General features: G+C 42.1%; 3 protein-coding genes and 2 pseudogenes across 4 annotated transcripts; 2 read left to right on the top strand and 3 right to left on the bottom strand.

The window, feature by feature from the left end:
• Positions 1–9,322: 9,322 nt before the first annotated feature.
• Positions 9,323–11,555, bottom strand: LOC118630573 (annotated as a pseudogene).
• A 635-nt stretch (positions 11,556–12,190) lies between these two features.
• LOC118631237 (biogenesis of lysosome-related organelles complex 1 subunit 5-like) lies at positions 12,191–12,554 on the top strand. Its single transcript, XM_036263555.1, has 2 exons — positions 12,191–12,395; positions 12,514–12,554. Exons 1-2 carry the CDS (start codon positions 12,191–12,193, stop codon positions 12,552–12,554), a joined length of 246 nt encoding a protein of 81 aa, XP_036119448.1.
• A 7,313-nt stretch (positions 12,555–19,867) lies between these two features.
• On the top strand, positions 19,868–24,669 carry CD8A (CD8a molecule). Its single transcript, XM_036262942.1, has 6 exons — positions 19,868–19,916; positions 19,996–20,358; positions 20,886–20,996; positions 21,215–21,325; positions 21,872–21,902; positions 24,508–24,669. The coding sequence occupies exons 1-6, from the start codon at positions 19,868–19,870 to the stop codon at positions 24,557–24,559; spliced, it is 717 nt and encodes a 238-aa protein (XP_036118835.1). The 3' UTR covers positions 24,560–24,669.
• Positions 24,670–48,532: 23,863 nt separating this feature from the next.
• On the bottom strand, positions 48,533–116,518 carry RMND5A (required for meiotic nuclear division 5 homolog A). 2 transcript variants are annotated; one of them, XM_036262267.1, is made up of 10 exons: positions 116,323–116,518; positions 90,758–90,900; positions 74,279–74,413; positions 72,146–72,246; positions 57,059–57,225; positions 56,157–56,322; positions 53,400–53,502; positions 52,087–52,241; positions 50,644–50,731; positions 48,533–49,529 (listed from the first exon to the last, which is right to left on the bottom strand). In XM_036262267.1, the coding sequence occupies exons 1-9, from the start codon at positions 116,462–116,464 to the stop codon at positions 50,668–50,670; spliced, it is 1,176 nt and encodes a 391-aa protein (XP_036118160.1). In that variant the 5' UTR covers positions 116,465–116,518; the 3' UTR covers positions 48,533–49,529; positions 50,644–50,667. The 2 variants fall into 2 exon arrangements, with proteins under 2 accessions (XP_036118160.1, XP_036118159.1); XM_036262266.1 differs by having other exon boundaries at positions 48,533–50,731.
• Positions 116,519–126,756: 10,238 nt separating this feature from the next.
• Positions 126,757–128,877, bottom strand: LOC118630572 (annotated as a pseudogene).
• Positions 128,878–144,179: the final 15,302 nt, after the last annotated feature.

Genomic DNA, 144,179 nt, shown 5'->3' with positions numbered 1-144,179 from the left:
CACAATTCCTAGAATGTAAGAACTGGAAGAGATTAACCTTCTCAAGTTAAAAGTTAAAATACAGAAGCACAAAAGGACAAGAACAGACAATCCACATCTAAAGAAGAAAAGTCAACTGATTAGCAGAACTACAGGGGAAAAAACTCAACTTCAGTAAACATCAAAGAAAAAAAGTAAAAGTATCCCCATTTCTTACTATCTCAAAATAACACTGTCTCACCCTGGCCAGTTTGGCTCAGCAGTTAGAGCATCGGCCCACAGACCAGAGAAGCCGGGGTTCGATTCCTGATAAGGGCACGTGCCTCAGTTGCAGTTTGTCCCCAGGCGTGTGGGTGGCAACCGCTTGATGTGTCTCTCATGTGGATGTCTCTCTCTCTCTCTTCCTTCTTCTCTCCCTCCCACTCTTTCTCAAGATAAATGCAAAAATGTCCTCGGTTGAGGATTAAAAATAAATAAATAACACTGTCTTGTTTTTACACCTGCTGCTGACCAGGGTTCAGTGAAGCAAGCAGTCTCACATGCCGACCAACAGTGAGCGTTTGTCAAGTTTTTAAGAGGACAATTTGGCTTTCAAAGCCATTTCCTTCTGAAAATCCAGTCCAAGAAAATAATTCAAAATGCATAAAAAGATATATATGCCAGTATGTTTATTTGTTTATCATCTTAACAGTCATGTGGGTTTTTTGGGGTTTTTTGTGTTTTTTTTTTTTGGTACGTGCCCCTAGCAGGAACTGAACCGGGACTCTGGTCCACAGGCCAACGCTCCAACTGCTGAGCCAAACCGGCCAGGGCAATCATGTGGGGTTTTTTTTAATACTCCCCGAGGACATTTTTTCCATTTTTTGTTCAGATAGAGTGGGAGAGAGAGGGGGGAAGAGAGAGAGAGAGAGAGAGAGAGAAACATCAATGTGAAAGGGACACATTGAGTGGCTGCCTCCCGCCCGCACAAGCCAACCAGGGCGGGGGACAAACTGCAACCGAGGTCCATGCCCTTAGCAGGAACTGAACCCGGGTCTCTCTGGACCATAGGCCGACGTTCTAACTGCTCAGCCAAACTGTCCAGGGCAGTCATGTGGTTTTTATACGTCATAATATCACTTTATTTATTTATTTATTTATTTATTTATTTATTTATTTATTTTTTCCTCACCAGAGGACATTTTTTTTTTTTTAATCCTCACCTGAGGACATTTTGCCATTTTTTGTACAGATAGAGTGGAAGGGATAGAGAGGGAGAGAGAGAGAGAGAGAAACATCAATGTGAAAGGGACACATCGAGTAGCTGCCACCCGCATGACCAACCAGGGCCGGGGACAAACTGCAACCGAAGTACGTGCCCTTAGCGGGAACCGAACCCGGGTCTCTCCAGACTGCAGGCCGACACTCTAACCGCTGAGCCAAACCGGCCAGGGCATATAATATCACTTTAAAATATGGAAATAAAATGGTCAAAGGGTACAAACTTCTCATTACAAGATGAATAAGCTCTGGGGATGTAATGTACAGCATGGTGACTATAACTAACAAAACTGTACTGTGTTTGAAAGTTGCTAAGAGAGAAGATCTTAAATGTTCTCAAGTCACACACACACACGCACACACACAAATTTAACTCTGTGAGGTGATGAATATGTTAACCAACCTTACTGTGGTAATCATTTTACAATATGTACATATATCAAATCACATTGTACATTTCTTAAATTTATTCAATGTTCCATGTCAATTACATCAATAAAGCTGAAAAATTTTAATAAATAAAATATGTAAAACACAAACTGTTAGAAATATAACAATTAATGAAATAATAAAGAAAATGGTAAATCCACAAAAACATTCTGAAAACTTACAGTTCTTTCAGAAATTAACAGATAAAGTAGATAAAAATAAAAAATGTAGCAGGTATGGATAATATATTTTACTAAGCTTGATTTTATATATAGAATTTTATACTCAATCATTCATTCAAAACTAAGCTTAAAGTTATATACAAAATCAAACAACTATGAGGTATCACCTCACACCTGTCATAATGGCCTCCATCAACAAATCATCAAACAACAAGTGCTGGCGGGGGTGTGGAGAAAAGGGGACTCTAGTACAATGCTGGTGGGAATGCAGACTGGTGCAACCACTGTGGAAAACAATATGGTGTTACCTCAAAAAATTAAAAATTGAACTGCCATTTGACCCAGTGATTCCACTTCTAGAAATATACCCTAAGAAGCCTGAAACACCAATCAGAAAGAATATATGTACCCCTATGTTCATAGCAGCACTATTTACAATTGCTAAGATCTGGAAACAGCCTAAGTGTCCATCAGTAGATGAGTGGATAAAAAAGCAGTGGTACATATACACAATGGAGTACTATGCAGCTGTAAGAAAGAAAGACCTCTTATCCTTTAAGATGACATGGAAGGACCTGGAGAGTATTATGCTAAGCGAAACAAGCCAATCAGAGAAAGACAGATAACACATGATCTCACTTATTTGTGGAATATAGTGAACAACAAAATAAAAAGCTGATGAACAAAACAGACCTGGAGAGATAGAAAAGAGTATGGTTCAGACTGACAAACCTCAGAGGAGAGGAGCAGAGGGGAGGGATGAAATGAACCAAAGAACTTATATGCATGTATGCGTAACCAATGGACATAGACAACAATGCTTGGTGGGGGGTGGGATAGGGAGGAGGGTGTCTTGGGAAAAGGAGAAACATCTATAACAAAAATAAATTAATTAAAAAAAAATAGACCCAGAGACATAGAAGTAAGGTACAGACTGACAAACCTCAGAAGAGGGGGGTGGGCAGAGGAGGGAAGAGATAAACCACAGAACTTATATGCATGTATGCGTAACCATGAACATAGACAACAATGCTGGGGTGGGGCAGGATTTCCAGGAGGGTGTCAATGGGGGTAAAAGGAGAAACATCTGTAACAACAACAACAACAAAAGTTCTATATAAAATCAACCATCAATCAAAAGCTCAATACATTCCAAAAAACATAAATACAGTCCACATTCTCAGACCACAGGACAATACAATTAAAAGCAAATGGGAAAATCTATCCACTTCAAAAACCGTAACACCTTTTAAGCACTCTTAGCATGGATAAGAAATTAAAAAACTGAAATTATATTCTATTTAGAAATCTCTTTGTCATAATGAAAAAGTAAATATGACCTAAATGTCTAATTAACTGGGGACTAAATGAGCAAAATATAAACATAATGTTAAACAGATACCAGGTAAGACTCATGAAGAATATGTTACATGTAAGAGGAATGTGTATGATGTAAGAATTTTTAAAAGCAGGCTACAAAAATGAATGGGAAATATGATGACAATGATGAGGAAAAAATTAAAAATACATAAGTATAGGATTGAAACACAAAAGACAAAAAATAATACAAAATGTTAATTAAGAGTGATTATAGCCCAAATTGGGTGGTTCCGTTTGCTGGGGTGTCCTCTCATACTCCAAAAAGGTTGTGGGTTCAATTTCCGGTCATTACTAGGTTGTGGGTTCAAATGGGAGGCAACCCATCAATGTTTGTCTCTCTCTCTCAAAAAAAATCAATAAACATATCCTCAGGTGAGAATTTAAAAAAAAAAAAAGAGTGCTTATAGTTCCATATTGCCACTATGAGCAGTTATTTTTTCTTTCCTATTTTCCAAAATATTTTTTAACCTAAAAAAAAGAAATCAAACATTTTTAGGTTAAATATTGATTGTACACAGGCAAGGCGGGTTTCAGGGACTAAAATCACGAATTCAGTGCAGCGCCCAGGCACCCACTGCACACACACCGCCCTTGCTGGGTCTGATCAGCTCAGGACTCCTGCGAACAGCCAAAGTCCATGATTCATATCACCAGAAGAAAACGGCTGGGACTAGTGACTTGTTAGTGGCTGGCAGCAGGGCACGTTTTGACCAAGAGGCTTTCATTCCAAGCACCACCACGGTCAGCATAAGAACGGAACGCAATCCCTGACTAGACCAAAGGACCCTCGGCGAGGCCCGGCTCCTGCAACCTCCCCTAGTGCCCCGAGGCTTCCCCTGTGCCAGGCCGGCCGGGTCCCCTGCGCGCGAGGCTGCACCGGCCATCCAGACCTTCCTCCTCACCGCGACCTGGGCATCCCGCGCAGGAAACCAGACACTCCACCTGCCCCAGGGCATCCCGAGCACCCAACCCCGTCTGCTTCCTGCCGGGTGCTCCCCTCCGAGCTCAGGCCCCCTCTCGGGGCCGCAGGTCCGAAAGGTCTAGTCGTCCCCGCCGGGGGACCAGTAGGCAGCGACCCGGTCAGCCCCGGGCGGTGCTCCAGGCGTCCCGGGGACGGATCTCGAGTCCGGTACCGCCAGATCTTCAGTCGGTCTCTTCGTTTTCCTGACAAGTTGAGGGAAGGAGAGTTGGGAGAACTCAGCCTGGCCCAGAGAAGTAAAGTTCTAAAACTTGGGTTCTTCTACCCACCATTAAAGCGTTGGCATTCCAGCTATTTCCACGGACGGTGCATTGCACAGGTGCGTTGGGACCGATTAGTAGATACCGAGGGATTGGGGGAGGTCAGGGGTCTACCCGAAATACCCTCCCGCCCTATCCTGGGCCAGAAACTCCTTTTTTTATTGAAGTCATTTGCTCCCCTGTCAAAATGGAAATCGCGCTCTATCCGACGCCCATCCCACCAAAGTAAGCTCGGTCGCCCAGGAAAGCAGGACTCCACGGGGCCTGCAACAGGACAGGAAACTCGGGAGTCGGGAACCCTGAGAAACGCGAGGGCGGGGCTGGGGCCGGAGCCGGAGCCGGGGGCTGGGCGGGGACGTGAACGGGCTGGTGCCGGTGGCTGGGAAGCAACGTGCACAGGCGTCAGTTTCGCGTGTGGCCCCGCGGGGGCTGAGCGCCGACTCCCTCCCCAGCCCTCCCGGCCCCAACTGAAGCCACGACGCCGCCTGCTGGACAGACTGCGCTCGCCTTTCATTCGGGGCGGGCGCTGGGGGCGTGGTCGGCGTGTCCTGGGCAGCTAGTCCCCTCGGTCAGGGCCTCCTGAGACACCTGTGACAGGCTCCTCCTCCCTGGGCCTCTGTTTTTCTTCCTCTATAAAATAAATATGTCTCTGAATTCACTTCCAAGTCCCGATTCTAGATCCTTCCTTTCCCTCCCCTTACCAGGGGCCCTCAGGGGCTTCTTTCTCTTTCCCCTCACCCCATGGCCCTGCCCACCCCACTCTGGGACCCGTTTCTGCCGCGGCGCTGCACGCTGAACTCTGCTCTGCGGGTGCAGCTGCGTAAAGCCAGGGCTGGGCCACTGTTTCGTGGGGGAAGAGAGGAAATGTGCTGGCTGCTGCTGATCGGGGGCTTGCAGCGCGCAGAAAACTAACTTCCGGTGAGACCTGGTGGGAGGGAGCCAGGACTTGGGTTAATCAGGGTAGGTCTTTTAGACCTCTGCCAAGGCTGGCCCAGAGAACTGTGCAGAGTGAACAACTGAGCAGGGGAGGGAGTGTAAACTCCTTACACAGGCTGCTGTGAACCGGCCCCCACCTCCCTTCTAGCATCAACCGGCCTAATTGGTGCAGTTCCCCAAGCCCACTAAGCTGCTTCTGACCACTGTGATTTTGTAACAGTGCCTGGCTCCCCACCACTACTCCACCAAGCCGGCTTCTTTGCCTCCTTTAAGACTGAGTTCAGGCACCCGGCCCTCGTTGCCCTGCTCACCTTCACCAATCCCACCCCCCTGTGCCCCTAAGGATGTCAACCTGGGCTGGGCTCGTTTTGTGCCTGTCCTAGCTGCTCCCACCACATCCTGGCACCCCTGTGTGGGTGGTATCACGTGTGCCTTTGCCCCCACTGCTGGGGTGTCCTTCCGCACAGGCACCTGCAGAACTGGAATTGGCAGGCCATGAAGTAGGACACCAACTGCAAACCCCACAAGCCACCCAGCTCCGAGTGGCTCCTCTCCACTTCACAGCCACAGGGTGTGGGGTGGAGGTATGGAAATGTATTCTCTGCATCCCAGGAGGGAGCTACGGGGAGAGAGGAGAGCCTATTTCATGGCGCTGCCTCTGTACACTGTAGGAACATCCCAGATTGTCAGTGTGCCTCAGTGTCTGATGTATGGAGGAAGCAGCTCATTTCTCTCCTTTGCTAACTGGAAAAAGTGAAAATCATCCTGAGAAATTCTCTAATCCCCTTCATTCTTCCACCCCAACCCAAAGAGAGAGAAGGAGGAGGAGCTGGAAGAGGAGCTGAGGAGGAAGGGAGGGAAAAGGCCTTGGCTTCTCCGTCTTCTCTTCTTTCCTTCCCAAGCTCATCCTTTTTTATTTTGTCCTCACCTAAGGACATTTTTGCATTTATCTTCAGGTAGAAGAGAAGGAAGAGAGGGAGGACGAGAGAGAAACATCGATGTGAGAGAGACACATTGACTGGTCATCACCCACTGGACCCCAACCAGGCGGGGGACAAACTGCAACCTGCGCTTAGGGGGAACCAAACCCTGGACTCTCTGGTCCCTGGGCCGACGCTCTAACCACTGAGCCAAACCGGCCAGGGCAAACCAAGCTCATCCTTTTCTGCTTTCCTTTCTCCAGGACCACCCTCCCCTCCTCCTATTCCCAGAGGTGAGAACTCTGATCAATGGGTCCCTGTGCTGCAGGAGGGGTTGGAGCCTTTTCAGCACCCTCGGCCCTGGTGGTTAGCTGGTGGAAACAACTGCTCTGCCCGCTTACAATGTTTCCATTGCTTGGTTCTCCAGCTTCCACAGCTCACCCCACAAGTACCCAAAGAGAACTGCTCAGATCCCCTCGGAAAGTTGGGGTGGGGAAGGGGGGGCTTCCCACCTGCAAGGTCACAGTTTATAAAACGTGAGAGTGAAAAGCTTTATGGTTGAATTGAAGTTACTTCATGAATCCTCAGCCAGGGTAAAAAAAAAAAATTTTCCACTGACTTTTTAAAGTTTCTATTTGGGGTAAACTGTTTCAAGACAAACTGAATTCTCTGTCTGTCTGTCTGTCTCACACACACACACACACACACACACACACACTATAAAGATGAAAGAAATGAGTTTTTTGACAGGTTTATTGTATTTTGTCTCCCAATGTTTTTTGCCAGAGACATAACTTGAATATAACAGGACTCAGGACGGCTCATGAACTAAAAGAGCTGAAGGCCCACTTGGATGTTGAAATTAGTGCACACCAGCAAGACCACCTCCCAGGGCCTGGGCAAATGTTCTTAAGCTCTTGTTTCCCAGACATCTGGACAGGCGCACAAGAAAGTGTACAAATGTTCTGTGTTTTTTTAAGGTTTCATAGTAAGCTAGTCTTCCCCTCTGCTTTTTCGAAAGTGTACAGGGCCTGTGGCCAGTGGATATGGGCCGAACCTAGACCTTACTCTTGCACATTCTGCAGCTTTTCTGGGCACTTCGAAACATCAGGACAGGTAATCAGAGTAGATGTGGGCAGAGTCCAAAACTGAGGAAATTCTTATTTTTTATTGTTTTGTTTTGTTAATCCTCACCCGAGGATATTTTTTTTCCCATTGATTTTTAGGGAGAGTGGAAGGGAAGGAGAGAGAAAGATCAATGTGAGAGAGACATATGGATTGGTTGCCTCCTGCCCTCCATCAAACCTTCAACCCAGATACATGTCCTCGACCTACATGCCCGTGATGGAGAAGCAAACCCAAGACCCTTCAGTGTTAAGGCGGACATTCTAACCACTGAACAACACTGGCCAGGGCTGGGGTAATTCTTTATACAAATTTGAACACTGAATTTATTTTTTTTAATAATAAAAAATTTAAAAAACAAATTAACCCACAGAAAACAACTTTCATGTATATAGATCTTAAAGTGAGTGAAGTGGCTGTGTTTGTTTGTTTTTCTTTCTTTTCTTCTTTTGTTGTTTTTTGTTTTGTTGTTTTTTTTGTAAAAGAGATTTGAGATGCTACGCTATTCTGATCAAAAGTAAAGTTTTGTAGTGGGACCAGAAATTACTTATCAGACCCTCCCAAACCCCACCCTATGTAGACCTGATTCTGCTGGGTTGAAAGTTCCAGACCTGCTATGAGGTCTGGAACCACTGACCAGACCACCTGGTGTCCTTCCTGCAAAATGCAGAATGTGCAGCCATGAACTGAGGGCGAGCCTGCAAGCCCTGAAGAGCAGGCCCCAATCCCAGGGGAGCAGGCGGTCCAGCACCCGGGATCTAGGCTAACAGCAAAGTTTTCACTTCAGCTATGAAGGCAGGAGGAGCAGGTAGCTTCCTCCTCCTGAAGGGGGGTGGATTCTCACTCCCTGTTAATCTGCAGTGACCAGGCCCCGGTGGTCCCAGGTAAATGTGAATGGTGAAAGTGTGAGAGCCTGTCCTCAACCTTGGTGTTCCCCAACCCCCACTCCACCCAACCCAGCCTCAGGACAGGCTACCTAAGAAAGTCTTCTCCCCACCCCACACTTGTCTGGTCAATGGTCATCAAATTGGAGGAGCATCCAATGGAGCGTGTCAATGTGAGATAAAATGTCTTTATTGTACCTGCTTGTGGTTTAGCTTTGTATTTTAAAAAAGGAAATAAATTTGAAAAGTATTTGTCATCATAAAAATAACACAAACATTAAAACATTTATTACCAGGTAAGAAAGAAAAGAAATTAGTAATGCACAATTGTTGGAAAGAAACCAGGTTCTCTAAGCACCAATAAAATCTGTATTTTGAATGATGTGAATTCTGGAATGCAGTACCTAGTGTATGGAAATTACATTGTTGACACCCAACATAGCAGCGGGCAAAGAATGTACACATGCACTTTGCAGAGAGGTCAGGTGAATGGCCAACATATGACAAGATGCTCACTCTCAATCTTAATTAGGGAAATGCAAGTTTAAACAACAATGCGATACCAACTCATACCTATCAGATTGGCAGAATTGAAAAGACCCACAAAACCAAGAGTTACAAACCATGTGTGTAAACAGAAACTCAACAGCCACAGGATTGTTTGCTTGCTTGCTTGCTTGCTTGCTTTATCTCCTGGCTTTATTAACTAGCCACAGGCTACCCAGATGAGAACATTAGTCTATTCCTGTAAGTTTAGTTTTTAAAGTATGATTACCATAACCTAGCTAAGTACCAGCTGTATATGTTAACATATTTCTTTCCATAGGAATCTGTGTTTTAAAGGTTACTGAAGTGTAACATAGCCAGAATCTATGATTCCATATAGATTTCCAGATCAGAAAATGTTTTATCCTTCCAACTCATTTTAACATCACTATCAATACACAAATAGTAAAAGCAGATTGTTTAGCAAAAAGTTTCCCTGTAAAATCCAAATAGTCGTAGCAATGTCTCTCTAGTTTGGTTCTGCTTATGTAAAATGTTACCATGTGGGGAAGCTGGGCAAAAGGTACAAAGGATGTCCTATATTATTCTTCCCCGTTTACGCTGAGGCTATAATTATTTCAAAATAAGTTAAAATTAAAACGAAAATGAGAGTATGAATTGCGGCTCAAAATTTAAAACAAAATCCTGAATGGCTTTAGGAGAACTTGAAAGTCACCTGACAGACGTGATGCCTCAGTCAGGGGGACCATGAGGCTCAATGAAAAAGGCTTATTTATGCATAACACTCATTACTAACTAGGCAGAGACAAACACTGTATGGTCTTGTCGCTTCTGCTCTCCCCAACTCCCACACCAACAAGGCTCTGAATTAGCTTCAGCTACCAAGGAACCATGTAAGGGGGAGAAAGGCCCCCCTAATTTTTTGAAAACCCAGCGAGAACACTATGCACGTAACTTATTTCGGTCACGCCACATTTGAGGCTCACTCACAACTGCACAATCCCGGGCAAACGGTCTGCCAGGGCTCTGCCGGGGCTCGGAGCTGGGTCGGGATCCTCCCCTCACCGGGTTTCATCTCGGCCCTCCGGACTGCACCGGCGAGTGGGCCTGGCTCAGGGCCAGCTTGTCTTTCTCCTGCAAGACCTGCTCTTCCCATAGCGCCGGGTCGGCCTCATCGTCGGTGAGCAGAACCGGCGGACACTTCTCATCGAAGAGCCGCTCCTCGGCCTCCGAGTGCAGCGGATGGAGCCCGCCGCGCAAACGCGCGGACAGGCGGAGGAACTCGTCGTGAATGTCGCAGCGGCGTCCCCGAGCCCCCAGCACCCACCAGCGGCCCGCGAAGCCCAAGACCAGGATCTGGTCCGGGAACGCGATCCAGCGGGTTTGCAGGAAGCGCCAGCGGCCCGGGAGAGGCTGGCCTGGGCGTCGTGGGCGCCCCAGTGAGCAGAGGCCCAGATGTCCGCAGCCCGGGCATCTGCTGCAAGTGCGCTTCCGAGCTGCGGGGCCGCGTAGCCCGCGCCAGCAGAGGAGGGCCCCCGACTCCTCGAGCCGCGTCTCCTCCGAGGCCGCCGCGCCGCCCGCCACCCCGGTGCGCGCCCCGCCACCAGCGCGCCTCGCGTCTCTGCGAGTCTCCGCGTAGCCCCGGAGCAGCGCGGGCCCAGGCGCTCCGGCTCCCCCGCTCGCCTGGCGTCCTGGCCGCCGCGTCCTCTGCCTCTTCGCGGCTTCGCGGCCAACGTAGCTCAACAGCTATAGGTTTGAAGAAAACCATATGGTTCGAGACAGTTATTACTCTGAAGGTCAACATCCTTCTTAAGTCCGTCCTCCTCCAGGCCGACACCCTAGAGAAGATCTTGTACGTGGACTCTAGAGAATATGTATAAGGCTATTCTCTGTAGCATCTGTCCACAGCAACGAACACTAAAACGGCCTCAAGGTCCATCAATAGAGAGATGGATAAATACACAGTAGCAGTTGTGATTCGATGTTATTGCTCTTGCATAGGTAAAATACACTTAACATATTAGCCATCTGAACCATTTTTAAGCGTACAATTCAGTGGTAGTAAGTAAATTCATATTACTGGGCAACTATCTCCAGACCTCTGCTCTTGCAAAACTGAAACTCTGTAGCCATTAGACAGTAACTCCCCAGTTCCCCTAACCCCAGCCCCTAGCTACTACCAACCTACTTCCTGTACCCTATGTACCTTATATAAGTAGAATCACATACTATTTGTCTTTTTGTGACTGGCTTATTTCACTTAGGAGAAGGTCCTCAAGGTTCATCCATGTTGTAGTATATGTCAAAATTGACTTTCTTTTTAAGACTCCATTGCATGGATTTACCACATTTTGATTATTCACTCACTCGTCCATCACTGAGTACCTGGGTAGCTTCCACATTTTAGCTATTATGACTAATGCTACTATGAATATGGGTGTGCTCCTTCATTCAGTTTTAACTGGACATCAAACACTTTCCTTATAAATAGTTTTAAAGTGTATAATTTCCATGTGTTATAAATATTGATATTTTAAAATAAAACTTTTACATCACTCTTTATCATAGATTATAAATAAATAATATATCAATTTTACTTCAACTATCACCCATTTTTAAAGTACAAGAACAAGCCCGGCCAGTGTGGTTCCGTGGTTGAGCCTCCTCCCATTAACCAAGAGGTCACTGGTTTGATTCCAAGTTCTGGGCTCCATTCCCAATAGGGGGTCTGTAGGAGGCAGCTGGTTGTGGTTTCTATCTCTCTTTCTCTCTCCCTTCTGCTGTCTCTAAAATCAATTTTTAAAAAATCAACAAAAACAAAGGTATGTTTTCTTTATATATAAGTTCTTTCACTTTTGGAAACTTTTTATTATTATTTTTTTTCTCCTTGAGCATATAAATTCTATCCACTTCCTCCATAGAATTTTGTTCTAATATAATAGGTTCTTGTGCTTGAAGATCTTTTCTTGATCATTCTTCTCTTTCATAAATGAATATAAATTGAAATTTTAACTTCCTATAACGGTAAATTTCTAAGTATTAAAAAGTTATTTAGATTACACTATCTTTACAACTATTAGCAGTGCACAGTTGTTCAAAAATAACATAAATAAATTATCAATCTCAAACATTAATTATTAAACATAGAAAGTAACCGTTGGTGATAGGGTACTGTAGTTATGCGAGACGCTACCATTGGGGGAACCGTGAGAGGGTAGTTCCGGATCTCTCTGTACTATTCTCTTAACTACAATGTCAATCTACAGTTGCATCAAAATAAGAAATTTCATTTAAAAAGTAACTTTGTGAGGAATCCAGCTCTTAAGAAGTTGGATAGGTCTGGAGCGTGATGAGCGGCGGAGGGACAGAGACCACCGTGGATTGTGAGGCCTCCAGGAGCAGTGGCAACAAGAGGGCCTCTCTGGGAACCGCCAGCTCGCCAGCTCACCTCATTATCAAGGGTCTTGGAGAAATTTATTCAAAGCTGTTAGATCCCAGACCAATTATTCAAGACATAACTCATTATTTTGTGAAAGAATTTGAAGAAAAACATAGTCTTCAAGACCTGTGAGTTCTTGAAAATTTGATGAACATGGTCCATGAAACGAATGAACATATTCTTCCCAAATGTAGAAAAACAGTGTAAGAGAGTTTAAACCACGTTCTCCAGAGATTGCAAGCAGCTACTGACTTTGTCTGCAGACTCCAACTGAGGGAGCAAGAACAAACCAAAAAGATTCATAACGACCATTTAATAGCTTGTGGGAAACAGCATACAAACCATTGGGCAGATTCCATGAAAGAACACAGTAAACAGGCTGAAGCGGATGAAGAGCACAGAAAAGCTGTGGAGTCCCGCCAGTGTGGCTCAGTGGATTGAGCATTGTCCTATGGACCCAGAGGTCCTGGTTTGATTCCCAGTTGGGGGCATGCAGGAGGCAGCCAATAGATGTTTCTCTTTCACATTGATGTTTTTTATCTCTCTCCCTTCCTCTCCCTCAAAAAAAAAAATTAATAAAAACATATTTTTAAAAAGCTATGGAGAGGCATGAAGAACAATGTGATGAGATGAAGAAGGATCTAGCACAATTTTCAACCTTTTAAGAACTTGAACCACAACAATGACAAAGGAGAAAGAACTTCCCCCAAAGAACTATTTCCTCCCAACCATGTAGCCTCTGCTTCAAGCTAAGCAATATATTCTATGGTACTCATACCTGAAGAAAAAAACTTCTATTGGAATCTTAATTAAATGTTGAGTGAAGAAGAGTGCTATATCTTTCCAGTTTTAAGTGGCTATATGGGATTATTTGAATGGGGAGGAGTCGGAGGAAAATGGGATAAATGTACTCCTTGTTAATCAGAATTGGTCTTCTTTATTCATTGATTATCTCAGAGAACTGTAAGCATTGACTTCTTTTTTGTTTTTTGTGGTACATGCCCCTAGCAGAAACTGAACCCGGGACTCTCTGGTCCGCAGGCCAGTGCTCCAACCACTGGGCCAAACTGGCCAGGGCAGCATTGACTTCTTAGAGAGAAAAATAATTAAATTCATTCCTATGCAGGGCTAATATTAGTTTATTATTGTGATTTAGAAGGCAGATATAATTAATAGCTGCCTGTTTTAGCCTCCTTGGCTTTTGGAAGAATGTGTAAAGTATTATTCCATGAATAATATAGAAAAAAAAATTATTCTTGGAACAGAGATCACATTTATCACATTTATCACATTTAAGAGAGGTGAGAGTCAAAACATAGTCTCTACTATGGCCAAGACAGCCATGTCGGTCTTAGAACTGCCTATTGGGAAAGGTTCCAGATTTTGCAGGGCAACATAATGCCATGTGTCTCACTGATGACATGTTAAGTTTTGTGGCCTTCCAGCACGTAGTATTTTCAGCTTTTAAAACATGCTTAGAAGGATAAGCTTACCAAAAATATAGTTGACTTTTAGCCTTTCCAAAAACCATAATATTGCTCATAGTATTTGCCTCATATTTGTGTCTGTTTTGCTGTGGGTGAGCTTTGTAAGACAAATAATGTCTATACATGTTTCAACTGTTTAATGAGTGATCAGCCAAATCTGCCAAGGAGTCCCTCTGGAACCATACAAAATTCTGGCTCTGAAGATACTGGGAGCATTTGCCCACATGGCAAATGAGCCAGGTTAAATGTAAATCCTTTTTAGTGTTTATCATCTGTCCTCATAAGCAGGTATATTAGAATGAAACATGTACTAACTCTGTCATCACTGTGATCTTTAAAAATCTGCATTTAGCCCTGGTCGGTTTGGCTCAGTGGTTAGAGTGTCGGCCTGCGGTCCAGAGAGACCCAGGTTCGGTTCCCGCTAAGGGCATGTACCTCAGTTGTAGTTTGTCCCCAACCCTGGTTGGTCATGCGGGTGGCAGCCACTCGATGTGTCCCTTTCATGTTGATGTTTCTCTCTCTCTCTCTCTTCCACTATCTCCCTCCCACTCTCTCTGAACAAAAAATGGAAAAATGTCCTTGGGTGAGGATAAAAAAAAAAAAAAAAATGCATTTAACAGTCTAATTGAGGAACTAAGTTGACTTTTCATTGGCCATAAACAAAGCAAAATTAAATGCAACAATTTCAAGAGATTTAAGGCAAATGAATTTGAGGTATGGGTAAACCTTTCAAATTTTTTTTATTACTCTTCAGTGAAAAAAGACACAAGAAGGAAAACACCCAACTCTCTCGTGTATCTCAGTGTTGCTAGTATAGAAAAGTGGACATTTTTCTTTTTTCTTTTTTTTTTTTTAATCCTCATCCGAGGAAGACATTTTTCTTGTGTAAATTTTTTGGCTTACTGTTAAAGCTGCATTCTTGGTTGCATGTTGAAAATGTGATTCAAGTTAATAGAGCAAATGAAAAAAAAGGGTTGGATAGGTCCAATTAGTTAGTGAATCCATAGGATAATATTGCTTATTGCTACAATGAGAAAGGTTCTTTCTCTACCCCATCCAAGTGGTGACAGGATTCCCAGAACATAATGCTTCTCTGGCCTTCCTGTCTTCGCTTTTGATGTCTTGTGGTTCACTTTGGTATGTTCAGAAATGGATATTTTTTACTTATTCTATTTGGCACTCTGAGAACACTTGTGTCTTTAATTATGGGAAATCTTCAGCCATGATCTCTTCTGAAATGTATTCCTTCTCTACAGTCCCTTTATTCTCCTTTTCCTAAAATCCTATGAAACATTTCACAATGCTGACCCACATCTCAACAGCTTTTCAGACAGCTCTTGTCTGTACTGCTTCTGCACGTTTCTCTCTGTTGTACATTCTCTGTGAATTCCTCAATGCTACCTTCCATTTTACTAATTATCCCTTCAACTATGTCCAATGTGGAGTGTATCCTAGTTAATATCCAAATTTTTCATTTCCAGTATGCTCAGTATTTATCATTATTCAATTGTTCTTGTTTAATTTCTGCATTTTCTACATGTTCTTATTCTCTTTATTTTAAACTCTGTTCAGACTGTTACATAATTTGCATCTCTTCTGGATTGAATTCACATCCCAATCTGAGTTCAATTTCCTTGTATATACTATTAATAAATCTACCTTCTCCCCTTCCTCCATCTTCCTTTTCTTTCAGCCATACCACGACAATGTGTTAAGGCACCATATCGACAGCATCTTGACCAAGTCCAATGCCTCATTCTAATCACTCTTTCTCCTCATTCTAACCTTATCTCTAAACCAGACGCTTTGTAAAGCCTTTCATGACCCCCTGAAATTAACTATCTCTACCTCCTCTGGTTTGCTGCACCCTGCTTTTGCTTTCATTTAGCATTTGCCAAACAAGGGTTTCTTCAAGACCAAGAGTGTGCTCTCTGTTAGGCACCCCTCTAGAAATAAGAGCAAGACAAGGTCTCTTCCTCAAGGAATAAAGGGTCTGGTCATCAAGCTGGATGAACAAACAAACTATTGCTATGCAGAGTAAGTGCTGCAGTCCAGGGATGCCCAAGATCCAAGTGGTCTATACTGCACAGGAGTGGGAGGGGGCACGATCTGAGCTCCATAAGAAGGAGATGCTTGAGCTGGGTCTTACTAAGCAGAGCTGAGGACTTTCCTGGCATGCTCAATGGCACAGGGGTGGAAAGGAAAAAGGACCCTTTCAAAAACATCGAGACACCAAGCCTAGTATATGTGAAGAAGGCGAGCAGGAAATGGGGCTGCAGAGCTGAGCATGCAGGGTCTCCGGCAACGTTTGGGACTACCCGATGTTCCCCTGGGGACCATTTGCAGCCCTTGCAGATTGAACCAGGGGATTGGCAAGACAAGGTTTTCACTGGAAGGGACCAGAAGCAATGGAAGGAACCAGAGTAAAAGGCAGCCAATTAGGAGACCATTGCAAAAGTCCAGGCAAGAGATGACAGCAGCCTAGATGAGCTTGGAGGTCCCAGGGTGGAGAAAAGTGTGAGTGGCAAAAGTGAGAGAGACATGACAGGTGCGAATGTGTGACTGAGATAAAGCAAGGCCTTTAAAAGCCTTTGTAGGCCCAAACAAGCTAACCCCTTAGGCAAGGGGCGACAGCAGGCAACCGCCACAGCCATCCTTCCAGGTGGTCCCTGAGTCAGCAGCGGAGGAACTGTGGCACAGAGCCCTGATTAATTTCCTGCCACTGCCCTCCCAGTTATGCATTCTGAATACATCTTTAACTTGTGCACATGAAAGTTATTTTATTTCCATGTTTTAAAAACGAACACCTTGAGAAAAACAAACACCTGTTTAAATTCAGCATAGAAACTCATAACTCTTATCCTATCTCTTGATTTTTTTTAACGTAAGAGGCTTGCTTGGCAGATTGCCTTCCTTCTCATTTCTTCGCACCATCCCTCCCCTGCGAGTGCGGCAGTGTGGGGGATGGGAGATTACCTGCAGGTGAGAGACAGCCCATATCCAGCCCTCTGCACACCTGGCCCTGGAGCAAGCAAGCATCCCCAGAACTTTTGCAATTGCACCTGCTCTTCTGCCTGATACAGAGCGGATGTAGTTGTGGTTACATTGAGAATCCACCATGTTCTCTGAAAAATATCATTAGGGGTATAATGCCTCCTTGGTGGGTTTGACACGTTGCTTCAGCATCCACCCTACCTCGTGCTTTGTACATGGGGGCTGCCTCTCCCATGACTGATGCTTTTCTTAGCCACAAGGCTGGAAGGCCTCCGAGCTGGCTGCAGCTCACTTCCGGGAGGCTGAGATGGGATTACTCTATTTTCAGCATTGCACCCCCAAAGTCTGACCATCATCCTACCCTACCCAGGAGCATAGTTCCCAAGATCCAAATATCTGCAGGTTGACTTTGGCTCCCCTCCGTGCCTCTTTCACTGGGCGAGGTACACAAAGATGTCTACACAGCCAGGGACACACACACACACACACACACACACACACACCAATATGCCAGGGGATCCATTGCTGAGTACCTTATTCATAACCATCATTACAAAGGTTTTCCTTCCCCATCCTCCTTCATCTTTAATGTGAAAATGTTACATATACTGGTGCAAGTCCTCAGTGATACATTATGTCTACTACAGCCTTGCCAGTAATTACAAAAATTGAGGAACTGCTTAAATGAAAATTCACTCATGAAAAGAATGTGGTAGCTCTACAGAAGCTGACATGAAAACCTTTTCTTCTACAGTTAGATAAGAAAGGTAAGTTGCAAAAAATATACACATAGTACAACTGCATGTGTCTAAAACAATGCTTCAACATCTGTCTATGAACAGATAATATCTGAGGGACACACTCAAATGTAACAGTGATTTTCTTTGGAGAATAGATGACTATGAGGAAAGTTGAGACAGAACTTTCCCTCTATTCTTCTTTGTACTGTGTAAAGTTTTTTGCCGCGACCTGGACAGCTAGTCGAACTAGACCTGAGGAGGGGCGACAGGAGTCTGAGAAAATCACAGAGACTAAGAAAGACACAGAGACATTCTAGAGAGAAAAGCTGGGGCCAGGTGGGACCCTGCTTTCTGATGGAGAAACTGGCCCGGAGCTTGCTCAGCCAGTTTATTATATAGCCAATTGAAGGGGTTCAAAAGCTTCATTGTTCTCAAACACCAAATGTTTCCCCTCGGCTTCTGAGCTCAAGGTCCAGACTTTCTTTTTTTTTTTTTTACGTGCCCCTAGCAGGAATCGAACCGGGGACTCTCTGGTCCGCAGGCCAACGCTCCAACCGCTGAGCCAAACCGGCCAGGGCAAGATCCAGACTTTCGATACATTCTTGCCCGCAGCCAGGACGCTCCTGTGTGGGCCTTGGCAGCACACAGGCAGAACAAGAGACCTGGGGCAGAATGTTACTGCGTGGGCCCTGCCAGCACCCAGGATCAACATACTGCCTTGGGACTAAAGGCTTCTGGGCGAGACTGTGCAAACACCACAGGCCTTTGTCACTTGTTTTGGAAGTTCCTGGGCGAGCCCACGCAAACATCACAGGAAAAAGAGACTGTGGCTCAGCCGCCCTCCACAGTTTTTCAAGAATATGTAATTCTTGTATATTAAAAAACACTTTTTAAAACAGTTTCAAATATAAAATGTTAAATGTTCCATGTTTAGGAGGCATTTTGATGCTTCAAGAAGTAGCAGGGGAGCATTGAAATCAAAGTAATTTTTTTAAAGCCCATTCGACACCTAAGTTAGGATACCAAGAAGGGAGTACAGTTCATAAAGGCAGCTCAGCTCAAGCTGTGATGTGACATCCAGGGGGTGTCTGGGACATGGTCCCCACCAGACAGAACTCACAGGTGGGGCAGACACATGGAACAGATAATGCCAGGTGGCTTGACTCTAGAACTAAGCAACAGTATGAGGTGCACCCAATACAGGATTCAAAGTGGAAAGACCTGGAAACCGTGAAGAAATGGGAGGAGGGCACCCACTGGTCTGAAAGGTTTCAGAACAGCAATAGACAAAAAGGAAGGGGACACACTTGTGCCAGGGCCAGAAAGGGAAAACATTCACCCAGGCTACACACATGTCCCTGCTCAGCACCCAGAGCCAGGGATACAGAGAAATGAGGTCCGAGACCCATGGCACTGGAGCTGGCCCCAGGGCTTACGCAGAAAAATCTTCCAAGCAAAGGGAACAGCAGAGGCGAGAGGAGCCCTGAATTTAGATAATGTCAAGGCTGGTGAGAATGCAGCTGTGGAGGACTGGGCAGAGGCTGGGAGAAGCCATCACTCAAAGGCTCTGAGCCAAGCCAAGGTTAAGCTTTCTGGGATGTCCTGCAGGTCGTGGGAGGCAGCCAGAGCGACACTATCAGATCTCTTTATGAGACTAATGTCCACAGCTGGAGGACTGACCAAGAGAGAGACTGGTGTGGGGCTGTTGCAATGAACCTAAGAAGGGATTAGTTGGTCTTTGAAGCAAAGGTTTAGCCGCTGGAAAAAGGTGGAAAGTGTGTGATCTGCAGAGAACCTCCAGCCCCACAAGGTTGGGATGTCAGCTTCACCACAGTCCCACCTCCGTGAACACCGGACCACCGTGATGGAGTTCCCCAGAAGTGGGTAAGTCATTGACTCCTCTTCCTGCTTAGCCCTCAGTGCCCACCTTGCGGACAAATCTCCAAGGAACAGTGCTACAGACACTTTGAGTGAGGGCAAAGGAAGTGGACACTCCTATCTGCTTTCCTGCTCACTCTCGCCCTCATTTTTTGAAGTCTCTAATCTCTCCTTATCTTTTGTCACCCCCATAAGAATGCCATTTCCAAGCCTTTTTTTCCCCTGGACTTCAAACCTGCAGTTCTCAACTGCCCCCAGCAAGGCTCCTGTTCAAGGGACCCAAGTCCCTCACTGGGCTGGAAGGTGACAACCGCAAAAAGGAGGGTGACTATCTCCTCCGCGGAGCTTCGATGACATCACATCCTCCGAACGCAAAATCGGCTCTGCGGCCGTCCGAAGGGCGCAATTTCCCCCCGGGGTGTCCCACGGTCTCCTGCGCGCCGGCACGCGTGTCTGGCCGGAGCTGGGCCGCGCCGCGGGGGCACGCCATGACCTCGCCCGGGGCCGGGTTGCTCCTGCCGCTGGCCCTGATGCTCCGTGAGTTTGCGACCCTCGGGGAAGGCGGGGTGGGGGGCACGGGGCTCGGGCTCAGCTTCTTCGCCTGCACCCCCCGCAGACGCTGCCACGGTCCTCGGGTCCAGCCAGTTCCGGATGTCGCCCCGGGAGGTGAGGGGGACCCTGGGCCAGCGGGTGGAGCTGCAATGCGAGGTGCTGCTGACCACGGCGACCGGCTGCTCGTGGCTCTTCCAGCGGCGCGGAGCCGCCGCCAGCCCGGTCTTCCTAATGTACAGCTCCAAAGTCCGGACCAAGCTGGCCGAGGAGCTGGACGCCACCCAGTTCTCCGGCGGGAGGACACAGGACAACGTCTACAGCCTGGTCCTGACCCGCTTCGGCGAAGAGAACCAAGGCTACTACTTCTGCGCGGCCTTGAGCAATTCCGTTCTGCACTTCAGCCCTTTCGTGCCCGTCTTCTTGCCAGGTCCGCGAGCCCAGAGCGCGGCACCGCTCGCGCGGGGGTGGGGGCGCACCTCGAACCCCGCTTCCACACGGACGTGCCGCTTCCAAGCCTCTTAGCGCCCCTGGGAGCCACTTAGATACTGTTCCCATTTTACAGACGAGGAAACGGAGGCTAAGGTGGGGCTGGGTGGGGACTGAAGATAGCCGGTTCGGTCCGGCCGATCTGGGTTCGAGTTCGATGCTTGTGTGGTCCTGGGCACGTTCAATTCTCTGGGCCTCCATGTGCTCGTCGGTATCAACCCAAACCCACACAGGAGCGCGGAGAGAGGCTGGTGGAGGGGAGCGGCTCTGCGTGCCCGTCCGAGGCGCCGACGTGCACCTCTGCGGAGCCCCAGAAGCAGCAGGCACCGCGCCCGCCACTAAGGGGTCGGCGCAGAGCCCAGAGGTTCCCACCCCGTCGGGAGGAAGCGTCCCCTAGGGCAGAGCGGTGCAAAGGGTTCGCGTTCAGATCCCCAGACCGGCCCCAACCCTGCTCTGTTGCTCCCGCAGAGAAGCCCCCCACGACGCCCGCGCCGCGACCACCCACGCCGGCGCACACCAGCGCATCGCCGCCGGTGATCCTGCGCCCAGGGGGGTGCCGGCCGGCCGCTGGCTCTGCAGGTGAGGCGGGAGCCGGACCCCGAGGCAGGGGCGGGCCAGGGGCTGTACAGACCGAGGGGAGAGCCCTACCAGGGCCAGCCTGGGTCCTGGAGGTAGAGCCGAATGCCGTGCAGGTGTCGGGAAAACGGAAACCCGGGGCCGGGAGACGTGCCGGGCGGGTGGGGTGGGGTGGAAGACCCGGCCCCGCTCCTAAATGTCGGTGTCTTCGGTGTCGTCAGCGGATAACAGAGGACTGAAATTCGACTGTGCTATCTACATCTGGGCGCCTCTGGCTGGGATCTGCGTGGTTCTTCTCCTGTCCCTGGTCATCACCGTCATCTGCAGCCGCAGTAAGTCCCGGGGGATCGCAGCAGGGAGCGAGCGGTGCGCTCCGCGAGCGCCCCTTGCGCTGCTTGCTCCAGGCAACCCTTTCGGGGAGACGGGGTGGAGATTTCTGGGACTCCGAGCTGCACTGCTGGGCCAGGCACAGCCAGTTTCCTCCTGGAGATAGGACGCGGGAAAGCGTCCTGCTACGTAGCCCCAAGCGGCAGCAGCATGGGACACCATGCACTGAGCCTGGAGTAAGTGCACAGGTCCCGGCCGCTTACAAACGTCTGGGAGGTCGCCTGTACAGGTCTGTCCTTGGCCCCCTCGCCGTGAATCCCCTCCCCGGCTCTGGTTCCCAGGCAGGTGAGCCACATCTGTATTTGCCATGTGCTTCTTTTCTTGTGTTTGCTTTTGTTTTGTTTTTTAAATTGATGCGAAGAGGGATGGATAAGAAGCTCCCACCTGGACTCTCAAGAGTTATAAACCTAAAGAAACAGGAAAAGGGAAGAAACCATATTTGGGGACTGTTTGGGGGGCAGTCACTCTACCCCTTCTTTTTCCTTATCCAGGGAACCGAAGACGCGTTTGCAAATGTCCCAGGTGAGTCTCATAGCTGTGTGGCCTGCTAACCCCCAGGGCAGCCCAGGGCTCAGGTTCTAGCTTCCTAAACAGGAGATGATGGGCACCTTTCCCAGAGGCCATGGCAGTGGAGCCCTGGGGACAGGGAATCAGCATAGTGTCTGAACATAGAGGCAGAAAGCTGGCAACTGGAGAAAATGGAGGCCCAGGTTGGCTGATGGAGGAGCAATGTGACTTCAGTAAATCTGAATCTTACTTGGCCTAGCACACGCCCGCACACACACACACACACCATCTGAAGGATTCCTCTAATTTACCCTGGTTCCTCAAAAGACCTGGGGTCTCTTTATCTGGATGATGTCAACTGGGTTTTATTTTTTCTTAAGAAAAATTTATTTCTACTTGCTTGATCTAGTTTTTTTGAGAGTCCATCTTTTATCACCTGAAGCAAATAAATAATGGCCTTGGTTCTTAATTTCCCTGTGCCAATGCAGGCTGCCTTGGTTGGCTGCCAAGAACTGGAGTGAAAGAAAGGGAGGACCAGAGGCAGCTATCTGGCAGCTCAGGTGACTGCTCCATCCAGTTTCAGCTCAGGATTATCCTGAAATGATCCTGCAAAAAGCAAGGCCTCAGCCTCCTCTCTCCTTCTCGCTAGGCCTAGGCAGCCCTGTGCTAATATGGGACAAACACCCACTCTAGCCCCGCACTGTGATGCAGATCACACTCAGGATCTCACTTATCCTCACTGCAGCCCCATGTGGTAGACAACATGGTCTCATCTCAGATCCCTGACTCAGAGATCAGGAAACCCGCCCAAGATGTCAGACACATGCTCACACTCAGATGGTCAATAATAGCCACCATTTGATGAAAGCCTACAGTGTACCAGTTATTTGCCATATTAATATATATGTATACATATTTTAAATTTCAAGTTTCATAACAACTTTTATTTTTTACTTTTTAGAAAGACAGTCTCTATTTTGTTGTTGTTGTTGTTAATCCTCACTTAAGGATATTTTTCCACTGATTTTTAGATAAAGTGGATGGGAAAGAGAGGAGAGAGAGAGAAACATTGATATGAGAGAGAGACATCGATTGGTTGCCTCCCGCACAACCTTGACCAGAGCCAGGGATCAACCCTGCAACTCAGGTACTTGCCTTTGACCAGGAATCAAACCCGAGACACTTTGGTCCTTGGGCCAACGCTCTAACCGCTGAGCCAACCGGCCAAAACCAAAGCAGTTACCATGACCACTATTTTACGGATGGGAAGCTGAGGCTTAGCACGCACAGTGTCTTGTTCAAGGCCATAATGCCAGCCAGTGGCAGCTTCTGTCTAAAGCTCACGCTCCTTCCTGTGGTTGGGAGCTAAGAGAGGAGGGGGGTTAAGGAAAACCAATGATATTCACCAATTCCGTTTAGTAGATGAAAACATTTCAAATATTATACCTGGGGTCTGCAATTCACACTCTTTGATATTTCTCTGCAGGGATCCAAGTTCAACATCTTACATATCATTATTTTTAACAACAGAAATGTAATGAATTTTCAATGCATATATTGTAGGTGGTATACTAAGGGGATAAAGACTTTAAAAACAGAAGGATTTTGAGCAATTCCAATACTTGGGGTGCAGCTGAGAGCTTTTGGAGGATAATCATCCCTTTTCTCTATATTTTCTGAAAACTCTCATTTTGAAATGAATAACCGAGAATAAAACTCTGCCCTGAAATACAAAGCTATGCAGATTAAACATATCTAAGGAATCCACACACCTGAGCTAACACACTCAGTGATGACCGAGGGCAGCTCAGCTTTAGGAGAGAGGTTTTGGAGCATGGTATGTATAGACATGACACTCATGACAAATTAGCCCATTTAGGGGGCACTAGCCCAGTACTGAATTAGCACACATTTCTGGGATTATCAAGGGGATTATCAAGGGGACTTTTATTTATTTTTTTTCTTTAAATCTTCACCCAAGAACATTTTACCATTTACTCTCAGACGGAGTGGGAGGGAGAGAGAGAGAAACATCGATGTGAGAGAGCCATATCCACTGGCTACTTCCTGCATGACCCCAACCAGGGCTGAAGACTGATCTGCAACCAAAATTTGTGCCCTTGACCGGACTCGAACCCGATTCTTTGGTCCGAAAGCCGAGGCTATAACCACTGAGCCAAACTAGCCAGGGCTCAAGGGGATTTTTAAATAAAGCAGCCCTACTTGGCTGATGGTGATGGTTTGTTCATATCCTCCCCTATTCCTGTGACTCCCCCAAGAGCTGAGATCAGGTCAGCTGATGACTTTGGTTATCAGCCTCCCTCTCTCACCTCCATGGGGATCTTGACAAAGGTCCTGGGTTCAGATCCAGAAGCCACCGCCTCCTAGTTATGTGACTTTGGCCACGTTGTCTAACCTCTCATTACCAGTGCCCACCCCTCAGGCTCGCACAAGGAAGGCACTTGGCAGGGTGCTGAGGTCACTCAGCCAGCCCTGTGCTGGTGTCCCAGGGACAAGTTCTCAGACCCTACAGGCTGGGAGGTAGGGAGGGTGGCAGACACGGGTGGGTGCTGCACTGCCTTGCAGGGCTCTGCTGCAGTGACGGTCGTCTTTCTTTCAGGCCCCTGGTCAGACCGGGAGGCAAGCCCAAGCCTTCGGAGAGATTCGTCTAACACGGCGACGGGCCCTGTGCGACAGCCACTACAAGACTTCAGACTGATCAAGACTCTCCCCGTCTCCCCTTTTGTGTTTTTCCGCCTTCCTTCTTCATGTATTCATTCTCGTTATTATCATATCCGTTGTCTTTAATTGACATAAAACGAAACTGTGTCTGCGGTACTCTGTAAGGGTAACCGTACCACCGTGCACACACATCGGGAAAGGGCCGGCTGTGTTCTCAGAACCAGGCAGTGAGAGCTGGTGGGGGCCTCAGGACCACTTGGTCCAAACCTCTTCCTTCCCTGGCCATTTTACAGAGCTGAAGCCCAGAGCTGGGGAGAGGCTTGAACGGAGTGGCTGCAAGGCTGGGGCTTCCTCCACGGCACTCGGATCTCCCTTCGGGAGCCTGTCTCAGCGGGCTTCTGTCTCAAATCACAAGGGAACGCGTCGTTTCTTGAGCCCCTGCGATAGACCCGTTAGTGCAGCAGAGCCCTGAGAAGGTCACGAAGAAGAGAACTTCTGCCATTCACAGAGGTCTAGAAGGTAGTTGAAAAGTACCAAAATAGCCCTGGCCGGTTTGGCTCAGCGGTTAGAGCGTTAGCCTGCGGTCTGGAGAGACCCGGGTTCGGTTCCAGCTAAGGGCACGTACCTCGGTTGCAGTTTGTCCCCGGCCCTGGTTGGTCGTGCGGGTGGCAGCCACTCGATGTGTTCCTTTCACATCGATGTTTCTCTCTCTCTGTTCCTCTCTCTCCCTCTCACTCTACCTGAACAAAAAATGGAAAAATGTCCTCGGGTGAGGATAAAAAAGAAAAGTACCAAAATATTTTACTGTCAATTGTGAAATTGTATACACAGCAGGAATTTCTCAAATAAAGTGGAAGGGGTGAACTGAACCCTGGAAAAGGAAAAACTCGATCCCTACAGAAAATCTCTGTGAAATCTCTAAGTGGAGGCAAAATTGTCCTCCCAGACAATTTTGAAAGAGGAGAGGCCATCAGGAAAGGTGAATGGCGGGCCTCTTGAATCTCTAGACTTCAGATGCCACGTTTGAACATGCTCCTGGGATCATTGGTGACTGTTTAGTTTTTAAAGGCAGAATTGTTAGAGAGCCGCCAGCAGCACCTCGGCCTCCCCTGGATCAGGTGTCCATGTGGCAGAACAGACTGTCCCGGTGAGGGGGTGAGGAGGCTAATCGCCTAGCCTGTTGCCCTGGGCATGCATCTCCTCTCGTACGGTGTTGTGCAAATGTGTGCTCACTGCAAGAAACAGCTTACATAGACAAAGAAATAGAATACCTCCAGTAAAACCCTTTGTTAATATTATGGAATACTTATGAATATTTTCTATGCATGTGTATAAAATACACACTTTGCTTTTTAAAGAAGTACTGGAATTGCATTATGCTTTTAATAAGTGGTTTTAATAAACATGGCATACTTTTAAGTGGCAAAATAACATTCTATTTTTGGTTGTGCCTCATCTTTTTAAACTATTACCATTTAATTTTATCCAATTTCTCACTACCATGACATGGCTAAAACTTTATACACATCTTCGTTTTCTTTTAGATAAATACCCAAAAGTAAAATTATTGAATCAGTCCACATTAGGCCTAGCCGGGTGACTCAGCTGGAGTGCTGTCCTGTACACCAAAAGGTTACCGGTGTGATTCCAGGTCAGGGCACATACCTAGGTGGTGGGTTCAATCCCTGGTTGGGGCACATACAGGAGGCAACTGATCAATGTTTCTCTCCCATCCCCTCTCTCTCTCTAAAATCAATAAAAACATATCCACAGGTGAGAACTTTAAAACATTAGCCTCTTCTTCAATCACCTTTCCTCTTGTTTTTCCTTGGTCACAGAAGAGCTGGTACCCCGCTCATAATAATCACAAAACCTTCATTCTTCCTGTTGGGGTAAAATGTACACACAGAAAAGCACGCAATCGTGAGAGCTCAGCTCCCGGCCACCGCTCAGCCAGCACCAGGTCAAAAGCAGAACTCTTCCTGCCCTGGCCGGTTTGGCTCAGCGGTTAGAGCATCCGCCTGCGGTCCGGAGAGACCCGGGTTCGGTTCCCGCTAAGGGCATGTACCTTGGTTGCAGTTTGTCCCCAGCCCTGGTTGGTCGTGCGGGTGGCAGCCACTCGATGTGTCCCTTTCACATCGATGTTTCCCTCTCTTCCTCTTCCTCTCTCTCCCTCCCACTCTGTCTGTACAAAAAATGGAAAAATGTCCTCGGATGAGGATTAAAATAAATAAATAAATAAATAAATAAATAAATAAATAAATAAATAAATAAAAGCAGAACTCTTCCTGCCCTCCACCAGCTGCCTTCCACAGCCTTAATTTGTAAAACCCAAATACTATTACAAAACAGAAAGCAAAAGGAAAAGGCATCCCAAATGTCAGAAAGCAGAAGTGAGAGCCGAAACACTTCTGACAAGAGAAAAAGTCTAAGATGTCCCAAATTCATTTATAGCAGGCCAGAGACGGAGGGAAAGAGACAAGAGTAATTCCCCAGTCAGCGGCCACGGGCCAAGGAGCCAGGAGCATAGGACGGCTCAGGGTCCTGAACGGAGGCTGGAGCTTTGAATCAACATAGGAAGGCCGTCGAAAAGGAGCAGACCGGCCCTGGCCGGTTTAGCTCAGCGGTTAGAGCATCGGCCTGCGGTCCGGAGAGACCCGGGTTCGGTTCCCGCTAAGGGCATGTACCTCGGTTGCAGTTTGTCCCTGGCCCTGGTTGGTCATGCGGGTGGCAGCCACTCGATGTGTCCCTTTCGCGTCGATGTTTCTCTCTCTCTTCCTCCCACTCTATCTGTGCAAAAAATGGAAAAATGTCCCTGGGTGAGGATAAAAAAAAAAAAAAGAAAAGGAGCAGACCCATCAACAGTAAACATTTCTTCCTTATGAACCGTGCACCACCCAGGAACTGCCCCAGTTCACCTTTCGATAAGCCAATGTAGATTCGTTCAAAACGCCCTGGCCAGTGTGGTTCAGTGAGTAGAGCATCAGCCCTCTCACCTAAGGGTCGTGGGTTCGATTTCTGGTTAAGGGCACTTACCAGGGTTGCAGTTTCGATCCCCAGCCCCAGTCGAGCATGTGTGGGAGGCAACCAATCGATGTGTCTCTCTCACACTGATGCTCCTCTTTCTCTCTCCTTCCCTCCCTCCTTTCCACTCTCTCTAAAAATCAATAGAAAAAATATCCTTGGGTAAGGATTAAAAAACAACCAAAACAGCCCTGGCCAGTTAGAGCATTGGCCCTCGGACCAGTGAGTCTTGAGTTTGATTCTGGTCAAAGGCACGTACCTCGTTGCAGTTCGTCCCCGGCCTTGGTCAGGCTAGTTCGCGAGGCAACCAATCGATGTGTCCCTCTCACATCAGTGTTTCTCTCTCTCTCTCCCTCCCTCCTACTCTATCTGAAGATAAATAGAAAAATGACCTCAGGTGAGGACTAAAAAAAAAAACCCATCAGCTCCAGGACAGCAGACATGTCTTCTCCATGTGGTTCTGCCGCTGGTGGTTCAGGCTGCATGTCCTGGGCCTGGTCGGGGCCTGGTCCTTGGCCTGGCTGGCATGGGGCACAGTAAACCCTTCTTACAGAAGAGCTTTTGGCTGTGAAAGTTTTTAACATTTCCTATGAGACAAAGTCTTGGTCTTGCCCCCTCCTCCCCGAATCTATCCAGCTGACCAGACCCAGGGGACATGACACCCCAGAGGCCGAGGCTCAGCTCGGAGCAGTTTCTTTTTTGTTTGTTTTTTTTGTTGTTGTTTTTTTAGGGAGAGAGGGGGGAAGAGAGAAAAATAGATGTGAGAGAGACACACCAACTGGTTGCCACCCACACGACCCCAACAGGGCCGGGGACAAACTGCAACCGAGGTACGTGCCCTTAGCGGGAACCGAACCCAGGACTCTCCGATCCACGGACTGACGCTCTTACCGCTGAGCCAAACCGGCCAAGGCGCGCGGAGGAGTCTCTGAGGCCTCAAGTGGAAGCAGGGCCTGGGCTCTGGGCTGTTCTCAGGAAAGGGTGAGGAGGAGCATCCTGCAACGGGCACGCCCTCCTCGTGGGAGAAACCCGTGAGCTGGCTGTGGCGTGAATCCGGGCCCGGAGAGGACAGGGAAAGGGACGTCCACCACGTGCGGCCTCGTCAACCTGCAGCCAGGCGCGCAGCAGCCGGGGAGCCACCCTGCGGGGGCTACAGAGAGAGCGAAGTACGTACTGATCTCTTTTCATACCTCCTCAAACAGGGTTTCGCTTACCATAAATAAAATGGTAAACAATAACTTAGAGATTAAAATAGCAACATAGGAAAAGTATTCATTAGATGGGCCTTCAGGACCAGGGAGAAAATAGAAAACTCCACCCACAGGCCATGAGGCCTCACCGTGCTGGAGGTGGGCTGTGAACTTCAGCGGGGGGTTTGCTGGCAACCACAGACAGCAGCCCGTTCCTGCCACAGGTGTACCCCGCGTCCGAAGCTGGCAGCCTCGGGCTCAGCAGTAAGACTCCGCTTGCCGATCTGCAGCCTCCAGCCTTGTTTCTGCAAGAGCGTCCGCGTGGACGATGCCCACAACACATTTTTTGGACCCTGAAAAACAGGAAGTGGAGAAGTGACGTCTCTGTTATGCCTCAGACGTGGTTTTGGGTGACTGAAATCCAGCCTCAGTGTGGTTCGTTGAACAAACATTCATTCCTTTAACAAAAACCTATCCCAGTTGTAGAAGAAATAAAACAGATACATTTGTCATTTCTTAAGAATGACAAGTGTAGGATGGGTTCTTAAGAGAGCCCACCCTACACTTGGAAATCCCCTGAATTCTTCAACCACAGGGTCAGAAATAGGTCTCCCTTTTCTACCAGCAAGAAGCCCCTCCCTCCGACCCTCTGCCCATGTGCAAACCCTTCCCTGCACATGCTCTGACCAGCTGGGGTGGGCACCACTAAACCCGCTCCTAACGCAGTGTTTCTCCACCGCGGGGAACTCAGGGAGGCCCCGAGTGCCTTAGATTCTGTTAAATGTTGAGGCTCTGAAACCAGTTTCCAGGTTCTATTTAGTAACTGTGTCCTCTGACAAGTGACCGAATGTCACAATCCCCCAGTTTCCCCACTTGTAAAATGGGGATAATAATAGTCCTTACCTTTAAGGGTTGGTGGGAAGAATATACATGCTTTATTTTTTATTTTATTTTATTTTTATTCCTCACATGAGGATATTTTTCCATTTATCATCAGACAGAGTGAGAGGAAGGGAGAGAGAGAGACAGAGAGAAACATTGATGTGTTAGGGCCACATAGACTGCTTGCCTCCTGCACGAACCCACCAGGGCCGGGATGAACCGCAACCGAGGTATGTGCCCCTGACCGGAATCCAACCTGCGACACATTGCTCCGCAGGCGACGCTCTAACCTCTGAGCCAAACCAGCCAGGGTTATACATGCTTTATATGTTTGTTTGTTTTTTTTACATACTTAGAACAGCTCCTGGAACAGAGTAACAAATAATGCTGAATAAATGAACCTGTACTGAATTTTTCAAAACCAGTGTTGTACCAATTACACTCAATGCAGCCACCTGTGTTTGATTCTTCCCATTTTTATTATCAAAAAGGAGTATACGGTAACCAGTCCCAATGGATACACATGTGTATCCCCTGGGACCCCAGTATCTTTGTGCACAGGAGGACAACCCTTCATACATGTCTCACAAGAGCTCGGGCCCAGAGAGACACAGCTTCTGCACTATGTTATTTGAGCTCCGCTCAGTCTCACAGCCTGAGTGCCTCCACCACCCCGTGCTGTTGCTGGCTGTGCCTGTCCACCGCACAAGGGGGCGCTGCCATATGTGAGCAGTTGGAGAAGGCTGGCAGAGCAGGAAAACCATGTGCTCTACCATTCTGCCATCTCAGTCTCCATCCCTTCAGGAAAATCTCACCTTGCATACCAGTTACTAATTCCCTTTTTCTGCTCTCCCTTAGCTAGACATGATCTCCAGATGTGATATCTTAAGTTTCACTGACTTAATAACAGCTACCGGCTATTTAGTATTCACCATGGGCCAGGTGAATCATTTAGGTTTTATCAAAGTTATAAGGTAGGGAACTATTCTTCTACTTAGCAGACAAGGAAACTAAGGCATAGGACGTTTCTATCATGTGTCCAAGATCTCAACTAGAATCTGGTGGTGTCAGGATTTGAACTCGGGTCTAATCCTGTTGACGAAAGAACATCCAGCCTAAGAAGAAGTCTTAGAAGAGTTTATTTAGGCCAAACTCTTCTCAACAGATTGAGAAAATGCTCCCCAAAAATGGCAGATGTGCAGCTTATTTTATACATTGGAATCAAAGGAGGCGATGTAAGCAGAGGTTACATGAAATTCAGTGGTGGTAGATGAGAGAGGCAGGAGACAGCAAAGTAGGGGAATCTCTGGGACTGGATAAAAAGCCAGATGGAATGACACATTCTTCTTTTACATTGATGGGCCCAGATGGTTAGCATTTACAGCACACAGAGACGGCATGTGGGCAACCAGATAACAATGTCTCCTGCTGTGGTGCCCGAGTTGTGCCTTCAAGGAGTCTGGAAAATAAAATTACTCTGACATTTCAAAGGTATGTTATCTTAGATGCACAAAGACAATAGACAATTTTAAAGGTAAAGACTGACCTTTGTCAAGGATGCTACAAGCCTAGGACATGACTCCCATCATGACCTGCTTTTAGTTAGAAATTTTATGTTCAGACCACCTTGTGTGATTACTTTTGGTCTCTGGGTTTGTGTGGCCACCATGCAGGCCTCCCCTGAGCTTGTCAGGTTTAGTATGTGGCCCCTTTTTCATCCACAATTCTCCCTTTTGGTCATAAATCAATCCAAAGAATGCACTGATGACCAACATTTTGGTTAGATAGTGTGGTTCCAAGGTGCTTAAAAAAAAAAAAGCTCATTCCTGGAGGTCTTAGTGTTAGCATTTGTCTTGCTTAATGGTGGACCATTGTGGATAGGGCAAGATTGTAAACTTGGATGGATGTCAAGGCTGAATTTTTTTTAGAAAGAAAAGGCAGGTGAGTGGGAGGGAGTCAGATTCTATATATTTTCATTAAAATATTCTGAATTATTTCTAATTTTTGAGCTACCATGATTTGAAATTCTTTGCTCTTTGTCTTGAGTTTTGTTTTTCTGCATCTGGTGTAACATTTACATAGTAGGAACAAGAACAATAGAATTAAGTCAATAATGTCAAGTAGGAAAGAAAATGTCCAATACTAGACAAGGATGAGTCTGAGGACAACAAACATCTCAACCAACCAAAGAATCCTTTACTTGTATCATCATAATCTTTTATTAAGCTAATAATATGTTTTCCTCTCTCATCTACTGCCATTTGTACCTTTCTATAAGTTTGGCCAGATAAATAAAGACTCTACTATTTCATGATCCAGAAGCTCTAATTTTTCTTCTGGCCAATTAGTTTCCATAGAATGACTTCATGGGGAAGATGAAGTTCATTTCCCAATACACTGGATTTTCAGTATCTATATTATCATAGGTTTCATTAACCCCATGCCAAGTTATTTTGCCTATTATTTCAGTATTACACTATATTCCTGTAGCATTTAATGTAAACTTGGTGTCATTACAATAGAAGTTACTTAGTATAGCAAGAATTTCTAACCCTTCCTAACAAAAACATCCCTTTTTCATATACCATATAATGTTATCATGGGCTCACACTGTCCTGAGGGTTTCACTTCCCTGTGTCCAGGATCATTCAAAAGGCATCTTACCTTTTTTTCTTTATTGATTTTAGAGAGAAAGGAAGGGAGAGGGAGGGAGAGAGAGAGAGAGAGAAACTCGACAAGAGAGAATATCAATTGGCCGCCTCCTGCATGCCCACAACCTGGGAATGTGCCCTGACCAGGAATCAAACTGGAGACCTCTTGGTGCATGGGTTGATGTTCAACCACTGAGCCACACCGGCTGGACCACCTTTCTGATTTCCACAATCAGATAATGAGATGGGTTCCCATTTGTTACTGTTTTAAAATATGGCCCATCTACTTACCATTGGAAGTACTGTAGTGTTTTTAACGATGGTCCCTATTATCAGCCAGTTGAACTACTAAAAATCTTAGGTTTGGACTTAACCAAGTACTTGTGCTTTTAAGATACAATGTCATAGATCACATTTTCCATCTAAATTTTTACAAAATCCAGGGGAACCACGAATCCCATCAATGTCTGGCCTGGGCTTCAGCACCCATGACAGTTGGCCACTGTTTCATGGTACTTCAGATTCCATTTGCTTAGCCCTGTTGAGTTAGGCTACAGGCATGTTCCCAATGTTGGGTTTGTGCATGAATTTTTATAGCCTGTTGAGTTCATTCCACCCATTGAACTAAGGCCTCTGTCTTTCCATGCTGCTTTCCATCCTTTTCCTTCTTCTTGAAATAACATTCCCTCTATAAGACCTATTTTAGATAGTCTTTTTGTAAGGAAGACATTCATTAACTACAAATTAAGCTTGTCTCAGAATACCAGTCCCTAATCCTCGTTTTCTTTCTTTCTTTTTTTTTTTTTTTATCCTCACCCGAGGACACTTTTCCATTTTTTTCTTCAGATAGAGTGGGAGAGAGAGAGAGAAACATCGACGTAAAAGGGACAAATCGAGTGGCTGCCACCCGCACAACCCAACCAGGGCCAGGGACAAACTGCAACCAAGATACGTGCCCTTAGCAGGAACCGAACCCAGGTCTCTCTGGACCACAGGCTGATGCTCTAACTGCTGAGCCAAACTAGCCAGGGCCCTTATTTCTTATAGAGGGCCAATGTTGTTGGATCCATCAGGAATGTTGTTGCCATTGGGTAGCTATGGCTTGGGAGAAATTGGGGTATACTGAATGGACCCCAAAATGTTGAGTTTCCCATACCATAGTTAAATGAATAGAGATAACCCCAAAATAAGCTAGAGTTTGAGTATTCCATAGGGCTTCCCATAAGCACCCAGGATGTAAGGAGGGTGGGGTAGTTACAGAAAGATCTATCCACCAAGTAATCCCAATAATTTCTGAAATGGGAACCTATTCTTCCCACCCTCGTTTCATGGGCCTCCAGCAACAACAGCATGGCTGGTGAGTCTAAGGACAAGATACACCATGACAGATCAGACAGGCTGCTGTAAACCTTTTCCATCATATCCAGGTGGTGTTGTTGTTTTTAATTCCTATAGCTTTTTTCTCTCAATTCCTAAGCTACACAATGTTCATCTAAATTAGATCCATATATAATTCTACCAGGAGAATTATCAGGGAGGTGTTGTTCTTGAAGGTACTTGCTGAAGATGGGTCCCTTTATAATAGATACATCCAGAGAAAATATACCAAATAGGAGATCAATGGGTGGCTAACACAGTGCTAACTTTATTAATATAATGAATAATAAAAATATCATTGTTTAGGAGACTGAAAAAATTAGCAGGTATCCAAATTAAATTTTTCATATCCAGTAAGGGAGGAGGTGTGGGGAGACAAATATTATTTCCATTCCATTAGGAAGCCATAAGAAGGATAATAACAATATAAGAATCATTTTATGTATCTTCATTGATCATTAACAATTAGGTGATATAAGAGTAAGGTTTGAGAGAAATTCAGAGAACACATTTAACTACTATTATTATTAGCAGACAAAAAAATAATTAAACAAATGTCCCCGAGTTTAACATCAATTTGTGGGCACCCAGACAGGCCTTGTCAATGCCATGGAATAGTTATCTGCCTTCAATGTCAGTGGCTTCTCCTCCTTGAAGAGTCTTTGATGTCTGCTGTAGGCAGAGGCATGTATGTGTCAGAGACCGGAGTAGATGTTCATTCACAGTTAGTGCCTTTTTAAAATGAGAAATGTGAATCTTGAGTTAACTCCTTTTAGTTTGGCTGTGCATGGATCAGTTAGTAATACAGTCGTCCCTCGCCACTTCGTGCTCCGATTTTCACGGCTTCACTCTATCGTGGTTTTTTCAAATATACTCATTAAAAAGTTGATCGAGCCCCGGCCGGTTTGGCTCAGCGGTTAGAGTGCCGGCCTGCAGTCCAGAGAGACCTGGGTTCGGTTCCCGCTAAGGGTGCGTACCTCAGTTGCAGTTTGTCCCCGGCCCTGGTTGGTCGTGAGGGTGGCAGCTGGACCACTCCTTGTGTGTGGGCAATAATTTTTTTCCAAAAGATTAGGTGTGGTGAAACCAAGCCAATCAGAGCGTGCTGTTCACTGATTGGCTATCCTATCCTCTTCCTACCCTGGCCACTGATTGGCTCAGCCTCATGCAAGTTTGTTTCTCTCATACACGCTTCTACATCCCTGTGCACGGGAAGCATCTCTGCTCTTGTGTTTGCGATTTCTGAGAACTTTTATCTAAGCCCCACGATGGCTCCTAAACAGGCTGCTGCTTCTAAATCTTCTGACGATGAAACTAAGCGCCCGAGGAAGATGCTTACCATCCAGGAGAAGGTGAAACTCTTGGATATGATCAAAGATGGCAAGAAAATCGTGGATGTTGCCTGCCATTACAACTTGAATGAGTCTACTGTTCGCTCCACCCATAAAGATGAAAAGAACATCCATGCAACAGCTGCTGTCTCTTTCAACAAGGAAGCAAAGCGCATCGTGACAAATTATAGTAAGTTCATAATGAGTCTGCCGTAGCCATTAGATCTGCGACGGCCGCAAGAAAGACATTCCATTGGATTGGCTGGTCATCCGGGAGAAGGAGAGGCAGCTCTATCAGCGCTTTACAGCGGATGAACCTCAACCAGGACCCTCTTCTGCCGCGTTCATGGATTTCACAGCGAGCAAGGGTTGGTTCGAGAAGTTCCAGAAGAGGTATCATCTGAAGAGTGTCGTTCTCCACGGAGAAGCTGCCTCTGCTGACCAGCCTGCAGCAGAGGACTCCGTGAACAACACTTTCCAGAAGATCCTTGAGGAGGGCGAGTATCATCCAGAACAGGTGTTCAATATGGACGAAACAGGACTGTTCTGGAAAAGAATGCCTTCCCGGACATTCATTTTCAAGGATGAGGCCAAGGTCTGTGGCTTCAAGGCGTATAAGGATTACGTGACTATCGTTATGTGTGGAAATGCTGAGGGATTTTTGCTCAAGCCTGCCCTTATCTACAAGGCCAAGAACCCCAAGGCCCCAAAGAATAAAAACAAGAACCTGCTGCCAGTGCATTGGATGCACAACGACAAGGGCCGGATCACGAAGCAGCTGTCATCGGACTGGTTCCATGAGGGCTTCATCCCCCAAGTCAAGCTGTATCTCGCGGAGAAGGGACTCGAGTTTAATGTCCTTCTCCTCATGGACAATGCTGGAGGTCATGCACAAGACCTACCCTATGACGGTGTGCAGATGGAGTCCCTTCCTCCCAACACCACTTCGCTGATCCAGTCCATGGATCAAGGTGTTATTTGCACGTTCAAGGCCCTCTACACGCGAAACACCCTGCAGCACCTCGTCCAAGGCACGGACCTTGAGGGGAACTTCTTGCTGAAGGAGTACCGGTGGCAGTATACCATCGCGACCTGTCTGAGAACATCCAGGCCGTGTTGAAGGACATAAAGACGGTGAAGGCCAGCTGGAAGATGCTGTGGCCTGAAACTGTCCACGACTACAGAGGATTCACCCCAGAGGATATAGGCAACTCGGCAGTGGATAAGGCAGTTAGGCTAGCCCGGATGCTGGGAGGAGAAGGTTTTGCGAATATGAACCGCGATGACGTGGATGAGCTGCTGGAGACACATTCGGATCCCTTAACTGAGGAGGATCTGGTGGAGATGACTAAGTCTGCGAGTGAGGAGGAGGAAGAGCAGGCTGAGGTTCCTGGGGGTCAGGAGGAGGAAGTTGGCCTTACACTTGAGTGTCTCTCGCAATGAGAACTATTAAGGTGGTACAGGACATGATTGGTGAACGGGACCCACAAATGATGCGTGCATTGCGGTTCCCGAATGCACCTGATGGAGCGATAGAACCTACAAAAGCTCCTCACCCATATGAAAAGACAGCGCCAGCAACTGCCTATCACGATGTTCTTCAGCCGCGCACCCAGACACCCACTGCCTACTCCTAGTGCTCCTTCAGCGGAAGAAGATGACGACGACGTACCTGCTGAAAATACTGCACCACCTGAAGACTCTCCTGAGGTCGTGCCTTCGGAGAAGTAAGCTTGCTCTTCTTTGCTGTGCAGCACATCTCTTCATCTTCATCGCTTCATCATCGAACAAGTCGCACTATTTTCATAGTTAGTGGTTGTGTGTGAGAACTGTGTGTGTGTAAATGTACAATAATCTTTGTAACGTCTAATATGTCTTATTTTCTTATTTTGTCTTATATATTGGGTAATTCGAGTGTAATGATGATAAAGGGTGTTATTTCATGACTAGAGGGCTCTAATAATGTAAAAAAAAAAACATATTTAGAAGGTCGTAAACAGGTTTTCTATGCTCTAACTGCGAAAAGATTCAATTTATAAATAAAGAATCCTACTGCGCAGAAATTATCACAATAGAGTCCGGAACTGATTAACCGTGATAAACGAGGGCTGACTGTACCTCATAAGGTCCCTTCCAATGAGGTTGAGAGTCTTCTATTTAATGTCTCTTCCAATAGACCGTATCTCCTGACTGTAAGCTATGGTTTTTGAAATCTTTGTCTCCTGGGAGTGCTAAGTAAAACGAATCAGTTACTTATTAATCAGATTAATAAGCCCTGGACAATAATGTAGAATGTTTCCATTTAGTAGGGTGGGTTCATATGCCCCTTCATTCAGAGGCACAGGGCAACTAGTGACCATCTCCTAAGGAGAAAGTCTGTTTACCTATGGGAGTAGGTCTCAGGTTAAGGAGCACTATGAGAGGGCTTTTGACCAAGGGAGATTAAAAGCTTCTGAAGTTTTAGTTGAGTTTTTATTGTTCCAGAGGACTGGGGGTAATTAAGCACAATGAAAATGCCGTAGAATAGGCCAAATGTTACAGGTGTACTGCATTATTTGCCCAGCAAAATATGTCCCCCGTCATTATGTAACACAGAGGGAATTCCCCAATTGGGAATTATTTTTTCCAGTAACAGTTTACCTCCATTAAGACTCTCCTGCAAGGGAATGCCTCAACCCAATTAGAAAACACACAAATCATAACTAACACATATTTGCATCCCTGAGATGGTGGTATTTGGATAAAATCCGAGTGCCATACCTCTAAAGGAAGTGGGAAATGTCCTTGGGACCCATGGAGTGGTGTTCCTGGGTTATATTTTGGGCAGATAGAACATCAGCTAGACGCTTTATGAGCTATGTGGGAGAAGATTTCCAGCAAAATTGTTTACTCCATAAAATTGTCTTTTCAGGACCCCAATGTGTTAGCTGATGTACATGTTGAAGTATAAGCAGTTGAGCCCTTATTAGGTAAGACTGGTTTCTGATTAGGTCCAAACCATATCTGCTTGTCTGGGTGGAAGTTTCCCCCTTCGTTTCCCTATCTTCTTCTTCTGCAGCTGTCTGTTGGAACTATGAATGAATGAATGAATTAATGAATTAATTAGTTAATTGATTGATTTTAGAGAGGGAGAGAGAAACATCGATGACAGAGAACATCGACTGGCCACCTCCTACATGCCCCCCACTGGGGATCGGGCCCACAACCTGGGCTTGTGCCCTGACCAGGAATCGAACAGGCCACCTCTTGGTGCATGGGTTGACGCTCAACCACTGAGCCACACCAGCTGGGCAAGTCTTTTACTGATTTAATATGGAGCAAGGAACATTGTCTGGCCTGGATAATTTGGCCACCTCTCTAGCTGCAGCATCAGCTAAATGATTTCCTTTTGCTTCTATAGTGGCAGCTTTAGAATGTCCTGGAATTTTGATAATCACCCATTGCTTCTGTATCTGTATGGCATCTAATTCTTTTTTTTTTTTTTTTTATCCTCACCCAAGAACATTTTTCCATTTTATTGTTCAGGTAGAGTGGGAGAGAGTGAGAGAGAGAGAGAGAGAGAGAGAGAGAGAGAGAGAAAGAGAAACATGGACATGAAAGGGACACATCGAGTGGTTGCCACCCGCACAACCTAACCAGGGCCAGGGACAAACTGCAACCGAGGTACATTGCCTTAGCGGGTACCGAACCCAGGTCTTTCTGGACTGCAGGTATGACATCTAATTCTGTGCCTCTTTTCTTTATGGGCTCCTGTGAGAAAGTTAAAAGGCCTCATTGCTTGCATAACATTTCCAAGTCATGAGCATCTCCAAAGGCACAGTGATAGAGTGGGAAGGGGAGTCAGGAAGAGAGAGAGAGAGAAACATTGATGTGAAAGGGACATATCGAGTGGCTGCCACCTGCATGATCCAACCAGGGCCGGGGACAAACTGCAACCGAGGTACATGCCCTTAGCAGCAACTGAACCCAGGTCTCTCCGGACCGCAGGCCGACACTCCAACCGCTGAGCCAAACTGGCCAGGGCACTAGATAATTCTTTAGAGCTTTTTTCCTTGCAGGGTTCCAATTAATTGGATCAAGGTGATCTGGTTTTAATAAGACATATAGAGGTTGGACCATTAATAAAAAGTTTGGAACCCAATTGCGACACTATCCAGTCAAACCCAAAAATCCTCTAAGCTGTTTTTGTCCGAGAAAAGGATAGGATTCCTCTGAGTTTTTCAGAGTTAATCAGTAGCCTGTCTTTTATTTTTTTTATTAATCCTCACCGAAAGATAATTTCCCACTGATTTTTAGATAGTGTGGAAGGAGGGAGAGAGAAACATCAACGTGAGAGGGAGACATCAACTGGTTGCCTCCCACCGAACCCTGACCAGAGCCAGGGATGAACTGCAGCTGAGGTATGTGCCCTTGACTGGAATCAAACCCACGACTCATTGGTCCCTGGGCCGAGGCTCTTACCACTGAGCAAACCAGCCAGGGCCATAAGCCCATTTTAAAGTAATCTTGCATAACAGGCTTAACTCCAGCTAGTGCATGAGATCTCAAAGGATATTGGCAAATATTAGGTAGAGACAAAGTACTGTCACTAGTTATTGTAACAGGAGTGGCTGACTTAGTCTTGCCAATATCTGTACTGGAAAAGGCTCAAAGTTGCTCTGAAATGCCCTGGGACAAACATCCAGTCTCAAGATTAGTTTCCTCTGATAGAGATTCCTTTAAAATAATTATTTTTTCAATTGGTTCAGTATCTGATTCATTTAGTTCTAAATATATTTCAACAGCTGGGAAAAGGATATGTGGGTTTCATGGGTTTCAAGAAAGTCTCACCCTCTCAGGTGAATTAGTTCATATAAAAATATATGCTGCCCAGTAACATTCCCTAGTTAGGAGGAAACAGGTTATGATTTAAAAAGACATTGGTTGATTATATATCCCTACCATTTGTACAGAAGCTTTACTCCCAGGGAGAGGGCAACTTAGTTGGGTAGGGTTAAGAAAAAATCAAGTAGCCCCAGTATCTACAAGGACCTTAGTAGTTCCCCTTGTCTGGTAATTTCCATTTCTCCTAAAGTACTAGCAAGAAGGGGAAATGCCCTCTCCTAGTCCCTGAGTCCTATGCTTGTTTCTGTTTCTTTTTCTAAATCCCATTTCAGTTTTCTACAATCCTTCTTAAAGTGACCTTGTGTTCTATAATAAAAACAGACTCTTCGCCCTGGCCGGTTTGGCTCAGCAGTTGGAGCGTCGGCCTGCAGTCCAGAGAGACCAGGGTTCGGTTCCCGCTAAGGGCACGTACCTTGGTTGCAGTTTGTCCCCATCCCTGGTTGGGTCGTACAGGAGGCGGCCACTCGATGTGTCCCTTTCATGTCAATGTTTCTCTCTCTCTCTCTCTCCCACTCGATCTGAACAAAAAAATGGAAGTGTCCTAGGGTGATAAAAACAAACAAACAAACAAACAAACAAACAAACAAACACACTCTTCTTTCCCCTGGTCTAAAAGACTTTCAGGGAGGTCTGACCTGACTGCTTAAGCGGTGGGGCTGTGAGTTCATTCCTTTGGGTAGCTTTATCTTTTTCTCTCTTTTAAGTAATCTAGAGAGTTGATCAGCCAGGATTGCCAGTGTATGTTGTTTAATCAGAATTACAAACTTTTCATCTAGTCCTTCCAAAAGTGCTAAATTTAGTAAGGGATCATTTTGATGATCCTTTAAAACTGGAGATGGACCCAGAAACATAGGAGTACGGTTCAGACCAACAAACTTCAGAGGAGGAGGGTGGGGGAGGGATGAGATAAACCAAAGAACTTACATGGTATGTATGAGTAACCAATGGATATGACAACAATGCTTGCGGGGGGGTGGGGGGGGAGGGGAGATAGGGAAGAGGGTGGTGTCTGGGGCAGGGGAGAAACATCTGTAGAAGGAAGGAAGGAAAAAAGCAAATATTATGTTCATGGATTGGAAGAATAAAACAAAACAAAAAACAAACAAAAACTGGAGATGGACTCGAGTATTGCTTGAAACTTTTTTTGAAACATTCAAAGAGCCCTGGCCGGTTTGGCTCAGCGGTTAGAGCGTTGGCCTGCGGTCCGGAGAGACCCGGGTTCGGTTCCCGCTAAGGGCACGTACCTTGGTTGCAGTTTGTCCCCGGCCCTGGTTGGGTCGTGTGGGTGGCAACCACTCGATGTGTCACTTTCACGTCGATGTTTCTCTCTCTCTCTCTCTCCCTCTCACTCTATCTGAACAAAATATTGAAAAATGTCCTCGGGTGAGGATAAAAAAAAAAAAAAAGAAACATTCAAAGAAATCAAGCACTGGTCCATCAGGCTTGCTGGATCTTGGTTCAGTCCATTTTCCAGGTAAAAATCTCAGGTATGGCTTGGTAAGCCAGCAGGCTAATTCCTTGCATCTTCTCTGGTCTGTCTCTGTTTTAAAAAGTGCTCTATGGGAGTTATTTAGCCATTCTGTTGCTTTGCTCTCAGAAAACAATAGGTGTATTAATTGGAATAGATCAGAATAGCCAGGATCCTATGTTCTAATAGTTAAATCTAATTCATTTGTGAACCTATCAGGGTCCTGGAGAGGGTCAGAGAAATCTTTAGATTCCTTAATTCTGTTCTAGTCAAAGGAACACATACATACAATTGCTGGCTGCCCTCTGCCCGAGACTAGCTTTTTCCTAAAGGAAGCTGCCAGAATTTTTTGTGTGTGTTTTTCATGGCCATCTTGGCCTGGCTTTCTATTTTGTTTCCCCTAGGTCAGCAGAGAGTGGTGGTGGAGATACAGAAGACATAAAAGAGGAAGAAAGAAGGAAAGGGGAGGAGAAGTCTGAACAAGGAAGCTCAGAAAGCAAAGGATAGAAAGGCGGAGTAGCTGGATGGGGGAAACAGGGTGTTAGCATTTATCTGCTTCAGAAGGCTTCCTTGGTTCAGAGATAGTCTCTAAAACTTTCTTAACTTCCTATAGGGAACAGAATTTACCTGTGCTCCACCTGGAAGCTTCTAAATTCCAATCAAGATAAGCTTCCCATTCGTCCAGTTTAATTTTAGAACAGACTATTTCTAATTGGGCATGAAGAAAAATCAATTTGGGGGTGTGAAAAGTTCCGCATTCTAGACATCTCAAGCTGATATCATTTTTAGTTAAAGTTTCCCATCTGTGTAGCTACTTGCAAGTTGAGGTTCTATAGGAATTATACATACAGCCTGTGGGGGTATTAACAAGGTGCTGGAGTTCTTGGGGTTTAATGACCTTATAGGCACAACTTCCCATGTTAATTTTAGTTTTCTTTGGAGATCTGCAGAGTATGAACAAATTTCTAGAGACATCGGATGGTGAATTGAAGTATGCTGCTCCAAGGGGCTGTCACCTCCCAACTCACTTCAATCCTCTTACATGTCTCGGTTTCTCTCCCAGCTGTCTAACACAACTGCGAGGACTCTGAGTGCTAGGTAGCCAGCCTTTATGTGTGCATCCCTGGAAGAGTCAATTATTTCATTACAGTTGTGTTGGAATTCCCTATAGGGTCCTGCTCATCTTGAGGGGTACCCCTTCAGACAACCTCCACACAGATTTTTAGTTACCTAAGAATATAAAAAATTCAAGCTGGAGGGAGTAAATGCCCCTTATCTTCAGAGCTGAACAAGTTCTAACTCTCATTTATCCAGCAAAAGGATCTGTTCAGACTCAACCAGCAGCCCATTTCAACTCCTAACCTTTAGTGCCACCTTGAGGATTTTCTAAGAACAAAGTCAGACCCGCTAGCACAAGCAAAGAGGTCCTGAATTCCAACAGATAAAACTCACCCAACTTCACCTGATGTGAAGCCAGGAGCTGGTGCTCCTCAATAGGCCCCTGATAGTACCTAGTACAGAATCTGGGTCCGCAGGGTGATCCTGGGCAGCTTCACTGGAATCCTGCCAACCATGCCAAGTAAATGTCGACAAAAAAACATCTAGCCTAAGAAGTCTTAGAAAAGGTTATTTGAGCCAAACTGAAGACAATTGCTGGGAAGGAAAATCCCAACAGATTGAGAAAATGCTCCAAAAATGGCAGTTGTGCAGCTTATTTTATACATTAGAATCAAAGGATTACATGAAAGTCACTGATGGTAGGTTAGGGAGGTGGGAGAATGCAACGCGGAGAAATCTCTGAGATTGGACAGAGTGAAATGGAAACACATACTTGTTTTACACCGGTGGGCCCAGGACAGTTAACACCTACAGCACATGGTTCATGGGCAACAAGATAACGTCTTGTGCTCTGGTGCTGGTAGTTGTGACTTTGAGGAGTCTGGAAAAGAAAATTACTCTGATATTTCAAAGGTATGTTCTCTTAGATGCACAAAGACAATAGACAACTTCAAAGATAAAGAATGACCTTTGTCAAGAAGGCTATGACTTCCCACCATGACCTGCTTTTGGTTAGAAATTTTACGTTCAGACCAACTGTGTGGTTACTTTTGAGACTAATCTGTGTTTGTACGGCTGCCACGTGGACTTCCCCTGAGCTTGTCAGGTTTATTTAGTATGTGGCCTCTTTTTCAACCACAGTCCCATACACCAAACTCTGTATTATTTTCAGGATAGCTCAGCTAATATTGAGTATTTTATACTGTTTTTAATTTTTAAAGTTAGGTGAATGAAACATTTTAAAACTCTCTAAAAAGCTATAAGCACCTCAAAACCAAAGGAGGGTAAGAAACACCCCACTACAAGAGCTTTTTTGGAAAAAGATAAAAAATACTTTCTGCCCCGTCCAGTTTTGCTCAGTGGTTAGAGCACTGGCCCGCCAACCAGAGTCCCGGGTTCAGTTCCCACTAAGGGCATGTACCTCGGTTGCAGTTTATCCCCGGCCCTGGTTGGGGTCGTGTGGACGGCAGCCACTCAATGTCTCTCTCTCACGTCGATGTTTCTCTTTCTCTCTTCCCCCCTCTCCCTCCTACTCTACCTGAAGATAAATGCAAAAATGTCCTCGAGGATAAAAAATAATAATTTCTATCATACATACATACATTGACGCAGATTTCAAAGTAGTTTTGTGAATGGATCATTTCATCATTGTCCCTTAATGCAAGGTTTTAAATCCGTGGATCTTGACCTATTAGCAAGTCATGGAATCAATTCAGTCTTGATGAGCATTAAATAGGAATGACGGGAAATATCAGTGTACCACACATTAGAAGGATCACAGTTTTGGAAAACCTGTTTCAGAAATACAAGTTTATGTGTATACAGGGTTGTGGTATTCCACTGATTTCTTACAGGGTGCCAGAAAAGAAAAGTTAGAAAAGCACATCCTCTGGGAAGTGCCATTTCTGTTTGCGGGAATGTTTATCAACAAGCTTCTCTACTGGGGAGTGAGGGGCATCCCAGTTACTGTTTCGTCTTAGGTGCAATTCCAGTCTTTCTTTTACCATTACAAAACTCCATTACTTTATACCTCCGGTGTTCAACCTTCCCCATTTTGGCGGGGAGGAAGTAAAATATACATTTTGTCATGCTGCAGATATAACACTTCCTCAATTACCCAGATACTCAAAGAAATACACTGCTTTTTAAAATAACTGCACTATGAGTTTTCTCAAAGCACACTAAATTTAACTTTTCTTGATGACTCAGGACTTAAGTCATCAAGAAAAGGAAAGACATGTACTCCTCGTGCTTGGTACACGTGGTCCTTCCCCGCCACATATAAGAGGGAGGATACTTCATTAGACAGGGAGCATTTGGAAGGCTCCCTGTAGGAGCCAGTTTGCTCACGAACATGCAGTCTGATTCAGTCGGTCTGCACCACGGCCCAACGTTCAGCATGTTGCACAAGCTCCCAGGTGATGCCGATGCTGCCACCCACCACACTGAGTCCCAGGGAGCCCCAAATGTTGCAGGAATAGTTGGTTAGATCTTCGGCCTGGCCTGTCAGGCCTGGTCTAGACCACCTGGCCACTAGCTCCAAATATGACTGGGAGGGACCTATGATTCCCATAGGTAGGAAACCTAAAATCCCAGACAAGAATGTATTTTTTTCTTTCTAAAAAATACACAAAAACCCTGGCCGGTTTGGCTCAGCAGTTGGAGTGGCAGTCTGCAGTCCAAAGAGACCTGGGTGCGGTTCCCGCTAGGGGCACGTACCTGAGTTGCAGTTTGTCCCCGGCCCCGGTTGGGATTGTGCGGGAGGTAGCCACTCAATGTGTCCCTTTCACGTTGATGTCTCTCTCTCTCTCTCTCTTCCTCTCTCTCCTGCTCTATCTGAACAAAAAATGGAGAAATGTCCTCAGGTGAGGATAAAAAAAAAAAAAAAAAATACACAAAAGCAGCACAAATAGATTCTTAGTCTCTCTTACCTTAGCCTTTCATTGAGTAGGAGGGGACAACTCAACCTCTGCTCTTCCCTGGCAGTGCCGAGTGTTAGTCCCCCTCTGTCGCAGCCTGGACAGGGCCACTCGGGGTTCATCACTCCGATCAGAGAGCAGGGCAGGGTCCCAGCCATCCACAGCATGGGTGTTAGTGGAAACTCTAAAGTAACCACCTTCTTAGAAACTGGGGACTGTATGCAGCCACCTCCTCCTCACATTGCTAGTGGCACAGAAACAGGATGAGATGGTGACAACAGATATTTTCTTTTTTTTTTAATCCTTACCCAAGGACATTTTTCCATTTCTTGTTCAGATAGAGTGGGGAGAGAGAGGAAGAGAGAGACAAACATGAATGTGAAAGGGACACATCGAGTGGCTGCCACCCGCTCGACCCAACCAGGGCCAGGGACAAACTGCAACCGAGGTACACGCCCTTAGCAGGAACCAAACCCGGGTCTCTCTGGACCGCAGGCCGACGCTCTAACTGCTGAGCCAAACTGGCCAGGGCAACAGATATTTTCTTAAATGTTTATATGCAGACCCTCAGCAAAGGCATTCAGCAATGTCTCTTTTCACAGTTGACACCTCCATACTCCCTCCCTCATACCTCTGGTCACATGTATACAAACTGGTTCCATAAGATTTTTTTAAATGTCCATTTCTTTAATTTTAAAAAATATATACAGGAGAACCATGTGTTTGACATAGAGACACACACATTAACAAAGTATTTCTTATAGTTCCCAAAACTCTATTCTGAAATTTATAAATTAAATCTATCAGAACTTTTTAAATTAAAATGAAACCCCTGAAACTTCTGGATATGCTAGAGTTTTTCCAAAATCAAATGAACTGAGAATATGAATATGGTTTGTGTTAAATAAGGTTTATTGTTAGCTTTATTGCCTATTGTCTATAATATGCAACTTTATTGTGCCTTTGCAAACAGGATACATTGCTTAAAAAACTGATCAAAATTTTCCATACATATAGCTCTATATAATAGATTACAGTGCAACACTATTCTTGTTACATAATTATAGAAATACTATAGAACCCAAGAGCACAGGGTAAGCAAAAGAAATACAATCCTGAGCCATCTGAACAAGATGATTTGATGAATCCTCTTAGTGTACGTTTAGAGAACACGGAGGGGGAAAAAAACATGCACACTGCAGTCATGAGCAAAATACATTAAATACCTGTTCCTTGTTAGACACAGGTGGGGGTAATGGTGAATTGCAGAGACATGCATACTCACTCACACTCCCATTTTTTTCTCCTGCTTCCCTCCCATCCCCAATACATTCACTCCCACCCCTTCCCAAAAGAAAAGATCAGGCACTAAATCCTAGTGAACCCATCTGCCTTGTTGGAGAATGTTAAGTGACTGCTAAAGTAAGAGTGTAGGTCCTCATCCATAACATGAAACAAAGCATGTGCTATAAGTCAATTCCAGCTGCGTTTGCCTCTTTGGAAGTAAATGAAGCATGTGCTTACTACAGCTGAACTGTAGGGGGAAATGTCTTGAAAACAAAACTTTGTCTTCTCTCCCTATATCTTGAAGTAAAATCAACAGTGGAAAACTCGCCCTAAAACTAGTCGCCTTATCTGCTATTAAAATACATTTGTCATTCCCTTTTTGGTATTTAGTCAATTCTAGTTCAAGACACAGTCTATGAAGTTAGTACCTGCTCATATTAAACACTACTGCACCACGTAAAACCCGCCGCCGCTGGACAGGCCTCTGAGCACCGCGGTGTGTCCTCGCTAACACTCCCGCGCCCACGCACTCGAGTGTTCCCGAAGACAATGGACGTCGTTAAGTAATGAAAGGTATTTGGTTTGTGTCTTTACCTTACACATCCTAGGGATGAATTGAACCAAATCATGCCTCCATGCCTTCCCTGAAAATAACCTGAGTCTTTTAACTGAGACAATGAACCAGCTTGGCTGGCAGTCCACTTAAGTCAGAGGTTGAGCTGGAAAACCAGAGGGCTAATGTCTACCAGCAGCTTGCCTTGTGCGGATAACCAAGGGTTCTTGGTTTTCTGCAGTATCTACTACTATCCCGAAGGCTGAAATCACTGAGGTGGAAAAAACTCACAGCATAAATATTGAACGTAAACTGCATAACCTGTGGGAATACCTGGAGACAAAAAAAGGATCCTCGTTCCCCACATCAGCTGGTGTGGGTCTTAGTGTCTCTGTATACACAGCTGCTATAGAAAAATCAAAACAAAAGATTTACTTCATAACTTGCTTATTTTCAATTAAATGCTCATACACTCATAAAATACTCACACACCCTATGAATGTGAGGTGGCTCTTTTCTTCAAAATTTTAAAATCAAGAGGCACCTATACCCGTTCATTTATGTATTGTAAGTCTCACATAATCACCACTAAAACAACAGAAACGGCATCTGTGATGATCGCACCACGGAGAAAGAAGAGTGAAAGACAATTTCAGCCACTGTACTTCAGACTGCGAGAGCACAGACGCTCTGGCCAAAGCAGAATCTAAGGATCGGATAAGGTTTTATTGGTTTAGCATAGACCATGACTGATCAGTGAAAACAGTTCCTAAAGGAATCTTTTAAAACCACTCTGTAAGAAACCTTGGTTCTATCGTGACCTTCTTTCTGCAAGCGGAAGGCAGAATGTGACAAAGAGCACCCTCCCACACCGCGGACAGCCATGGCCTCAGTGACATGGTCCTGACACCACCGTGAAGGTGTTACCAGGGTAGGAAGGACATCCTATTTTATTTTAGTATCTTTGGTTAAGGTCTGGCCTCTTCAAATCCACCTTGCCTTCACATTTAGTCACCAATGAATTTTAAGTCCATGCATTTAGTTAAAGGTCACAAGACATAATTTTCATGTTAAATGGTCAGATCAAGTCCAGTACGACTATAAGGACCTTGCACAGGAAACTGTCAACAGGATTCCCAACACCGGGAGAGGGACAAAGCAGAGCTCTGGCTTTTGTCCTTTGAAAGTGGCCTGAGACAACTGAGTCTCTGGCTGCCGAAAATATTTACCACCAGCCTCTAGGCAGGAGTGGGGAACATCTGGCCCTCGGGCCCTGTAAGGCTTGTGAAATCAATACCAGCTAACATCACACCCCTCACCAAATTAACCTGACCAAATATAGCAGGCAAATTTTTAAGGTGATAATTTTGTATGGCCCTCGAGTGATGTTATAAACATCCAAATGGCCTTCGGCAGGAAAAAGGTTCCCCACCCCTGCTCTAGAGCAACGTCCGCACTGTTCAAACCCTGTGTGAAGCCTAAATGCCACGTAGGTGTTTGAGGTGGTAGGTGAGAACAAATACTCTACGAATAAAGCTAAATCTGGCCTAGCAAGAAAAAACTTACACAAAAAAGACACTCTGGGTTTTAATTCAAAGGAAAAAAATATATAGTAAACCAGTTTTACATCCTCAACCAGAGTACAGCCTTGAATTTTCCACCTTCCTTTGGAGTCCAAGGGGCTGCTTCTCTCTGCTTTCTTCCTTCACTGCTTCAGTGGACAGAGGGCGAACTTTAGAGAGGGCTGTAACACGAAAGCAGAAACACGGAGCAAAAGTCGCTGTGAGGCTGACTGAGGTCGAACAAAGCAAGCACTCTGAGCAGGCTGACCACGATTCCTGGCTCACCTACACACAGTAGCCCTCCACCTAAGCCTGGCCACACACATCAGTCAAGGAGGACTTTCTGCAGCACCCCCGATTTTATCAACAAAACCCAAGTCTCCCAGGTAAGCATGTCAGGGCCAACCATCCAAGCTGGTATACTACTGCAAATGCTGCCACTTTCCAATGAACTCAGCACCAAATCCATTCTCTCCCTCCCCCTAATCTAAGTCGAACTATAGTTTAAAATGTGAAGTGTCATGGTTCTCTTTGCTTCTGTTTTCTTCTTTTTTCATTTTCTCATGAAAGATTTCCTATATTGATGTTCAGTTCCATGTCAGGTGAAATAAAGTTGCAAAATATTTGGTGATATCCATATAACATTCTTCTTATAATGAAGTAACTTAACAGGTTTGTTTGAATTATGTCCACGAAAAGTCTTTTCCATGTAGTTCGTCATACAGAGAAAGACTCTGACACATGGCTATTTCTGGATAGTGCATTAAATGAAGATACCTCATAAGAGAAAAGATCATTGTGTATCCATTAGAATAATATACAGATTCACAGTCAATGAGATGATACACGCTGCAGGAGAGGCAGAACAGTATACCATTCAAATACAAAAACAACAATAAACATATTCTGCACTACAGAAAATTTGCTAGATTCTAACTTTAAGGATTTAAAATAATGACTCTGGTTACTGCATTTTAGGACTGGAACATGCTTCTTCCCTTCCAAGATGCACAATGTTTGATGCTGGTGCACATATACACACACAATACTGTGTCTGCAATGATATACAAATGCAACAGACAGCCAAGTCCTGAAGGCAAATTTCAGAGAACAGGGCTACTAAGACCAAGAGAGCAAATATCAACTTAAGAACACTTCTAACTTCAGAAATTCATTTTATTGAACACACTTCTAAAACAAGCACCTCTTGGCAATAAAAGCAAAGAAACAATAGTGCTCCTTCCACTCTATTCTAGCGGAAGACTTCCCACGCCAACCTGCTAAATTCATGATGGAATTTTAAAAACAGGCAGCCAGGCTACCAGCAGAGCTGAAATGCAGATCTGCTGACTTTTCAGTGAGAACTGGAGCAGAGTAAAAGATTAAAAAGCAAACTTGAAACCTATCACAGCTTTCTTCCTTAAGCAAAAAAAAATTAGTTTTATAACCACAATTCAGTTTTTCAAACTTTTTATGAAGAATTTTCATTTAATTATGTACATGTAACAGGAAATAAAACTTTTTCACAAACACTCCCAAAGCTTACAGTTATCAAGAAAATGACAAAAGTAAAAGCAGGAGAAATACTAATCACATGGCGGGAGGTCAATTTCTGTTTCTGCTCTTAAAAAGTAAAAAAATCACCATATAATTAAGTACAAAAACCTGCATTGAATGACAACTGCTGGTGTATTTACTTGATCAGAAATAAAGACCAAGAATATAATAAAGCCCTATGGTAATATTCATCTGGAACACTCCCTCAGTGTGTGCACTAAAATGTTGGCAAAGTTTTCAGAGCATTAGCTTATATAAACACGGGAGTCCTTGGTTAGCTGCATTAAATGGAACATTCTCTTCTGAAACGCATCCACAATTCAGTTTCACTTACAAATTGCAAATTAAAATTATTTCTTCAGAAAAATATCTGTTTGGCATCTCCTGGACTTTGTTCCATTGGACAATATGGACATTTTAATCTAAAGACAAGGGAAAAAAAAACACTGAATGAAGGAACAGGATCAGTACTGAGCATTCAAATGCACATAGTTACAAAATATCTTTAACAATTATACACTCACAGACTGACACACAAACATGTCTGTATTTTGAGGATGAACTGTGCTTTCCCTTAATATAACAGCCACGCTTTGAAGGGTCACAAATAAATACTATCCAAGCCAGACCCTAAACTGAAAGGCTCTTCTCCAGTAAACAAAGCAAAGACAATTGTTCTGAAAACTGCTTTTGGGGTTTTCAGAATAAATCCATTTTTTCTTCAAGGTTTAGGTTGCACCTGTCTCCAATTGAGTTTCAAATCTACTGGTCACAGAGTCCACTCAAGTGCAGCAAATCTGACGCCAACTGCTGAGCCTACAGCGTAGCTTACCAAGAGCAGCTGACATGCCCTGTAGTGGGATACACAAAACCAGCATGGCTGCATGGTCTGGGAAAGGCACAAACACCTTGTTACATGCCAGGGCCTCCTTCCTAAGGCTTTACCATGATGGGTCCGAAGTAAATTCCAGTGAACAATTTTCTAGCTGCCTAAGTTAGAAATGGGCTTTTGAGGCATTTTTAGTAAGAAGTTGGGCTCATAATATATAAAAATTATAAATATATATATATACCATTTGAATCAACCATTTCAATTCCATTAATTTGTATATCACATATAGATAAGGTAATTCACTTTACAATAACAAAAGTTAAATGCTCATCAATAAGGAAGTGGTTTAATGACCATTATTTCCACATAGTAGAATAATCTGCAACTTTAAAAAGAGAATGAGAGCCCTGGCCGGTTTGGCTCAGCGGTTAGAGCATCGGCCTACGGTCCGGAGAGACCCGGGTTCGGTGGCCACTAAGGGCACGAACCTCGGTTGCAGTTTGTCCCCGGCCCTGGTTGGGTCGTGCGGGTGGCAACCACTCGATGTGTCCCTTTCACATCAATGTTTCTCTCTCTCTCCCTCCCACTCCATCTGAACAAAAAATGGAAAAATGTCCTCGGGTGAGGAATTAAAAAAAAGAGAAAGAGGGCTTTTCTGTAGCATATATAAGATCTCCAAGACATATCACTAAGTGACAGAACATGTGAACATTTGTGCAAAAAGTGGAAAAAGGAGTTAGAGATCATGCTTACAAATCTGATCACCAAATTCATGAACAAATTAAAGAGGCTGACAAAATCAGATACCACCCACCAAGCTAAATGAATAGTTATGAAATCTATTTTTAAATTCTAGCTACATTTATTTATCCTTGTTACTTCTCATCCTCCCACTAAGTTACAAAAGAAAAACTTTTACTAACATTTAAATAGCCAGACACTTACTTGCTACCGTTAAACATTTTATTCAGGGCATCTCTTGATATGATATGACCACAGACCAATTTCATGGGTGGATTGTTATCTGTTGTTTGCTGACGAAGAATGGGACAGGCAAATATAGAGTGATACCAGCACTTTTTACCAAGGTCCACTTCAATCTGTTAAAAAAAAGTCAAAAGGCTCACGTTCCACCTCAGAACACCTTTACATTAGTATGCACTGCAGTGACCACACCTACTCCTGCCTCTACCTTTTCACAGCGCTCTTCTAACTTGAGAGGGACAGCCTTAAAGATTCAAACATTACTTCATAATACTAAATTAACTTTCAAAATTACCTTTTTTTAAAGAAAATTTTTATGAGTTATTTGAGCCAAACTGATGACAAGTACAGGGAGGTAAAATCTCAACAGACTGAGAAAATTCTCCCCTTCAAAATTATATATGGCACTACTTTTAAACCAAATTCTGATGTCTAAGAGTTGAGAGACAAAGGCAAATCAATGCTCTAGAAGTCAAACTCTCTTGCAAATTCAATCGATATACTTAAAGCCAAATGTACATTTTAGCCCTTTAAGGTCTGTGATACAACCATGCAGGAATAATTCCAAAGTGTAGTGCCTGTCAGAGGCCTGGTGAGAAACACCTACAATGACCTTTGTCACTCCATGTAGGTGTCCCATGTTATTCTAAGTATATCTATGTTACCTCTAGCTTTCATAGTCCTAAAAGAGAAGATGGCCTCCATTTCAGAGATGGTAAACTACTTAGGGAAGCTGGAAAGCTGCAAGTGACTAGAACTCATGTGTAAAACCATGGCCTGCTCCAGGACAGCACTGGACACCCAGGACTGGAGGACCACTGACAACTGCAAGTGTCACAACGATGATCTTTAATTTAATAGCTATGTACCTATAAAACCAGCTCAAACCCACGATCTCATAAATACACTGCTTAAGGTAAAACTAAATCCAATCAAACGGACTCATTGCTCTTACGTTTAAAAAAAGCGTGGCCTGAGTGCTCTGTCACATGCAGAGCACACTGCGTGCTACGCCCTCCTGGCTTCTGGTGTCTCCAAGAGCTTTCACTGCCACCCTACATCAAAATTTTAAGAAAACAACTCCAGTGCCTCCAAAACGTATTTGCTCTCCATTTCTATTATTTAATCATGTCACTATATGCATAAAAGAGTCCCTGTCAACCAGCTAAAATAATGTTCCCCAGTTAAAAGGCAAGACCGACATTTTAAACTCTTAACATTCACATTCTTCTAATGGCAGGAAAGGTAAATAAACAAGAGAAAATGCAACTCACGGGTAATTCATCTTTCTGGTTCCAAACTCCAGTGCACTGCCTCTGTTCAATCACAGCTTTAATATTAATTAGAGCAGGCAGCGCCACGCAACCTGCTGAGAAACTGGGAGAACAGACCAAGAAATGTCAGTGGAAGGCCAGTGTCAGACAGGCTGGTCCTAGAATGATCAATTCCTCCAGACTTCGTGAGCAGAGGGCTCTAGACACTGCACAGGGCACAGAGCCCTCTGCTCTGCTAAATTAGCACACGTGCACACACAAATAGGTTTTACATTTTACAGAACCACCATATTTTTTTTTTTTTTTTTAATCCTCACCCGAGGACATTTTTTGTTCAGATAGAGTGGGAGGGAGAGAGAGGAAGAGAGAGAGAGAGAAACATCGATGTGAAGGGACACATCGAGTGGCTGCCACCCGCACGACCATCCAGGGCCGGGGACAAACTGCAGCCGAGGTACATGCCCTTAGCGGGAACCGAACCCAGGTCTCTCCGGACCGCAGGCCGATGCTCCAACCGCTGAGCCAAACCGGCCAGGGCAGAACCACCATATTTAATGGGCTCTACCTATCAATCATCAATGACATGCCTAACATTAGTGACATTCTAAAACATTTTCTTGCATGGTTACTTTTGGACCCATTTCACCCCTGCTCAGGGTATGAGTACAGGTGGTCAGTTCTCACCTAAGTCCCTCTTCAGGACTGCCCTAAACTGAAGAAGCCACCTGACGAGGTCACATCTGATGAATGCTCCATGTGGATACAAAAGCCCAGCCCTGCTGTCCCAATTTGAACCAACTCCACAGGCCCACCAGAGCTCCAGAGCTCCTTAGAAATGGGCTGAATCCTTTGGTTAGCCTGCATTACATCCCAACTTTTTTCCCTCTGCCTAATTCTGCTTTCATCCTCCACAGGGGCTGATCCCAATAAACTTCATGTCAATCTCCACCCATTACAGAGTCTGTTCCCCAGACAACCTAACCTGCAGCCTAGTCACAAACTATAGTTAATTGCAAGAGTGTCTCCTAGGCTGAGATAGTACATGCTATTGAACGCAGATTGTACCTTATTATCTTTGTGTCCCACACACTGCCTGGCACATAGCAGGAATTAAAAACACTTGAGGAATTAAATAAAAAGAAGAGCTAAAAAAGTTATTTTCTTAAAACAGGTTTTTAAACTTTTTGGTTTCAGGTCCCCTTACCTGCTTAAATATTAATATTAAATATTAAATATCAAAGAGCATTTGTTTTTGTGGATTTTATCTATCATCACTCATTGTTAATAGAAATTAAAACCAAGAAGTTTTAAAAATATTAATTCATTTAAAAATAATAAACTTATTACATGTTATAAATACCATTCTTACTCCAAACCCCATATTTTCCAAGCCAAAAGTAAATCTGTGAGCAGAGTGGCTTTGCTTACACTTATAACTCTCTTTAATGACTGGCTTAATAGAAGACAACTGAATTCTTAAATTGTCCTCTGTACTCAAACTGCTCCAATGTGTTATTTTGGTTGAAGTAAATGATCTAGACTCACACAGATATGTAGTAATGTATTTGCCTTTTCAGATAATTGTGGCTTTTCTTCTTTAATTCCATACCAAAGCTCAACTAACAGCAGTTTCTTAAAGGTTAGTTGTACCATGGTATCTGAATCCTTACCATTGAATTTTCTGACCTGTGCTACATTCAAATCCAATGAAAGAATGTTTTACTTAATGCATGATTTTCTAAGATCATACTGAACTAAGATTTTCAAAGTATTAACACATCTAATTATACAATATAAAAAAATCAAACTCATTAATATCACCACCAATCTCATCAAAAAAGTCTTTAAGTACTGGAAAATTGTCAAGCTCACAGTGGTGGTATGAAGTTTTCCAAAATTTCTATTTTAGTTCAAAATCTTGAATTTTATCTTTATGGCAAAAGATACTGTCAGTTGCTTTCCTTGATGTGACAGGCTCACTTAATTCATTTTTTACTTTTATTTTTAATTTTATTTTTATTTATTTATTGTTAAAGTATTACAGATGTTTCCCCCTCCTCCCTGCTCCCAGCCCCCTCCTTCTTAATGTCTGTGTCCATTGTTGTGCAAATAACACTTCACATTCATTTTTTAAAATGTCAGCTAAACACCTGAGTATGAATAATTGCAGTTTGTCTTTCAGTGATTCATTCAAGTAAAACTGTGTTCCATGAAAAAAGAAACTGCTTATTAGCTCACAACTCAAACAACACACAGGTGCTTTTTTCCTGAGTTAATCACGTTTGGCATGAAGCTGAAGTGTTTTATGTGAACTTCCTATTCTGTCACACAGAATATTAAAAAGATGTGTACTCAAAGGTCAAGATTCAATAAAGCTAATAATTTTTAATGCTTTATCAAGAACATTCTTAAGTAAAACCAGCAAGTCTTAAGCTGCAAGTGAGGAATACAGTGGATTCTGAGAGCACTGCTTTGATCTGTGCTAAGGCTCAAGCAATTTAACTCACCATGTTTCTGCACCATATATGCAAATGTCAACCCAGTGCGAGAGGCTCTCCAAGACCCCCAGTGGTTCACAGATTACACTGAGAACTACTGCTCTAAAACTGCAACTGTCAATTGTGACAATCTCTTGAAATACCAACTGCATTCTTCTTCAGAAAGACAATCTCTCGGCTTTAAACATCAAGAACTAGGCAACTAATTAAGAACTAGTCAATGTGATGCATATTTCAGTAAGAGGTCTAATTTCCATACCTGACGCTGAGAGGGGACTCCACGGACAGCCCCAGGAGGGCACAAGCATCCCGTGTAAAGATGTCACAGATGTCAGCCCACTGGTTTGCATCAAGCAGGTGAACGTATGGTGAGTTCTCAATCCCTTGTCTCAAGTATACGAGGCTTCCCATCAAAACCTGAATGTCTAAACAAAAGCAGCAGCAAGTCAGAGGTGCGAATGATTACACCTGAAATACAACTGGCTTGCAGGTAATGGGCTGAGAAAGGAAGAATCCCTCCCCCAACTGACACATCCTAAAATAATTTTTTCACAATGTCTTTTATAATGCTCATCTTTAAGCTTGGTTTCTCCCTTCATCTTAAAGAAACAGCACAAAGAAAAGGGAAGAAAAAAGAAAGACTAAATATTGAACTTGCAGTTATTTTATTGTTATAAATAGCTCAGTGTAATTACCATTATCTTGACGAGTAATAATTATGTTATAAAAGGGGTCATCACATATATTTGACTGTAGAACTACCCACTACTCCAACACTGACACTTGGGGTTAACTGCTGCCACCTGGTACATCCTGAAACACTTTATTGTGGCAATAATAGCACGGGGGTCAGGGAAGCAGGGAGTAAGTGCATACTTCACACTTTCTCAGGTCTCCTCTTAGTTTAATATGAAATCCACCCCACCCCACCCCCGCCACCACAAAATGCAATGTCTCTTTCTGACTTTTCATTTATGAGTCTTTAGTATTTTTTTTGTTGTTGTTGTTCTAGAGCCAATCACAGCTTTTTCTGTGATTATCATCTATAATTGTTTTTGTTTATTAGCAAATATGTATTAGACCTGATTAAGATAAGCTTCAATTCCAGTGGGGGGCTATAAGCCTGTTGCAAACATTAAAAACATCTGACTCCAGACTCACCTTTTTGATGATTTAGGGCAAACGGCTGAAAATTTTTAGCATATTGCAATGCCTCTCGCTGATTTGTAGTTCCACCCATTAACAAGCTAATAAAATACAGTCTATGTAGCTTAAATTCCAAGGAGCTGTTTTGGGCAATAAGCATTTCTCGGTTTGATACCGCCCACCTAAAGAAAAAGCAAAGAAGATTTTAACAATAATTAAAAGCCTAGGTAAGGTGTGTTAAAAACTGTTTGAAACCTAATATATATATATATATATAAAGTGTTTGGTCTGCCATCTTGTGGAAGTTGGTGGTAACATCAATCCTTAGGCCCAGAGACTTGTAAAGAAAGAAAAAAATGTTAGATGACCATTACGTATTTCGTAGTTTTACACTCAGGCAAGATCAACTCTGATGATTTATATGATAGATCTGGAATTGTGCAAGGTCATACTTTGAAGCAGGTGTCAGCCATGAGACATCACTATGCTACTGCCTAGATCCACCACTCTTCCTGTTAAACCAGCATGTTTACAAATGAATCACAAGATTCTGGGAAGTACCTATCTTTAAGCTTTTGTTAGGTGCAAGATTTTGTGCTACTCACTTTGGAATTACAAACAGTAAACATTGGTATTTACTCTCAAAGTGTTTTCAGTCTAATCAGGCAGATAAAACCACATAAACACCATTCAGTGTACTACACTGTGCCAAAAATATTTGTACAAACATAGGGCTGATGAGAAAAAAACAAAACAAAACAAAAACTGAATGATCCAAACTACAGTGACTCAGGCCTCTATGGTACAAACAGTTGGAATAACCAATCTTGAGCAGGAACTACTAGTTCAGGTGAGCACTAAAGCAAAGTATACCAATCAGCAGTGAAAATCAATTTTGCAATCAAGTGGTAAAAAGCAAAGACTTTGTTTCTCTGAACATATCAAGATGTAGAATCTGTCAGTATTATATTCTTCTTTAATTTGACCTTTAGTTGGACAAATATTCCCCACCTAACCCAATTCATCAAGGACCCCTGGAATCTGAACCGGGTATGAATATAAACTCTGATTATCTCTACCACTGTAAGAGTAACATGCTTCAAGTTATTCCTAATGAATCTGCTGACAGATACTGGACTTCACAGAGCTGCACTTTCACTGGATTCTACTCTTCCCAAAAAGCACTGCTGGTGCATATGAATACTCATCAACTTGTTGATGCATCCACATCTCTGAGTCAAACCATGAAACTTTTCTGATCTCAAAATCTAAGTGATTTTTTAAAATATTAATTACCTGGACCTTGGAAATATTTACTTAAATTTGCGTAAGCCTTGGTTCCTTATCTGGCACTAAGATGAATGCAGTCAAGCTGCAACACCAAGTCTGAGAAGTGCTGAAACCAACAAGGTACTTCCTTCCAGCAGCTATCTTCTGCAACTGCCCAACACCAACCACCAATCATCAGTACCCAAAGCACTGTGCTTTTGGCAGTCTCTAGTCTGTCAGACACCTTCCTGACTTCCAGATGCAAAGAGTGCATTTAAATCAGATCATTTACCTAAAGTTTATCCTACCCCTTCTCACTCATAAAAGCATGAGTTTCCCTAATAACAAATAAGAGAAGCAGTAAGCTTTTTCTTTTTTCTGTTCCTGATATGAGGTATATGTGCAAAAGTTTCTAAAATCAAAAAAGAGTAACTATAAATTTTTAAAAAAATGAAAAGCCAACAGAAAAAGGGCAAAGTCCATAAGTGAGCAATTCACAAAAGATGAAAATAATCTGTTTCACTTCCATAGGCAAATGTTCACGGTAAAATGTTAAAGAGGGAGAAAGGTATGATATATAGAAAAAAGTAACTTCCAGTTATCAGAACTTTTAACATTAATGATTCCCAAAAAGTTGGGTTTCGCTCATTATTTATCAGCTACTACAGCATTAGCCATAACTAATCAGAACAGTACACCAACTATTACAGCAGCACCAAGGGGCTAAAAAGCACTCGGACACACCAATGAACAGCAGCTAACAGTACTACGTGACAATGATTTTCAAAATAGTCTATGCTGTCCTATGTCTTCCAAGTTTTCTAGACTAAACATATATTATTTTTATATGTAAAAAGGTTGCCCTGGCCGGTTTGGCTCAGCGGTTAGAGCGTTGGCCTGCGGTCCGGAGAGACCCGGGTTCGGTTCCTGCTAAGGGCACGTACCTCGGTTGCAGTTTGTCCCCGGCCCTGGTTGGTCATGCGGGTGGCAGCCACTCGATGTGTCCCTTTCACGTCTATGTTTCTCTCTCTCTCTCTCTTCCTCTCTCTCTCCCTCCCCCCCCCCTCCCTCCCACTCTATCTGTACAAAAATTGGAAAAATGTCCTCGGGTGAGGATAAAAAAAAAAAAAAAAAAAAAAAAGATAATACATTTTAAGCTAAGGCAAAAGCAAACAAAATTTCTTAACTTTTCTTCTTCATCAATAAGCTAATAGTAATTGAAAAATTACATTTTCTACAAGTAACTCAAGCCATGAATTACGAATTCAAGCTATAAATACAGGCGCCCCATTTTTTAACTTGAAGAAGCGTTTCTTTAGACAATATAATTCCTAATTTATTACTTGAATTTATTTTTACAGATTTTTTTTTAATCCTCACCTGAGGACATTTTTGCATTTATCTTCAGATAGAGCAGGAGGGAGAGAAGGAGGAAGAGAGAGAGACATTGAATGGCCGCCACCCATACGACCCCAACCGGGGCCAGGGACAAACTGCAACTGAGGTACGTGACCTTAGCAGGAACCAAACCCGGGACTCTCTAGTCGGCAGGCCAACGCTCTAACCGCTGAGCCAAACTGGTCAGGGCTATTTTTACACATTTTCTAATTCTGTTATAAACAAGACTACAAAATAATCAGAAAAACTAGCATTGCTCATTCCTGCCCCCTCCCTAAGAAATATTTAGAAAAATAAATATGAGCTGAGGTAGTACAGGAAAATGCAAAACCCAATTCCAAACAAGTTTTCACATGTTTCTTAAAGTCTTATTTCTTTTCATTCTATTCTGAAACAATGTATTATATTCATTTAACTTCAGAATATTACAGTAAGCCTAAATCTCACAAGGCAAGGTATTAGAATAACTATTCCTAAACTTCTCTCTCCCTGGCAAAATGTCATTTTCTAAACTAAGGATGCTTTATCCCATTTTTACCCCCCAATATATAAGTACATTTAAGCATCAAAGTGAAATCCCTTTGCCCGATAGGACCTCTGCCTCATACCCACAGAACTACACCAAGGCAACCTCATGTATATTTTCCTGACCCCCTAATTCCTTGGCCACAATTAACTGGCTAAATAAGCATAGGTTTTAAAGTCACTGTGTAGCCTCCTAATAAGAAAGTTCACATATTTTTGTATGACCCTAATATTTTGTTGTATAAGTTCCTTTTTCTTGGACAGCAACAAAATTTTATTTTACAAGTTATACATTTATATAATTTTGAATTTATTTTTGTGTTGTATAAGTTCTTGATGGGGTTGCATTCCTTGACAATCATAACATCTGCCTTAACTAATCTTTGAAATTTGGGGACAAATTTCACAGTAGCATTCTGATCCACACTAGCAGCTTCCCCAGATGATGACACCATCTTTTATTGGCAGTAAAGTTCTTCAATCTCCTTGTAATTACTGTTTTCTTTCAATGAGGCAACTAACTTCAACACTTTGGACTAAATGTTAGCCAAACTGACAGATTTTTTTAAAACTATTTTCAATCCAAAGCGTAGATTGGGAGGAGGGTATCTAGGGGGGAAATAGGAGAAACATCTGTAACAAAAAAAAAATTAATTAATTTTTTAAAATGCAAAAAGTAGTAGAAGTAAATATTCCATCATTTAAACCATAAAGTGGGAGGGGGAGAGAGAGAGAGAGAAACATCGACGTGAAAGGAACACATCGAGGGTTGCCACCCGCACGACCCAACCAGGGCCGGGGACAAACTGCAACCGAGGTATGTGCCCTTAGCGGAAACTGAACCCAGGTCTCTCTGGACCACAGGCCGACACTAACCGCTGAGCCAAACTGGCCAGGGCTATATTCACAGAACTTTTTCCTATGCATTGTACCATAGCTTTGGGTAGGGCCTAGGTCTCAGCATAGCTGATTGTTCAATTCACATTCAATTTCACTTCTAGCAATTCATCTTTGTTGACCAAGCCCCTCTTTCAATTATCCATTTCTGTAATATGTCACCTGGGTTTATCTCTGGGAGATGAGGTGCCAACACAACTATTCACTTGCTGTCTGAGGGTGAAATAACGATATGCAGCAACCAATCACTGAGTGACTTGGAAAGAAGTGAAGTGATTACTGATTATGATGCAAACCTGTTATATATGTGGTGATTTGCAGGCTGAAGAGTTGCCACAGATGTTAGTATTTTATGCAATTATTCACAGTTAATATATTGTGGTGATTGAAATTTGAACTGTGTTGTTGGGCAACTGGTGTTATTTAACTAAACTGCGGTATATGAAATTTGGGCATATCGGAATTGTGCAGGGAGGACTGTCTATGGGTAAAAGAGAAGAAATTTGGGCATACTAGAATTGTGCAGAGAAGTCCCCATCGGTTCAATAGGGAGAAAGAACACAGAGATAGAGGCAGGGGGTTACTTCATAAAGACAAAGAAGGCTCATAATGGTGAAAGGGAGGCGGGGGGAGGGAAGGGAGTAAGGAAGGAAGGAAAGTAAATTTGAGAAACTGAGCAAGTCAGAGTGTCTAAGTTCTATTATCACGAATCCTAAAGAATTAGACAGAATATGAGGTTAGTTTTATATTTTCCACCAAGACCTCTGCCCCTCCACTCTTCTTTTATAAGAAGGGAAGGAAGCTAGGCTGGAAAAATCAAGGGGTTTATGCCAGGAGGGGGAAGTTATGCAACCACTGGATGAAGAAAGCAGTGGCTGGCCAATGGAATAAATTAAAGGCATTTGTCATGTGGTATGAAGAATTAAAGGAATAAAAGAGGCCCACTGAGAACAGAATGAAGGTAGAGAGGAGCAGGCCAAGAAAAACATGCAAACATATTCAGGTAATCTGATCTAGCAACTCGCATTACCATCAGTGTGGCTAGGTGAAATAAAGCTAGTCCAGATAGAAGACTCGTTCCCTCTACAAAATTAGAAGCCTTTCTTGCAACATGAGTGCTAGGTAATTTTTGCATAAGTACAAACACAGATTGAGTAGCTGAGAATAGAGTTAAAAAATTCAGCCCTGCCCTGGCCAGTTTAGCTCAGCAGTTAGAGCATCATCCCGAGGACCAAAGAGTCATAGGTTCAATTCTGGTTAAGGGCATGTACCTCGGTTCCACTTCAGTCCCCGGCCCTGGTCGGGAACCTGCAGAAGGCAACCAATTGATGTCTCTCCCTCGTATCAATGTTTCTTTCTTTCTCTTTCTCTCTCTCTCTCCCCACCTCTCTCCTTCCCTTCACTCTGAGGATAAATGGAAAAATATACTCGGGTGAGAATTTTTTTTTTAAAAAAAAGTGGCCCTAGCCACTGTTGCTCAATGGTTAGAGCACTGGCCCATGCACTGAAGGGTTTCGGGTTTGATTTCTGGTCAAGGGCATATACCTGGGTTGCAGGTATGACCCTTGGCCCTGGTCAGGGTGTGTGTTGGGAGGCAACTAATCAATGCGTCTCTCTCACATTGATGCCCCCCCGCACCTCTGCCACTCCTCTCTCTAAAAAAAAATCAGATACCAAGAAATTCTAATCTCGCCCAGCCAGTGTGACTCACTGGTTGAGTATTGACTCATGCACCAAAAGGTCACCGACTCGATTCCGGGTCAGGGCATATGCTCAGGTTGTGGGCCCGATCCCCAGTGGGGGCATGCAGGAGGCAGCTAATCAATGTTCTCTCTCATCGATGTTTCTATCTCTCTCTCCTTTTCCTTTCCTCTCTCTCTAAAATCAATAAAGAAAAAAAAAATCAGTGGAAAAAATACCCTCAGGTGAGGATTAACAACAAAAATTCAAGGCACAGGCTCAAGTACCATACTGTCTACAATTTTCCTAATAATCTCTCCAGCCACTGAACTTTATTTATTCTTTATTTGAACCTTTCACACGACTCAACGCACTATCTATTTGATAGGGTAGTTTCTGGTCTCTTAAGGAAAGGCTCTGCCTTGCTCATCTGAGCATACCCCTACTCTGAACGGGGTATATAGACGAGGAGTACGGTGTAGTAGAGTCAACTATCCACGGACCTAAATCTGGCTCTACTGTGCAAATTTGAACAATGTTACTAAATTCTCTAAAAATATGTTTCCTTACTATAAAATGGGGCACTGCAAAGGGTTGTGGGCATTAAAAGAGAAAACCAGTTAAAGCATTGTGCACAGAGACTGGCACAAATAGACAATCAATAACAAGCTACTTAATATGTGTTTACTGAATGGATGAAATGTGCCTATTATTCAGTCATATTTTCAGTAAGAAAATTATATTTAAAAGAGTTACTTGGGCACTGCCATGTAACACTCAGTGCCACTTTGATTTTTATAGAAGCAACTGGATGGGACTATGACAATATGCATGTATCAGTTAATCCCCTTCAAAAATGTTTTCAGTCTTCTTAGCTAGAAGTTCACACTGAATATTTGGGTATTTGATTCAAGGAGCAGAAAAGGGAGAAGATAGTCACAGCCTTAATTAACCTGGTAAGAACCAAATCTAAAACCTACAAGGCACATGAAACTACAAAAGCACAAAACTATAATCAACACTAAAAACTTAACCCAGTGTCTACAACAGTGGTTCTCAACCTTCCTAATGCCGCAGCCCTTTAATACAGTTCCTCATGTTGTGGTGACCCCCAACCATAAAATTATTTTCATTGCTACTTTATAACTGTAATTTTGCTACTGTTATGTCTTAGGCAACCCCTGTGAAAGGGTCGTATGACCCCCAAAAGGGTGGCAACCCACAGGTTGAGAACCGCTGATCTAAAAGCTCTAGAAGACATATAACCAGAGACAGAGAAACCTAGTTAGAGACATTAGAGTATAGGGTGCTGTACTTCTGAATAATGGCATTTCTAGCAGGAAACTTTTGATTTTTTATTTTTAAAAACCAACCACCACTATGCCACAACCAGAGAGCTAATAGACATTTGGTTAAAATATAACTTTATTGTGATTTTTAAAAAGCCATTCTGGCCCTGCCCAGTTTGGCTCAGTGGTTAGAACGTTGGTCTGCGGTCCGGAGAGACCCGGGGTTCGGTTCCCACTAAAGGCACATACCTCAGTTGCAGTTTGTCCCTGGCCCTGGTTGGGTTGTGCGGGTGGCAGCCACTCAATGTGTCCCTTTCACATCGATGTTTCTCTCTCCCTCTCACTCTATCTGAACAAAAAAAATGGAAAAATGTCCTCAGGTGAGGAATGAATGAATGAATGAATGAATGAATGAATGAATGAATAGACACTCTGCTCCCAATCTCCAATATAAGCTAGGAAAGCACTGTCATTTTTGAAACCATTCCTCGTTTAGAGACACGCTATAGACAAAAGGATGACACTCGGTCGCATCACAATATCACATTCTCTCTCTTCACTGCCCCTGCATCCTCTAGACCTTTTGGGCCTCTTCCATAAAAAGACCCCAAAACAATAATACTTATCAGCAACCCACATCTACACAATTATCCCATTGAGCATTAATTATCCTACTTGTCAGACCTCTGAAAAGACTTGGCACACTGTTAGCTCCTTATTTAGAATTTCCATATTATTCCAAAAATAATTAAAACATGATTCTACCTTCACAGTTAGCTGTTCTCCCCCTAGGAACCTAACTGACAGAATTAGTCTGTTTATCTCCTGCCTCTCACAATGTTGCCAATCTGTGCTGCTGTCTATTTCTGGTAATATTAAAATTAAAATGCTTCTTGCCAATTCCCACAGAACACTCCACTACAACCTCTCATAGCATTTTTCAAGGCTTACAAATATCTTCTTTTTCTAGTCTCCTTTAGGGTTATATTCTTGGGGGTAAAAGCTGAAGTGCAGGGAAATGAGTGATTTATTTACTCCATAGGTGTGGACTTGGCTGAACATTATTGGTGACTGAATCAAGTGCTTAAAAACTCAGAGTGGCAAAAATGACAGAAATGAAAGTTCAGCCAAAAGTTAAGAACCCTATTAAACTGTGCTTAGAGACTGAAATGGATAGCTAATGTGTTATTTTTGAGATATTTCAAATGGTAATTTCTCAGATATAGACTGAGTCTATCATTGGAACTACTAACATTTTGCTCATCTCAGAACTGGTGTGAATCTTTGTCCCTCTTAATATGGTATTTAAAAAACCATGCAGTCTATAGAATTGCACATTTGAATCTACTTAAAAACATCATACATACTCTTCCAACTTTACATAAGTTTCTTAGAAATGCAGTTTGGTAAGTGTGCCCAATTGCTAGGTGTGGCAGGGGACACCATATTGAACAGCACAGTTCTATACAAATTGGTGCTCTTTAATAAAGGACTTAACTGTAACATTGCCTTATTTATTACTAGTTTCCTACCACAAAACCAAGAGACTTTATTTATTTTTTTTTTATCCTCACCGAGGACATTTTTTCATTTTTTTTTTGTTCAGATTGAGTGGGAGGGAGCGAGAGGAAGGGAGAGAGAGAGAGAAACATCGATGTGAAAGGGACACATCCAGTGGCCGCCACCCGCACGACCAACCAGGGCCGGGGACAAACTGCAACCGAGGCACGTGCCCTTAGCGGGAACCGAACCTGGGTCTCTCCGGACCGCAGGCCAACGCTCTAACCGCTGAGCCAAACCAGCCAGGGCCCAAGAGACTTTATAAACCTAAGTTAATAGATCAGCATTTTACAAGTACAAGCTCCAGTCTTTTCCTCTTAGTCCCTCCTCCTGGCCTAGTTGAACTCCTCCTTCTTTTAAACACTTCATCTCATGGCTGGTTTATTTCAAACTTCCCTTTATTTTATTTTTCTTTATTGATTTTAGAGAGAGAGGAAGGAAGAGGTAGAGAGAGAGAGAGAGAGAGACAGAAACATTGATGAGAGAGAACATCGATTGGCTGCCTCCTGCATGCCCCGCATTGGAGATCAGGCTCACAACCTGGGCATGTGCCCTGACCGGGAATCGAACCAGTGACCTCTTGGTGCATGGGTCGACACTCAACCACTGAGCCACACTGGCCGGGCTTCCCTTTCTTTTTATGAAGACTCTCAATTCTCTATAGTCATGGCTTGCCTACTCCATTCCTTGGTGAGAATGTATCCAGATAAGAGGCGGTCATGTCTGTTCTTCCTCCTGAGGATTACCTGTCTTGGAACTTCATATAAACTTTGACAGCAATAAACATAAAACAGACAACAGAAAATGATATTATTATCCCAAATATTTCCCCCCTCTTGGCCTTTATATTCTATTGCGTTATCTTCTCTTCTGTATCCTTTCCATCAGGCACCTCTTTCCATTTTCAATCAGCTTCTTTTTAACAGAGTAGATCTTCGTCTACCAGACTTAGCACATGGGCACAGAGAGTTAAACATGTATCCCTCCACTCATCTCTTCTGTCTTTTCAGGATTAAGAACCCCAACTAAACAAAAACAACAACAAAACAAAAAGAAAAATTCAGCCTTAGCTGGTTTGGCTCAGCAGTTAGAGCGTCGGCCCACAAACCAAAGAGTCGCGGGTTCAATTCTAGTCAAGGGCACATACCTCGGTTGCAGTTCATCCCTGGCCCTGGCCAGGGTCATGTGGGAGGCAACCAGTCAATGTGTCTCCCTCACCTCGATGTTTCTCTCTCTCTCCCTCTCTCTTTCTCCCCCTCCCTCCCACTCTATCTGAATGATACATGAAAAAATATCCTCAGGTGAAGATTAATAAAAGAAAATGAAAAAAAAAAAAAAATTCAAACTCTGGGGGGAAAAAATCCCAATTATTCAAATCTTAATTCCTTTTCTCCAAAGATATATCTATGAGAGTCTTCTGTAGTTCTATGTGGCTTATTTTAAAAAGACTGAGTCAGCAAGACTGCCCACCTACAGGAAAACTAAAACTAAGACAGAGAAAAGACACCAGAAACTGCTTAATCATTCTCACTCTAATTTCCATAGGTAATCGAGGCTCTATGATCAGGGACTTTGGTTTCATCCCTTCGTTTTCATTTTCTAAAATCTTTCTCTGCTTATAAACTATATCTTAGTCATGGATACTACAAGATTCTAAAGAGAACATTTTCTTCTTAGAACTACTATTCACACACACCACCAAGAAGCCACAATGGCAACTCACCTCACATCCTCTGTGCTTTTTATTTCTAGCCCCACGTAATCCCTAGGCTTGGAGATGGAGTCCTCTCATATTTCAACAGGCTGCCTCATACTTTGTTCATGGCCTATCCAATATAAAACCTTTCTGTGGTCTAAACTAACAAAATAATTGTTCTCTCTTCTTTGAAAAATTCTGTAACTTCTCTCTCTCATAATCATTCAGTTATTTTCTGTTCCTTTATGTCATTTTACTGAGGCTTTGCAAAAACAAAAGCAAATTCGAAAGAAGAGCTAAGAGGCCTCTTGGGCATGCTATGGGTGTTGAAAAAACCAGATTTCCAAATCTGCAAGTTGAAAGTTAGATCCTAGACTGGCAAATCCATCAATGTAATATTACAAACTTAAAACACCTTCAGAAATGCAACCAACTGGCTTCCCCTAAAGACAAGCACTTTCTTTCAAAATGTGGACACAAGCTATGTGGACAGTTTCTGTTTTTCTAATATTTCTCCATCTTTCTGTATTAAATTACTGTTATCTTCTTGTTGACACCACAAATGATTTCTGACTTAATGATGGAGTGACTTCTGATCTTTTTGACTTGACAACGTTGTAAAAGCACTATGTATTTGGTAGAAACTGTCCGTCAATTTTTGAATTTTCATCTTTTCCAGGTTAGAGACATGTGGTACCAATACTCTCTCATGATGCTGGGCAATGGCAGCAAGATGATTTCACCCAACTGTAGGCTAATGGAAGTGTTCTGAGCACTTACATTTAAGGTACACTAGGTTAAGCTATGATGTTCGGTACATTAGGTATATTAAATGCATTCTCAACTTGCAATATTTTCAACTTATGATGGGCTTACTAGGACATAACCCCAGTGAAAGTTGAGGAGCATATGTAGTTATTTTTGGCTTTGCTTTTATCTGTTATATAAAGGAGGAGGTCCTGTTCATTCAAAGTTCTTCTTCAAACTATTCCATCGCATAATGAATGCCTACTATAAAAATAAGCGCTATGCTACATGCCAAGAGGACTTAAAAAAAAAAAAAAGATATAGTAACCTGGATGAAGAGAAAAATCTGTACACAAACTCAGAAATATAAGGGAGAAACTAAAAGTAGGCAGGGTCCTGACTACATCTGTAAGTGCAATTGGCTGTTCTTCTGCCACTTCTCTCTACCATATCACTTCCTTTTCTGCCTTCTTTCCATTGCCTCATATAATTTGCAATTACTAGCTAACAACCTCCAGACTTCCATCTCATCTATTCTTTCCATGACCTCTGTTCACATTAATCTTTTTGGTTGGCCTATCTCAACTGCCTAGGCTGCTTGGAGGAACTGCAGCCTCTCACCTTTCTCTTTCCCCTCATGGGTGGTTCCTTCCAGCAAATATGAATAGAGGATACCCCACGACTGCAAAATATTTTCCCTTTGTATCTAAACCGGAGTTCCCCATTGATGTCCTACATTTTTCAACTTTGGCTATAAGTAGACTGAATTTTTTATACCTTGTCCATAAAAGATGCTGAGTAAATATGTGATTACATTCACCAGTAACAGGCAAGAATTGGAAAAGTTTGAGTTGTTGTAATAAGAGATTTCTATTAAACTAGCATTTTCCAAACCTATGTTCCATAAAATTCCTATTTTGTGGGTTTTAATAGGTGTTATGGGTAGCGATGAGGTTGAACAAAGATTCTTTGGTCAAATATGCATGGGAAACATGTGTTTTACAAAGTTAAATGAGTTTCTTTAAGACTATTAAGGAGACTATTAGGAGATTATTAAGGAAATAGCATGAGAATCGTTTATCATATAACCTTTAACTCCATTATCTTTTTTTCAGAGAATATGTTCCAGGCCTCAATTCCTCCTCTGTAAAATGAATACTTACTTCATAGGATTATTACGGGGATTATAAGTTAATACAAGTAAAATACATGTTAAAGCCCTGACCAGTTTGGCTCAGCAGTTTGGGCATCGGCCTGTGGACCAATGAGTTCTGGGTTCAATTCCAGTCAAGGGCACATACCTAGGCTGCACTTTGGTCCCTGGCCCTGGCTGGGGTCATAAAGGAGGCAACCAACTGATATGTCTCTCTCACAATGATGTTTCTCCCCACCCCTCCTCACTCTATCTGAAGGTAAATGGAAAAATATCCTTGGGCAAGGATTAGAAAAAAAAAAATACTAAAAATATTCATGTTAAAATAAAGTATGTTAGCCTGATCAATTTGGCTCAGTGGTTAAAGCGTTGGCCTGTGGACCAAAGAGGTCTGGGTTCGGTTCCCACTAAGGGTATGTACCTCGGTTGCAGTTTGTCCCTGGCCCCAGTTGGGGTTGTGTGGGTGGCAACCACTCGATGTGTCTCTCTCACATCAATGCTTCTCTCTCTCTCTCTCTCTTCCTCCCTCTCTCCCTCCCACTCTATCTGAAGATGAATGCAAAAATGTCCTCGGGCGAGGATAATAAAAAATAAAGTATGTTAAAATACATATTAATGTATGTAAAATGTTTAGAACAATGCTAGGCACATGGTAAGTATTCAATACTATAATTATCACTACATTCCCCTATGCTAATTCATAACATGGCAACATTCCCAGAAAAGTGAAATAAGAAAACTTTCACTGTATAGTAATTTCCAATGTTACTACCAATTAGATGGAACACTTCCTCCCTTTGCCTGAAAGGCACTGCTTGAGACTACAAGTAACAGAAAACGTTTACAGAAATAATTGATATGTATGTCATAGTTATCAGTAAGAAATTCAGGGCTTACAGAAAAAGAACGAAGTTAAAAAGTCTCATAAATTTTCTTCATTCCAAAAGGAAAAAGCCTTGAGGACTTTGAGTGCTGAGGTGGTCTAAATACTCAGCACAGTCTCTAGTACATAGTAAGCACTCAATGAAAGTCTGATGAAAAAACTGAGAAATGAATGAATAAATGAATACTACCATGAATAACTCAAATATTATTTCCAAATCACTATAAAACATCTGGGAAACCTATTATATTTTTATCAGGTTCCCCCACTCTCCTTTACAGATGTTTAATCTATATAGAATATGAAAATAGATGGAAGAGTGGTTGCCATACTTTGTTGAAGAGGTGTTAGAGGTATTTCATTGGACTGAATCTCCCTGATGTGTCACAGTCTAAAATCTGCTTTCAAAAACATTTTATTTTTTTTATTTTTTTATTTTTATTCGCACCTGAGGATATTTTTCCATTTTTTGTACAGATAGAGTGGGAGGGAGAGAGAGGAAGGGAGAGAGAGAGAGAAACATTGATGTGAAGGGACACATCGAGTGGCTGCCACCCGCACGACCAACCAGGGCCGGGGACAAACTGCAACCGAAGTACGTGCCCTTAGCGGGAACCGAACCCGGGTCTCTCCGGACCGCAGGCCGACGCTCTAACTGCTGAGCCAAACCGGCCAGGGCTCAAAAACATTTTAAAAAATGATAAAGGTACTATGCACCACACACAACAGTACTGTTTAAGTGGCATCTTTAAAAATATAATGCCTACCTACGTCTTATTTAAAATTTATACAGGAATTTATAATTTATAAATCTACCTGTTCATCTGGGCTGGTTTTAGAACTCTACAAAAATTTCTGGGAACTATGAAGTGATCAGAAACAGAAAATTAAGCTATAAGAATTAAATAGAAGAAAAAAATGCACATTTTATAAAATCAACAAGGATCCTCCCTTTTTTTTTTTCTGGTAACAATGCTCTCAAATACTGTCAATTTTAAAATACCAGGATCCTACGGCTATAATCTCACAACAATATCACTGTTTCTATCATCTAGTTTTTTCCTTTTATGAGCTTTTCTCTTTCCTCTCCCTCTCCCTTCTCCCTCCTCCACCTCTCTCTCTCTCTCTCTCTCTCTTTCTAATAAATAACCCAGTAATTCTCACATTAAAATAAATTCTAGGACAGGGGTCAGCGAACTGGTCAACGGCCAAATATGGCTTGCTGCTTGTTTTGTTTGTTTGTTGTTTTGGTATGTGCCCCTAGTGGGAACCGAACCCAGGAACCGAACCCGGGACTCTCTGGTCCACAGGCCAACGCTCCAACCACTGAGCCAAACTGGCCAGGGCTTGCTGCTTGTTTTGTATGGCAGATGGCCAAGATGGTTTTTTACATTTTTAAAGGGTTGGAAAATAAAAGAATAATGTGCAATGGAGACCTTATGTAGCTTGCAAAGCCTAAAATATTTATCATCTGACCTTTTACAAAAAAATTTGCTAACTCTGCTCTAGGATGGTATTTATCATAGCTTACTCAGTAATTTCATAATTCATAGCAATAACAAGTTCACAGTAAATAATTAAATTTCACAGTGGTAATTATACTAGAACACCACTATAACAATATTTGCTCTCTTCATACATACCACTTAGACCCAATTATGTTATTTTTTAGAAAACTAGCACAGAACCCAGTACATTATAGAAGTTCAAATATCCAACTCAGCCTGCCAGAACAATAGTACTTCAGTTACAATGCTAAAGTGATGGCATAGCCTGGATACAAGAAACCTTTCTCTCATGGGAATTCAGATCAACTGATAAGTGAAGTAAGCTCTAACCATTTCTCATATTACACATCCCCCATATTCACTTCACTAAAATAAAATAATTCTCCCTTGATTTCTCTGAGGTTTACCCCAGGTGAGATACGTATCTTAAAATCTTGAATGTATTTTTTACAGAATTCTCTCAAAGTATTCAAAATAAAATAAACTTAGTAACTTACTCCAGAGCAGGTCTCAGAACTCTGACTTTTAATGCTTCTAATATTCTATTTAACTCCACAAATGGTTCTTTCTGACTGGGGTCTACAGAAAGACCAGATTCCTGAAAAAATAGCAAGAACTTTTGTTAGCAGTAATCAGGATAAAGAGATATAGTAAAAGCATATTCTAAATTAAATATGGGACAAACCATTAAAGACATTTCTTTTTTTTATTTTGTTTTGTTTTTTTTATCCTCACCCGAGGACATTTTTCGATATTTTGTTCAGATAGAGTGGGAGGGGGAGAGAGAGAAACATCGACGTGAAAGCGACACATCGAGTGGTTGCCAACCACACGACCCAACCAGGGCTGGGGACAAACTGCAACCAAGGTACGTTCCCTTAGCGGGAACCGAACCTGGGTCTCTCTGGACCGTAGGCCGACGCTCTAACCGCTGAGCCAAACTGGCCAGGGGCTAAAGACATTTCTTTTTAACATGTATTTCTATGGCAGAGACTGATGATTGGGCCCTAGTACCATTCTTTTTCCTATTCCAAAGTAGCAGAATCCCTAAATTTTAGCTGGGCATATAGTCATATGGCTTCAGCTGGGTATGACTGCAAGATGTAAGTTCTGGCCAATGAAATATAAGCATGTACTCTTAGCTACTTCCTGAAATACCAAAAGGTATAGAGTTTTCACTGGTATCCTGGTCCATGGGACAGGGGACACCTTAGAAATAGGAGAACTACAGCCCTGGCCAGTTTGGCTCAGCGATTAGAGTGTTGGCCCGTGGACCAGAGTCCTGGGTTCACGTCCCGGGATCCCTTCCCGCTAAGGGCACGTACCTCAGTTGCAGTTTGTCCCCAGATCCCGGTAGGGGTCGTGTGGGTGGCAGCCATTTGATGTGTCTCTCTCACATCGCTGTTTCTCTCTCTCTCTCCCTCCCTCTCGCTCTATCTGAAGATGAATGCAAGTGTCCTCCAGTGAGGGAGGGAGGGAGGGAGGGAGGGAGAGAAGAAGGGAGGGAGGAAATAAATAAATAAATAAATAAATAAATAAATAAATAAATAAATAAATAAATAAAATAAAATAAAATAAAATAAAAATAAAATAAAATAAAATAAAATAGAAATAGGAGAACCACAAAGAGCCTAGGTCCCTAAGAGCTTCATGGAGCACAGCTATATAGTACATCCTGTGGAGAGCTTACTACCTTCTATTCTGTGCAAGAAAAGTAAACTCGGTATTTTTTGTTTAAGCCACTGGTATTTTGAGTCTTTGTTACTTGTAAACAAACTTAATCCTAAATGACGCATTTTACTTTAGAAACTTTATATGCACTTGCACACACAATTCCTATAAGGTACAGAGAAAGGCCCAAGTTACAGTTTATCTGTTTAAAACAGAAAAGGCTTAGAGGTTTTGTTTACAGACTAGCTTTAAATTATTTAATCCTTATGGTGCTTAAGCAGAAAGCACAATAATAGCACATGACAGCTGAGGACAGAATTTGAAGACGCATAAATCTGGGACTAAATCCTACTCAGTTCCTTTACTAGGAACCTGTTTGGCCTTGGGAAAGTTACTGTTCCAGACTTCAGAGTCCTCATTTGTAGACTGAGAGCAAAATGTCCATCTCCCAGGACTGTAGTGAGAATTAAAGGAAGGGCTTGGCTTGTAGTAAACACTCAATACATGGCAGCTGCTACCATTATGACTACGTGGTATTTGGTAAACTACTTTGAGATCCCTACATTTGTGTCTAATAGAAATAAAAGACCAACAATACTCATCTGAAATAAATTTTAGCTTGAAACTGATTTGATAAAACAAAATTCTACAGGTTGGGCCAGAACAGAACAACAAACATAAACCTCTGTCCTTTTCTAACCTTCCCTATCAAAAGAGGAAATGAGGAAAGTGGTATTACTTCCTATCCCTTTGTTGAGGACCTAGGACTAACATTTTGGGGCAGGAATAAGGAAATACTTCAATTAAGAAGTTTTGGATTATAATTTTCACCAATTAAAAAAAATGAGGTCAGCCCTGATAATTAAAATACTAAAAATCTATCTATGGCTAGAAGAAGACTCAAAACCTCCAAGGAGTTCCCTTGTCTCTTTCTCAACTCCCAGTCGGCACACTGTTACCTGGCAGAGCTCCTCAGCCACATCCAGCATTCCTTGTCGAAAGAAGTGTTCCACCATCACCTCATTGAGAAGTCTTTGGCTGTCTGCCTGCCAGCAGCCATCTATTCCCACACTGCTAATGTCAGAATCAAAATTCTGGAAAAAAATGAAAGAAAGAACTCATGAATCGATTAGGATGTATCACTGTACATGATTTTCAGCCCATCTAAAAGAAAGAATGGCCTTCATTTCACTCTGAGATACCCCCAATAAGTATCTAATTCAAATTCATTTGTAAGCCTATAACAGAGAGTAGTTTTTCCATTGCTCCTTTCTAAAACTTTGTCACTCTCTTTGATCATATTGTTGGAAGAGTAAACAGGTGATATTTTAGAGGGCTTTGCAAAAATATATACATTTAATAATAATTTCTGTGAATAAATTGATTTCTTGGCATTATACAATAGCAATTATTTTCAGAGCTGTGCAGTGATACCTGAAAAGCATGTTCAATGCAGCACTGTCCAACAGAAGAAACGAGTAAAAACCCATATGCTCAACTCAGAATCAGTTCAATAAACATTCCAACAACTGCATTGCCAAGGTGGGGAATGGAGGTAGGAGCATGGCCAAGTAGTTAAGAGAGCAGGCTCTGGGGGCAATCTACCTGGGTTTGAATCCTGGTTCTATTTCTTACTAGCTGTGTGATCTTGGCCAAATTACAAGGTCTTGGAGCCTCAGCTTCCCGACTTTAAGTGGAAAAACTAAAACTACCTCCCTATTATGGGCTGAACTGCATCCTCTCAAAACTTCCATGCTGATGAAATCCTAATTCCCAGTATACATCAAGTCAAAACAGGGTCTTTAGGGTGGGCCCTAATCCATTAAGATTAGTATCCTTATAAAAAGAGGAAATTAGGACACAGACAGGTACAGAGGGAAGACCATGTGCAATGGACTGAATGTCTGTGTCTCCCCCAAATTCCTACATCGACGGCCTAACTGCATATGACTATACCTATCTGTAAGAAGGTGATAAAGATAAAATGAAGTCATAAGGTTGGGGACCTACTCTTAAAAGACAAGGAAGAAACACCAGAGCACATGTCTCTCTCTTTCTCTCTCTCTTCCCCACCATATGAGGATGCAGTGAGAAGGCAGTCATCAGCATGCCAGAAAGGAGGCTGTGTACCCTCAATACGAAATGAATTGGCTAGGATCTTGATCTTGGACTTCCCAGCCTCCAGAATTGTTAGAAAATAAATTTTTATTGTTTAAACTACCCAGTCTGTGATATTGTGTAATGGCGACACAAGCTGACTAAGACACCATGTGAAGATGCAGGGAGAAGAAAGCCATCTACAAGCAAAAGAGAGAGGCCTCAGAAGAAAGCAACCCTGACACCTTGATCTCGAACTTCCAGTCTCCAGAACTGTGGGAAAATAAATGTCTGTTTAAGCCACCTAGTCTGTGATACTGTCATAGCAGCCCTAGCAAATTAAAACACTCCCTTATTGATTAAATAAAATGGTAATTGCTACTAATCTAGTATTACTACTCACAACTAAATAGTGAGGTTCATTGCCATGTATCTACTTGGAAAAAATGTCCCTAATAGGAAAAAAATCTAAAAGAATGTGCACTAAAGTATTAGCAGAGATACCAATGAAGATTACTGTGCTCCACACAAAGAACAAAACTGTTTTCATAATAAACTAATAAACTAACCCAGTTCTGGGTAGGATCAAGTAAGCACACTCCACCCTGTCTCTCCCACTGAATGCGGTTATAAAATCAGGACAGAATAAATGGCAGCTATTTGGGGACACTAAAAAGTGAATAGCGGTCAGTAGATTGAGGAAGAAGGTCATAGAACTGGTGGTGAGTTGACTACTGTTCTCTCCCCAGTATCTCTCAGCCTGGATGCAATGCAGCCAAAACCCAGAACTGGACACCTGGAATGTGAACAGAGAGCTCCACGAGAAGCCCTTTAGATCTGCCCTTTAGTTCTGCCATAAGGAACAGGAAGGGGTTTTCCTGCCAAAGAACAGGGGAAATAGAATGCTTTTTCCGTCCTTCCATTTCTTTCACCTCTAGCTCAAGGCAAGTCTGCAGGTATATTAGCTTCCTACTGCAACTTAAAACAACAGTTTTTTTATCTCACAGCTCTACAGTTCAGAAGTCCAACAGACTCAGGTATTTCTCTGCTCCAGGTCCCACAAAGCTTAAATACGGGTGTCAGGGATCTGGGCTCTTATCTGCAATCTGAGAAGAATCCAGTTCTAGCTTCACTGAGGCTGTTGTCAGAATTGTCCCATGCAGTTGTAGGGCTGGGGTCCCTGTTCCTTACTGACTGTAGAGTGGGGATTTTTCTCAACTTCTAGAGGCTACCCACATTCTGTTTCATGCCCCTCCCTCCATTGTCAAGGACAACAACAAAGGTGACATCCCTCTCAGTCTCTTTCTGCCCACCTCTTCTGCTTTTAAGGGCTCATGTTAATTATATCAGGCCCTCCTAAATAATCTCCCTTTTTTAAGGTCAACTGCTTAGTAACCTTAATTATATCTGCAAAGTCCCTTCACAGGAGTACCTAGATTGATGTTTGATTGAGTAACAGGGGAACAAGAATCTTGGGAAGGTAGCTTTAGAACTCTGCTACCACGTCAGGCTACCTAAAACTCTGAGGGAGGAGATTCTTTCTTTCCAGTCAGAGGAGCTGTGGTCCCAAGAGAGAGGAAAAAGCCTCTACTGCATCTTTGCTCTCTGTCCTTCCATTACCTAGCCCCAGATACAGACACAGTCATGGTAAATGTACAAGACGCAAGGTAAACAAAGTCCAAGCTTACTGGCCAGATTATCAAAATAGTAGCCTCAAAGAGCCATAAAGTACCAGAAAGATCACAGAAAGGGAAGAACTCAGAAAAGTGACCCTCAGTTGTTTACGAACTCCTGGGCTCATCCTTGAGTTGCATGTGCATGGGTACAACCCAAAGCAGCATACCATAGACTTTGAAAATTGAACTGGGGTACAAACCTAGTTTCCAAGTCCTAGAATGGCCACTGGCTGGACCACAAGTAAGACACAATGAAACAGCTCTGTAAATGAAGCTGACATTGAAACTACAACTCAGAGAAGATTGGTCACAACTTGTTGACTAAACCTACCACCAGGTCAATTGTATACTAAAACAAAAACATCAATATTTTCCATAAAATTTAAATAAAACCTCAAGTCTCATAACAAAACATTAAAAATTTCCAGGATACACATTTCACCCAAAAGCAGCAGAATATACATTCTTTTCAAGTGCACACGGAACATTTTCCAGGATAGATTACATGTAAGGCCACAAAACAAGTTTCAATAAAATTAAGATTAAAATCATATCAAGAAATCATATCAAACATCTCCAATCACAATGGTATAAAATTAAAAATCAAGTACAAGGAACTAGAAAAAGAAAAACAAAGCCCAAAGCAAGTAGAAGAAAGGAAATAATAAGATCAGAGCAGAAATAAAGTCTAAAAAAAAAGAGATCAATGACATCAAGTGCTGATTCTTTAAAAATACAACAAAATTGATACACCTTTAGCCAGACTCAAGAAAAAAAGGAGAGCCTAAATAAATAAAATCTGATACAAAAGAGGAGAAATGACAACCAACACCACAAAATAGAAAATATTATAAGATTTACTACAAACAATTATACGCCAATAAATTGAACAACCTGGGGGGAAAAATGGATAAATTTCTAGAAACATACAATCTTCCAACACTGAATCAGAAAGAAGTATAACATCTGAACAACAGGTAACTACTAACAAAATCAAACCAATAATCAAAAAACTCCCAATGAACAAAAGTCTTGGACTGATGGCTTCACAGGTGAATTTTACCAAACATTCAAAGAATTAATACCTTCTCAAACTATTACAAAAAAACTAAAACGTAGTCTAGGCTCCCAAACTCATTTTACAAGGTAAGCGATACCCTGATACCAAAACAAAGACATTACAAAAAAGAAAATCATAGGCCAATATACCTGATGAACACAGATGCAAAAATCCTCACCAAAATATTAGCAAACTGAATTCAGCAATATATTAAAAATATGACACACCATGATCAAGTGGGATTTATTCCTGAGATGCAAGGTTGGTCCAATATCCACAAATGAATTAACATGATACACTACTTAAAAACAATAAAGGACAAAATGATCTTATCAACAGATGCAGAAAAGTATTTGATAAAATTCAACATTAATTATGATTAAAACTCTCAGCAAAGTGAGGATAGAGGGAACATACCTCAACATAATAAAGGCCATATATGACAAACCCACAGTTAACATCATACTCAACGGTGAAAAAATGGAAGCTTTTTCTTTTAGATTAGAAACAAGACAAGGATTTCCACGTTCACCACTTTATTCAACATAGGACAGGAAATCCTAGCCATAACAAGACAGGGGGAAAAAAGGCATCCAAATTGGAAATAAATAAATAAAGCTGTCATTTTTGTAATGACATGATACTGCATATAGAGAACCCTAAAGAATCCACTCAAACTATTAGAACTGATAAATGAATTCAGTAAAGTAGCAGGATACAAACTTAATATTCAAAGCTGGTTATATTTGTATATACAATAAACTATCATAAAGAGAATTTAAAAAATAATCTCATTTATAATTAAATAATACAAAATAGCTAGAAATAAATTTAACCAAGACCTGCACTCAGAAAACTATAAGACACTGAAGAAACTGAAGAAGATACAAATAAATAAAAACATATACTGTGATCATACATAGAAAGAATTAACATCATTAAAATGTCCATACTACCAAAAGCAATCTACAGATTCAATGCAATCTCTATCAAAAGACCAATGGCATTTTTCAAAGAACTAAAACAATCCTAAAATGTATATGAACCACAGAAGACCCTGAATAACCAAAGCAATCTTAAGAAGGAATAAAGTTGGAAGTATCAAACTACCTGATATCAAACATGCACATGATCTGAATAGATATTTTTCCAAAGAGGACATACAGATAGCCAACAGATATATGAAAAGATGCTCCACATCACTAATCATCAGAGAAATGCAAATTAAAACAATGAGATATCACCTGATACCTGTCAGATGGCTATCATCAATAAATCAACAAACAACAAGTGTTGGCAAGGATGTAAAGAGGGAACCCACTTGCACTGTTGGTGGGATTGCAAACTGGTGCAGTTACTATGAAAAAGAATATGGGGCTCGGCCAGCATGGTTCAGTGGTTAAGCGTCAACCCATGCACTAAGAGGTCGCTGGTTCGATTCCCAGTCTGAACACATGCCCAGGTTGTGGGCCAAATCCCTGTGGGGGTCATGCAGGAGGTAGCCAATCGATGTTCTCTCTCATCAATGTTTCTCTCTCTCCCTTTCCTTTCCTTCTCTCTGAAATCAATAAAGAAAAAAAAAAGTTTTTTAAACAGCATGAGGTTCTCAAAAAATTACAAATAGAATTATCATATGACCCAGAAATTCCACTTCTGGGTATCTACCCAAAGAAATCCAAAATACTAATCCTAAATGATTTATGCACTCCTATGTTCACTGCTAAGTTATTTACAATACACAAGATTTGGAATATTATTCAGCCATAAAAAGGAATGAAATCTGGGCATTTGCTACAACATGGATGTACCTAAAAGGTATTATGCTAAGTGAAATAAGTCAGACAGAGAAAGACAAACACCATATGATTTCACTTTTATGTGGAATATTAAAAAACAAAACAAACAAATAAGAGACAAACTCATATATACAGAGAACAAATTGATGATGGCTAAATGGGAGAGGGGTTGGGAGTCTAAGTAAAAAGGTGAAGGGATTAAGAAGTACAAATCAGCAGTTATAAAACAGTCATGGTCATGTAAAGTACAAGCACAGAGAACATAGTCAATATTGTAGTAACTATGTATAATGTCGGGTGTGTTCTAGAATTGTCAGCAATGATCACTTTGCAAGTTAAAGAAATGTCTAATCATTATGTTGTACACTGAAACTAATATACCATTGTATGTCAACTGTATTTTAAAAAATGAAAAAAATTAAAAATAAAATAAAAGTGTCTGGGACACAATATAAAATTATTTGGTATACAACGAATCAAAAAAATCTAAACTCACATGGGGAAAGATGTTCAACAGACATCAATGCTGAAACGACACAGATGCCAGAATCATCAAAGACTTTAGGGTAGTTATAAATTGCTCCAAGAACAAAGGGCAAATATTTTAAAAGAAAAAGACTTGGCAAAGGAATAGAAGATACAGTATACAAATTTTAAAAATCCATTGGATGAACTTAATAGTAAAATGAAAGTGACAGCGCAAAAAAAAAAGTCACTAAAGATCAACAGAAATTATCTAATCTGAACAACAAAAAAGAAAACAACGTTGATCAGCTCAAATCACAGACCATATTAAAACAATTTTATTTGGCAGTATGCATTAAGTTAGAATTTTAATAATTACTCAAGCAGAAGAATTCCTTCAAATCTTGTCTTTACATACCATAAGGAAATTTTGATCATCTAGGAAACTTTAAAATGTAAGAATCTAATATTTCAACAAATTAAAATGTTTTACAATGATGCTTTTCATGTACCTTTATGTACCTTTGTCACTACTATACAGGTAAAAAAATCGTACACCTTTAACACTCAAGATATCTCTACTACATTCAAATAATCTAACTTACTTGCTAGTCTTTGGAAATACAACTAAAATGTGAATAAGCCATGTATTTGATGAAAATTTCTGAACTCCCTTCTACCATTCTGATTTTCTAGTTTAAACCACAGATAGCTAAGTAAACTTTTTTCATAATTATTTTCTGTTAACCTGCAGTAAAACTTAAAGCTAAAATTATAAAAAGAGGTTGAGGAAATGCAATACAGTGTCAGAACTCCTTTTGTTATAACTGCATGTTCTTACTATTGCAGAGCTAGGATCAGTTCCAGCTTCTGTTGCTAGGCGACCAAACTAGTTTGCAAGGCTGCCCAGAAAATCAGCAGCACTGCCAAGAAGTAGCTAATGAAGAGAAATATCTATTATTAGCACTTCTGTTTTACTATACTTTTTCCTTTAAAAAAAAAAAAAGGAAAGAAAAACTTGGAAAGATATTCTCAAATTTGAAGGCAGGATTCAAAGAAGAATCAAAAGCAAACACACATTCAAGGGTGTCTGCCTACCTGAAGATGTTATGGCTTGGAAAGAGAAATCCAAGACACACTAGTTCATAGGCCATCTCATATACTCATAGCATCATTCACATTGTTTTTTTAATTCTCACCCGAGGATGTGTTTTTATTGATTGTTTTTTTTTTAAGAGAGAGAGAGAGATCCATCGGTTGCCTCCCACAAGCGCCCGAAACCTAGGTATGTGCCCTGACCATGAATTGAACCCGAAACCTTTCGTGCCCAGGACGATGCTCCAACCAACGGAGCCACCCAGCCAGGTGAGGCATTCACATTTTTGATAAATTAAAAGTTTTAAAATCTGGAAGCTGAAACAGAGGAGTAAATTTATGAAACTACGAAATCTAAACAGATCATCCTATCACTTTAGCCATTACATGAGCATGCTTTCAAACTGGTTAGACCTTAACAACTGGCTTTCATTGTTAACTATCCAAAACCAATCCATTTCTAAAATACATTTTATGAAATTATAATTATTGAGCACAGTGATAACAGTATATGATAAAATCCAGTATTTGTTACAATTCCTAAGTGCCAATTCTTTAACACTGTTAATTTTTTTTAAATTTCCCCATCTACTTTTGAAGAAAAATAGTTGGGCTATTGTTGCACCTACCAGGAATCAATTTTCCTCCTACGCGTCCGGTTAAGCTGGTTTAGGAATGAGAGGTAATACTACAAAGAATACTTAACAGAGAATAAGAAGATTTGGATTCTAGCTCCACTCAGTCTGAAATTATATCTACTTCACATATAACCCACAAAAGATTAGTGTCCAAAAGTTGTTTTTTAAAATTCCTACCAATCAAAAATAAAGACCAACAACCTAATAGAAAAAAACGGGGCAAAAAATAAAAAAGGAACACAAAAGGAGGAAATTCTAATCATCAAACATAGAAAAAGATGCTCAACCTCAAAGATGATGACAGAAACATTTATTAATACAATATCCATGTGATTAATTTTAAAAAGCTGATAACACCAAGTGTACAGGAGAATCTAAGAAACAAGAACTCTTATGCATAATGGTAGGATTACAAATAGATATAAACCCTTTAGGAAAAAATTTAGCAAGCCTAGAAAGCTGATGATGAGGCACACACCCTATGATAGAATAATCCATATTTAGGCATATACCAAACAGCAGGGCTTTGCAAACTGTGGACTAGAAAATAAGTTTAGAAGAGTGTCATAATCAGCAATTGCAGATGCATTTTTTAGATGTAGATGCTACCTTTTTAGACATTCCATTCTCTCTATTGTAAGATATTTATACCTCTATTTTGGTTTTAAAGTTAAGAGAAAGGCAGGTTTTGACAAATCAAGAAAAAGGAGTGGGGAGGGAGAATAAACTGACTTAAGTTTTTACTTTATAAACAAAGGGGAGTAATGTGGCATGGTCACAGATATACCAAACTACTCTGCTGGGCTTTGAGGTCCTTAAAATCAATCCTCCATAGTCTAACCATTTGTCACACTTGTATCCCTACCCCTCACAATTATTTTGCATGCCTTTTGGTTCAGGTGAACTGCTTCTCTGACTGCCTCCTTATCTGAACAGACTACAGAAATCTGAGTGACTATTACTAATCCTCCCAAAGATGGCACATATCTCTTACCATTTAGATGCACAGAGGAGAAACCAGCTCACTAGGGATTAATTACCTCAAGAAATTCCAGTGGAGAAAATCTCCTCAAAGTCTTACAATCCAGCGTTTTGGCCCAGCTCTTCCATTTGCTTTTTAGTTCTGTGATCTCAGGCAGGCTACTTAATCAAAGTCATAGATTTCACATCTCTATCTGTAGACAATAATCCTTATCTTACAAAACATTGGTTTAAATAATTAAATAAATTAAATAATATACATGAACTCTACCGGGCCTATCCCACAGTAAGCCTTCAATACATAGTAGCTGAATCTGAGAGGCAGGTCTGGCCATCAAAATCTCCTATTCCACATTTTAAAAAATCTTCATTTTAGAAAACATAAACAAAAACACAAAAGTACATTAACAGAGGTATTAATAACAAATTCATTCATTTAAAATCACTTGTGTACAATTACAGACTGCATTAGTTGACACAGCTTAATAGGTGTTTAAGGTCCTTATCCCTTCTCAACCCAACCTGACTTGGATGCTAAAATGCACAGCTACTTTGTAGCCTCAAGCAAAAATGGGTCTGTACCACTTCCAGGTCTAGTAGCATTCTCTGATCCTGCATCCTAATATAAGATCTGATTGCAAAGGTCCAGGCTTTCCTCTGAGGACTTGACTATAATTCAACAAATAATTACCATTACAACTAAATAATGTCATTTCATTCTGCTCAGAGCAGTAGTAGTAAGAACAATATGTATCTTAGAGGTAATGATGTAATGTAACAGATGGCAGAAAAAGCACAACTCATCTTCTCTTTTGAGAATGCTCTTCAGACTACAAAAGGCAAAACCAGTATTGTTTCATAGACACTGAAGCCTAATACAAGTGAAAATCCAGAGAGCATCCAGCTGCTTGTTGGACTTAAGACTCTTAGTTTCTACAAAAAAAAAATCTCTTCTGCCCAAACATTCTGGATTTTCAGAAAGGCTCAGATAACCAGGGTCTCTCAGATTCTCTCAAGGGATACTAATCACTCCTAGGCTTACACATTCCCAACCCTTCTTTTTTAAGAGCTCTAATAAGAAAGATACCAGGGAAGGACAAGGATCTTGAGATACCCACCCTATAACAAACAACTGTGGCCAAGCTTGGGTGGATCAAGCCCAACCCCAGACTATTGAGAATATGGCTGGCCCTATTCAAATCCCGTAATTAAAAAAAAAACATCTTCTATCCTGACCACCAAAAATACGAGATTTTTATAAACGCCTTGCAAAAATTTAGACACATAGTCTACAATATTTTCTTGGATTACTTGCTAGTAATTCTGGAAGGAAGGTAGTTAGTTTGATTATCAAATTATCTGTCTGTTTCAGAACTCAGCAATTCTTAAGCAGAGTATTTTCTGTCTTTTTAATTTCCTTTTTTCCTTCAACAGTAACATATCTCTACTATATAAGGATTTATCCATTACATTAATAACAATTTTATTGTTAGTACACATTTGACCTCACCCACATAGTCTATCTAAACTACTGTTTAAAGCTAAACTCAAGCCCTGGGCGGTTTGGCTCAGCGGTTAGAACGTCAGCCTGCGAACTGGAGAGTCCCGGGTTCAGGTCTCACTAAGGACACGAACCTCAGTTGCAGTTTGTCCCTAGCCCTGGTTGGGGTCGTGTGGGTGGCAACCAGTCGACATCTCTCTCTCATATCGTTGTTTCTCTCTCTCTTGTCCTCCCTCTCTCCCTCCCACTCTTATCTGAAGATACATGCAAAAATGTCCTCCGGTGAGGATTTTTAAAAAAAGGCTAAACTCAAGACATTATCTACCACTGGTCTCTATTTTTCTTCTCTCATATCCCAATCATACCTACATAAAAGGCAGTTCTAAACTGCTCACCAGATCTTAAAATATTCTATATTTCACTTTTTATAGCATTACTCCATTTGTTTTGTTTTGGTTGTTGTTGTTGATCCTCACCAGAGGACATCTTTTTCCACTAATTTTTTTTTATTTTTTTAGAGAGAGTGGGAGAGGAGGAGGAAGAGAGACAGAGAGAGAGAAACATTGATGTGAGAGAGACACATCGATTGGTTGCCTCTGCACATGACTGACAGGGTGGAAATTAAACCTGCAACCCAAGTATGGTGCCCTTGACCGGGAATTGAACCCATGACCCTTCGGTGTGTAGGCTGAAACACACCAGCAAGAGCTCTTTTTCCAACTCTTGATTTCATCAATTCCAAGCTGTACACCTGAGGTATGTTGATATTGCTGAGTCTTAGTTTCTCATCTGTAAAATGGGAATAATGTACGTGCATGATGAGATATAAATAAATATACTGAGCACTTAGCTCACTATCTGGAACAGGGTTAACACTCAATAAATGATAGCTACTATATTCCTACTCCTGACTTCTCCTTAGTATAATTTTATCCTAACAAATCAACTGCCTTTTATCATTCACTCCTTTCCCCCCTAATCTCCGTGGATCAAATCCTTAGACCCCCACCATCATTCGCCTTCCCCCAACCTGATCTTGCTCTATTCCCAACAGGGCCAGTCACTCTAATCAAGTTAGTCCCTGAGTTTTTTGTTTTTATTTTTTTTCTTTATTGAATTTTTAGAGAGAGAAGGGAGAGGGAAAGAGAGACAGAAACATCAATGAGAGAGCATATCAATTGGCTGCCCCCTGCATGCTCCCTACTGGGGATTTGGCCCACAACCTGGGCATGGGTCCTGACCAGGAATTCAACCAGAGACCATGGGTCGATGCTCAACCACTGAGCCACACTGGTCAGGCAGTCCCTGAGTTTTTAACAGGAACCAAGCACATTCTCAGTTGTTCAGTACCTTTCGTGGCCCCATAGAAAACCACACCTCATTGCTCTCCTTTAAATCTTACCCATTCTTCCAAGTCAGATACCAATTCCACAAACATAGGTTAATAAACAGCACAATGGTACTCCTCTTACTTTATAGTAAGCCAGTGGTTCTCAAACTTCCTAATGCCATGACGCTTTAATACAGTTCCTCATGTTGTGCCGACCCCCAACCATAAAATTATTTTCGTTGCTACTTCATAACTGTAATTTTGCTACTGTTATGAATTGTCATCGGAAATATGTGTTTTCTGATGGTCTTAGGTGACCCCTGTGAAAGGGTCATTCAACCCCCAAAGGGGTCGCAACCCACAGGTTGAGAACCGCTGTTAAGTAAGCAGAGTCCACCCCACGCGAATGTATTTTATGTTGCCTCAGAATTTTTTCAGTTCTTCTATATATACAAAAAGCAGTCTCACATGACCGAATTAGACCACACTCTTCTAAAGAACATGTCCTATGTGTTTCATTTCCAACTGTCCTACAACAAATTTCAAATACCTTAAAATCTTACCACTATTTTAACACACACACGAACACATACACACACACACGTCTAAAGCAGTAATCATTTCAATGATTTTCCTTACTTAGGAAGTAAACTAAAAAAAAAAATCAAAAGACAAAACATTGAATAAAATGCCCTAAACAGAAGAGAGTTCGAAATTTCTTAAAATGAGGGAGAAAATTAAAAATTGACCAACACAGACCCTGGCCAGTTTGGCTCAGCGGTTAGAGCATAGGTCCCTGGACTGAAGGGTGTCTCGGGTTCGATTCCCAGTCGAGGGCACTGTACCTTGGTTGCAGGTTTGATCCTCGGCCCCGGTGGGGGTTGGGCAGGAGGCAACCAATCAATGTGTTTCTCTCACATTGATGTTTCTCTCTCTTTCTCTCTTCCTCCCTCCCTCCTTCCTTTCCTCCTCCTTCCCTTCCACTCTATCTAAAAATCAATGGAAAAATATCCTCAGGTGAAGATTAACAAAAAAATAAAATAAAAAAATAGACCAACACATGATTTGTTTTTACAAAAAAAAAAAACGGCCACAGAATCCAATAGCTGATATTATGTATTTTATTTATTTATTTTTTTTGGGTACATGCCCCTAGCAGGAACCAAACCTGGGACTCTCTGGTCTGCAGGCTGATGTTCCAACTGCTGAGCCAAACCAGCCAGGGCAGATATTATGTATTTTAAATAGTGACCATTAATACTATGGACAGCTGAAAACAGTTAACACATTTAAGCAGAAGTGTTCAGAATTTTATGTTTACAATAAAAAAGCCACAAAACACCTTGGCTAATACCAAAAACTTCTTTTCTGCTTACATTTTTGGAGAAGTGACAACTAGAGAATTTTAAAACACAAGAAGCATTAAAACTCTAAAGGAAAAAAAAAAACATCACTTAGTGTGTCAAAAATTTACTGACGTTCCTCACTCAAAACCAGCCAGCTCATAAAGGAGGCCTAGTTTCCTTGACTGTCCTCTTGGGAGGGTGGAAACAAGCGTCTACAAAATGGTGCTCAAGGCTGCTGGACAGCATTCCAGTGTATTACTCAAGTCTGTTTGTTGTGGTACTTTAAAGGCTTGTGCCACAATGGCTTCGGCTCCATCCAGTTTTTCACCACCATATAAGTCTATCAAGCCTTTACAACAGGTGGCCCTGGAAGCTTGTATAAATTTACCAGGTCAAAACTAAAAAAAAGAAAAAAAGATGCAACAAGTCAATGGAGTTGTCATATGACAACAGCCTACACAGAATTCCTCGTGTGTGTGAGAAGCTCATATATAATGCCTAGGTAGTTCTAGTGGGGTAACAGCTTCCTCTACAGCTGGCCAAACAGATGCCAAAAAAAAAAAAAAAAAAAAATTGAGAGAATGCACTAAAAGATGTTAGAGAACGGAGCTAAAAGATCCAGGCTTTTTTCTGTACCCTAGGACTATAATTCAATAATCACTATCAGTGTCAAGTTAGTAACATAGTATCATATGATGGATCAGAAGAATCTAGGTCACCTAGAACTTAAACTACTTTCACAAGAACATAAAACTACCCAAAAAAATGACTTGAAAAAGTCCTTGCAAGTTACAAGTACATGAAAAAAATGTCCTCAAAAAGGGAATGAGTAGCCCTGGCCCATGTAGCTCTGTGGTTAGAGGGTCAACCTGAGGACCAAAGGGTTCAATTTCCAGTCAGGGACACGTATCTGTGTTCCAGGGTCAATCCCTGGTCCTGGTCGGGGCACGTGTGGGGAGGCAACCAATCAATGTGTCTCTCTCACATTGATATTTCTCTCTCTGTCTCTCCCACCAACCCCCACTTCCCTTCTTCCCTTCCACTCTATTAAAAAATAGGAAAAAATATCCTTGGGCGAGGATTAAAAAAAGAGAGTGAGAGAGAAATGAGTCAATTAAAATATGTAATTAGGTTCATTCACCTCAAACTCATCCCCATTCAAAAAGCCAGAATTTAGATTACTCACTATGTGTTTCCTTGGTATCCATTCTCAAAGAGGTACTGCCATTTCTAGCACCAAATACATTTAAATACTTTGTCTCAAAGATGAGCCAAAATATCTGACAACTATTATGAATATTTGTAAAGATTTGCTAGATCAAGTTACCAGTAGCTAGGGGGACAAGAGTAAAAGACGATCCTGATTATAATCATGACCGGACAAAACACACAAACTAGGAAATGGGGAAACCAGTGACAGAATGCAAAGCTGGTGAATTATTTGCCCAAATGCTACTGATCCTAGTGGCCAATAGTCCACACACTTGAGGTGGTTGCTGAAACTGTCTGTCCCCACCTATTCCCAGAATCTGGGATCTCTTCTCAGATACTGGATCTCTTCTCAGATACTTCTTCTGATTGGCTGCTTTGGAAGCTTCAGCTCTTCTGGTCCTGCTGTCCCACCCTCTCTCATAATTGCAGGCAGCCTGGTGGTCAAGCAAATCCCTCCAGGAACCTTCAGGGTGTGAACCATCAAAATCACTACAATGCTCTGGTCACTGTCAGCCACTGAAATATGGAGCTTCCTAAACACCATCAGTAGTTACTTCACCTAGAGAAACTGAGGGGTTTTCTCACCCAAAAGGCAATCTCTAAATTGCCTCACCACCATTCCACGGAGTCCTTAAGCTCGTACACAGCAATACTCACTTCAGGTAACAACTGAAGACTTCCAATGCCATGGCCCCAAAAGGTCTCATGCCAAAGCCTCTTCCTGTGCTGTGTTCACTCCCTCAGAGTTACCAAATAGGCATTACAACCTCAAAGCTGTTTCAGAGAATAGTCACTGCTTTCCCAGCCTTTGCTGGCAATAGCCATCACTGATCCAGAAATGGGCTGCTGCCACCACCACCACGTCTCTGGCTTCTTTTGCTGAATTGAAGCCCTCAACACCATAGAAGTGATCAGAGCTCTCTGAAAGGTCACTAACAACTCTTTAAACCACAACTACCCAGACAGTTCCCAAAGCCCCTGCCACTCATGGTCCTGACATACTGCACCTACCAGTCAATGACATCTCCTTAGAAGCATACAGTTCTGACCTAGGCTGCCTCAAGGTTAGCCTTTCAACACTACTGTTCTATAGGATAATTCCTAACAGGTCTATCCATAAGTTAGACAAGCTACTCTCTGGATTCCATGAGTTCCTATCTACATTACAGTTGTTGCTCTTGTGTATAGACTAAGCAACTCATAGGACTGGTTAGGAGATGTCTTTGCTGCAAACAGCTCTTCCTAAAAGTTCTTCCTACTCTCCCAGAATTTTGCAATGTGTGAACAAAAATGTCCATAACCAGTCACAAAGTCCCCAGTGGCTGAAGTGGTCAGAAGTATCACACCTTGGGCCACTGCTCTTAGGCCCCACCAGGACCATGAACTTTAGCACTGGCCCAGGGCTAGAAATGATCATTGATTTTAAGTAAGCCACTAAGTCAAAAGAGATGTTGTAAGAAAAATCACCCAACACAAGTGACTGGCCTTGCTGGCTAGCAACCAACTCACTCACACATAAAGCAACACTGGAGAAAAGCAATTAACATGTACACAGGAAAACAAGAGTTAGGATGATACAGGGGAGACAAATGCAAGGGTATTTTCTTTTAAATATGTTTTTATTTATTTTTTAGAGAGAGAGAAAGGGAGAAGCAGAGAGAGAGAGAAACATCAATGTGAAAGAGAAACACTGATCAGCTGGCTGTCTCCTGAACACCCCCAATGGGGAGACAGCCTGAAATCCAGGCATATGCCCTAACCGGGAATTGAACCGGTTACCTCTTGGTGCACGGGATGACTCTCAATCCACTGAGCCACCCCAGCCAGGCACAAGGGTGGTTTCTTAATCATTCTATAACAGACAGAGTCATAGCCAGGAAATTCAGGAAGTAGGAAAAATTATTTCTGTAAATAAACTCCTTCACAGTAGGTTAAAATTTCTTTGGAAGTTTATTCATCATGACAGTAAGAATTGTACTCATATAAGCAACTGGATAAATAACAATGCTGTAAAAAGAATGGGGTTTTTTGTGTTGTTTTGTTTTTATTATTTATTTTTAAATAATAGCATCAGGGTATTTTAAGAATAGCATACTAAAAAAAACAGATCTGCAAAAGTTATTAAAAGCAGGAATGAAAGAAATAGCATAGAATAATTTGAGAAAGCAGATATTATCAAAGCAGTGACAGGAGATGAAGGATGATGCTTAACAATACCACACACTCCCTTTAACACCATACCTTATCAATGGCTTTTCCAACCCGAGAAACACTGCTGTGGATGTCTTTGTGGTCTGAGGCCAATTTTTGAACAGTATCCTTTATTCTTTTACAGCACTGTGTCAAGACAAGTGAAAGTGTCCCTGACAATTCAGTGTCTTGGCCTATAGAAAAAAAAAAAAAGAAAGGAAAAAAGATTGGTTACTAAAACAAACCCAGAGATGGCACATTTCAAATACGCCCTTTGGAACATTGAAAGATGGTAGAAAAGGGAAGAAAAGTCAGTGTTTGCTTTGAAGCAGAGGACCACATCCATGATAATATTTTTCAAGTGAAAACTAAGACAGTTATCTTAATATTTTTTATTTTATGGAATAAGAAAATTTTACCATGAAATAAACCACTTTTGTAACGATTAAATCAGCATAGACTGTGAATAATACTTCAAGGCATTTTTCAGAAAATGTCTCAATAATTCATTTATTCAATCTGCTTAAACTGTTCAACTCATTCTCAAAACATTTTGATTGTTACTAAATTTCCTAAAGAGAGATTAGTCTAAATGCTCAAAAAAAAATTTTTTTTATCCTCACCCGAGGATATTTTCCTATTTATCTTCAGATAGAGTGGGAAGGAAGGGGAGAGGAAAGGGGGAGGGGAAGAGGGGGGAAGGGAGAAAGGGAGGGAGGGGAGAGAGGGAGAGAGAGAGAGAGAGAGAGAGAGAGAGAAATATTGATGTGAGAGGGACAGATCAACTGGCTGCCTCCTGCATGACCCAACCAGGGCCAGGGACAAATAGCAACCCAGGTACGTGCCCTTGACCAGAATCAAATGCGTGACTCATTGGTCCTCAGGCCTATGCTCTAACCACTGAGCCAAACCAGCCAGGGCAAGGAACTGAAATTTTTTTTTAAAATCCTCACCCCAGGATATTCTTACCTTTATCTTTAGACAGAGTGGGAAGGTGAGGGTGAGAGACAGAGACAGAGAGAGAGAGAGAGAGAGAGAGAGAAAGAAAGAGAGAGAGAAATATCAATGTGAGAGACACAGTGACTGGCTGCCACCCGCACTACCCCAACTGGGGCCGGAGATGAACCACAACCAAGGTACATGCCCTTGGCTGGAATCAAACCCGGGTCTCTTTAGTCCATGGGCTGACGCTTTAACCGCTGAGCCAAACCAGCCAGGTATAAATGCTTTATATTCTATATAAAGAAGTAGAAGAAAAAAGTAACAAACTTCTTTGGATATCATGATCTGCAGAAATGAGTTAACATAACAGGCCTGAGATTGCTATCCTTAGAAAGGCCAGATATCAAGGTTGACCCTTGGCTGGCATCTGGGAACTTGGACTTCAAAAGTGTTCCCACTACCCTAACTGAAAAGAATGAATCACTGTGCCTAAACTGTTGGTACAATGTGGTTTATGCTAAACGCCTGCTTTCCTTCTGGGAGTCTGGAATTTGGTATGTGCTAGGCAGAGGAAATTCATGTGACCAGTCCCCAATAAAACACCTTGAGTATAATGTCTCTAATGAGCTTCCCTGGTAGAAAACACTTAACACACATTACAGTTTGATGATGGCGGAATTAAATGTGTCCTGTGTGACTCCATTGGAAGAGGACTCTTAGAAGAGTTCTCCTGGGTTCCTCTGGACCTTGCCTCATGCACCTTTTCCCTGAGCAGATTTAACTTTATACCCTTTTTTTTAAATCCTCACCCAAGGACATTTTTCAATATTTTGTTCAGATAGAGTAGGAGGAAGGGAGGGAGGGAGGGGGAGAGAGAGAGAAACATCGATGTGAAAGGGACACATCAAGTGGATGCCACCCACATGACCCAACCAGGGCCAGGGACAAACTGCAACTAAGGTATGTGCCCTTAGCGGGAACCAAACCCAGGTTTCTCTGGACCACAGGCCAACGTTCTAACCACTGAGCAAAACTGGCCAGGGCGCTTTATACCTTTTTGCTGTAATAAATCTTGCCCATGAGTGTGACTGACTACATGCTGAGTCCTGTTTGTCCTCCTAGTGATCAAGGGACACTAAAGATGCCATCATGAGACATTTGGCTCACACAATAAATTAAATAAAATTTACTATAGCTTATGTCCTCTTTCCCTGTGCTACCTCCTCAGAAGAAGGGAGAAGAAAGGAAGGAAGGGAGGACACATTCAGCTATATTTGTCAATTACCTCAACAATCTACATATCTCCACTGGTAAGCAAAAGGCCTGGTTTCTGAAATCCTACTCAATATTACAAAGCAGTGGTTCTTAAATTTTAATTCATTTGCATCATAACCACCTGGGGACCTAGTTTAAACAAAGTAGTTGGAACTCTCTAATTTAAGAGGTATGGTAGGATGGGGCCCAAGAATCTGAACAAAAATAAGCTCAAAAGTACAGTAGCCCTAATATGTTCATTCATTCAACAAATACTTATTGAGCACTCATAATGTGATAGGTATAGCAATAAAAAAAAAATCACCAGTCCTGGTCGGTTTGGCTCAGCAGCTGGAGCACTGGCCTGCGGATCAGAGAGTCCAGGGTTCGGTTCTCACTAGTGGCACATACCAAAAAATAAATGAATAAATAAAAATAAAATGAAATAAAAATCACCAAAACTCCCTGCCCTAAACTTACCTTCTGGTGAGCAACATATATAATACACAAAATAAGTCAATTTTATAGTATGAGCAATTTTATAGCATGAGTCAATTTTATAGTATGAGCAATTTTATAGTATGATACATGCTACTGGGGGTGCAGGGGAAAGCAGAGTAAAAGAGATGGGAGTATATGTGGGTTAAGCAATTGTAATCTTAAAATGGGTGGTCATGGCAGGCCTCACTGAGAAAATGACATTTGAGCAAAGACTTGAAAGAAGTGAGGGGTGGCAGAACACGCCATTCCAAAACATGCTTCATTGGCATAAGGATTACTTTGAGAAATAGCAGACAGAGGAAAAACTATGAAAACAGAGTGGATGTTACCCTTTTGAAAGGGAAATTTACATTTATAAAAGAAATCTCCGCCCTGGCCGGTTTGGCTCAGTGGTCAGAGCATCAGCCTGCGGTTCAGAGAGATCCGGGTTCTGTTCCTGCTAAGGGCATGTACCTTGGTTGCAGTTTGTCCCTGGCCCTGGTTGGGCCCTGTGGGAGGCAGCCACTCAATGTGTCCCTTTCACATTGATGTTTCTCTCTCTCTCTCTCCTTCCCACTCTATCTGAACAAAAAGTGGAAAAGTGTCCTCGGGTGAGGGAAAAAAAATCTCCATTTGTAAGGATGTACCAGGAGGACAATGATGGCTTGAAATCACAAGAAACTTTTATCAACTTCCAGTCAACGTGGCACAAAGGTAAACATTGTACTCGCCTCCTCCCACAACCACACCAATATTACAACTAAATTACAGAACAACCATCAATGAGTACTGCCCCAAATCTACCTAAACAGAAATCCTACAACTGAGGATATAAAGAAGTCATTTCAAGACTGGTAGGAGGGACGGAGACACCAAACTGGCTGGTCCAACACCCACAAGTGGCAGTTAAAAATTGGAAGAGATATCTCAGCTGAAGAGGTCACCCCTGAGGGGCAAGGAGTCCCAGCCCCATACTTGGCTACCCAGACTAGTACTGAGAAGAGAAGTCCTCACAACTTCTGGCTGTAAAATCCAGTGGAAATTGTGGCTGAGTGAGACAGGGGCCTCTGGAGTCCCAGGCAGCTCCTCCTAAAGGGCCATGACACACTTAATCAGACTCACTCACTCTGAGCTCCAGTGCAGGGGCAGCAGCTCAAAAGGCGCCAAGAACATACAGGGAGGAACTGAACTGTCTGGTTTCAGGATGAGGGCTGGAGAGGCAACCTTCTCCCAGACAGAAGTGCTGGCAGAGGCCACTGTTTCTTTTCTGAGCCTTTCCCCGATAGAGCTGGCAGGCAGGCACCACATCTGACATCTGAGTCTCTATCAGCCTGGCAAACGCTGCCCTGCTAATTCCCAGAGACCCTGTTCCAAACAACTTGTGTACCCACCTAAGCCACTTCCAGTAGCTTTTCTATACAAACAGCTTATTTTGGCTCATGCTGCAGACATCCCTAAAATCTCTCAACAGTTCACAAACCCCATGTACCTCTTGCTCCAAGCCTGGCACTAGTAGTAGCCAGCCTCAGTTCACAGCTTAGCCTCTCCCAGGCACCTCCAAGCCCAGCACAGGTGGCCAACATCTGCAGACCACTTTGTAGCTCATATCAAGTGGCCCCAGGCAGGACACAGGCAGTGGTTGACCTTGGCCTACACCTCACAAGAGGCCCAATACCAAAACCCCGGTGGCCAGTTTCAGACCACACCAGAGCACCACCCAGTCACACCCAAATAATACATTCAAAGTGCAGGCTCAGCAGTCACCAACCAGAGAGCCCCAATAAAGCAAACTCTGCTCCACATAGTCAGCCCCTGCACAACAGTTCTTCTACTATAGTCACAGTCTGTCCTCACAACCAATCAGCCCAAGGGTCAATTCCCTCTTTGAGGTGCCAACAACAAGCAAGGCTCAACAGGAGGGCACACACAACCCACACATGGGACACTCCTGGCACACCCAGCTCAGGTGATTAAGGAGACTGTGCTACTAGACCCAACAGGGGCCACTCTATCAAGACTGACTGACATAGCATCTCTACCTAATAAACAGAAACAAACCCAGGTAGGCAGCCCAAATGAGGAGACAACGAAACATGTCCTAAATGAAGACAAGCAAACTACCAGAGTTAAAAACACTGGTTACAAGGATGCTCAATGATGTCACTGAGAACTTGAACAAAGAGATAAGAAACATAAAAATGGAGACAGAAAACATGAAAAAGAACTAGTCAGAAATGAATACATTAGAGCCCTGGGGCACCTGATAGCTCAAATGGTTAGAGCATTTTCCCCATATGCCAAGGTTGTGGGTTGGATCCCTGGTGAGGGTACATACAGGAATCAACAAATGAATACATAAATAAGTGAAACAACAAATTGATGTTTCTCTCTCCCCTCCCCTCTCTAAAAAAACTCGATTTTAAAAAAAGAATACATTAGAGCCCTGGCTGGTTTGGCTCAGTGGTTAGAGTGTCAGCCCAGGGACCAATGAGTCATGGGTTTGAATCCAGTCAAGGGCACATACCTCGGTTGCAGTTCATCCCTGGCCTGGGTTGGGGTTGTGCAGGAGGCAACCAGTTGATGTGCTCCTCTCACATTGATGTTTCTGCCTCCAATTCTCTCCCTCATTCCCACTCTATCTGAAGATAAACAGAAAAATATCCTCAGGTGAGGATTAAAAAAAAAATACATTAGATGGAATTAACAGCAGATTAGAGGAAGCAGAGGATGGAATCTGAGATTTGAATGCTAAGGTAACAGTGCCCTGGCTGGTTTGGCTTAGCATCAGCCCGCAGACCAGAGAGACCTGGGTTTGGTTCCTGCTAAGGGAACATACCTCAGTTGCAGTTTGTCCCTGGCCCTGGTTGGGGTCATGTGGGTCTCTCTCACATTGATGTTTCTCTCTCTCTCTTCCTCCCTCTTACTCCCTCCTGCTCTATCTGAAGATAAATGCAAAACTGTCCTCAGGGGAGGATAAAAAAAAGAAAGAAAGCTAAAGTAGCAGAAAACACTCATTCATACAGCAAAAAAAAAAAAAAAAAAAAAAATCCAGAACAATGAAGATAGTTTAAGGGGTAGGGGCCTTTGTGAGATCAAGTGTACCAACATTCACATCATTGGGGTAACCAGAAGGTGAAGAGAGAAAGCAAGGAACTGAAAATCTATTTGAAGAAATGATGATGAAAAACGTCCCTAACCAGGTGAAGGAAATAGACATACAAGCCCAGGAAGCACAGCAAATTCCAAACAAGACTAAGCCAAAGAGGCCCTCACCAAGACAAAAAAATTAAAATACCAAAGGTTAAAGACAAAGAGAGAATTTAAAAGCAGCAAGAAAAAAAAGTGTCTTTCTATTGAGTAATCATCTAGCAGTCGTATGGGGGCTCTCTTGTATGAAATTAACTGCTTTTCCATAAGACTGTCAGCTGATTGCTCAACAGAAACTCTACAGGCCAGAATGGATTGGCACAAAATATTAAAAATAATGAAAAGCAAGAACCTACAACCCAGCAAAGCTATCATTTAGAATCAAAGGACAGATAAAGAGCTTCCCAGACAAGAAAAAGCTAAAGGAGTTCATCACCACCAAACCAGTATTATAAGAAATGTTAAAGGGACTTCTCTTTAAAAAGAAAAAAAAGATCAAAATTATTAATTATAATATGGCAATAACTACATATCTATCAACAATTACTTTAAAATTAAATGGAGCCCTAGCCAGTTTGGCTCAGCAGTTAGAGGATTGGCCCGTGGACCAAAGGGTCATAGGTTCAATTTCCAATCAAAGGCACATACCTAGGGTTGTGCAGGAGGCAACTAATTGATGTGTCTCTCTCCTATCGATGTTTCTCTCTCTCCCTCCCTCCTTTCCACTCTATCTAAAAAAAATCAATGGAAAAATATCCTCGAGTGAGGATTAACCAAAAAAAAAAAGTAAACTGAATAAATGTTCCAATCAAAAGACATAGAGTGGCTGCGTGGGTAATAAAACTGTCTACAAGAGACTCACCTCACATCGAAAGACACACAGACTGTAAGTAAAGATATGGAAAAAGATATTTCATGAAAACAAAATGAGAGGGAAAAAGCTGGGGTACCAGACCAAAAAAAACTTTAAAACAAAGTCTATATGAGGAGACAAGGAAGGACCTAGTAATTTCATTTCTGAGTCGTTATCCCAAGAAACCAAAAGCACTAATTCAAAAAGACCTATAAGCCCATATGTCCACTGCAGCATTATGTACAATAGCCAAGATATGGAAGCAATCTAAGTGTCCATCAATAGATCAATGGATAAAAAAAGAAGGGGCTTATATATACAATGGAATGACTCAGACATTAAAAAAAAAAAAAAACAGAAATCTTGTCCTCTGCAACAACATGGATGGATTTAGAGGGTACTGTGCTGAATAAAGTAAGTCAGACAGAGAAAGACAAATGCTGTTGTGATTTCATTCACTGTGGAATCTAAAAAGCCAAGTAAACAAACAAAACAGAAGTGAACTCAAATATACAGAGAACATTCTGATGGTTGCCAGAGGGGAGGTGGGTTGCAGGGATGGGTGAAAAGGGGAAAGGAATTTGAAAGTACAAATCAGTAGTTAAAAATAGTCATGGAAATGTAAAATATAGCATAGGGAATATAGTCAATAATCTTGTAATAACTATGTATGGTGTCATATGGGCACTAGATTTATCAGGGTGATCACTTCATAAGTTAAATAAATCATGTTATACTCCTGAAAATAACACAATATTGTATGTCAACTGTAATTGAAAAATAAAAAATTATTAAAAAAAAAAAAAAAACTTTTATCGCCCTGGCCAGTGTGGCTCAGTTGCTTGGGCATCATCCCATGCACTGAAAAGGGACCAGTCAAGGCACACGCCCAGGGTTTGGGCTTGATCCCTGGTACGGGGAGTGCAAGAGGCAGCTGATCGCTGTTTTGCTCTCACAGTGATGTTTCTCTCTCCCTCTTCCCCTTCTTCTCTTTCTAAAAATCAACACAAAATCTTAAAAAAAAACCAAACTTTTATCAATGGGGAAGGCAGGATTAGATCTACAGAACAAACCATATTCTTGTCTACTATGCTTTTCCTGGTAACCTCTCCATAACAAGACTCCCATACCTTTTCCTCTTTTGTCTTTAGATGAAGGTGGTATTTAAGCCTCAATTTTAGGCCATCTCCTTGAGTTCCTTATTTTTCCCTAAGTATCTCCCTATATACTTGAGATATACATGTCAATAAATGTGTTTTCCTCTCATTAATCTTTTGTTTCAGGGGTTGCAGCCAAGTACGCAGAAGGGTAGAGGTAAAATTATTTTCCTCCCCTACAGAAGAAAGCTCTCCAGGCTGAGGCAAGAAAGGCCTTGCAGAAATATACCTAGACTATGCCAGGAATAGCGAGGAGGCCAGTGTGGCTAAAGTAGATTTCCTACAAAGGAAAACAGAAGAGGAAGTCCAAGAGATAATCGGGGTCCTGATCCTGGGCCTTTGTAGCATTGTAAAGACTTTAGCTTTTACTTTGAGTGAAAGGAATACTGACTGCCAGCTTTTGAGTGCAGCAGGTACATAAACTGACATAACATTTTAATTTGGTCATTCTGGCTGACAATAGGAGTACAGGAACAGTGGCAGGGAGATAAGTTAGGAGGCTGTGGCTCGGCCCAGGGTGTCAGATGTAGAGGTGGTGAGAAGTGGTTGCATTCTGGATTTTCCATTAAGATGAAAAAGAATAAAGGTTGAGCAGGTATGAGGGGAAGGAAGAGATAAAGAGTTGCTTGTAGGCTTACTGAATTTGAGATGTTGAGTAGTCACCCCAGTGCATATGTGAAGGAGTCAGCAGGATATACAAACCTGGAGGAATTCAAGACTAAGGTCAGGGCTGGATATACGAATCTGTGAGTCACTGGCACACAGATGATACTTAAAACCATGAGACTAAATGAACTTACCTAGAAAGTCAGTGCAGAAAGAAATAGTAAAAGGAGAGAGGCCAAGGAACTCCCAAGTTTATGAGACCAAGATGAAGTGGGACTGAAAAAGAAGACTAACGAAGACTACTGAAACACTAACTGCGATATTAAGAGGAATCAAGAAAACATGGTGTTGGGGAAGCCAAGTGAAGAAAATGTGTCAAGGAGGAGGGAGTAACCAACTGTGTTAAATGCGCTGCTATGTCAGGTAAGTGGTGGACTGAGAACTGACCACTGGATTTACAGTGTGGATGTTTATCAGTTAATATGACAAGAACAGTTTCTCTAGAGTTTCAAGAAAAGAAATCCTAGAAGGCTGCAGGGTCTGTGAAGTCAGAATATCGAAAATCTAACTCAATGACAACTGCTGAAAGAAGTAAAAAGCAAAAAGAAAACAGTATCCATAAGGTACCCAATCCAATATGGAGTACCCAAAACAGAAAATGTCCTTATCTCTAAGTACAACTACACAAAGTATGGATTAGATGCTTCCAACCTCTAACAACATAATTTAGGCTAAGAGAAGGCTAATTTAGGAAAATTTCACAATCTAAAAGGTGTTCCATTGATACTTTGAGCCAAAACAATCTAACTGCTTCAGTAGCTCTGACGGACCATTTCTGGTCTTTCTAATCCAAACCTTACCTGACCTCAATGGCTTCATCTCCCTTATGAACCCCTCTGCCCATAAACTTACTCAGTCTTTGCAATTCCTAATGAATTCTGTTCCCTCCACCACTCCTTTGGCACTGAATCATATACCATTTAACAACTTAATGTATATATGCTATCACCAGCCTCAACTAGATATAAGTCCTGAAGAAAAAACAAGGTTCCCACTGTAAACTGTATACTCCAGTCTTATCACATAGTTTGCACATTTGCAGGTGCTATTAATGTAAGTATTTGGATTGATGGTACATAAAGCAAGGGAAAAGAAAGCCCTATTCAACAAATGGTGCTGGGATAACTAGAAATCCACAGGCAAAGAATCATAACATATATAAAAATTAACTCAAAATGGAATAAAGACTTAAATGCAAAAGCTGGGATCAAATTCTTAGAAGAGCCCTGGCCAGTTGGTCCGCAGACCAAGAGTCTTGGGTACGATTCTGGTCAAAGGCACGTACTTCAGCTGTGGTTCGGTCCCCAGCCCTGGTCAGGGTCATGCGGGAGGCAACCTATCGATGTCTCTCTCTTGTACTGATCTTTCTTTCCTTCTTTCTTTCTTTCTTTCTTTCTTTCTTTCTTTCTTTCTTTCTTTCTCTCTCTCTCTCTCTCTCTCTCTCTCTCTCTCTCTCTCTCTCTCTCCTTCCCTCCCTCCCTCCCTCTCTCTTTCTCCCACCCTTCTTTCCTCCTTCCTACTCTATCTGAAGATAAAAATGTAAAAATATCCTGGGGTAGGATTTTAAAAAAAATTCTTGCCCTGGTCGGTTTGGCTCAGCGGTTAGAGAATCAGCCTGCGGTCCAGAGAAACCCGGGTTTGGTTCCCGCTAAGGGCACGTGCCTCGGTTGCAGTTTGTCTCCAGCCCTGGTTGGTCCTGCGGGTGGCAGGCACTTGATGTGTCCCTTTCACATCGATGTTTCTTTCTCTCTCTCTCTCTCTCTCTCTCTCCCACTGTCTGAACAAAAAATGGAAAAAAGCCCTCAGGTGAGGATAAAAAAAAATTCTTAGAAGAAAGTGGGTGTATTCTCGACCAGATACCAAAAGTACAAAATAATTAAATTGGAAAAAAATAATTAAATTGGACTTCATCAAAACTAAAAACTTCTGAGTTTCAAACACTACCAAGAAAGTGAAAAGACAACCCACAGAATGGGAGAAAATATTTGCAAATCATATATCAGAGAAGGGCCTAACATCCAGAATATATAAATAACTCTTATGACTCAAAAACAAGACAAATAATCCCTGGCCCCCCTCGGGGTCATCGGGGGGTGTGGCAGGGTGCGCAACCAACTGATGTGTCTCTCTCACATTGATGTTTCTTTCTTTTTCTCTTTCTCTCTCTCTCTCTCTCTCCCCCTCCCTCCTTCCTACTTTATCTTAAAAAAAAAAAAATCAATGGAAAAATATCCTCAAGTGAGGATTTTTTAAAATGTGCAAATAATCTGAATAGACATTTTTTCCAAAGAAGTTGCACAAATAACCAATAAGCACAAAGAAAGATGCTCCATATCAATTGTCAATAGGGAAATGCAAATCAAAACTACAATGAGAAACTACTTCAGACCCACTGGGATAGCTATACTGAAAAAGATGGAGGACAACAAAAAGTGTTGGCAAGGATATGGAGAATTTAGGAACCCTCATACATTGCTTGTAGATTGTAAAATGATGCAGCTGCTGTAGAAATACTTTCACAGTTCCTCAGAAACACATGGTCATAGTTACCATATGACCCAGGAATTCCACTCCTAGGTACATACCCAAGATAACTGAAAACATATGTCCACACACAAACTTGTACATGAAGCATTATTCAAAAGAGCCAAAAGTGGGAACAAGCCAAATGATTAATAAACAAACAAAATGTGGCATATCCATACAATGGAGTATTATTAAACCATAAAACGAAATGAAGCAAAGCCCAGCCAACATGGCTCAGGTGGATTCAGTATCATCCCATGGACCTAGAGGTCCTGGTTCAGTTCCTGGTCAGGGCACACGCCTGAGTTTCGGGCTCCACTCCCAGTAGGGGATGTGCAGGAAGCAGCAGCTGATCCATATTTCTCTCTCTCATCAATGTTTCTATCTCTCTTTAACTTCCTCTCTCTCTAAAAAAAACAATAAAAACATTTTTTTAAAAAATGAAGCAATGATACATGCTACAACATGGATGAACCCTGAAAACGTTGTATTAAGTGTAGTAAGCCATACACAAAAGACCACATATAATGTGATTTCATATATGAAATGTCCAGAATAGGCAAATCTACAGACAGAAGTAGATTCATAGTCAACGGGGGTTTGGGGGAGAGTGACTGCTAATGAGTAAGAAGTTTCTTTTGGGAGTAATGAAAATGTTCTGGTTATGGCTGTACAACTCAGAATATACTGAAAGCTAGTTAATTATATACTTCAAAAGGGTGAATTTTATCATATGTGAACTATAGCTCAATTTTAAAAAATACTTTAAAAAGCAAACCATAACTCCTTTCCATTCGGACATGTTTATTTCTACAGTCAATAGACAACACAGTAAACAACAAATTGAAGAACAGAAAAGCAGAGGCCAAACTGGAAGAGAGAGGTTATTTAGAATTTACCAACTGAACTTCCATGCCCCAACCTTGAAATCCACAGATATATTCAAATCTTAACAACTTATATATCTGGATTTTGATGATGCTATTATCTCTTCTTCCTTTACCATCTACAAGTCCCTAGACCTTTTGGTTTTCAAGTTTATAAATGATAAATACTAGTACTATAAGATCAATTAGCACTGAGAGTTCTTGGTATGCCCCGAGGAAAAATAATTCCTACAACATATTTGGAAGCACAAGAAAAGTATATGAAATAATCTGAAAGAGAACCCTGGGAAAGCCCTGTTCAGAGAGAGAGTCCACTAATGTATTTTCAGTGGAAAGCAGCCAAAGGTAAAAACAGGTTTGAAATCACTATAGTAACCAAACTGAGTGAAACCAAACTTCAGCCCTAAAGGGAGAGTTCTAATGTTCTTCTGACTTCTCTGTCTGAAAACAAAACCTGCTTCTAGGAGAACCTTTCTGTGAAAGAAATCTAATCAGATTCAGTTCCTAGAAGTAAAGCTGTGGAGGATTACTATGACAGCCATCTTTACCATAACTAAACTAGATCTGAAGGTGAACACTTCTTACACAGGATGAAGTCCTGTGTCAACTGTGTTTTTCAATGCAATAAATCTCCCTGTATTCCAACTCCTACACAGCAATGAAAGGAATAGTTCTGAGGAAGTGCTCATCATTTACAGTCACAAGTATTTTATTTATTTTATATATATAAATTTTTTTTTTTTTTTTTTATCCTCACCGGAGGACATTTTTCCTTAGGGTTAACTCCTGGTGTTGCACACTGACAAAGGTACAGACATATATCCATCATTACAATATCATACAGAGCATTTTCATGGCCCTAGACATCCTCTGTGCTATCCGGCTGGTGTGGCTCAGTGGTTGAGAGTTGACCCATGCACCAAGAGGTTGCTGGTTCAATTCCCGGTCAGGACACATGCCCAGGTTGTGGGCCCGATCCAGGGGGGAGCATGCAGAAGGTAGCTAATCAATGTTCCCTCTCATCAATATCTCTCTCCCCCTCTAACTTCCTGTCTCTCTAAAATCAATAAAGGAAAAAAAAAATCCTCTGTGCTCTGCCTATTCATCTCTCCCATCCACCCTATCCCTGGAAACTGCTAATCTTTTTTTTGTTTGTTTTTTGTTAATCCTCACTCTAGGATATTTTTCCACTGAATTTTAGATAGAGTGGAAGGGAAGGAGTGGGAGAGAGAGAGAAACATCGATGTGAGAGGGATGTATCAAATGTTGGCCTCCTGTATGACCCTGACTAGGGCCAGGGGTCGAACCCCCAACCAAGGTACGTGCCCTTCACCGAGAATCGAATCCAAGACCCTTTGGTCCATGGGCCAATGCTCTAACTGCTGAGCCAAACCCACCAGGGCTACTGACTTTTTACTGTCTCCATAGTTCTGCCCTTCTCAGAATGTTAAATAGTGGAATCATACAGTATAGAGCCTTTTCAGACTGGGTTCTTTCACTTCATTATATGTATTTTCAATACACACACACACCAATTTTCAAATAAAACATATTCACAAAATAGAGAAAAAGACAATTTTAAACATACAGGTAAAGACTTGGAATGAGAATTCAAAGACTTGTGTTTTGAGCCAGTTTCCTTGATTAGAAAAGAAAATTATCCTAAGGTTTAAAGAAATTAAATTCATCTAAACTTTAATACATAATGTGTTTTTATAAAAGTGTATTCCAAGCCAGAATGTAAAAAGGTAGAATAAACCTACACATTAAAAGGGGTATCTGGTTATCACAAAGTGAAAAATCATAAAATTCCTACTTATATACTGATCTTATAAACAATCTTCAACACAGTTTAGCATTTTGTATATAGACCTATATATCCGTTCAATTATTTTCCTACATTACTGATCACACAGCTTAAGACAATCATATATGTCCAACCATGTAATAAGATTTACTTATCATTTTAGGCCATCTAATGCAATAAAGACAAATATATCATTACAATTTAAAACTATGTTTCTCATCCTTAGTATTTGCATTTTCAATTTCGTTTGATAACTGTTTTTATGACATGGGTGGGGGACCTCAAATAATTGTACACACACTGTTCAAGATAGTGTTGCTAAAACTAAACAGCTGGTTGATAAGCTACAGCATTGTAGTGCTGCCTGATATGTCTGCACATTGGCAAATAATAGTAAATTCTACTTTGACCTATAAAAGGCAATTTAGCCCTGGCCAGTTTGGCTCAGCAGTTAGAGCGTTGGCCCACAGACCAAAGAATCTTGGGTTCGATTCCGGTCAAGGGCACATGCGTGGTTGTGGTTCAGTCCCCAGCCCTGGTTGGGGTCGTGCAGGAGGCAACCAATCAATGTGTCTCTCTCACATTAATGTGTCTCTCCCTCTTCCCCCACTTTTTCCCTCCCACTCTCTCTAATAATCAATGAGGAAAATATCCTCTGGTAAGGATTAACAAAAAATAATAGTAAAATACAAAAACTTGAAAAGGTTAAGGTTGGTATTATGCCCTGAGCAGTGGTTAGAGCGTTGGCCCGAGGACCAGAATCCCGAGTTCGGTTCCCGCTAAGGGCATGTATCTTGGTTGCAGTTTGTCCCCGGCCCCGGTTGGGGCTGTGCAGGTGGCAACCAGTCGATGTGTCTCTCTCACATTGATGTTTCTCTCTCTCTCTTTCCTTCTCCTCCCTCCCGCTCTAGCTGAAGATAAATACAAAACATGTCCTCGGGTGAGGATTAAAAAAATAATAAAAATAAATAAATAAATAAATAATACAAGGCTATTTCATACTGTGAGTAGCAAACTAAACTGTGGCCTATTAAAGTTTTATGTTTTTTATGAACCATCTCAGCACCTAAGACACAGCAGCTGCTCAAAAGAGATTTACTAGAAGAGGAAGGACAAGGAACAAATAGAACATGCTCATTTTCTTTACACAGGCAGTACACACTAAAAAACAAAAAGTTTTTTCAATATATTAATAACTGGTAAATCTGCAAAGGAAAGTATAGTATTTGTCGGTCAAGCTCTGATGAAACAGAACAGTGGATTCAATAGGTATTCTGCTCCACTGCTCCAAAACACAGCCTAGTGCACAGCAAAACCAGGCAGGGGGAAGGAGAGTTTATAATTAAGAGCTAAATTAGATGGTACAAACGAATAGTGCTCCTGGAGCAGAGAGCTAGACCAGAATGACTGGCACAAGGAAGAAAGGGAAAGCTTCAAAGAAAGGGAAAGACTAGGAGACAAGAAAGACAAAAAAGATGTAGGCATAGTTTTTAAATGTCTGCTTGGTAGTCCCACGTTAGAGAGTCTACACATTCCCTTCAAATTCAAAATGTAGAGAATTATTTCTAGGCATCTCTTATTATCTTTGAAATAAATGGCTGAATCATATAAGGTTTATTTTAGCACTTAAATGGGGATTTTACATTTTAAAATCAAACTCAAATTTCTGCCTTCCCCTCTCCTTAACTTTCTTTTTTCTTCCTGGTTCCATAATTGCCTACCTACCACTCATGCTCAAAACTTTAGATTAATCTTTGATTTTTCCAGCCCTTCTCTCCCACTCTGCCAGACTCCATCCATTCCATGCACCAAGTCCTGGTAATTTCTTTCCTCAGGAATTCTTTTTTTGTATCCTTATCCGAGGACATTTTTCCATTTTTTGTTCAGATAGAGTCGGAGGAAGAGGAAGGAAGAGAGAGAGAGAGAGAGAGAGAGAGAGAGAGAGAGAGAGAGAGAGAGACATCAATGTGAAAGGGACACATCGAGTGGCTGCCACCCGCACGACCAACCAGGGCCGGGGACAAACTGCAATTGAGGTACATGCCCTTAGCAGCAACCGAACCTGGGTCTCTCTGGACCTCAGGCTGACACTCTAACCACTGAGCCAAACTGGCCAGGGCTTTCCTCAGGAATTCTACGCATGAGTTCCCTTTACATCTCTACCACCACTAGCCAAATACAGGTCCCAATTTCATCAGATCGAGGTTGACAATCTTAGCTAGTCTTGCCAAACTTCACTCCCAGCTCCAACCAACTTAAATGCTGCTGACAGTTGGTCTCTAATAATGTCCCTCCCTGTTCAAAAGGCCCCTCCCAACCCAAGTCATTCAATACCTTCCCCCAGTCTACTACTTTTCCTGGTATCCATGACTATATAAAACCTTATTCCAACTTAATTTTAATTCTTTTTACCTCATTTCTTCCCATCCTGGTCCTCTACTGTTCCCAGAATGCCCCTTGTACTCTCACTCCTCTGCACCTGTGTTCTTACCAATCACCCCCACTGGCGTCCCAACCTATCTTCCTACTATCCACATTCAATCTCTCTACTGAAACTTCCCACACCTTAGAAGAGTCACCCTGTCTCAAATCCTACCCCTTCTTGTCTGTACCACTCAATAAGCACTTGGCCTATATACAGATGCTCCTTGACCATCAATGGGGGTTATATTTCCAAATAACCCCAACGTAAGTTGAAAATATCATTAAGTTGAAAATATATTTAATATACCTACCCTACTGAACATCATAACTTGAGCCTAGCCTACCTTAAATGTGCTCAGAGGACTTACATTAGCCTACCGTTGGACATAATCAACTAATACAATAAACACACCTCAGAGCACAGTGGTTGTTGCGTGGCTGAGCTCTCTGGGAGCTGCAGCTTGCTGCCATTGTCCAGCATCATTTGTTATATCACATATCACCAACCCAGAGAAGATCACAATTTAAAACTTAAAGTATGGTTTTTAATAAATGCACATTTTTGCACCATCATAAAGTAAAAATACCGTAAGTCAAACCATTGTAACTTGGGAACTGCCTGTATATGGTCTTTCATTACATGGATGTTTGTGTTTGTTAAAAACATACCAGTCTCGTCCTGGCCAGTTTGGCTCAGCGGTTAGAGCATTGGCCTGCGGTCCGGAGAGACCCGGGTTCGGTTCCCGCTAAGGGCATGTACTTCGGTTGCAGTTTGTTCCCGGCCCTGGTTGGTCGTGCGGGTGGCAGCCACTCGATGTGTCCCTTCACATCGATGTTTCTCACTCTCTCTCCCTTCCTCTCTCTCCCTCCCACTCTATCTGTACAAAAAAAAAAAAAATGGAAAAATATCCTCGGGTGAGGATAAAAAAAAAAAAAAAAACATACCAGTCTCGTCTCGTCTCTCCCTTCCCCTCTCTCCTCCTCTTCCACACCTCTGACCCCTCTTCTTTCCCCTCCTCACCGCTTCTCCCTCCACCCCTCTCCTCCCAACCCTTCATGTCCCCTTCCTTTCTCCCAGCCATCTCTCCTCTCCCTCTTTCTACCTCTCCCTTCATACACAACTTCTCTCTTTCCCCTTTTTCCTCTAGAAACTGAAGGTGCCATCTCCAGGTCTTTAAGCCTCACTATATTTTCCAAATTTGACTCCTAGAAGCTCCGTAGCCTGTTCCAGCTCACGCATTTCCTTTGGTCTGAATTCTTAACTCTCAGAGTAACGTGGGCTGCATCAAGTACCTGCAATCTGAGAGCGGCTTTGCAGGAAAAAAAAAAAAATACCAGTCTCACCCCTAGCTAAAGAATGATTGCTTGTCTTCTGTAACTCCCAAAAGACAGCCTAGTTCCACATATAATTGGTGATTAACTACTATTTGACCAGTGCTCTAAAGTTCAATTAAATAACCCCCTCTCCAAGCAGTTATTTCTAAGGGCTCCTTCTCCTCCTACTTCTCTGAACTGCTAATATTTGTACACCAACTAGAAGCACTGTTATATATTCTGAGCCACACAGTCTTGGTTTGTCCCCTCTCAAACATAAAAGTCTCCTCTCATTATCCCACTAAAGTTTCTTGAAGACTCTGTTTCTTATACTTTTTGAGTATCCTTAGAGTATTAAGCAGATAAATCACTGGACACAGAATGTATTTAACGTAATCAGTAATGAATATACCCAAAGAGTCCAAGTGTCTCAATTAAAACAGTGCTTAACACTGATTAAAGGCACAGACCTTCAAAATAACAAATACACTTTGTTTTACAGATTTCAAAGCCAGTTCAAACCTATTATTAAGTCCCATAACTCTGTGAAACAAGTTATCAAGTTTACTAAAAAGGAAACAAGCTAAGCAAGATTGTAGAACCAGTAAATGGCAGAGCAAGGACTCAAACCCAGATCTCCTGGGCTCAAGGACAAAACTGTATTTTACTCCACAAGTGCAGATTCATCTTCTTACTCTTCAGTTAGTCTCCAAGTTCCTAGAGGACTGAGGCCTTTTCTTTTAAAAGAAATCTCTCCTTGCCCCGGCCAGTCTGGCTCAGCGGTTAGTGTTGGCCCACAGACCAGAGAGTCCCGCGTTCTGTTCCCACTAGGGGCGTGTACCTCAGTTGCAGTTTGTCCCCAGCCCTGGTTGGGGTCATGTGGGTGGCAACTAGTCGATGTGTCTCTCTCACATCGATGTTTCTCTCTCTCTCCTCCCCCTCCTCTCTTCCCCCCTCTCTCCCTCCTGCTCTAGCTGAAGATAAATGCACAACTGTCCTCAGGTGAGGACAAAAAAAAAAAAAGAAGTCTCTCCTTATCTCCTCTCAAATGTCTTTGTATATCAATAAGATATTAAATCTATATGGATTCCACAGATATGGCAAACTTATCATAGATAACACACAGGAGACACTGACCCAGAGCAGAAAGAAATTACTATTCAAGCCTTAACTTTAAGTGGAGAAAGGCTTGGCAATATAAGCCTTACTATGGACTCCCCAAACAATGTTCCCAAGGAATCATTCTGAGCTTAGCTGAGCAATCACCCAACCCAAATAAGGTGAAAACATATTTCTAAAAACTTCAAGTCCTGCTGGAGACTCTGGTGCCTATTCTTTCAGGCATCAGATTAGCACCTAATCTAAGAGGAAGACCAGAATTTCTGCCACTCTTCTACAAACTCTTGGAGCTTTCAAAGAAATGCCCGGTTAAAGATCATTTCCCTAGACTTCCGGTCAAGATGGCGGCAGAGGTAAACGTGGTATCCCACAACCACATCAAAGTTACAACTAAACTACAGAACAACCATCATTCAAAACCGCCTGAAATCAAGCTGAATGGAAGTCCTACAACTACGAAATTAAAACAGCAGCCACATCCAGACTGGTAGGAGGGGTGGGGGCGCAAGAGGCGCGACGGGCTGGTCCCACACCCAAGTGTGGCGGATAAAAATCAGGAGGCTCCCGTGGCTGGGAAGGTCCTTCCTGAGGACTGAGGGGTCCCCGTCCCACACCAGGTGCCCCACTCAGGGTTCCAGTGCCAGGAAGAGAAGTCCCCATAACTTCTGGCTGGAAAAACCAGCGGGAACTGAGGCTCAGGGAGGCTGAAGTGGCTGGAGCCCCAGGCAGCTCCTTAAAGGGCCCGCGCACGGACTTATCAGACTCTCTCCCTCTAAGCTCGGAGGGGAGGCAGCTCCAGGGGCACCAGAGACATACAGGGAAGAACTGAGCTGTTTGGCACTGGAGCGAGGGCTGGAGAGGGGGCTTTCTCTGGGACAAACGTGCTGTCAGAGGCCTTTGTTCCTTTGGTGAGCCCCTCCCGGGGGCTGCAGACAGTCGCCACATCTGGGACTCCAGCAACCTGGCTCACACTGGTAGCCCCGCCCTGTTGACTCCCTGAGGCCCCGCCCCTCCCCACCCAACTTTCAAGCCCACCCAAGCTGTTGCCACTTGCTTAACCATAGGATTGGCCTGTCTTGGATCCTGCTTCAGGTTTTTCCTAAATTCTTTCAAACGAGCAGCATCTGGTCTCAGCGAGCCCCATACCTCTTATTAAGTAATACACTGAAACAAACACAGGGAGGCAGCCAAAATGAGGAGACAAAGAAACAGGTCCCAAATGAAAGAACAGAACAAAACCCCAAGAAAAGAACTAAGCAAAATGGAGATAAGCAACCTAACAGATACTGAGTTCAAAATACTGCTTATAAGGATGCTCAATGAACTTAGTGAGAACCTCAGTGAACTTAGGGAGGGCCTCAAGAGTACAAAAAAGGACCAGTTAGAAATCATGGATACACAGTTAGAATTGAAGGAGGCATTAACTGAAATAACTTACACAGCTTCAATAATAGAGTATGTAAATCCAAGGAGCAAACCATCGATTTGGAATATAAGGAAGCAAAAAATGCCCAATCAGAACAGAAAAAAGAATCCAAAAAAATGAGGATAGTGTAAGGAACCTCTGGGACAACTTTAAGCGTGCCAACATTCGCATCTTGGGGGTGCCAGAAGGAGAAGAGCGAGAACAAGAAATCAAAAACCTGTTTGAAACAATAATGGCAGAAAACTTTCCTAACTTGGTGAAGGAAACAGACATACAAGTCCAGGAAGCACAGAGAGTCCCAAACAAGATGAACCCCAAGAGGCCCACACCAAGACACATCATCATCAAAATGCAAAAGGTTCAAGACAAAGAGAGAATCTTAAAAGCAGCAAGAGAAAGGCAGCTAGTTACCTGCAAGGGAGTTCCCATAAGGCTGTCAGCTGATTTCTCAAAAGAAACTTTGCAGGCCAGAAGGGAGTGGCAAGAAATATTCACAGTGATGAAAAGCAAGAACCTACAACCAAAGTTACTCTATCCTGCAAAGCTGTCATTTAGAATCGACAGACATATAAAAACTTTCCCAGACAAGAAAAAGTTAAAGGAGTTCATCACTACCAAACCGTTATTATATGAAATGATGAAGGGTCTTTTTGAAGAAAAAGATAAAATGTATGAACAAACAAAATGGCAATGAATACGTATCTATCAACAATGGAATCTACAAACGAAATGAACAGGTAGAACAGAAACACTCTCATAGATACAGAGAACATTTTGTTGGTTGCCAGTTGGGAGGGGAGTTGAGGGAATGGGTGAAAAAGGTGAAGGGATTAAGAAGCACAAATTCATTGCTAGACTGACAAACCTCAAAGGGAAAGGGGTTGGGAGGGTGGGAAGAAATAAACCAAAGAACTTATATGCATAACCAATGGACACAGACAATAGTGTGGGAAAAGGTGGGAGGGGGGGGCGGGAGTGGGGAGGAGAGGAGTCAATGGGGGAAAAATGTGGAACATCTGTAATACATTTTACATCCAACAATAAAGATTAAAAAAAAAAAAAAAAAGATCATTTCCCTGGTATCTATCAACTTCTAGGAGTCACATGGAGTACCACAGGGTTCCAAGCCCATACCTCAGGGCCAGGGCCCTCCACCATTCTCCCCTAAACTGCATTTTGGGTTATTTTCTAATATTTTACAGATGAATAAGCAGGACACCAAAGAAATACAAGTCAGTTTTAATACCCTAAGTAAATAGTTTGCTAAAATATTATTTTCACCATCTTAATAACAGACTAAAACATGAAAACAATGAATATTTGTCTATTAGCTGTAGTATGATAGTATCACAGAACTGCTGGAAAGTTTCTCCCTGTTATTATCTAAAGTTATTAGAAACTACTTAAAAAATAACCTCAGGAACATAATTTTATCATGTCAAGTATTAAAGCAATTTCATATAAGTTCCCAAAGGTAACATGAATCAAGCTGTTTAGTCTACAGATTAAGTCATACTAACAATTATTTGAATCATACAAACAGCGAGGAAGCAAGGCAAAAACAGAAATACAGGTTGGGCAGTCAAGAAAACATTTCAAAGAACACTGCCATTGATGTAATTCATTGATAACTCATATGATGTAACAACGATAATAGAGGAGTTGGCAAAAGCAGGTTTACAGTTGTGAGTATGCAAAAGTTTATTCTTCTATTATTGTTTTATTATTTTCCATATGAATAACTGTAAACCTTTTACCCATATATATTTATATATATATATATTTATATATATATATAAAATAGACATCACTTTTGTCTTGGGTGCAAGTTTTTCTTTCTAGAACTCCTTCCTCTATCTGGTCAACAGTGGACACAGGGTAAGCACAGACCAAGACAGCCAATGGAATCCATGCCCTGGCCCCAGTTACTAATTCAGAGAGAGGCTTATATGACCCAAACCAAGACAAGAAGGATATTTCCTGGTAATTTTGTTGGAAATGCAGACAAAGACATGTTCTTGTCTTTGGGGTCCCTAGCAGTAAAGATGACATGAGTTCCACTGGACATCTTTACCTCCATATGGAGAAAGCTCCTTTGAGAATAAAGCCAACTATGGAAAGCACAGCTGAGAGGAAGAGAACACAAGGCCAATCTTTACATCTTTTCTGCCCCCGAAGCCAGCCTAGCCTAACCTCAGCTTATTTAGTCATGAGTCAACAAATTACATTTTAGTGAAAACTATTCTGCCATCTGCAACCAAAAGGATCCTGGGTAATATACTAGTCTGAATGAGTAAGATGACAAATAACAAAAAATTGTCTCCGGAATGAGCCTGGAAAGGAATAACTGACAAAGTTAAATCTGCTTCTAAATCCACTAGAAACACCAACAATGACCTAGTCTCACCATCTAAAATAGCTCAAGTAGTTTGGTTACTAGTCTATTCTCCTCTTTGAACAATGGCGACCGTTATCCACCCAAATTTTGCTGACCTCCTTATTTGCTACTTTCCAGATTAGATGTTAAACTAGATATTAAATTTTATTCAATTCAAAACTTAGTCATTATTCTCACAACAGCACCCTGTTAGTATTTAGCAAAAAATCAGGTTAACAAATGGGAGATCAGGGTATGTAGCCTACTCCAGGTACACCAAAGAACAAGGCTAAGTAAATAAGCCACTAGCTCCCTGATCCTTTTAAATTCATTCAACACTGGTAGGCTCTGAAAAGCACAAAGAATTTATATACAAGCATACTTTTCCAATACATATGTATAATAACACAAGTTTTAAAATGGAAAATTATACCAAGCATATAACACTGGACCTCTGGTTTCTGTCTACTGATGCAAGACCAATTACAAAATTTAAAAATGTGACCACCATAATTCATTTTCTCTTTCATGCTTAATAGCCTACTTACCTTCTCATTTGCCACCCTCAAATTTAAAAGAAAGAAAAGAAACAGTTCTGCAACTAGTAATTAAATTCTCTTTGATTCATCAAAGAAATAAAGATAGAGGATCGTGGTTTAAATGAGTTTTACTACCAGGAGTCAGACCTCACATCACACACAAAAAAAGGAGTTTTAGATACTTCCCACAAATAAAGCTGTCTCTACCAACCTGCAAACTGAGATAATACTAAGCCTAAAGCACAGTAAGTAGAATTACATGTCCAGTGCCTCAAAGTAAAAATAATGACAAATTATTATTTACCTGAATTCTCTTAAAATTTTTTCTGGAAATTAGCATCTTTGTCTGTCATTTGGCAATTAAGTGGTCCAGGAATAAGAAAGAGGGGGAGAAAGCTTTTCTTTTTTTTTTACTGGGTATCCTTTTTAGTCATTTGAGTTTATACCATTTGAATGTATTATTTACTCCAAATAAATAAAATTTAAAGTTAGAAAATCCTTGAGAATCACTTTCAGAAACCATGTTAGAAATCCCTTTAATAACAACCTAAAAACTAATAATAAAAATACTGTATACCCTTTACTCTTACAAAGACTGTAATTTTCCACAGTACACTTTAAACATGTCATAAAACTGTTTGTCTACCCTCCTTTCACCAAATGTGAATTTAGAATATCGGCAATAAAGACATATAATTCTTTTCTGTTGTCCCTTCCACCACAAATGGAAATATACATTTACCAACAGAAAAAAGTGCTAAAAAGCATATAAATAATCACAAATCAAATCACCAAAATGTATCCATACTATTTATCTGTTAATCAACAGTTGTCCAAAGTGTGGTTCCCATACTATTGATGTAAATGGTGCTTTTACCTGTATGTAAAATATTTTAATGAATTTATTTTTAATATGTAGTTTATTACACCGAACACACCAAACCTATGACTTCATAAATACCAGTGCCTAGAATGAGGACAAATCTATTTAAGTTAAATCGTGAATCCATCTGAAAACTAAGAGTGCACATGTGTGAGTGAAGTCTGAGAAGCACTAAAGCATTATCTAAATTAGATCAAGGGCATGCTAGCAATTATCAAACATCAACCATACTGGATCTTAAATTAGACCAAACTTCATGCTTACAGGGAAACTCTCATTAAAAGTCTGGTACAACTAAATGACAACAGCGCTCTCATCTTCCCTCAGAATTGGGGAAATTAAGGTAACCTAAAGTTTAATCAAAACGATTAAGGATAAGAATCGGGCTCAGTACAACCCTTGAACAGACAAATTAAGCTAAAAAAATGATAATCTTTTTCCAGACCAACACCATCTACGCATCTTCAGCCACCAGTAAACGTTAAGCCCTGACCTCTATCTTCATTAGCCCTTCCTCGACTTTGCTTTCTCTCTCAGGTCCAAAACCAAATTCACCAGAGCCTTCCCAGGATTCCAAGCCTACTTCACCTCCATTCCCCTTCACGCGCAACCATCTAAGTCTGCTCATTTTTCCATATTAATATTTCAACTCCCACCCCCACTATGGTTGCAGGTTTGCTTCTTCCCCAGAGTTCAAAAGTGACTGTGGAGTCCTGAATGAGATGTGGTTATAAGACTCCCTTACCACGGACTAGCATTTATCTCAACTGAAAGCCATCTGGGAAAGGAAGGTGTAAAAGAATGAAGGAGGGAAGGAGGAAAGGGAGAGACTCCACTAGCGCCACCGCCCTCATCTCACCTGCACAAGTACCCAAATTTCACCCCGCCCACCAAACCTTCCTTTATATAAATTTCTGTTCAGTCCACGAGCTGAAAAGGCCCCCTCCCAAATCCCTTTAACAAACCTATTAAATAAAGTCCTTTACTTCTTGACCAGAAAAAAAAATCAGCACTGTGACTATTTTAATGTCAGGATAGCCAGACCTTTAATGTTACTTAAGAAAACAAAACCATTCCCAATCAGCTACCACAAGTTAACTTTGGTAAAGCGTCTGCCTCCAGGGCCTAGGGCAATACTGAAATAACCTAGGTAAAATACCTCCCATAGAAAATGTGTTTTCCAAGAGGAAACCAAGTAAAAACTTGGTCAATTAAGGCAAGGAACTGAAAACGTCCACAATTTGCGTCCGGAAGAATCCCTGCCTGTTCGTTCTCCCCCACTCTCACCACTGGCTACACTGGGAGCGCTGACCAGTTTGATTCCGCTCTAGGAATCAGGTCAGCGCTGCTGCGAGTGGAAGGGCTGCTTCCACGCGACAAATTACGAAGTTGCAGAAGCCACTGTTGTGTTAACCCACAGCTAAGAATAACACTCGACTTTCTAATTTAAAAAAAGAAGAAGAAAGCCAGTCCCCAGCCAAGCATTTGGAGCAGGGGAGGGCAAAGGGTCCCACGCAGTTCGCGGGAACGCTGGGCGGGGCAAGGAGCACCCACCCGGGAGGACGCCAGTTTGCAGGTGCGGCGGACCGACCCCCACGCACGTTTAACATGGCTGAAGCACGAGGCTCCGGGATGGGTTTCAAGGTGGACTCTAGGCTCACTCTTAATTAACTACGGGATCGGGCGGGTTTGAGCCAAATCGGGCGAGATGAGGAAGAAAAGTCACGGGGTCTGAGGGTCTCAGCACCTCCCGCCGTGGCCTGAGGGGAGCGGGCGAGTGGGCCGGGCCCCACGCGCCCACCCGGGCCGCCCTACCGTGGCTCTGCAGGATCTCGTGCTTGAGGCCGCCCGTGTAGTCGATGAGCTCCTCCAGGCCGCGCTCGCACAGCTGCCCGTAGCCCGAGAACTTGTGCAGCACCTTCTCCAGCTCGCGCTCCACCGTCACACACTGATCCATCTCGTAGGTGGCGGCGGCGCTCGGCTCTCCGGCGCCCGGGTGTCCGCAGCCGTTCGGCCCGGGCCCGGCCGAGGCCGCGTCCTCCTCCTTGTCCCCCAGGCGGGCGGCGCGGGAGGCTGAGGCGGCGGGCAAGCTAGCCCCGGCGTCGGGGAAGCCCCGCGCAGCCCGTACCCGGCTGCCCCATGGCGCACGGCCTCTGGCGCGTCACAGCCGCGCCGGCTTGCTGCCCCACCCGGCCCCGCGTCTCCGGCCCCCGCTCGCCGCGTTCGGCTACCCGCGGCCGCGCCGCCGATTGTTTTTGTTTTCACGGGAACCGGCCGATGACCTGCTTCTCCAGGGCGGCACCAAGAGCCGCGGACCCGAGGTGGGGGGAGCCACCCCAGCGAGGGAAGGAGGCGGCGCGGGACGTACCAAGAGCACCCGCGAGGGGGAGGAAGCCGGCGAACGCGGGCGGAGGAACGCGACGGCCCTCCGCTCGCGCCGCGGTTCTAAAGGTGAGGGCCGCACCACGCGGGAGGCGTGCAAGGGAGAGGTCGAGGGTGGAGCAAGAACCCAATTGGCCCGAGGAGCTAAATAGGGAACTTTAGGGACAGCCCCCGCGCTCCCAGAGCGCTACAACTACGCGCTTCGTAAACAAGAGGGTGGAAACCGTCCCCAACCACTCCGCCCAGAACCCGGGAAACCGAACCAATGGGAGCGAGAAATACGTAAGGGACCAACATCCTCCAATCCCTGGCCTAGGTGTAAACCTTCAGCCAATCCGGGCCTAGAGGCCAAACCAATAGTCTCGCTGTTGGAGGGGGTGACTTGGAGAGCAAACCGGGAAGCAAGTCGTTTCTAGAAAACCATGAGATAAAACAAGACAGAAATGAAAAGGCCTCTTTTCCATAGGACTTCTCCCTGGTCATCAGTTATTTCCTTTCCCCATCCCCCCCGGCGGGGGGGGGTACTGTCATCCTGAAGTTTTGGAAGACGAACTCGCCACCGTGGTCGAAAAAGCCAGGCCGGGCGAGGGGCGCCTGATCGAATTAAAAGCGGGGTGATTCTGGGAGCGGTGCAGGACGCGGTGCGCCCGTCGGTGCTGCCTTACCCCGTTAGGTACCATTCCGCAACCCCCCGCCCCAAGCTCCCGCGGGCCTCTGCCCTTTGGCCCCGGGCCTGGCACCTTTCCTGACCGGTTGCCTCACCCCCGTGCCACGTACCGGCAGCTTCGCAGAATAGAAACTCGTAGGCGAGCTGGACAGCGTGGGCCTCTTGGGCGCCTAATTCTACTGAATAGGATCGACTTGCCCCTTTAGTGTAACCCCTCTTGCTGATGTGGTGGCTTCTCCAACCGTGGCCGACATCCCCTCGCTCACCAAGTTTCATGGAGCTGCACTAACCTTAGCGTTACCCTGGGGCTAGTGCTGCCCCAGGGCCTCTGCGCACTTACCCTATCTCTTGGCCTGGAAAACTTCCACTCTCCCCTCCTAAAGTTCTCGGCTCACTTGTCCCCCTCAGAGGTCCAATTTCCTTTTTTATGATTGGAATTAATAATACTTCATTAGATTCTCGGGAAAATTAAGTGGGATAACATATGTGAATGCCCATATATAAGCACGTGATAGTCACATGATAAATGGTGGTGGTGGTGGTTACTATTGTAAGTCCCCATTTAGCCTTCTATCCCCAGGTCATATCCTCAACCTTCCCTTTTCGCTTTACCTACTGTCCTGGGAGAAGAATTACAACTGCCCCTCTCTGCCTCATAAATTCTTAACTTCACATTCGCTCCCACCAGCAACCCATCATCAATCAGAGGACTGGTTACCTCCAATCAACATGCCAAAAGCACAATTATATTTCCCTTCCCAAACCAACTGTCCTCTCCTTGACTCCTCAGTTTTTGTGATCATTGCCTTAACTCTCCCTGGTTCCTCTGCCACTTCTTCATCCTCATCTCTCATCTTTAACTTACCTGTGGGAGTCTTGAAATCTTTTCTCTATCACATTCCTTGACTCTACTAAACTATTTCCATTGCCACTCATCTACATCCTTCTCAACATCCCTTTGCTAAGTCAACTGCCTTCATTCACCCCAGAATCATTGGTGTTCCCCAGGATTCTGTCCTCAGAAGTATCCCTAGAGATAAAGATTCTCTCACTTCCTTTTCATTAATCCTTCCCATGTAGTCAGATCTCAAGTTCTATTAAGTGCAACTTCCTAATGTATTTTTTTAAAGCTATTTTTATTGATTTTAGAGAGAGGAACAAAGAGAAACCGATCGGCTGCCTCATAGGGATCAAGCCTGAAACCTGGGCATGTGCCCCAACTGGGATTCCAACAGGCAACCAACTGAGCCACACCAGCTGGGCTACTTCCTAATGTCTTAAGTGGGACTTTTTCAATTTCTACCTCCTCACCGTCATCAGTACCTTTTACATGTCTCCAAGATTATAATTGCTTCATGTGTCTGCCTTTGATTACTTACCCTTACAGGGTCACCAAATGAATCTTCATTTCCCTGAAAAAGATGTTAAAATAATTAGAGCCCTGACCGATGTGGCTAAGTTGGTTGAAGCATCGTCCCATGCACTGAAAGGTCATGGGTTCATTACCCGTTTAGGCACATACCTAGGTTTCAGGGTAGTCAGACCACTTACTGGAGACAACCAATGGACGTATCTCTCTCACATCAATGTTTCTCTCTGTCTCTCTCTCTCTTTCTCTCTCACTGTCTCTCTCCCTCCCTCTCTGAAAGCAATAAAAATAAAATTAAAAGAAATAATTCATGTAAGGCACTCAACATAAAGCCTGGCACATGGTGAGAGCTATTATTATCCACTGATCAGAAATAATTATACAAATACAGAATCATTATGTTATACACATGAAACTAACATAATGGTATATGTCAATTTTACCTCAATTAAAAACAAAAAATAGCCCTGGCCGGTTTGCTCAGCGGTTAGAGCTTTGGCCTATGATCCAGAGAAACCCACGTTCGGTTCCCGCTAAGGGCACGTACCTTGGTAGCAGTTTGTCTCTGGCTCTGGTTGGGTTGTGCGGGAGGCAGCCACTCGATGTGTCCCTTTCATGTCAATGTTTCTCTCTCTCTTCCTCTCTCTCCCTCCCACTCTATCTGAATAAAAAATGGAAAAATGTCCTCGGGTGAAGATAAAAAAGTAAGTAAATAAATAAATAAATAATAAATAAAAGAAATAACCAATGACTCCCCATTACCTACAGCTTCGAATCCTAACTCTCAGATGCGTGGTCTGTACAGTGTAGCAACCCATCACAATTCCTCATCCAAACACTGGGTACTTTCACACACCTACGTCCAAACATTTTCATGCTTTCAGTGTGAATTGAGCACAACTCACTTATGCTTTTTCTTTTTCTTTTTCTGGAATGCTTTTCTTTATTAGCTATTCAAATCCTCCCCTTTCTTAAAGTAACAGGACAAGTAATACTTTAACTTATGCCTACTAGAGCTTGGCCTGTGCTCTTTGATATGGTAATTTCTAGTTATAGAAATTAGATAGATAGATAGATAGATAGATAGATAGATAGATAGATAGATAGATATAGATATATAATATATATATTTAAATTAAATTAAAAATTCAATTCTTCAATCATACTAACCATACTTAAAGTATTCAGTAACCACATGTGGCTAGTGGCTGCTGTGCTAATCAGCACAGGAGGAACATTTCCATCACTTTCTACAGTGATCTAAACCATGACCACACAGTAAAGCTACAGCCACTCCTTGAACTGTGTATAGGATTGTTCTGTGTTAAGCCATTTAATGCCTAGTGCACACTGCCCTCTATTTTTGGTTAACTTTTTAAATATTCACCTTATTAACTCAATTAGATTGTTAGCTCCTAGGTCAGGGCCGATTTTTCTTTTTCTTCCCCAGGATTTAATAAGCATAAAAAAAGTGCTCTAGGTGTTTGTTAAAGGAAAGAGAATAAACAAGTAAGAGAAGGGGCCTCAAATTTAACTGAGGAGAGAAAATATAGTACTTGTATGGGCATAGATCTTCGTGTTGCCTCCTCACTTTGTATTGGTCTTTTCTGCCCAGTGCATAACTGCTTTAAGCCTAAACCTTGATTTGTTAGAGAACAGTCTTTAGACACAGAAGGAAAAAATTTAGTTTTCAGAACAACTATAAATTATTTTTTTATGATTGTATCTCAGTACACAACAAAAAAGAATTTACACAAACACCACTCCAGTATCAGATGAACTCCTGCCCCGCATTCGGTTCAGTCAGGAGAGCCTTTTGTTTGCAATCACCCTGGACCTTGCTCTGGTCCTCCCCTCCATTCCAAATTTGGTTCTCTGTAACATTTAAGTAAACATTTTTAAAATGGAGACCAAAATGCATATTCAGAGTAAAACAATTTTGGGAAAATGCAAAACAAAACAAAACAAAACAAAAACAAATAATAAACCCTCTGAAATCCCAAAACCCAGGGGAAAAAATCAGTTTTAACATTTAGGGTGAATTTCCAGAGTTTTTCCTATATATACACATACATATCTATATGTGGTTTTTTTTTTTGGTACATGCCCCTAGCAGAAACCAAACCCGGGACTCTCTGGTCCGCAGGCCGATGCTCCAACCGCTGAGCCAAACCAGCCAGGGCTATATGTGCATTTTTATAAACGATAGCTCTCATTACATATAATTATTTTGTAAAATGTTTTTGATGTCCAAACATTTCTCTAACAAAGTTCATAGCCCTGGCTATATCAATATATAGTGAAGATATATATCAATATATCTTATGTATTTGATATCTTTTCATTTTGATTTATTTTGGTTCAGTAATTTGGAGCATCTGCCTGCTTACCAGAGAGTCCCAGGTTCGGTTCACGCTAGGGGCACGTACCAAAAAACAAAGTTCATAGAACTGCTTTTTGAAATGTTTAATAGCTGTTACACATGACTATATCAATATGTAGTGAAGATATATATCAATATATCTTATGTATTTGATATCTTTTCACTTTGATTTATTTTTCTTTTTATTTATTATTATTTTTTTTTGGTACGTGCCCCTAGCAGGAACCGAACCTGGGACTCTCTGGTTCGCAGGCTGATATTCCAACCACTGAGCCAAACTGGCCAGGGCCACTTTGATTTATTTTTAGAATCCTGTAACTAGACAGAGATAAAATAGAAAAAGTCAAAATTTCATCTTTTAGATTTGAGAATGTATTTTTAAAAGTTGCTTTAAAAACGTACTTTTATGCAAAATACACTTTCAGATAAGGGTAAGAAAGACTAAGTTTATAATTATAATTGTAAAAAAAAGACCTTGCTAATTTACTAACTATTCTAGCTGATGGCCAATATTACACCAAGGGTCAACTAACAAAATATGATATTATGAAATACTGAATTATAAGAAATATTATTCCTCCTTCTTATCTCTTTAAATTAAATTTTTGTTATTTCCAAGCCAAAATAAAATCTCCATATGAGACATTTCTGGAAATTGCTACTAAGACCAGTTTAATAAATGGACGAGAGCACAACTACTGCCAAAAAATATTAATCTGCATGTTTTCTACTTTTTTTAGATCCCCTGTGTGGTTTGGGGCACACTTAAATGACCATTTGGTGACTGGATGGATGACACTTGCCCCCGTTGAAACTTACTATTAGGAACTGGATAGGAAGTGCTGACAACAATGCCTTTTCTTCTCTATCTACCACTCCCTTCCTTCAGCCCCACTAATGTTTGTAGAAGACAGCCTCTCTCATCAGAAAAGCCCTCCTGATATAGTTTTCACCACTTCTGAAGGCCAGGGCACTTCTAATTGGTTGCCTACCAGTTAAGCTACTCCCTTATATATCTCTATGAGAAGGGTATGTAGGCATTGCCCTCAATATGGTGCCCAGCCTGTAGGGGGTTATTCATACCTTTGGACCTGCTCCCTCAGGTTTAAAATTTATTTTTCTCTATTGATTTTAGGGAGAGAGAGAGATAGAAAAACATCGATGAGAGAGAACATCAATTGGCCGCCTCCTGCATGCCCCCCACTGGGGAATTGGCCCACAACCTGTGCATGTGCCCTGACCGGGAATCGAACTGGTGACCTCTTGGTGCATGGGTCAATGCTCAACCACTGAGCCACAACAGCCGGGCTCCCTCAGGTGTTACTGGTCTGAATCTTTTTCTAGAATCTGGGATGTCTTTGTATACTTTGTTTTCTGCTTACTCATTTGTGTGCTTTACCAGGTGTAGCAGGAAGGATACCAGCACTGTGACCCTAAAGTAATTCACTTAACCTCACCCAGCCTTATCTATAAAATGAGAAGCTTGAAATAGATGATCTTTAAGTCCCTTCCAGTTAAAATTACAGAGATGCCATTGTTTATTAAGCAAAATGTGAGGTGCTACACAACCAAAAGGAACAGGTACACCCTCCCTGCTTCTGTGAAAGCTTTGAGTCTGAATCATTACTTCCTCATTATGGAAGTATAATGGGTTTTGTTTTTGTTTTGCTTTGTTTATCTTTAATAATAATAATAATAGCTACCGTTTATTAAGTCAGGCACTTTGCTTTAAATGTGTGATTATTCAAAAGAAGCTTTTAAAGTAAATATTGTTATCCTCATTTTACAGATGAAAAAAACAGGCACAAAAGGGTTAAGTAATTTTTCCAAGATTGCACAACTTAGACATGCTGGAGTTGGAATTTGAATTTGAATCTGTCTAACTTCAAAACCCATACCTCAAAAAGACAAAATCATGGTCCAGGATTACTTGTCCAGTATGGGATTTCTAATGGAACAAAGGATCACCCAGGGTAGTGTGATTTGGTAATAGGAGCCCAAGGCTAAAATTCACAAAAATCATAACACTTCTACTTACCAGCTTTTCAACCTTAGGAATTTTAACCAAAAGTCCCTCTTTTTAAAAGAGATAATACCTTTCCCAGCAGGTGTGGCTCAGTAGTTGAGCATTAACCCATGCACCAAGAGGTCGCCGGTTCAATTCCTGGTCAGGGAATTGAATGCCCAGGTTGTGGGCCCTATCCCCAGTGGGGGGCATGCAGGAGGTGGCCAATCGACGTTTTCTCTCATCGATGTTTCGCTCTCTCTCTTTTTCCCTTCCTCTCTCTCTAAAGTCAATAAAGAAAAATAGAATAAAGTAAAAAAATAAATAAAATAAAAGAGATAATACGTACTCTACCTACTTTGAAACATTTTTGAGGGTAATATAATAGTAAATGCATATATTTAATTAGTAAATGTATAGAATATAATTATTTACAAAGTGCCCTGTAAATCATGAAGTCCTATATAAATTTAGAGTGCTAGTATTTAGTATTTACTTTTATTAGGTGTGGATTTGACTCGTCTGCTTATATATATATCTTATTATGCATCTGTTCAGGACAGAATCTAGGTTTTTAAATTACTGAAATACAAGATTCACGACTTTTGCCCAGCTGGTGTGGCTCAGTGGTTGTGCATCAACCCATGCACCAGGAGGTCGCCAGTTCAATTTCTGGTCAGGGCACATGCCCAGGTTGTGGGCCAGATCCCCAGTGGCCAATTGATGTTCTCTCTCATTGATGTTTCTATCTCTGTCTCCCTCTCCCTTCCTCTCTCTCTAAAATCAATAAAGAAAATAAAAAAATTTTTAATTGTTTTAAAAAAAGATTCACGATTTTGACAACCTGGGGGAGATTCCAGGTAGTAATTTAAGCAACTCTTTTAAAAAATGGCTTTTTGACACTTCTAGTTCCACTAACATGAAGTAATTTCATTCTACCAGCTCATCCCTAAAATCCCTGGACATAGCAGAAAGAAAGAAAGAAAGAAAGAAAGAAAGAAAGAAAGAAAGGAAGGAAGGAAGGAAGGAAGGAAGGAAGGAAGGAAGGAAGGAAGGAAGGAAGGAAGGAAGGAAGGAAGGAAGGAAGGAGAGAGAGAGAGAAAGAAAAGCATGGGGATACTTTGAAAGGTAGAAAAAAATTGGGCTACGCAGGGATCTTGGCACTTGAGGAATGACACAGTGGTAAATTCCTGGGTTTCTTTATTTTCTGCCATATCTCAGACAGAGCACTGCAAAAGCCTCAAACCCAGTACCATGAATAGACACAGAAAATAAAAGCTCCAAGAAAAGCCTGTTTTCCCTAGTCGAAGGACGAAAATAAAGAGTGGCCTTACAATTGAAAATTTCATTGGCAATATCTGTGTTACCTCAGCCAAACCCAGAAAAACTACACCCTCCCCTGCCCCCAGAATGATTTTAGCAGAACTGAGAAGGAAGTTATTTTTCCACTCAATCCCCCTAACCCATGGATGAGAGAGGCAACATTCCAAGTCTCCTGCAGAATGGTTTTGGAAGGGTTGAGTGGGGGAACTGACCTTCCATATTCTGCCTGGTAAAAGCAGGTGGTGCTCCAATTCCCCCAGCAGGTAGTATCAGCAGATTGAGCATAGAGCTCTATTTATACCCCCACTCAGAGGCAAGAGACAGTGGGAGTTGGTGCCCCACTTTCACTGGGAAGTTGTCAGTGGCAGGAGGGGAGAGCTGAACTTCCACCTCACCCATTTGCAACAAAGGCAGTGTGATTCAGTGCTCCATTTTTGCCAACGTGGTGTTGGAAGGGACCAGAAAAAAATCTAAACATATATACCCAGCAGCCCATGTGCTAAATCTCAACAGGGGACTGTCTGCTAAAAGAAAAAGACTAAATAGGATCCAGATCCTTGTAATATAATATCCAAAATGTTCAGGATACAATAAAAAGAATCACATGTGCAAGAACCAGGAAGATCACAGCATGAATGAGAAAAGACTCGATGGATGCCAACGATGAGATGAATCAAATGTTGGAATTATCTGACAGTTGTGTTAAATAGATTATCATAAAAAACGTCATCAACTGCCCTGGCCGGTTTGGCTCAGCGGTTAGAGTGTCAACCTGCGGTCCAGAGAGACCCGGGTTTGGTTCCCGCTAGGGGCACGTCGTAGCTCGATTGCACGATTGCAGTTTGTCCACAGCCCTGGTTAGGTCATGCGGGAGGCAGCCACTCGATGTGTCCCTTTCACGTCGATGTTTCTTTCTCTCTCCCTCTCCCTCTCCCTCTCCCTCTCCCTCTCCCTCTCCCTCCCACTCTATCTGAACAAATAATGGGAAAATGTCCTCAGGTGAGGATAAAAAAAAAAAAAAAATAGAACTTAATGGAAATTATAGAACTGAAAAATAGATAAGTAAAATGAAATCTTGCTGTATGAGCTCAATAATAGAGTAAAAATAACAGAGATAGAATCATAACAGAGATAGAATCAGTGAACTTGAGGAACAGACCAATACAATTTACCCAACCTGCACAACAGAGGAAAAAGTAGTCTGAAATAAAAGGAACAGAGTCTTAAGAACTATAGGATTTTTTAAAAGGTAACAATTATATCATTAGTCACAGAAGAAGAAGAGTATGAGAGGAGAACTGAAAATGTATTTAAAGAAATAATAGCTGAAAATGTCCCTAACTTGGTAAAAACAAAAGCATAAATTTACAAATTCTAGAAGTTAAATCTCAAATAAAATAAACCCAAAGAAATCCACTCCAAGACATATAACAATTAAACTTCTGAAAACTAAAGACGAAGAAAATATCTTGAAAGCAGCCAGAGAGAAATGATGCATTAAAGGAGAACACAGCCCTGGCCAGTTTGGCTCAGTGGTTGGAGCATCAGCCTGCGGACCAGAGAGTCCCGGGTTTGGTTCCGCCAAAGGCGTGTACCAAAAAAAAAAAAAAGAAAGAAATGATGCATTAAAGGGGAACACAGCCCTGGCCAGTTTGGCTCAGCGGTTAGAGCGTCAGTTCACGGATCGAAGAGTCTCGGGTTCAATTCCGGTCAAGGGCATGTACCTTGGTTGCAGTTCATCCCCAGCCCTGGTTGGGGTTGTGCGGGAGTCAACCAGTCGATGTGTCTCTCTCACATCGATGTTTCCCTCTCTTTCTCCCCGCCTACCCTCCACTCGGTCTGAAGATAAATGGAAAAATATCCTCGGGTGAGGATTTAAATAAATAAATAAAAATAAAGGGGAACACAAATATAAACTGTTGCAGATTTCTCACCTGAACCATGAGGGCCAGAAGAAAGTGGCACAACATTTTTCAAATACTAAAAGGTAAGAACTGTCAACCCAGTATCCTATGTCCGTTCCAGTGAAAATAATTTTTTTTCACTGCCTATGATTAGGTTTTTATTCAAAATTAGCTGTCTAAAGTAATTTGACCTTTATGGAATAAACAAATTTAACTTTATGCTGCAGGCTTCTTTTCTTCTATGGTGGGTTTCTTTTCTATGGGCTTCTTCTCAGCTGCTGGTTTCTTGGTAGCTCAACCTTTTTTCCCACCAAAGTCTTCTTCTTTTTCTTTTTTAATCCTCACCCGAAAACATTTTTCCACTTTTGTTCAGATAGAGTGGGAGGGAGGGAAAGAGAGAGAGTGAGAGAAACATTGACATAAAAAGGACACATCGAGTGGCCGCCTCCCGCACGACCCCAACCAGGGCCAGGAACGAATGGCAATCAAGGCTCGTGTCCTTGCCCGGAATCCAACCCGTGACTCATTGGTCTGCAGGCCAACGCTCTAACAGCTAAGCCAAACCAAACCAGCCAGGCACCAAAGGCTTCTTTTGCTTCATAACACCAACAGCCTTCTTTCCTTTCTTGCCTACCACGTGCTTCTTGCCTGGAATCCCTTTCTCATCTGATTTGGCTTCTAGTGCTGCTGCTTCTTTATCCACCCAGAGCTTGTGGTTCTTGGCCTGCTAAAGATGGGTATTCTGGTACATGGTCTTTACATATGGGTTTAGTTTTAACATGATTCTCAGGCTTTTCTTCTTTCTTTTTTAAAACAAGTTTTTATTGATTTCAGAGAGAGTGGAAGGGAGAGGGAGAGAAAGAGAGAAACATCGATGTGCAAGAACATTGATTGGCCACCTCCTGCATGCCCCACACTGAGGATTAGGCCCACAACCTGGGCATGTGCCCTGACCAGGAATCGAACCAGTGACCTCTCGGTGCACAGGAGAAAGTCAACCAACTGAGCCACACTGGCCAGGGCATTCTTAGGTTTTTCAGTGGATTCTTCTTGAGGACTCTGCAATGAATTTTCTTTCATGATGCTCAGAGGACTCTGGATCTTCAGGCTTTTCAAGATTCTATAAGGTCTATATTGAGCTTCTTGTGCTTGGGAAGTTTGTAATTACTCTTGAGGGAGGCCGCTTCGTGCCAGGTGCCATACAGAGCATCTAACTTGTTGCCCTGGCCGGTTTGGTTCAGCGGTTAGAGCGTCGGCCTGCGGTCCGGAGAGACCCGGGTTCGGTTCCCGCTAAGGGCATGTACCTCGGTTGCAGTTTGTCCCCGGCCCTGGTTGGTCGTGCGGGTGGCAGCCACTCAATGTGTCCCTTACAGAGCATCTAACTTGTGGAAAGCACTTTCAGTCCAGATGCAGAAACAGCCCACATGCCCACCAGGAGCAAGTTTCTAAATGTTCACTTTGCTCACATTAAGCAGAGTAATTCCATTGCTAAATCTCAGCATTATTTTCTCCTTTCTCCGCTTCCTATTTTCTATAAAAATCTCGTCAACATAAGAAATATCCAAACCTGTAGATAATTTTTATGAGTTTATCTAAAAACAAAAAATACATAGTTTTTTTAATTTAAAAAATAGTTTATTTGAGCCAAATGGATTAAATATGACTGGGAGCAAGATCTCAACTGCTCCCCCAGCGATGTTTCTGACAGCTTTGATGATGCTGTCGTCCTCATGATGCAAGGCCCTCTTGGTACATTGGATACAGTGATGGTTTCTCATTTTGCCTTGGCCAGCTCTTGTTCGCTGAGAGGGACAGACCCTTTTAATATCATTCCAGGCCTAAGTTTCTTAAGAAGCAAAACAGCTTCTTGGTGTTCTTATGGCCTTCGACTTTATCTTCAGCCACCAAAAGAAGTTCAGGAACTCCTTGATATGGTGACATTTAGATATCACCAGCGCCGGTAAAGCTGAGGCAGCCAGGGCAGAGCAGATGGCATATCACTACCGTGTTGTGTTCGCTCTGAGGTGCCAATGGCACCAGGTTTCGGTTGGTACAAATGTGCAGCCCCCACAATGCGTGTGTCCAAAAGCATCCTGGCCAGAACGATGAGCTCCACCACCTCAAACTGCGCCTTCGAGCCAGAGCTCTGCCAGTACCCCAAGTCTCAGCACCGGTTTGATGAATGCCAAATTCACTGACAGCGGAGGGCTGTCTGTTGTTTTTACACAAGTTGGTATGAACAAAGTTCACAATATCTGGTTGGATGGGAGCCTTGAACACAGCAGGCAAAGTGACATTTTTGCCAGATGATTCCATCTGTCCAGAGAACACTGATATAGGTGGTCACACTCCTCTCAAGCTGGTGGCTTCCACAGGAAAAGGGAAAATATTCTTTAATAATGAACATGAAGTCAAGATATCCTCAGATAAGAAAAACTAAGAGAGTGTGTCACAGACCTACCAAAAACAATGTTTTCTAAAAAGAAAGAAGATAATAAAAGAAGGAAACTTGGAACATCAAAAAGAAAGAAATAACACAATAAGCAAAAATATTAGTATATTCAATATGCTTTCCTTCTCTTGAGTTTTTTAAATTAAGAGTGAAAGCAAAGACTATAATAATGTTGTATGCAGAGTAAATATGTTGATATAAGAATGTCCATACCTATAGAGGATTTTTCTTTTTTTTATCCTCACCCGAGGACATTTTTGCATTTATCTTCAGACAGAGCGGGAGGGAAAAAGGGAGGGAGAAAGAAAGAAACATTGATGTGAGAGACACACATCAAGTGGCTGCCACCCACATGATCCCAACCAGGGCCGGGAACAAACCGAAACCGAGGCACATGCCCCTAGTGGGAACCAAACCCAGGTCTCTCTGGTCCGCAGACCCATGCTCTAACAACTGAGCAAAATTGGCCAGGGCTAGAGGATTTTTATTAAACTTTATTTGAATCAAACAGAAGATACACATGGAAGCAATATCTCAACAAAATGAGATAAATGCTACCAAGAATATGACAGTTATGAGCTTCTTTTATGCATTTGAAATTAAGGAGGAAGTGAAAGGAAGATTACACAAAAGTGGGAGAAAGCAAGGCAGTGATCAGATTACAGAAAGGTTAAGATTAAGATTATGTGCTCCCTTGAAGGGTGGTCAAGCTTTAGTAGGAGGGGTCTGAAAAGAGGCATTTCAAAGGTGCGTTAACCTAGATGTGCAGGAACAATGGACAGGGCTTGCTTAGGCAAAGATAAGCCCTTTGCTAAAGAATTTATATGCCTGGGATATGACTATCCACCACGACCTGCCCAGTTAGGAATTTATGATCAAATCATTCTGTGAGGTTACTTTTCTTTCTTTTTTTCTTTTTTATCCTCACCCGAGGATATTTTTCCATTTTTTGTACAGATAGAGTGGGAGGCAGAGAGAGGAAGAGAGAGAGAAAGAGAAACATCGATGTGAAGGGACACATCGAGTGGCTGCCACCCGCACGACCAACCAGGGCCGGGGACAAACTGCAACCGAAGTACGTGCCCTTAGCGGGAACCGAACCCGGGTCTCTCCGGACCGCAGGCCGATGCTCTAACCGCTGAGCCAAACTGGCCAGGGCAATAGAGCCTCTTTTATATTATATTATAAACAGATAGAACAAAGATGTAAATAAGATACTTAACTTGATCTAGTAAAATAGTGACACGAGTCAATTGTGATAGATACACATAATGTAATACCTGGAGCAACCACTAAAAACCTATACAAGGGGTAAAATTTAAAAATACTGTAGATAAGGGGGAAATGGGGAGTTATTATTTAAGGGGTACAAGAGTTTATAGTTGGAATGATGAAAAAGTTCTGAAAATAAATAGTGGAGATGGTTGTGCAACATTGTGAGTGTATTTAATGCCACTAAATTGTATACTTAAAAATAATTTAAAATAGCTGTGGGCAATTTGGCTCAGCGGTTTCACGTCCATGTTTCTCTCTCTCTCTTTCTCCCTCCCACTCTATCTGAACAAAAAATGGAAAAATGTCCTCAGGTGAGGATAAAAAAATAAATAAATAATTTAAAATAGTAAATTTTATGTTATATATATTTTACCAAAATTTTTATAATAGGTCATAAAAATGGTAATTGAAAAACTATAAAGGTGGTGATCATTTTGTAATATATGTTTATCAGATCAATACATTGTGCATCTTAAACTTACACAATGTTATATGTCAATAAACCTGGTGAAAAACACTGTAGTGTGGACAAAAAAGGGGGGGAGGGATTCAATGACAACTAACCTCACAGGGTGATCTGGTCATAAATTCCTAAGTGGGTAGGTCATGGGTAGTCATACCCCAGGCATATAACTTTTTAATGGAAGGTCTATATTTGCCTTAAGCAAGCCCTGTCCATTGTTTCTGTTCATCTAGGCTAATACATCTTTGAAATAACCTGTAACCACCTTCAAGAGAACAGGGGATCTGGGCTCAAACCTGAAATTCAGGTACGTGCCTTTGACCAAGAATTGAACCCTCCCCCTTCGGTCCTTGGGCCAAAGGTCTAACTCTAACAAGACTGACAAAAAATAAAAGAGAGAAGACATGCCCTGGCTGGTTTGGCTCAGCTGTTGGAGCATCAGCCTGCGGACCAAGGAGTCCCAGGTTTGATTCCTGCCAAGGGCACGTACCTCGGTTGCAGTTTGTCCCCGGGGTGCCGGTTGGAGTTGTGCAGGTGGCAGCCAGTTGATGTGTGTCTCTCACATCAGCGTCTCTCTCTCTCTCTCTCCCCTTCTCCTTCCCGCTCTGTCTGAAGATAAATGTAAAAATATCCTCAGGTGAGGATTTTTAAAAAATAAATAAAATAGCCCTGGCCAGTTTGGCTCAGCGGTTAGAGCGTCGGCCTGCGGTCCGGAGAGACCCGGGTTCGGTTCCCGCTAAGGGCACGTACTTCGGTTGCAGTTTGTCCCCAGCCCTGGTTGGTTGTGCGGGTGGCAGCCACTCGATGTGTCCCTGCACGTCGATGTTTCTCTCTCTCTCTCCCTTTCTCTCTCTCCCTCCCACTCTATCTGCACAAAAACTGGAAAAATATCCTCGGGTGAGGATAAATAAATAAATAAATAAATAAAATAAAGAGAGAAGACACTAATAACCAGTATCAGGAATGAAACTGGGTGCATCACTACAGACCCTGTAGACATCATAAAGATAATAAGGAAATACTACTACAACTCTATACTTACAAAGTCAATAACTTAGATAAAATGAACCAGCTCCTCAAAAACACAAACTAGCACAGCTCACTCAATATAAAATAGATCATTCGAATAGCCCTGTAGCTATTTAAAAAATTGAATCCATAATGTAAAATTTCTTTAAAAATAAATCCCTAGGTTCACATGACTTCACTGAAGCATTCTGCCAAACCTTTGATGAAGAATGAACACCAATTCTATACAATCTCCTCCAGAAAATATGATAAGTGAGAATTCTTCCTAATTTATTTTTTGAAGCTAACACTACCCAATACCAAAACCAGACAAAGACAGTAAGCCAAAAGAAAATTATAGACCAATATTTTTCATGAATTTAGTTGCAAAAATACTCTTGAAATAGTAAATCAACACCAGCAATATATGAAAAGGTTTATATACCATGATATAGTGGGGTTTATTTCAAGAATACAGGGATGGTTCAGTGTTCAAAAATCAACTAACATCATCCTCCACATCAATAGGCTAAAGAAGAATAATCATTTGATTATATCAATTGATACAGAAAAGGCATTTGACAATATCCAACATCTGTTCATGATAAAAAGCCTCAGCAAGCTAGGAATCCATGGGAACTTCCTCAAGTTGTTATGGAACCTTTATAAAACTTACAGCTAACATCATACTTACCGGTGACAGGATGAATGCTTTTCCCCTATGATGTCCTAGAATGTCCAATCTCACCACTCTAGTGAAGTACCTGGAAGTGCAAGCCAATTCCATAAAGCAAGAAAAAGAAACAAAAGGTATGGCACACCAATTATAAAGGAGGATATAATACTGTTCCTTTTTACAATGACATTAGTGTCTACATAGTAAATTGCAAGGACTCTACACACACACACACAATCCAAGAATTAGTAAGTGATTTTAGCAATGTCACAGGACACAAGATCAACTCACAAAAAACAATTGCATTTCTATATACTAACAACATATGGAAACTTAAATTTAAAACAAAATGCCATTTATAATTGCTCCAATGAAAATAGGTATAAATATAATAAAACATCTACAAGATATGTATTCTGAAACTTACAAAATGCTGATGAAAGAAATAAAAGATTTAAATAAATGAATAAGCTTACAATGTTCATGAATTGAAAGACATTATAGTAAAGATGTCAATTCTCCTCAATTGATTACTATAGATTTAATACACTTCTGATCAAAATCTCAGCAAGATATTTTCTAGCATAGACAAGCTTGCTGTAAAATTTACATGTAAAGGTGCAGGACCTAGAATAGCTAAAACAATTTTGAAAAAGAAGAAAAGACTGGAAGGCATCATTCTATCCTATGTTGTCTTAATATATAGCTACATATATCATACATAGCTTAACATGTAACCAGGACTGTGTTATCGATGCAGGAATAGACATATAGATCAATGGATTAGAACAGAAAACCAGAAATAGGTCCAAGTATGCCCATGTGATTTTTAACAAAGATGCAAAATAAATGCAAGGGAGGAAGGATAGCCTTTTCAGAAAATAGGGCTGCAAAGTAATTGGGCACTGGGCATTCATTGTCACCACCACCCCCAAAAAGAAACTTGAACTAAATTATCTCAAAAATGGAGCACTAACTTAAGTGTTAAAACAGGTAAAGTAACAACAGCAGCAAAAATCTTTGGGACATAGGGCTAAGAAAATCTCAGATTTGACAGGGAAAGCACAATTCGAGAAATTGAACCTGAGAGAGTATATTTGCAAACCACATATCTGAACTCTCAAAACTCAACAATAAAAAAACAAACAGTCCACCCTGCTGATGTGGCTCAGTGGTTGACCGTCAACCCATGCACTAAGAGGTCGCTAGTTCGATTCCTGGTCAGGGCACATGCCCAGGTTGTGGGCTCGATTCCCAGTGGGAGGCATACAGGAGGCAGCCAATCGATGTTCTCTCTCATCCATGTTTCTATCTTTCTCTCCCTTCCTCTCTCTCTAAAATCAATAAAGAAAAAACAACAACAATCCAATCAGAAGAGGGCAAAGTACACGAACATTCACACTAAAAAGGAAAGAAACAGAGATGGCAAATAAGCACATAAAAAACTGTTCAACATTCAGTAGCAATTATCAAAGTATAAATTTAAACCACAATGAGATATCACTACACACCTATCAGGATGGCTAAAATAAGATATAGTGATATATGAAAAGCAGGTGTGGATGTAAAGAAACTGGATTACTCACACATTGCTGGTGGGAATGTAAAACAATTCAGGCATGCATTTGCCACGGATCCCAGCAATTGTACTTTGGGCATTTATCCCAGAGAAATGAAAACCTATGTTCACACTAAAACCTGTACACAAATGCTCACAGAATTTTTATTTGTGATGGCCCCAAGCAGGAAACAACCCAAATGTTCTTCAACAGGTGAATAGTTAAACAAACTGTGGTAATCCATAGCATGAAATGCTATTCAACAATAAAAAGAAATGAACTATTAAACACAGAACAGCATGGATGAATCTCAAGGGAATTATGCTGAGTGGTATCGGGTGGGGGCGGGTGTCAATCTCAAAAGGTTTCTTTTGTATAGCATTCTTTTTTTTTTTTTTTTTTTCCATTTTTTATTCAGATAGAGTGGGAGAGAGAGAGAGAGAGAAACATCGACATCAAGTGGCTGCCTCATACACCACCCCAACCGGGGCCAGGGACAAACTGCAACCAAAGTATGTGCCCTTAGCGACAACTGAGCTCAGGTCACTTTGGACCGCAGGCTGATGCTCTAACTGCTAAGCCAAACCGGCCAGGGCTATATAGCATTCTTGAGTGACAAAATAATAAGGATGGAACATAGACTGGAGGTTGCCAGGGACTGCAGATAGTAGGAGGGACAGGGATGGCTGTAGCTGCAAAAGAGTAACATGAGGCATCTCTGTGATTGGACTTTACTGTATTTTGATTGTAGTGGCCACACAATTCTACATAAATGACAAAATTACATAAAAAGGAGCTTGAGTCTGCATGTGTGTGCATACACACGGTGCATGTAAAATTAGTGAAAACGGAATAAATTTGACAGATTGTACCAATGTTAATTCCTGATTGTGACATTATGCTATGTAGGATCTCTCTACATTATTTCTTACAATTGCACGTGAATCTACAATTATCTCAAAAAAACATTTTTTTTAAACTGGCCTTTTGAGGATAATTTTGATAATGAGGAGGAAAGGCAACAACTATTTTTGTGTCCCTAATTATTTTATCTACAGTTTCTTCTCTTTGTTTATCGTTACCTGGTTTGCTTTTTCCAGTGACTAATTCTGAGTTATGTTTAATCTCCCTTTTCCTGTTCTCTCCATTTTTTTTCTATCAAATAAGCAATAGGTTATTTGGGTCTGATGCAGGATTATTTCAAGTTACATTTAAATATAGAAACTTGATCATGGTTCTCAAACTCATGACTGATCTTCCTCATCATCCCAAGGGTAGAGAGAGCAATATGATTTTTGGAACTCTAGTGGATAGCACGTGGGAAGTCTGTAAAAAGCCTGATTCTGTTGCTACAGAAGACAAATGTCTTCATTACTAATCCTTTGTGTATTGAAACCAGTGAGGTGATTTTTCTGCCCAACTCATTCTGCGCTCCTGCCGTTGCTCTTGGTTGAGAACCACAAGTTACACTTTTCTTCAAGTTACACTTTTCTTTCTTTTTTTTTTTATCCTCACCCGAGGACATGCATCCATTTTTGTTCCGATAGAGTGGGAGGGAGAGAGAGAGAAACATCGACGTGAAAGGGACACATGGAGTAGCTGCCTCCCGCACAACCCCAAACAGGGCCGGGGACAAACTGCAACTGAGGTACGTGCCCTCAGCAGGAACCAAACCCTGGTCTCTCTGGACCACAGGCCGATGCTCTAACCGCTGAGCCAAACCAGCCAGGGCAAGTTACACTTTTCTAAAGAGTTCTGGCTTATGCCCTGGCCAGTTTGGCTCAGCGATTAGAGCATTGGCCTGCGGTCCAGAGAGACCCCGGTTAGAGTACTGCTAAGGGCTGCTAAGGGCACATACCTCGGTTGCAGTTTGTCCCCGGCTCTGGTTGGGTCATGCGGGTGGCAACCACTTGATGTGTCCCTTTCACATCAATGTTTCTCTCTCTCTCTCTCTTTTCCTCTCTCTCTCTCCCACTCTATCTGAACAAAAAATGGAAAAAATGTCCTCAGGTGAGGATTAAAAAAAAAGAGTCCTGGCTTACTAGAGTTCAGAGAGGATAGTGTTTACCAATAGAAATAAAGGTCAAGCCCTGGCCGGTTTTGTTCAGCGGTTAGAGCTTCAGACTGTGGTCCAGAGAGAACCGGGTTCAGTTCTCGCTAAGGGCATGTACCTCGGTGGCAGTTTGTCCCCGGCCCTGGTAGGTCATGCGGGTGGCGGCCACTCAATATGTCCCTTTCATGTCGATGTTTCTCTCTCTCTCTTTCTCTCTTCCTCTCTCTCCCTCCCACTCTGTCTGAACAAAAAATGGAAATATGTCCTCAGGTGAGGATAAATAAAAAAGAAAGAAAGAAAAGAAATAAAGGTCAGAATATGAAAAGGACCACATAACTTCTTACAAACATTTGAAAGGAATCAGTAGTGACAGATGTCCTTGGCAAGCACAAACAGGGTGTTTGTGCATCCTTCCGACTCCTTTGTTCTACAGATATAATCATCCCCTATGTTGTACTACATCTATAAAGTGTACAAACTTCTATTGTGGCATATAACATGGAAATAAGCAGTACGAAATAGTGATTAAGAACTTGAACTCTGGCATCAAACTGAGTTTGAATCCGAGGTCCACTAGCTGTGTGAGCAGGTTATTTAACTTCTTGTTGCCTCAATTTCCTCACCTATAAAATGGCAATAGTAGCAATACTTAATTCATAGGCTTGTTGTAAGGATTAAATTAATCATGTGTAAAATGCTTAGTAAAGTACCTGATGTATAATAAGCACTACATAACTGTTAGTTATTATCTTTATTTATATGTTTATTTCACTTAATTAGATCATAAGCTACTTGACAGCAATGTAAGTTATCTATTGCTGTATTCAAATTACTCCACAATGTACTGACTCAAACAACAAAAATTATCTCGTGGTTCTGTGGGTCAGGCATCTGGGATCACTGGACTGGGTCCTCTGGTTCAGGGTTTTTCACAAGGCTGCAGTGAGGTGTTGGCTAGGCTAGGAGCTAGCTGAAGGCTCAACTAGGGGAGGATCACAAGGGTATTGGCAAGATTAAATTCCTCACAGATTGTTGGACCAAGACCTCCTTACTAACAGTTGGCCAAAGGCCACCCTCAGTTCCATCCACTGGGTCTCTTCATAGGAGACCTCACGACATGGCAGCTGGCTTCCATCAAATGAGCGAGCAAGCAAGACAAAAGTCACCCTATTTATATAACCCAGTCTCAGAAGTGACATTCTCACCTTTCCTGTATTCTATCTGTTAGAAGCAAGTCACTAGGTCCAGCCCACTTTCAAGATGAGAGGATTACACAAAAGCAAGAATAAGAGGAGGCAGGGATCACTGGTAGCCATCATAAAGGCTGCTTCCCCAGTGATTGACATTCCTCCCCTATGTGGAACACACTCATTGCTACCCAAGGTCCCCAAAAGTCTCATCCCATCACAGGCAGGGACTGTATCTTATTCATATTCATAACTACAATCACTTTCTTATTGATTTAAACAAAAGAATGAAAGAAAAGTGTAGAATGTCATGTCATTAAACATAAGCTATAAGAATAAATTGTGAGCCCTAGCCAGTTTGCTCAGTGGTTAGAGCGTCGGCCTGCGGTCCAGAGAGACCCAGGTTCGGTTCCCGCTAAGGGCACGTACCTCGGTTGCAGTTTGTCCCCAGCCTTGATTGGGTCGTGCAAGTGGCAGCCACTCGTCGATGTTTCTCTCGCTCGCTCTCTTCCTCTCTCTCCCTCCTGTGCTGTCTGAACAAAAAATGGAAAAATGTCCTCAGGTGAGGATAAAAAAAAAAAGGAATAAATTGTGATATAAATAAAAATGTAATAAACAAGGTTTTTCTTAACTGTTATTTTGAATGCCCTGACATTTTTGGAGACTTTAATAACTTCACAAATTTTAAGCATTTATTATTTTATATCATTTTCACGTTTGGTTTGAGTAATCTTATATCTTAAATTTTGATAAACTCATCCATATAATGTTTATATTCTTTATTTACAGTTGGATTCATGATGCTGTGAAATGTGAGTAATTTAAATTCCTTTTTTCCAAATCAACTATTGATCATGGTTGTCCAATAAGGTACAACCAACCAAAACATACCACTGTATTGAAATAGAACTCTTCTCAACTAACCATCTCTCAGAGCATTTCTTCAATCTCTAACTATATGTGCATTCACCAGTGATATGAAAGGAATGCAGTAGGTATGTGCCATACCATGTGACCCTTTGCTGTCCATCCCTCTTCTCATGGCCCACGTTATTTTAAGGCATAAGCAAAAGCCCCAGAACTAACCACTTGACCAAAATGGAGCCTCTGGTTGTATCTGCAACAGTCTGAAGGAGTAGGACATGTGAGGGTACAAGGAGACTGCTCCTTATGAAGAGCTGAGTTCAGTACCATAAGGTGAATCAGAAGAATTGAGTCTGAATGTGACAGTTCTTCTCAAAGTATATGTTTTAATGGCACGATAATTAAAATCTATTTTTTTGTTCCCAAACCAATTGGCCAGAAAACATTTTTTCTCCTTTTAAACACTCAGACTTTTGCCCTGGCCGGTTTGGCTCAGCGACTGGAGCATCGGCCTATGGTTCAGAGACCCGGGTTCGGTTTCCGCTAAGGGCATGTACCTCGTTTGCAGTTTGACCCTGGCTCTGGTTGGGTTGTATGGGAGGCAGCCACTCGATGTGTCCCTCTCACGTTGATGTTTCTCTCTCTCTCTCTCTCTCCCTCCCACTCTATCTGAACAAAAAATGACAAAATGTCCTCAGGTGAGGATAAAAAAATAAAATAAAATAAAATAAAACACTCAGACTTTTAAAACAAACTTAAGTTTTTAGGTTTAAATTAATGAAATAAAAATAAAAGTAAATAGCCCTGGCCAGTTTGGCTCAGCGGTTAGAGCGTCGGCCTGCGGTCTGGAGAGACCCGGGTTCGGTTCCCGCTAAGGGCATGTACCTCGGTTGCAGTTTGTCCCCGGCCCTGGTTGGTCGTGCGGGTGGCAGCCACTCGATGTGTCCCTTTCACATCACTGTTTCTCTCTCTCTCTCTCCCTCCTGCTGTATCTGAACAAAGAATGAAAAAGTGTCCTCGGGTGAGGATAAATAAATAAATAAATAAATAAATAAATAAATAAAAGTAAATAAATAATTGAAATAAAAGCATGTATTCAAGCTACTTCATCTATCAGTGCTAAAGATCCTGGTACCCTCTTCAGATTTACTCCTCACTACCCCCCAAATAAAAGCATTAAAATTTCTGTAGGGATCTTTAGGATAATAGTGTTATTTTTCATGAGAAATTATGAAGGATATTATTTACCAAAAAAATCAAACAGCCTATTATAGATAATAAATAATTCTGTCCATTGAGCACCAGTCTCCTGAAGCAGCACTTCTAAGGCTCTCCATGCACTGCCCACTTCTTAAATCCAATAACCTCCCTCGGCCCACTCACTGCTGACGCATTTGGCCTCGAAACTACTTCCCAGCATGAACCTTCAGTTCTGATATCAATCAGTCTCAGCTGCTCCGCTCACACTCTTCTTGCTTCTGTCCATCCCTCTGTGAATCTCATGTCCTCCTCTCAATCCCCTGAAGACTAATCCTATGCCTCACAGGCCAGTTTAAATCATTATCTTCCCTCGTAGCTTCTGTACTTCCTGAGAATCCTCCGGGGTCTCTCTCCCTTTTGTGGATTCCTTTGTAGATAAAATTGTCAGTATTTGATTTGTTTCTTAACCAAATACTCTGTTTTTACGTATCATATAACCTTTGTTGTGAGTGTCCATCACAAAGCTGTTACCTCCTGATATTTGATTTGCAATTTTAGACCTTTGGAGATTAATATGAAGTTTGAGTTAGACCTACATATGCTGCACAATGCTACCAAGTGGTGGTGAACAGTACTGCAAATTCTTGAGATTGAAGGTACAGGAGCAGAAGAATGTGTCTTTGCTGAATCACATGGTGGGTTTCTGCGTGATCTTTTATCAAACTTAGATTTCTAAATAGCAGTATAAGAATACACTAAAACAACTTACAATTGAACAGTCACCTAAAGCTGATATATCTTTATACCATTTTACCAAAAATAATATGTGAATGTACGCATACATGTGCATGCACGTGTATGGCTGTAGTATTCTATGATCCATATGAATTTCTTTCCTCATGGTTTTTAATTTTTTAAAATTTTTCAATTACAGTTGACATACGGTATTGTATTAGTTTCAGATGTACAACATAGTGATCAGACATTTATATAACTTACAAAGTGATCACCCTATAATAAGAAATACTAAGATCGCTGTGAAAATTCATTTCAAATATAGGAAAAATTATTGAAAATAATGGTTGAATGTTAGCATACTCATATAGCAATGTTGATAAAAATTGTTAATTACTCAAGTAAAAAATTATTTCACATATGCGTATATATAGATAAAATTGCTTCTAGTTTCCTTTAATTATAGTTCCTTTTTATTTTCTAAACAGTTTTCAAAAAGGCAATGCAAGGAGATTTGGCAATTTTTCAACTATGTATCTAAACATCACTAAAAGTATGCCAGACATTTTATATTCCTGACACTCACATAAAGGCAGCCAGAGTCCAGAAAAGAACTATAGATACTGATTCAAATTAAAAGTGTCTGATAACACAAATGCTTATTTATGCTTTTCATCATAGATTCATGTTTTTAAAATTTAGCAAGGGGTAAAAGGGAAGATGAAGGAAGATGCTTTTTCAAGATTTAAATTATGATATTATTAAGAAAAATGGTCCTGGCCAATTTGGCTTAGTGGTTAGAGCGTCGGCCCTCAAACTAGAGAGTCCTGGGTTCGGTTTCCACTAAGGGCACGTACCTCGGTTGCAGTTTGTCCCCGGCCCCGGTTGGGGTCGTGTGGGTAGTGACCAGTTGATGTGTCTCTCTCACATCAATGTTTCTCTTTTTTCCTGCCTCTCTCCCTCCTGCTCTATCTGAAGATAAATGCAAAAAAATGTCCTTGGGTGAGGATTAAAAAAAAGAAAAATGGACAGGTTTCAAGTTATTATAAATCCATTTAGATTTAACTAGAAATTGGCAGTAACAATAACACAGTGCATTAGACTTCAATTTATTAAAGAAATAAAATGTGAATTTTTTAAGTAAATTTAAATTTTTTACTACATAAAGAGTAAACATTGTATTTGATTATATATTAATTTGCTGCCACAAAATTAAAATCATATTTTTTGCTGCTTGTCAAATAACTTTTGTGTTGTAGTTAATACCTGCCCATTCAATTGCAAATTTTTATATTTGTTTAATAATTTCATTTTTCCTATTGAAACATTGAACTTGAAAAAGAAAGTGATCACCCTGATAAGTCTAGTATCATACATAGTTATTGCAATATTATTGACTATATTCCCTATGCGGTACTTTACATTCTTGTGACTGTTTTTTTAAACTCGTCTTTATTGTTAAATGTATTACAGATATTCCCCCCTTTTTCCCCATTGATCCCCTGCTCCCCAATCCCGCCCCCCCTTCTGCCTTCCCCACACTATTGTCAGTGTCCATTGGTTATGCATATATGCATAGAAGTTCTTTGGTTTATCTCATCCCGCCCTCCCTCCCCACTTCTCTTTGAGGTTCATCAGTCTAACAACAAATTTGTACTTCTTAATTCCTTCATCTTTTTCACCTATCCCCCTAGCCCCTGACCATCTGGCAAACAACAAAAAGTTCTCTGTATCTAGAAGTCTGTTTCTGCTCTGCTTGCTCATTTTGTTTGTATATTCAGTTGTTGATAGATATGTATTGATTGCCATTTTATTGTTCATATTTTTGTTCTTCAAGAAAACCCTTCAACATTTTGTATAATACTGGTTTGGTGGTGGTGAACTCCTTTAGCTTTTTCTTGTCTGGGAAACTCTTGATATGTCCATCGATTCTAAATGATAGCTTTGCAGGATAGAGTAATCTTGGTTGTAGGTTGTTGTTTTTCATCACCTTGAATATTTCTTGCCACTCCTTTTTGGCCTGCAAAGTTTCTTTTGAGAAATCGGCTGACAGTCTTATAGGAACTCCCTTGTAGGTAACTAACTGCTTTTCTCTTGCTGCTTTTAAGGTCTCTCTTTGTATTTAACCTTTGGCATTTTGATGATGATGTGTCTTGGTGCAGACCTCTTTGGGTTCATCTTGTTTGGGACTCGCTGTGCTTCCTGGACTTGTATGTCTGTTTCCTTCACCAAGTTAAGGAAGTTTTCTATCATAATTGTTTCAAAAAGGATTTCAATTTTTTGTTCTCTCTCTTCTCTTCGGGCACCCCTATGATGCAAATGTTGGAATGCTCGAAGTTGTCCTAGAGGCTCCTATCCTCATTTTTTTGGATTCTTTTTTCTTTTTGCTGTTCTGATTGGGTGTTTTCTGCTTCCTTATATTCCAAATCAATGGTCTGCTTCTTGGCTTTACCTACTCTTCTATTGATTCCCTATAAATTATTCTTTATTTCAGTTAGGGCATCCTTCATTTCTGACTGGTCACTTTTTATATTGTTGATGTTCTAAGTTCCTTGGAGGTCTCCTTAAGTTCCTAGAAGGTCTCACCAAGTTCCTTGAGCAACCTTATAACCAGTGTTTTGAACTCTGCATCTGATTGATTGCTTATCTCCATTTTGTTTAATTCTTTTCCTGGAGTTTTGTTCTTTTCTTTCATTTGGGACATGTTTCTTTGTCTCCTCATTTTGGCTGCTTCCCTGTGATTGTTTCTATGTATTAGGTAGAGTTTCTATGTCCCCTGGCTTTGTAGGGTGGCCTATTGTTGTAGGTGTCCTGTAGGGTCCAGTGGCACAGCCTCCCTGATCACCCCAGCTGGGCCCTCGAGGTGCACCTCTAGTGTGGACTGTACACCCTTCAGTTGTAATTGAGTCTTTTTTTCTTTTCTTTTTTTCTTTTTGGTGGTACGTGCCCCTAGTGGGAACCAAACCTGGGACTCTCTGGTCCACAAGCTGATGCTCAACCACTGAGCCAAACTGGCCAGGCTGTAATTGAGTCTTGATTGCTGTTGGCACATCAATGGGAGGGATTTACTCAGGCTGATCAGCTGCAAAGACTGGCTGTGCCCACTGACCACTGGCCTCTGACTCCCTTGGAGGATCAGCTGTGTAGGGGCCCACCACACAGAGCAAGACTTACTTTATCAGGGCTCTGAAACCCACTCATTAAGTGTGTCACTTGTGGAGGTGGTTGGGTGGTGGTGTTTCGATGTGGTCTGAAACTGTCCACTGGGTGTGCTCGCTCTGGGACAAGGTCAGCCAATGCCTGTGTTCTATCCGTGGTCACCCAGCATAAGCTACAAAGTGATCTGCCAATGGCTGCTTCTCGTGCTGGGCTTGGAAGTGCCCAGGAAAAGCCAAGTTGTGAACCAAAGCCGGCTGCTTCTAGTGCCAGGCCTGGAGCCACTTAACGAGAGGTATGGGATTCACTGAGACCAGATGCTGCTTGTTTGAGAGATTTTAGGAAACTCTGAAGCAGGATCCAAGACAGGCCAATCCTATGGTAAAGCCTTTGGAAACAGCCTGGGTGGACCCGAAAGTTGGGCAGGGCAGGGCCTCAGGGAATCACCAAGGCGGAGCAAACAGTGTGAGCCAGGTTGCTGGAGTCCCAGATATGGCAGCTGTCTGCCACCCCAGGGAAGGGCTCACCAAAGGAACATCAGCCTCCGCCAGCACATCTCTCTGGGAGGAAGTTGCCTCTCTAACCCTTGTCCTGAGGCCAAATAGCTCAGTTCTTCCCTGTATGTCTCTGGCGCCCCTCAAGCTGCCTCCTCTCCAAGCTTGGAAGGAGCAAGTCCGAGTAAGTCCGTGCGCGGGCACTTTAAGAGGAGCTGCCTGGGGCTCCAGAAGCCTCATCCTCCCTCAGCCTCAGTTCCCATTGGTTTTACAGCCATAAGTTATGAGACTTCTCTTCCTGGCACTGGAACCCTGAGCTGGGCCCCTGGTGTGGGACCGGGTCCTCTCACTCCTCAGGGAGGAACGTCCCAGCCGAGGTGTCTCCTGATTTTTATCCACCACACATGGGTGTGGGACTAGCCCCTCCTGCCAGTCTCAATGTGGCTGCTTCTTTAATTTCGTAGTTGTAGGACTTCCATTCAGCGCTATTTCAGGCGGTTCTGAATGATGGTTGTTC

The sequence above is a fragment of the Molossus molossus genome, unplaced genomic scaffold (assembly GCF_014108415.1).
Source record: "Molossus molossus isolate mMolMol1 unplaced genomic scaffold, mMolMol1.p scaffold_m16_p_15, whole genome shotgun sequence".
Lineage (NCBI taxonomy): Eukaryota > Metazoa > Chordata > Mammalia > Chiroptera > Molossidae > Molossus > Molossus molossus.
Note: the sequence above shows the minus strand (reverse complement) of the source record. Positions and strands in the feature narration are given on the sequence as shown.

Bases quoted from the DNA above. Each gene is read 5' to 3' on its own strand.
- LOC118631237 (XM_036263555.1), top strand. From the start codon at position 12,191: ATGAGCGGCGGAGGGACAGAGACCACCGTGGATTGTGAGGCCTCCAGG. The intron at 12,396-12,513 runs GTCTTCAAGACC...CGTTCTCCAGAG, and splicing joins AGAATTTGAAGAAAAACATA to ATTGCAAGCAGCTACTGACT.
- CD8A (XM_036262942.1), top strand. From the start codon at position 19,868: ATGACCTCGCCCGGGGCCGGGTTGCTCCTGCCGCTGGCCCTGATGCTC. The intron at 19,917-19,995 runs GTGAGTTTGCGA...CACCCCCCGCAG, and splicing joins GCCGCTGGCCCTGATGCTCC to ACGCTGCCACGGTCCTCGGG. The intron at 21,903-24,507 runs GTGAGTCTCATA...TCTTTCTTTCAG, and splicing joins CGCGTTTGCAAATGTCCCAG to GCCCCTGGTCAGACCGGGAG.
- RMND5A (XM_036262266.1), bottom strand. From the start codon at position 116,464: ATGGATCAGTGTGTGACGGTGGAGCGCGAGCTGGAGAAGGTGCTGCAC. The intron at 57,226-72,145 runs GTAAGTTACTAA...CTTTTTCTTTAG, and splicing joins GTTCTGAGACCTGCTCTGGA to GTGGGCGGTATCAAACCGAG. The intron at 56,323-57,058 runs GTGAGTCTGGAG...GCTTTTGTTTAG, and splicing joins TGCCCTAAATCATCAAAAAG to ACATTCAGGTTTTGATGGGA.